This window comes from Capra hircus, chromosome 2, assembly GCF_001704415.2.
Source record: "Capra hircus breed San Clemente chromosome 2, ASM170441v1, whole genome shotgun sequence".
Taxonomy (NCBI): Eukaryota; Metazoa; Chordata; class Mammalia; order Artiodactyla; family Bovidae; genus Capra; species Capra hircus.
The window spans coordinates 15,498,612-15,609,438 of NC_030809.1; the positions used below are offsets into that span (position 1 = coordinate 15,498,612).

Consider the following 110,827-nt stretch of genomic DNA (forward strand, 5'->3'; position numbering starts at 1 on the left):
GACCAACCTAGACAGCATAGTAAAATGCAGAGACATTATTTTGCCAACAAAGTCCATCTAGTCAAAGCTATGGTTTTTCCAGTAGTTGTGTATGGATGTGAGAGTTGGACTATAAAGAAAGCCGAGCACCGAAGAATTGCTGCTTTTGAACTATGGTGTTGGAGAAGACCCTTCAGAGTCCCTTGAAATGCAAAGAGATGAAACCAGTCAATTCTAAAGGAAATCAGTCCTGAATATTCATTGGAAGATGCTGAAGCTGAAACTCCAATAATTTGGCCACCTGATTCAAAGAACTGACTCACTGGAAAAGACCCTGATGCTGGGAAAGACTGAAGGCAGGAGGAGAAGGGGATGACAGAGGATGAGTTGGTTGGATGGCATCACTGACTCTATGGACACGAGTTCGAGCAAATTCTAGGAGTTGGTGATGGATAGGGAAGCCTGGTGTGCTGCAGTCCATAGGGTCACAAAGAGTCTGACTAACTGAACTGAACTGACTGAAATATGTCCCCAAAATTGCTAAGTTGTATTGAGAAAAATAAAGGACTGGTCTACAACTTGTACATTAAAAAGTATGAAGGCCAAGCACAAAAAATACTTGCAACTTATTCAACAATGGCAGAAAAAGTAGCATGTTCATAGTAAATATACAGAATGTGTTTACATGTAGAAAGCAATACCAGAATAAAAGTAAAATAACAAAAAGGAGTATGTATTAGTACAGTAAGACGAACAAGGTTTTTTTATTTCAATGTTTTACTCATTTTTTTAATGTTTTATTATGGACAATTTTGAATGTATATAAAACCACCAAGAAGAAACTCCCCCGTATCCATCAACCCAGTCTGCAGTCCACCTGACTCCTTCTACAGCCCCATCTAACCCTCCTTTAATGTTATTCTGAAGGAACTCTTTGGCTTTCAAGATTCTTAAAGGAAATTATTTTTAAGTTTGGGGAAAATTCTTTTAAGAAAAGTTATCATTTCATCTGTAAATATTTCAGAATGTTATCTCTAAAAGACACAGGTTTTTCTTTAAGTATGGATTTTGCTAACTTTATCCCTGTGATATAGTTTACTATGTTTCTCTGCTCTCTGCATTTCATGTAAATTGGTGGCTGGACGTAGAGGCCTGATCAGACTTGAAAAGACTATGTACACGTGGTGGTATGTCATCCCACCACGAGGCACGCACTGCCTGGTGCATTTTGCAAGGCTAAGCAGTCCCTCACGAGCCAAGCTGAGATCCCCAAATTCACTAAGGTCACAGGCTGACTTTATTCTATCGTTTCTTCTTTATTTACTAGGTAGAGTAGTTCTACAAAGAGAAACTTCCCTTTTATACTATCTGGTATTACCTAATAGAATATAGCTCATTTAAGAAAAGAAAAAGCTTTCATTCTTCCTTTTCGTTTATTAGTTTTCATAATAATGACTTGGTTCGTGAACAATCCTCCAACAGTAAAATTATATTCATTAATGTATTTCAGTTCACTGCAATTATTCTTAACAATATTCAAACTCTCATCTTTGCCTAGGGGAAGAGGCTTCAGGTTTGCTCCCAAGTCCTTCTGATCCAACACTAGTAGTCTTTGAGAGCTTCATTTCTATCTGGTATGTCAAATGTTCCCAAACCAGCTTATTTCTTGCCTCAGATGTGGAATCAACCATTTCACCAGGGAGCCTGATTCTCTTTGGTAATACACATATCAAGATTACAGTCTGGGTGCTAGAGGTGTTCACTGCTGTTGGGTTGGTCTTTTGTCTTCTTTCCAATTATTCTTGGACTTAGAGGTCATTGAGTCCAACTCCTATAAGACAGGCTAAACAAGTGAGTAAGAAGACAACATGCTCACAAAAGAGGACCCAACCACTGCTGAAGGACCTGCCAGCACAGTGGTTCACATCAAATTCATGGACATTTGGGCTCTTCCCTGAAAACGTGGACTTAATATCCACTGAGAACTGAAGCTGGGAATGTTACACACACTCATTTAGGTTTCACAACCACTCCCAAAATAACAGATGAGAAAAACAAAGCCAAGGAGTTAAGCCGTTTACCCACAATCACAGTCAGCAGAACCAAGAGTCAAAAACTAGGTTTTTCTGACTAAAAAGACCAAAATCTTTCCAACAACGAGGTCTCAAATTTCTATTTAAAATAGTCATGGTTCAGTCTGCCAAAAATTAATTTTAAAATATACATCTATGTAATTAGAAATCAGTTTAAACCATCTTATACTGAATCAGTATGCTCCCTAAGAGTGCCTACCTCTAGAGGGCACATCTAAGCTCTCTTCCCTTTTCTAAGTGAAAACCATCCCAGTGTCTGCAATTACTAAGTCTTACTAGAGGCTTTCCCACTCACTGCCCAACACCCCTAATTTTTTCATCTGCTCCTCACAAGGTTTCAAATCCATCCACCAACCCCCAGAGAATGAGATGGTTGGATGGCATCATCAACTCAATGGACATGAGTTTGAAACCTCTAGGAAATAGTGAGGACAGGGAAGCCTGGCATGCTGAGGTCCATGGGGTCACAAAGAGTCGGACACAACTGAGCAACTGAACAACAACCCCCAAGGGCTTTCCATGCCTAGGAACTGAACACTTCTCATAGGCACCAGACCTAAAGAGTAACATGACCAAGAATGCATACTTAAGAGACTTCTCCAGCTACTGTGAAGGCAAGCTAAGTGTAAGGCAACCTAGAGAAGATGGTAGCCTGAACCAGGAGAATGGTTGTGCTCCACTCAATAATCAGCAAATCCTGTCCCAAGTCCTTCTTCACCCACAAATATCTGGAAAAGCTGAAACATATCTAGATGATGTCCTTCCTTAAAAACCCACCAGAGATCTTTGCCTCCTCTAGAATTGTGCTCCATACAGCCCTCTCTTCTAGAAACTCAGCCCTTCCCTATCAGCGTTCCTTCCCTATCATCTCTGCTGATAAGTTGCTTCAGTCCTGTCCGACTCTGTGCGACTCTGAGGCACCCCACCAGGCTCCTCTGTCCCTGGGATTCTCCAGGCAAGAACACTGCAGTGGGTTGCCATTTCCTTCCGCAATGCAGGAAAGTGAAAAGTGAAAGTGAAGTCACTCAGTCGTGCCCAACACGAGCAACCCCACGGACCACAGCCTACCAGGCTCCTCCGTCCATGGGATTTTCCAGGCAAGAGTACTGGAGTGGGGTGCCATTGCCTTCTCCCTATCATCTCTAAGTATGTCTAATACTGATTTGCTTAAAAGTCCTCTAATGCAGCATCCCTCTCTGGCAATGCAGCACTGGTCATCTTTCCTCTTCATTTCAGAGGCGTCTTCACCGCCTCACATCCCAACCACTTCAAGACCCAGTGCAACCTGGCTTCCCCCGCACCACTCTACTGCTCCAGAAAAGTTCAACAATCTCAACACTAGGCCCAAATGAAATTTCCCTCTCCTTATCATCTTCTCCTTCCTGGCCATATGGAGATCTATTTAACACAGGAGGCCCAGTGCTACTCCCAGGAGTACTAGTAGTACCTGACAGGTAGCAGCAGCAGGGCCTTCTAAAACAACCCTTCCCCAATAACCACAATCCTCACTTCTTAACTATTGTTCAAAATCCAAGCTTCAGCTTAGAATGTCCCTGTAGATATGTGAAGATTCACAAATCTAATAGCACTTCTCTGTAAGGCCATGATTCTCAGTTCCAGGTGTGAACTCTCCCCTACAGAGCAAGGCTTTCTTATTCAACCACTCACAGCCCTACTCATCAAAACCACCTTCATCACCTGTATTCCCAAAGACAGGTAAGGATACCATCATCTACTGAGCGAATGGATTAAGAGTCTCGGAATCATTCTTTACTCCTAAGCTGATCATCTCCCATACTCAGTTACCACATTCTATCTGTTTTAAGGGCTTCCCGGGGGGCTCAGTGTAAAGAACCCACCTGCCAATGCAGGAGACATGGGTTCAATTCCTGGGTCAGGAAGATGCCTGGAGAAGGAAATGGCAACCCACTCCAGTATTCTTGCCTGGGAAACACCATGGAAAGAGCAGCCTGGCTGGCTACAGTCTACAGGGCCACAAGAGTCAGACATGACTTAGCAACTAACCAACCGTTTTAAATCCTAAATCTCTCAAACCATCCTCTGACCAAGTAACCTACCATTGTTCACACTCATTACCTCAACTGCAGTCATTAATGCACCTTAATGAGCACCATGCTGCAACTGCAGCTGGCCCACAATGGAAGTTGTATCCCAGTTGTCATTATGCGCACAAGGATAAACTTGGTCAGAGCTGCTCATTATCATCATCTTCTCAATTGTATTGCTCCTGGTAGCTGATTTTAAGGACTGCTTACAACGCCTGCAGAAAGATTATGCTATGATTCTAAATTGAAACATATTGGAAAAGACTCTGATGCTGGGAAAGATTGAAGGCAGGACAACAGGACAACAGAGGGTGAGATGGTTGGATGTATTACCTACTCGATGGAGTGTGAGTTTGAGCAAGCTCCGGCAGTTGGTTATGGACAGCAAAGCCTGGCGTGCTGCAGTCTATGGGGTCGCAAAGAGTCAAAGACACGATTGAGTGACTGAACTGACTGACAGATACAGAGGATTTAATCACAATCAAGATGTCTTAAAATACATTCTTAGTGGGTATTTACCTATATGTCCCCAGATGTAATATTTACTTCTGAATAGTGGAATTATGAGTAACTCTTTTCCTAGCAAGTTACCAATTTTTGTTTGAAACTGGCCAAAAAAAAAGAATGGAAGAGTTCAGAAGTTTCAAATATTGAAGTAAAAAAAGAGAAAGGCTGGAAAGTCTTCATTGGCTTCCACAGTGACTTGAAGAGTACAGTCAAAGAAGTTTGGTGGGGACAGAGCCAGATTTCAGAGGTTGGGAGGTAAGAAAGGGAAAACTACAAATGCAGTCAACGTTTCTAGAATCTTAGCTGTGAAAAGTGAAGAGAGATGAAGCAGAGTAGAAAGAAAAGTTCCACTTTCATTTTAAAGGAAAATATCCTAAAGGAAAAGTATTAGTGCAATCAAAAAGTGAAGAAACAGTTTAGGAAAAATATGATGGAAACGCAGCTCTCAGAAGGCAGGCTGGATGGGGCTTCAAAAAACAAATGGGGGCTCTTTGAGGAAGACGCGGTCGCCGTTGCAGCGGCTCTGTGTTCCGCCCGCTCCTGCTCCTGACTCACCGTGTTCGCTCTCGCCGAGGAACAAGTCGGTCAGGAAGCCACGCCGCAGCCATGGCCTTTAAAGACACCGGCAAGACTCCCGTGGAGCCAGAGGTGGCCATTCACCGGATTAGGATCACCCTCACCAGCCGCAACGTGAAGTCTCTGGAGAAGGTGTGTGCTGACCTGATCAGAGGCGCGAAGGAAAAGAATCTCAAAGTGAAAGGACCAGTTCGGATGCCTACCAAGACTCTGAGAATAACTACGAGGAAAACTCCTTGTGGTGAAGGTTCTAAGACTTGGGATCGATTCCAAATGAGGATCCACAAGCGACTCATTGACCTGCACAGCCCTTCTGAAACTGTCAAGCAGATCACTTCCATCAGTATTGAGCCGGGAGTCGAGGTGGAAGTCACCATTGCCGATGCCTAAAATCAACCTTTTTAATAAATCTAAAATCAGTTGTTTAAAAAAAAAAATGGGGGAAAAAAAAGACACTCCATGCTTATCCACTTGTGACAAGAGCGAAGTATGTTCAAATGACTGAAGATATCTGCAGGCTTTTTGTGGTGGACTAGCAAGTGGTGGGGAATTCACATTCAATGGCCTCAGTTTTCTCAGATAAGTAGGCAAATGACAGTAGGTGGCAGGGTAAGGTTCGAGAAGGATGCAGAAATGGTAGCTGCTGTATCTACAATAGTATTGTGTTTTTTTTTAATAAACTTTATTTAGGAATAATTCTGGGTTTATAGGAATGTTACAAAGATATTACAGATACTCTCTCACTTTCCCCTAATATAAACAACTTACATTATTACAGTACACCTGTCAAGACTAAGACACCAACATTGGTACATCACTAGTAACTATACTCAGACTTAACCTGTTTTTCCAACAATGTCCTTGTTCTGTTCCAGGATCTAATCCAGGACACCACACTGCAGTTACCGACAGTAGTTCTGAAGGCCCAGTCAAGATGGAGATGGCACCTACCTGCATGGTTGTGGGCTTCTTTCTCCAACTTAGCCTAAGAGTGAGCTGACAACATGATTGAATCTGGGTTAGGATTTTGTCATCACAATAAATGATGAATACGAAGGCAAAGGGAGGGTACTGGCAAAAGTGTGACTGAGGCACAGTGAGGAAGACAGTAAAAACAAAACAGTTTACAAATTTGCTGGTAATGTCAAAAAGCAGGTATAGTGGAAATAAAAATGAAAGCACTAGAAGAATAAGAGGTGGGAGGTAAGTGGCAGAATCAGGAGCATGAGAAGACAGGATGGGTCATCCCATGGACCCTGAAGTAACCTCAGGATAACGGCAGAGAGAAGAAAGAAGAAAATGAAGGATGATGCCACAGGGTCCAGATCTGGTGATAATAAGGGGAAGAGATAGCTGTACTGTCAGACAGCATGAATTTCAGCAACCAGCTATTCATATCTTAGCCAGACCCGGATTAGCACAAGATTAACTCCATTTCTGCAAATTCATTCAACCCCTTCAAAAAACCGTTTAGCAGTTATCTATTACATCGAAATATACACCTATTTGGCGACCCCACAATCCACTGCTAGACATACATTCACCAAAGAAAATTTCTACCCAGAGATGAGAATAAGATATGCATAGTAGCTTCATTCATACCTGACACGTGGCTATCATGTTTACCAACACAAATGCCCATCAACAGGTGAATGAGTAAGCAAATACACGGGAGCTTCAGGGTTGGTGAAGATGTGGGGAGGAAGGCATAAAGCACTCTGATGTGCCCTTTCCTACACACCTTGCCCTATGCATCCCTGCCACCTGGCTGTTACTGACTTAGGGAACATCACTAATAATGAGACAAACTGGCACCACGTGCCTCCTGATGAGATACACTGAGAAGGACACAGTATCATTTATGTTATATTCCTAACAAAAATGCATAAACTGAAATTAATTGAAAAAAAAATCAGGTAAGTCCAAATTGACAGACACAAAATCAATCTACCATAGTCACCAAAAACACCAGTGTCACAAAAGACAAAGGCTGAAGGATGATCGCAGATTAAGGGAGACTAAAGAGACATAAAAACTAAGTGTAAGTATGATTCTTAATTCTATCCTGAACAAGAAAAAAAATGCTATGATACATTAAAGAGATAATTAGAACAATTTGAATAGGAAATATGGATTAGACAGCAGTATCATACCAATGTTACTTTTCTATGATTCTGAAATTTTTATTGTGACTATGTAGAGGAATGTTCTCATTCTTAGAAAATAACACTGAAATGTTTGGAGGAAAAGGTGCATGAGGTCATGTAAGTCCATTTGAGGACTCTCAAATGGAACAGAAGAAAACTACAAAAATTTAAAATTATATAGATATATAACTGCACATATGGAGAAAGAAAAAAATTAGAGGTAAAGGAGAAAGAAAAAAAAAATATGCTGTTCAGTCCCTATGAATCGTTATGTACGACTCTTTGCAACTCCATGGACTACAGCATGCCAAGTTTCCCTGTCCTTCACCATCTTCCGGAGCTTGCTGAAACTCAGGACCATTAAGTCAGTGATGCCCTCCAACCATCTCATCCTGTCATCTTCTTCTCCTTCTGCCCTCAATCTTTCCCAGTATCAGGGTCTTTTCCAATGAACTGGCTGTTCGCATCAGGTGGCCAAAGTATTGTAGCTTCAGTTTCAGCATCAGTCCTTCCAATGAATATTCAGGCTTGATTGACTGGTTTGATCTCCTTGCTGTCCAAGGGACACTCAAGAGTCTTCTCCAACACCACAGTTCAAAGGCAGCAATTCTTCAGTGCTCAGACATCTTTACAGTCCAGCTCTCACACCGTACACGACTAATGGAAAAACCATAGCTTTGACTAGATGGACTTTGTCAGCAAAGTAATGTCTCTGCTTTTTAAGACACTGTCTAGGCTGTCATAGCTTTTCTTCCAAGGAGCAAGGGACTTTTAATTTCATGGTTGCAGTCACCATCTGCAGTGATTTTGGAGCCCAAATACATAAAGTCTGTCACTGTTTCCATTGTTTCCCCGTCTATTTCCCATAAAGTGATGGGATCGGATACCATGATCTTCGTTTTTTCAATGCTGAGTTTTAAGCCAGAATTTTCCACTCTCCTCTTTTACCTTCTTCGAGGTTCTTTAGTTCATCTTTGCTTTCTGCCATAAGGGTGGTGTCATCTCATATCTGAGATTATTCATACATGTCAAAGAAAGTTTGTTTCTTTTCAACATTAACTCCTTTTAAAAAAATAACTTCAAGGTACAAAAATAAAATGACATTCTCCATCTATGAGAGCAAAAAATACATTTTCCTTCTGCACCCACCTGTATGACAATACCAGGTATCCTCATTTTTAAACATGCAAACTTTTCAAAATAATTCTTGAAATATGATCTGTTAACACATCTACTAATGACAAAAATTCATGAAGTAAAATTAGGCTCCATTGCTAAATATTTATCCTAAAGAACTAACAAAGAACTCCTTCCCCAACTCCCCAGGGAAACATCATAAGTCAAAGTTGTCTACATCTCTCTGTATCACACATTATTGTATGAAATTTCACAAAATGCTATTGATTTCTACATTAATTATACTTTTATGACATGTCTTCAAAAATACTGTAGATGCTCTGTTGGCTTCTCTCCTCATCCTAAAAAGAATTTAAATTCAACACAGAAGTCATTAAGAGGAATTCTTTACCATTAAAAATGTGAGTTAAAACATTTCTTCCATTGAAAGGAGGAGATACGTTACACAAAAAAATGACGCGTGAAATCTGCCTTCAGAGAGTTGGGCTCACATCTCACTATACAACTGCAAGTCTAAATTCCCTCTGTCCCCAGAATCTCATGATAAGAATCAGTTTGGGGTCTGCTCTCCCTGTGGTAAGAAAAGATGGCCAGTCTTCTCATCAAGGTCACTTTCATTTTTCAAGGCTTTCATGAGAACAGATGGCTTTGGGGCCTGGGGAGCTTCAGCAGTTTGCATCTAGCTCCACACGCTTCTTAAAGCCAGGTAACTTGGCCTCAGTAAGCACACAGCCTGAAATGGCTAGGGAAAATAAATCTGCGCACTGGGTGACCAAGGAATAAACCCAAAGAATTCTTGCTCATTCCTCCGGGGGTGGATAAGCAGGGCAGTTTTGAAGACAGGAAATTCACTGGCTGGGCTGGATCCTCCCTTCTTTACTCAAGAATATATCTTTATTTATTTAAAATGCAATGAGTCGTACTTCCCTGGTGGTGCAGTGGATGAGAATCGGCCTGCCAGTACAGGGGACTCAGGTTTACTCCCTGGTCTAGGAAGATTCCATGTACCGTGGGGCAACTAAGCCCGTGCACCACAACTGCTGAGGCTGTGTGCTGCAGCTACTGAAGAGCCAATACTCTGCAACAAGGGAATCCACAGCGATGAGAAACCTGCCCACCGCAAGGAAGAGTAGCCCAGGCTTGCTGCAACTAGAGTAAAGCTCGAGCAGCAATGAAGACCCAGCACAGCCAAAACAAAATAAGTAATTTTTTAAATGCATTGAGTCCATCAACAGAGGAATGGATAAAGAAGATGTGATACATATATACCATGAAATATTACTCAGTTGTAAAAAAAGAACAAGACGATGCCATTTGCAGCAAGATAGATGGGCGTGGAGATTGTCACAATGAGTGAAGTAAGTCTGCTGCTGCTGCTAAGTCGCTTCAGTCGTGTCCGACCCTGTGTGACCCCATAGACGGCAGCCCACCAGGTTCCTCTGTCCCGGGGATTCTCCAGGCAAGAATACTGGAGGGGGTTGCCATTTCCTTCTCCAGAAGTAAGTCAGAGAAGGACAAATATCACTTCTATGTGGAATCTTTTTAAAAAAAAAAACAAATGAACTTATTTACAAAATAGAGTCACAGATGTAGAAATCAGTCTTAGAGTCAACAGGGAGGGAAGACAGGGAAGGATAAATAGGGACTGAGACTGACAGATACACACTGCTACATATAGAATAGGTAGCTAGTAAGGACCCACTAGTGGAGAAGGCAATGGCACCCACTCCAGCACTCTCGCCTGGAAAATCCCATGGACGGAGGAGCCTGGTGGGCTGCAGCCCATGGGGTCGCGAAGAGTCGGACACGACTGAGCGACTTCACTTTCACTTTTCATTTTCATGCATTGGAGAAGGCAATGGCAACCCACTCCAGTGTTCTTGCCTGGAGAATCCCAGGGACGGGGGAGCCTGGTGGGCTGCCGTCTTCGGGGTCGCACAGAGTGGGACACGACTGAAGCGACTTAGCAGCAAGGACCTACTATATAGCACAGGGAACTCTAGTCAGTATCCTGTAATGACCTATATGAGAAAAGCATCTTTAAAAAAGTGGAGATATGTATTATGTTTAACTGACTCACTTTGCTGGACATCTGAAACTAACACATTGTAAATCAAATATACACCAATAAAAACTTTAAATCTGAACAAAAACAAAAACAAAAAATACTTCTTCTGGGTTATATTTCTTAATGATCTGTGTCTAAATTCCAAAGGAAATTAATTTCTCTATATTTTCAAATAGTCTGAAGTATTTCAAAGGCCCTCTTCTTAGAAAGCAATTTCTTTTGAAAAATCCTTTTAGGCAGTTCAGTTCAGTTCAGTCGCTCTGTCGTATCCCACTCTTTACCACACCATGAACTGCAGCACACCAGGCCTCCCTGTCCATCACCAAATCCTGGAGCATACTCAAAGTCATGTCCGTTGAGTTGGTGATGCCATTCAACCATCTTGTCCTCTGTCATCCCCTTCTCCTCCCGCCTTCAATCTTTCCCAGCACCAGGGTCTTTTCCAATGAGTCAGTTCTTCAAAACAGGTGGCCAAAAATTGGACCTTCAACTTCAGCATCAGTCCTTCCAATGAATATTCAGGACTGATTTCCTTTAGAATGGACTGGTTGGATCTCCTTGCAGTCCAAGAGACTCTCAAGAGTCTTCTCCAACATCACAGTTCAAAAGCATCAATTCTTCAGTGCTTGGGGTTGAGTAGACTTGGTGTCTATAGTTGGATCTGGGCCAATCATCTTGTGACTCACTGTCGTGTGCGCCCAATCCAGAGCCCATTGGCAGTTCAGAAAGCTCTGTATTGTTTACAAGCGGACTTTCCACACCCGAACTTTCCCACAGGTTTTTGCATAGCATTTCCCTGCTCATTTGCCATCCTAGAGAAAACAGGGGCACAACACACTGGGGAGTCAAAAACTGAAGGAAAACTGAAGGCGGGGAGCCAAAACCTGAGGGAAGATGCTAGAAACACTTTACAGTTTAGAAAGATGATTCTAACTCAGGGCAAAATAAGGACAGGGAAACCACTTATGAGGCCACTGTCGGTTCCCAGGAAGGAACCAGTGAAGACCATGACCACAGAGCTGAAGGTAGGGGTCCTGGTGGGGCAGGTGGTCCTACTGTGTCCCTTGTCCCTACGGATGGGGTCTGGAGCCTCCACCCCCAGGGTCTGCCTGGAAGGGTTCCCCTCCACACTCATTTGACAGTATTTACTGGGTATCTGGGATTCCTTGCTGGCTCAGATGGTAAAGAACCTTCCTGCAAGGCAGAAGACCCAGCTTCGATCCCTGGGATGGGAAGATCCCCTGGAGAAGGGAAGGGCAACTCACTGCAATGTTCTTGCCTGGGAAATCTCATGGACAGAGGAGTGTGTCAGGCTATGATCCATGGGGTCGCCAGGAGTCAGACACAACTGAGCAAATACGCACACATGCACACACTGGTATCTACTGTATACAGACACAGCCACGGGCACCTGGGCTGCTGGCTCCTGGTGGTAAAAACAAGCAAAGCTCCCAATCAGCCAACATTTACTCTGTGTTGCATATGGCACTAGGAACTTTCCATATACGGCCTCATTTGATTTCCCCAAAATCCTGAGGAGTCTTATTTAGTCTTCCCATAACCTGGGAAATACCCTCACTCTAACCAGAATCAGGATCCCTGGAGATGGAGTCAGGATCTCTATTTTAGAAATAAGATGTTCTGGGGTGTCCCATGTTTGGAGTATAACAAGAAGGCGGATCTTGCGACCCTAACTTTAAACATGAGGGTCTGTGCAGGGCAGAATTTGCTCAGGGCATCACCAGCCCTATGAGTCTCCTCACTGGACCCGCACCTCGGAGGGGAGAAGGCAGGTGAGTCATGAGCCTAGGAGGAGGGACAGTGTGGGGACCCCCTTCACTACTGTTCCAGGTGAGTCCACTGTGGACTTCACCCACATCCCAGGGTTTCAGATGCCGGGGTCCAGCCCCGGTGGATCCAGGGTGATTCGAAGGTGGGGTAAGGAGTCGGCATCTTTGGAAAAATACATATTTAATCACAGATATAGAGAGATTAGAAACGGATAGTGTAGTAGGAAGATTAGTAGAGAAAAGAGGCTGAATAACTTGGATTACGTGGAACAGCATCCATGCTCCAGATGGGAATTCAGCCAGAAAAACGGGAGCAAGAAAGAAGCGACATGGGGGAATCAGTCTTTCTGGAAACTGATCCGATTTCTTTATTTTTAGGTTTGCTTATATACCTTTTGTTACACATAGGGATGAACACAGAGTCACGGTGGGGGGCGGTCAGCAGTCCTGACCTTTATCAAAATCAGGTGCTTCACATAAAAAGGTCTTAGGGATTTTATGATCCTTTCTTTCTGATAACCAAAAAACTTATTTTTTCCAAGGGTGTTTTTTCTTAAACCAGGCACCACCCTCCAAATAAAGTTACATTCCTATAGGGTGAGGGTGTAGTGAGTTACAATCAAGAAAGGAATTTATTTAACCCAAGGTTAACATGATTAGTCTTAAAGGTTAATACTTATCTCTCCTATATGTTAGTTATATTCATTATAAGGGTAGGGAACATGGAGATTTAGCAGCAAACATCAGCCCAACAAATGAAAATCCTTTCACCAATGTTCCCCTTAAGATCTATTTAGTCTTAAGATAGTGATAAAGTTACATTTTTACATAGCAAGGACACAGTGATTTATAACAAAGTACAGTGATCTATTACAAAAGAGAAAATCCATTAACTCAAAAAGTCTAGTATTGCTAACATCAAACACTACTATATTTCCTTTTCTATAGTCCAAATACATTGATTAATATATTCCCAGGTGCCTAAGGATATGGAGGCCTGGCAATCATTGACTCAACAAGAAAAAGCCCTATGCTAATTAAGACTCTCAAAATACTCCAAAACTCTCTGTGCTGTTTATGGTTAAGAGGTAGTAAACAATCATGTGGCAGGAGTATGGATAATCCTGTCACACAAGCTAGTCTGTCAGCAGAGAGGTTTGACCTAAGACATCCTTGTCCCACCCAGGGGAGGGAATTAGCAGCAATTATCGGCACAACAAATGAAAAACCCTTCACCAATATAATTCCTAACCAACCCATTATACTAATAATTTCTAACTCCCCAAAAGAATTTGCCTTTAGTAAATCTAAAACATCTTGTGCCTCTCAGGTTGGGAGGCTGTAAACAATCACATGTGGCCGGACGAACCTATACAGGCGGGCTAGATAACCTTCAGAGGAGTCCATAAACTGAAACACTCTTGTCACGCCCAGGAATTTTTCTTGCCTTGGAGCTGCACGTTTACTCCTTCAAGTCAGAGGTGTAGGTGAGAGCATAAAACAGACTCTGGTTTGGGGGTTAGATGCTCGGGAACAGGGGGTTTCCTGAGGCTTGATCACACCTTTGCGTATGCCAAGCCTCCTTCCTCATGACCTTTGCCATGGGCGGAGTTCCTCACGCTGGCTCCCGGCATTCAGGAGACAACGAGCTCTTACAAACTTTTAGTTACCAATACTCTCTTCTATACAAGACAAACTCGAATATGGGTTTAAAAGTGAAAAAGTCATTCAGTCGTATCTGATTCTTTGCAACCCCATGGACTATTCAGTCCATGGAATTCTCCTGGCCAGAATACTGGAGTGGGTAGCCTTTCCCTTCTCCAGGGGATCTTCCCCACCCAGGGATCAAATCCAGGTCTCCCAAATTGCAGGAAGATTCTTTACCAGCTGAGCCATAGTGAGTTCAGTTCAGTAGCTCAGTCGTGTCCGACTCTGCGACCCCATGGACTATAGCAAGCCAGGATTCCCTATCCATCATCAACTCCTAGAGTTTATGCAAACTCATGTCCATTGAGTCGGTGATGCCATCCAACCATCTCATCCTCTGTTGTCTCAATATTGGAGTTTCAGATTCAGGATCAGTCCTTCCAGTGAATATTCAGGACTGATTTTCTTTATCATGGACTGGTTAAATCTTGCAGTCCAAGGGACTCTCAAGAACCTTCTCCAACACCACAGTTTAAAAGCATCAATTCTTCCGTGCTCAGCTTTCTTTATAGTTTGTACATCCACATAGTCACATTCATACATGACTACTGGAAAAACCAAAGCCTTGACTAGATGGACCTTTGTTGGCAAAGTAATGTCTCTGCTCTTGAATATGCTGTCTAGATTGGTCATAGCTTTCCTTCCAAGGAGTAAGCGTCTTTTAATTTCATGGCTGCAATCACCATCTGCAGTGATTTTGGAGCCCAAAAAATAAAGTCTGCCACTGTTTCCACTGTTTCCCCATCTATTTGCCATGAAGTGACGGGACCAGATGCCATGATTTAGTTTCCTGAATGTTGAGTTTTAAGCCAACATTTTTACTCTCCTCTTTCACTTTCATCAAGAGCCTCTTTAGTTCTTCTTTGGGGTGGTGTCATCTGCATATCTGAGATTATTGATATTTCTTCTTGCAATCTGGATTCCAGCTTGTGCTTCATCAAGCCCAGCATTACTCCATGTAAGTTAAATAAGCAGGGTGACAATATACAGCCTTGACGTACTCCTTACCCTATTTGGAACCAGTCTGTTGTTCCATGTCCAGTTCTAATTGTTGCTTCCTGACCTGCATACAGATTTCTCAAGAGGCAGGTCAGGTGGTCTGGTATTCCCTTCTCTTTGAGAATTTTCCACAGTTTTTTGTGATCCACACAGTCAAGTCAATCCCCGCCTGGCAGGCAATTTTAAAATTGCAAGTGCCACCCAGTGGCGGCAATGAAGAATCACCGTGTCCCTACACAGCTACAAGAAATTTGCTAGGAGAGTAGAACTTTAACCAAGAAAGAAAGAAAGATAATTATGTGAGGTGATGGCTGTGTTAATTAACTAGATGGGGAATGCTTTCACAATGCATACATATATCAAATCACCGCAGTGTACACTTTATATATGTCAGTGAAGTCGCTCAGTCGTGTCAGAGTCTTGCAACCCCATGGACTGTAACCCATCACTTATATATGTCAACTATACTTCAATAAAGCTAAAATTCAAAAAGATTAGCTGGTTGACATGAAAAATCATGGACTTTCAAAACTGAAAAGGGCTTTAAAGAACACTTTAAAGAGTGTTGGAATTTTTTGGGGAAGCAGTTATTAGTAGTTTATTTGCAAATCACTTTGATATTTTAAGACTTGTTTTTAAGCTCTTTCAAGGTTGGTTTAGCCTTTCCTCTATGGCCAATTCAACCCACTTTTAAGGTGTGGTATGTCTGGACTCTCTATCCAACACCTTATACATTCAGTGAAATCTCTTCACTTTGGCTGATGGGAATAAAATACAGTTCCTGATGTTTCTGAGTTTGGGGAACTGTTTACCTCTGCAGTAATTGTTTCTGCCCTGGAAGTGTTTTCATCTCCCTCATGGCATTTCCCCCCTCGTGTGTATAATTCATATTTAGCCAAAGACTCGGGGGACCCCATGCAGAGCTCTTCATCTGCTTTCCCTCTGCCTGCTTGCTCTGTCCTGTCAGTTCTGGTTGTCTTGACCTCTGCAAATTTCCATCTGTGACTCTAACTCAGTGAGATTACTGGGCTCTGCTTGGGTTTCCCTTCTTTTTGCCAGTTTGGATTTTACCTTCCAGGCAGAAAAAGAGAATAAGAAAAGAAAAGAAAGTGTTAGTTGCTCGGTTGTGTCCGACGCTTTGCAACCCCATGGACTGTAGCCTGCTAGGCTCCTCTGTCATGGAATTCTCCAGGCAAGAACACTGGAGTAGGTTGCTATTTCCTTCTCCAGGGGATCTTCCTGACCCAGGTAACTAACCCGTGTCTCCTGCATTTCAGGCAGACTCTTTACCATCTGAGCCACCATAGAACTCACCTCATTTCTTCCCTCTTCTCCTGTGATGCCTGCTTTCCAAGGCCTTTTGAGCATTTTACCTAGTTTTCCAGCTATTTCTGACAGAGTGCATGTGTGGACTGTCTGATGCTCTCACGGCAGGAAGCAGAATATTCTAATCTTCACTGGAGCTGGCAGCCCCATCCTCTAATTGTTTCAACATTTTAAGGTAATATAGCTTCAAAGTTACAGAAAAGCTGTAGGATCAGGACAAAGAACTTCTGTACCTCCTCTGTCTTGAGGAACAATGGGAAATAGGAAGCTGGAGATGAAAATGATAGATTTAGCTGGAAAAGTCCAAAGAATCAACCACCCTCTACAGACACACACATAGACATACCCTACACACTCAAGAAACGTTAGAACTAATAAGCTAATTTTCAGCAAAAGGTGATTATAAAAGAGAAATGTACAAAAACAATACTTCTTCCCTCCACTATATTATTAGCTTAAAATATAATGAAAAAAAATTCACAGTAACAGTAAGATATAAAGTATGAATTACACGAATGACTTTAACAAATATGAATAGAACCTAGATTTAAAAGTAAACAAAAATAAAACTAAACAATAGCACTTTGCAGAGAAACATAACAGACTTGATTAGAGAAGAATATACACTATGGCCTTGAAAATAATATATAATGTTATTAAAATATTTAGATTTTAGTTCCATTAATTCTTTTTAATTAAAAATAAATTCTAATACATGTATGAAAATAGTCAAGAAAATTTTTAAAAGTAATGTGATAGCAGACTTTCTTACAGTTACTAAAATGTATTTTTAAACTATGGTTATTAAAACTATGTGTATAGGCATAGAAATAGCCATTTAGTGACAAAAAACCTTGGGTAGTTTTATTTGTGTTTTTGCATATTGTAAATGCAGTATCACAGCTAAGAAAAAATAAATCGTTTCTAAAGGTAAAAGAAAAAAAGAGAAACAATCATTCATACCCAAGGAACTTAACAGAAAATCCATAAGTGGACCCATGAACAGTGTGCTTTGAACTGTGGTGTTGGAGAAGACTCTTGAGAGTCCCTTAGACTTCAAGGAGATCAAACCAGTCAATCATAAAGGAAATCAGTCCTGAATATTCATTGGAAGGACTGATGCTGAAGCTGAAGCTCCAATACTTTGGCCACCTGATGCTAAGAGCTGACTTATTGGAAAAGACCCTGATACTGGGAAAGAATGAAGGCAGGAGGAGAAGGGGATGACAGAGGATGAGATGATTGGATGGCATCACCGACTCAATGGACATGAATTTGAGTGAACTCCAGGAGTTGGTGATGGACAGGGAGGCCTGGCGTGCTGCGGTCCGTGGGTCGCAAAGAGTCGAATGCTATTGAGCGACTGAACTGAACCAAACTGAGTAAATGTTTCACATACCTTGGTAGTAAAAATGTTTTTCTGAGTGAGATGGTGGATTTTTCTAGATCACATTATCCCTTTTTGTACTTCCTGTAACGGAGCAGTTTTAGGGTTACAAGAAAATCTGAGCAAAAGTTACAGAGAGTCGCCAGATCCTATCTCCCTCCCCAACTTCCCGTATTTTCCACATCTTAGTGTATTTGTCACAACTGACAAGCCAGTATTGGTACATTATTATTAAACAAAAGCCCATGCTTTACATTAGGGTTCACTCTTGGTGTGGCACATCCTATGGAGTTTTACAGTTTGTATAATAACATTACCCACTCTTAAACAGTATCATACAGAAGAGCAGTTTCACTGCCCTAAAAATCCTTTGTCCCCCCTCATTATTCTCCCCTCTCCCCTGCAACTATTATTGTGTTTTGTGTGTTTTTTGCTGTCTCCATAATTTTATCTTTTCCAGCATGTCATGGAAACACATGGTATGTAGCCTCTTCAGACTGGCTTCTTTCATTTAGTACTATGCATTTAAGTTTCCTTCATGTCTTTTCATAGCTTGATAGTTCATTTCTTTTTATGTTACTTAAAAACATCCCTCTGTATAGGTGGAGCAGTTTGTTTATCTATTGAGCACTTATTAAAATAAGTAAAAAAACACCCTTTCTTAGAAAGGGGTATAAAGCACATTCAAGGGAAAATGAGGCTGTGTGGCAGAGGCACCATAGGATGGTGCTGTGGGCTGGGCACAGCCGGGCATTCCAGGGGGCAGGCGTCAGCTTGCCTGGGCTGGAGAAGGGACTGCGGAAGGAAGGGCACCGGAGGAGGTGCTTCGCTGGAGCCCTGGGCCTCTGGGTCCTGGAAGAGACGGCGGAGGCATGACAGGTGCTGGAGCAGTTAGATCTTATGTTGCTTCATGTTGACCTGTGTCTTGAGGAATTTCCTGCCCAGCTTATGGTGGGTTTCAAACCACTCATCCTACCCCTTCCTAGCAGCTGCAACCTGGAAAAGCTCACCACTGAGCCATCAATTTATAAATATGCTGTAAGAATTTCCCAGGAGGCCAGAGGCTCAGAGCCTGGACATTTAGCGCCTTCGTGGCCAAACTGGCAGGCTGCTGGTTGTCACTGGTGCTGGGGTGTAATTCACCAGCTAACAACAGGCTGAGAGCCTGACGTCATTGCCTCTCTAGAAGCAGGGTGGCTATAGGAGTTGGCAGAGAAGTTGCTCCCTGAATTCTAAGACTGTCAAATAAATCCTAGGGATGACTGTGGCCTTAAAGGCCATCTGGTCTAGTCTGGAATGGGCCATTGGAATCTTCCCGGTAAATCCCTCAAATACATGACCTTCCGGCCTCTGCTCGTTCACCTGCACTGGCTGCACCAGTCACTCCATCTATAGACAGCTCAAATTATCAGGAAGCTTTTCTGAAACTGAAAGACTGTCTCTATCTACCCAGAGGTCCTGGTTCCATGGCACAAGGCCATTTTTCCATAGTCAATGAGCCATTTGAAGCCATTCACCTGTCACTGTTCCTTTCTCCAGACTAGAGGACTTCTGTGGCCACCCGCCTTCTCCCACCAGAGCCACCATCTGCATTAACCCTGCGTGTAGTTAGCTAGAGTCTCTCTTCTTCCAGAGAACTGAATTAGGTTTCTCTTTCTCTAGTTATCAGCACACCTCCTATCTCCTGCCTGGCTTAGTGCTGAGCATCCATATTTCTGGGCTCTTGTCTGCTCCCATGCTGCTGGGCCCACCCTTTCCATGCTGGGGAGACAGTTCGATTTTCCTCTGACAATGCGATCCCACACCAATTGGCCCTTATTCCTTCTATGCTCTGATCATCAATTAAATGTTCCTGTCTGTTGCCCGTGATGTTGGCGGGCCTGTGCTCATTTCGGACTTACATCTTATCAATGGTTGTTCTAGAGGTCCAGTCTTGGTATGGTGCCCTTTTCCTGCATTTCCCCCTGGTATGGTTTACCTGTGACTGCCTTACCAAGCCTTAACTTAGGAGAAGACAGTCTTACCATTGGCCCGTCACCCAGTGGGGTGCCCTCTTCCTTTTGGCCTCCAGCCCCCTGCCTTGTGTGGCTCACCCAGAGCCCGTGCAGGGCTGGTGGGGGGGATCTGTGAGGCTCCTTGATGGGAAGGGCTCTGCCTCCCACTCCTGGGGCTCCCACTTTGTCCTTTCTGCTGGTCCTTTAGGAGCCACACCTGCTCTCTGGGGCCCCTTTCTTTACCCTCTGCTCGTTTGGGTCTTACTGTTCCTCCCCTCCCACTGTGGTTAGGGTTGGGGGTGGTCCTGTTCAGCTTTATAAGCATTTTTTAAAAACTAAGGTCATGGAACTATTTCCCTCGTGTCAAGTGGGGCTCATGTTGATTTACTGTCAGGCTGGAAACCTACAGCAATTGCGGGCTGGGTGGTGACTTAGGACAGACATTGGGGAAGGTGGAGGCTGGTGGGTGGAAAACAGGCAGTTTCCCTGAGTAACAGGCCTGCAGGCATTCCCCCTGGTGCTGGCACTGATGGAGCTGCTGGAACCTGCTCTGGGAAGCAGAAACCCAGGCGCCACCATAGAGCAAGGTCTGGGCGTTCAAATCAAGCATCGCCCAGGAAACTTCTTGGGTTTCTTATATTGAAATAATTTTAGATTTATGCAAGAGTTGCAGAAATAGTACTGAAAATTCCCATATACACTTCACCTGGCTTCACCTAATATTAGCATCTTATATAACCATGGCACACTGATCAGAACCAAGAAGTGAGCATTAGTACACTGCTTTTTTTGGGAGGCGGGCATGCATGTGGCCTGTGGTATTTTAATTCCCCTACCAGGGATCGAACCTGTGCCTCCTGCAGTGGAAGCACGGAGTTCTAACCACTGGATCCCCAGGGAATTCCCTGATACATCGTGAGTGTGCTAAGTCGCTTCAGTCGTGTCTAGTTCTTTGCAACCCTATGGACTGTAGCCTGCCAAGCTCCTCGGTCCATGGGATTTCCCAGGCAAGAATACTGGGGTGCATTGCCATGCCCTCATCCAGGGGCTCTTCCTGACCCAGGGATCGAACATCTCCTGCATCTCCTTACATCGCCTGCATTGGCAGGCGGGTTCTTTACCACTAATGCCAGCTGGGAAGCCCTCCCTGATACATTACTCTTTACAAAACTTCAGGCTTTTTTGACTTCCCCACGTTTTCCATTGGTGTCTTCTTTTTTCTTGCCCAAGATTCCACATTAATCAGTCATGTCTCCTTCCCTTCTCTCAATCTGATAGTTTCTGGATCTTTCCTTTTCTTTCATGATGCTGACCCTTGGGAATAGCACTGGTCAAGTGTGTTGGTATTTTGTAGACTGTCTCTCAGTGTGGATTTGTCTGATGTTTTCTCATGAGTAGACAGGTTAAGAATTTGGGGGGAAAGACATCAGAGATGAAGTGTCCTCGACACTTATCAGCACACATGGCGTCAACATCACCCAGTGGTGCCATGAACCTGGATCACTTGGCAAAGAGGCTCTCTGTCAGGTTTCTCCACTAACAGTTACTATTTTTTATTTTCCACACATTCCCTCATCAGAAGGGAGTCTTTTCTTCTCCTCCTTATTCTTTTGGCACCACCTTGCAGCTTGTGGGATCTTAGTTCCTCGAGCAGAGACTTATACTTTGGCAGCTGGTGGACCATTGGATTTCTCCAGCAGGGTGCACTTGAGTGCTGGAGGAGAAGGGATGAGCTCTGGCCTCATCTCAGCGGTAGCAATGTGTTCCTGAAGCTGAACAAGCTCAGGCCAGTTTCGTTCCACCCTCAGACACCAGCACCAGGTGAGCGGCATCCACCCCGAGGCGCCTCCTTAGTTTTGTCACCTTTAGGCCTTTTTAGTGGCTGAGTCAACAATTCGATCATATTGTTAAAATAACTTGCCTGGTTTGTTTCTACTTGAATCATGACTGACAGACAGAAAGGAAATTTATATTGAAATGCAGTCTTACAACTACACTGTTGTAAATCTTTTGTAAGGCTCTGCATTAAGTTTCATTGTCCCCTGGTATTTCACATGAGCAATGGCCACTGGAATGCACTACATGCCCACCTTTGGGCTAAATACAACATTCCAGGCTAAAACCCAGGGTGGCTTCTTACCTCCAAATCTAAACCTTTGAATTCCAACACACCTCATTCCAAATTCAGAATTAAAATTAACAACTATATTTTGGTATTAAAAATGTAAATTAAGTTTTGGCAATGATTAATATCAATTAGAGAACAGCTTTCTGATATTACATTCATGTAAATGATCACTGGCAGTGTCTGGACTCTTCCACGTATTTTGTTCTGCAATGCACTTAGAACAAAGGCTCATGCGCCGAATGGCAGAAGCAGGAAGTAAAACATTACTAGTATCCCCATTTTCCATTCTATTAAGGAGTCCACAACCAGGTTCTTGCTGATATTTTCCATTTATTACTGCAGTAGACAATTGCTCTGAAAGTGCAACGCTAAATCACTCTTGTCACAGCCTCTGCTCCTCCACTGGAAAACACTTGGAAATTCATTCTAGGAGCATCGTGGACCACAAGTATCTCTCCGGGTGGACAATTGTCACTGCCAATGTCACAGGGCAAACACACACACACATGAACAGGAGGGTAAGAGAAGAGCACTGGCAAGGCGTGGGGCCAGTTTCTGGGGGTCCTGGGAACAGCCCACCTGGGCACACTGGATGCCCCCCCTCCAGCAGCCACCCAACACGTCTGCTAGGTTGGCAGATGCCTGGTGCACCTTTCTTCCTTTTTCTCTGGAAATGGTGATACCATAACTGCAACTGTGTCCTGTCTCAGTTGTTAGGGATTGAAAAGACCTCGCAAGCTAGTGTGAAAAACAGGTGGTTTGGAGAACTGACTCTTTAAATCTCTGATTTAAAGCTGTTAGGCAGAAGATCTGGAAAATTCTAGGGTAAGACACTGCCTAGCAGAAATAACTCTTGTTCTAGCTAGCATATTTTTGACGGGGAAAAAATAACTTTCAAATACTGCAAAGACAAACAGGAAGGCAGGGGACAGGGAGTGACATCAGCAGCTCTAGAAAACACAAGAGACTAAGAAATTAAAACGAGACCCCCCCCGCCCCCCCAAAAAAAACAAATATGGACAACTAAGCACTCAATCTGACAAAACCTTCACTTGTGAACATGTAACAAACATATGCACCCACACACACATGCTAACAGTCAGTCAGGTGGATGCCCAGAGGGCAAATCCAAACGTCCGCTCTCTTTGGGATTTTCATGGCAAATCTGAGTTTAGGCAAAAGTGAAGACCTCCCTGGGGTCTAAACTCAGGAGGCAGCGTTTGTCCCCTGCTTGGGCCAACGTTGCTCCTGTATTTGTCTGAGCCCTTCACAGCTGTCTGGGCACTAGAGTTTATTCTTCATACTCTTGGAGTTTAAATTGCTGCTAGACCTTCTCTGATCTAACTTCACCTGCAATGGAAGCACCTCCCTTTTGGCCCCATACGCCTCTGTTCTTTTAGGAATAAGCACCCCAAGACAGTGGTAATGAGAGTGTTCAGGAGCTGGAAAGTAGGAAGAGTTAATATAAATACCAGAAGGAAATGCCTGTTACTCTATGATTTCTCTGAGACCAGGTGGCCAAGGACCCCGGCCTGCAAGGATAGGTTTTAGGGGAGGCCTTAATTTAAGGTACTGCAATCTGTGCTCACAAGAGCCAAGTAAGATGGCGCTCCTCGGAGGCTGCTGAGGACTGGTCCTTGGTACTTAGTTCCAACCCTAGGTGTTCTCTGACCTCTCTGACTTCAGTCCTTCTGGAGTCAGATCACCCGGCTTCTCTGGCATGTGCCTGGTCATTTTTAGAGCCTGCCTGCAACAGCCCACAAGGTTTGTGTTGGGCTTCCTGGATGAGCACACACCAGCTAACACATTTACCAGGTGATGAGGACTGACAGCAGATTTCTCTACCACTGCAGACAGGCAGAACCATGCAAAGAAAGCCGTCTATCACGGTCACCTTTTCTCCAGATGTCCCAGTTTTGAGATCACAGAACTGACCATGTTAACACCTGGCAAGCAGCCAACTTCTGCTTCCCTTCCTCCACGAGGGGAATGCAAGAACACACAGCAATAGGCTGGACACAACAGGTCCTGCCCGTTTGGGAACCTGGGTCAGAAACTGCCCTCAGCTCCAAATCCTGCCCTTGGAACCTCTAGTACAACCTCGCTCCTCATCAAACTGCAGTTTGGTGCAGTTCAATTTACAATCATACCTTCTAAGCCGCCTAAGTGAGACCTGTGTGGCCCACTGGTTACAATTCTAAGTGCAGCAGTGCCTAAAAGGAAAGAGTCCCACAGGAGGGAAGACTGGAGGGCATAAGGGAGGAGACTACAGAATCAGTAACACACATTCCGAAAGGGTGGCCTTGGGGGACAAGGGGTGTGAAATAAACAAAATGTCCCAATAATTTAGTGGCAGATCTAGAAGAGAGCGTTTATAGCTATTCTGGGACTCTCCAACAAAACGCTTTTCCTGGATGCACAGACATTCATAATACTGCTCACTCTCAGTCGACAGCTCTGGCTTGTACACGTGGTCACGACCCCCTTCGTACAGCAGAGGCGAGCACGACAGAGTGCCCGGGAGGCACCTGGACAGCACACAGCAAGACAAAAGGCTGAACTCCCCCCCACAGAACCCCGTTAAAAAAAAAAAGTCTGTCTATTACAAAGTCACGTGTTCCGTTTTTTCCGCTTTATAAAGTCAGCGACGCTGGAGGGTGTCTAGCGGAATCTGTCCTCCAGGAATGAGTGCAAAAGGGGAGCACGCGGCTCGGGGACGTCCCTTCGGTGAGCAGACGGAGGGGCCAGCCGGAGGCCTCCCATCCGCTTCGGACAAACACACACACACAGGAAAGGATTATTGCCAGCTTGTGTACTCTCACAAGGTGATTTTTGTATTTCGAAAGCTTGAATTGTCCCTGAAAGAAAAAATGGGAGAAAAGAGAGCATTCAATACACAGTGTCATCTCCAGGCAACACACACACACAGGGGGAAACTGAGCTCGGCAGCTCTGGGGCCCACCTGACACCCTGGGATCTTCCTTCCTTGCTCATCTAATGCCAGCATGGCCATCTGCCCCACAAGTCCCTTCAAACGCTTGGGCTCAACTGGCTTTAATAGCTAGAGGTCAGAAACAACCCAAATGCATGTGAGCAAGGGACTAAATATTAATGATACTGTGCAGCTTTTAAAAAGGGAGAAAGAAGCTCTCTACTGAGACTTCTGAAAAGAAGCCTTTCTCCCAGAGAGACCAATAGGGTAAGGTGCAGAACAGCATGTGCACATGACACGCGACTGTCTGTGTAAGTAAGGGTGGAGGAAATAAGGTTTTTATTTGCCTCAAGTTAAGCCATACATACTGAAACACTGTAAGGCTCCATGGGAACCAGTAACAGTGGCTAACTGGGGCGTGTGCTGGCAGAGGAAGGGAACTCTGGAAACTGGGCCGATGGAGAAAGAGTGGAAGGCAAACCTCTTGTTCTGTTTTCTTGCACACACATGCACACAAAAAATGTTTTAAAAAACTGAATCATCAATTTGTATTATATACTAAAAAAAAAAAACCAACCAACCAAAAATCCCTTGGTTCAAAACTGACAGCTGCTTACAAAAGGATATTCCAGGAGGTGAAATCTGGACACCCTTCACTTTAAAAACTTGGCATGTACATCCATGTGTGCACGTGTGTGCATATGTGCATGTAACAGATAACAAGATATTTTCTTAGTTGCCTTCTAGGGGATGCAGACAGGTTTGGCTGCCCACTAGTAACCTCTCCTGTTTCAGCCTAGAAATCCAACACCTTAGCCATTTTAATCCCAAAATCTCAGGGCTAGAGGGGGCTTTAAAAGTCACTGCACCTACTGCTCTGGCCCCAGGCTTCAGACTTAAGTTTGTGTGAACTTTTGAGACATAAATTCTCATTAATCTGATTTTGGAATCATTTCCTCCATTTAATTTAATTTTTTATTTATTTAATTTTTTTTCTCCATTTAATTTTAATGGCACATTCTAGAAGCTTTGGTTTTCACTGACCTGTTGGAGAATTGCTACAATTGTCTGGGTATCTGGCAACTGGACTGGAAAGAGTTAATACTGACAAAAACATATGCTCAGCCCAGCCAAACAGCAGTGTCTTCCTGCCAATGGCTAACCAAGTCTCCCCTGTGATGGTGGCAGGCTGACAGTAACTTACAGCCCTCACCACACAGACAAGTAACTGCAGATAAGAACGCCGAGAGGGAAACCGGAGCTGGCATGGGTGAACTCTGGCTGGGAAGAAACTGATATTATCTCAAAAGCCCACTGGCAATTTTGTAACTGACATGCATGACCATGCAGTTCCACGATCAATGCTACTAGAATTTGAGTGATCCCTATCTAAGGAGTTGACTGAACACAAAGAGAACTTAGTGGAGTGATCATCTTTTTAAAGGAACGTCTAATAGGACAGATCGCCCTGAGGTGCCGCAAACAGCCAGCGAAGAAGGAGGCGTCTGATAGTAAGACAGAAAAGCAGGAGTCACTGAGGTGTGCTAGTTGAGTGCCCCCAGGAACACTGTGCTGCAATACTGAGGGCTGTATGATGGAGAACACCTCTAAAAACAAAGAAGTGGTTGGGAAGGAAGGATTTGTTTGGCTTCCTTCTTCCCCTTTGATGCCATCTCGATCCCATGGGCCACCTGGTGGCTCAGATGGTAAAGAATCCTCCTGCAATGCAGAAGACCCAGGTTTGATCCCTGGGTGGGGAAGAGCCCCACAGATTAACTGGATGACAAGTCAATCAATAGGGAGACCAGAAAGGCAGAACTTCGGGAAGGCAGAATCAGAGAATCTTCTGACTATGGGAGAAGGATCTGTCTTGAAGTGGGAGAGATGGCAGGCAAATATCTGGACTCAGTCCTTTCACAGCTCTTTAGTGATGTAAAGAAGAGCATTCTCAGGATTAATCGTCCCCGTGAGCAGGGCATCTTATCTTCTAGGAGAACTCCTGTGCTGTGCTGGAGCTGGGCCTGAAACAAATTCTCTCGGGTGGCAGGTAAACTAAGCTCTACAACACGTTCCCATTCAGAAAGAGGTAATACTTAATTCTACTGTCACAGATCTCTTCACAGAAATTCTAAGAACTCAGAAGCATTTTAAAGTTTCTTTGCAAAAGAGAGATGAGGAGGAACAGAGTAACAGAGCTAAGAGAATCAAGCTGTTTTTCCTCCAGAATCTGATATAAAAGAAAAATACTGAGGAATGAGGGTGGGCAACAGGCTCCTGATGACAGGCTGAAGCAGGCTGGTGGCAGTGGGCCCCTCAGGTCCAGCCTTTGTTTAAAAAAAAAAGAGTAGGTTGAGAACAGCCTAGTGCCAAATTTAGTCTGAGGAATGTGTTCACCTCAAAGCAGCTGGGAACTAACCCTCAGCTGTCCCTCACCCCAGGCTGCAGTGCACAGAGAGATAAGACAGGAAGGGAGAAGGTAGACAGGAAGTGGCAGAGGCCACAAGCAACTGTTTTCCCCCTAAAGATGGGTTTCTGTTCTTTTAAAAGCAAATTAAAATTTAGACAATTAAGACTGAGCACTGGAAAGTTAGACCCTACAGGCACCTTGTGGTGGGCAGACTATTGGGAAGGTTTATTGGTTTTGTTTTTTCAGTGGTTTTCAATAATATAAAAGAGTGTTCAGAAGGAAATGATAACACTTTTTACGTCATGGTCTTCAGGGAAACATTCTCTGGCTATTCACCTGCCCAGCCCAGGCCAGCTCTGGCTTCCTCCTCGCTCCCTCCCTGCATAGTAAATCAAATGGCAAACCACCTAGGTTCACTCGGATAAACTTCAATCTCTCATCTCTGACAAGTGACCACATCAACTTCAATCCCCATCAGTAGAGACCACTGCTCTGCACATGCCAGTCTAGACATACAGGGCCCCAGAATCTCCGCCCCTATCCCCCAGCAGCTAACCAGGACTTCTGCTGAAGCTATGGTTAACAGTGCCATGCTTATTTGTCACACTAATAGAGGTCACATGACACAGTCCTAAAATATCAGCAGCTACATGGAATGGCACAAAACAGCAGATAAACTGAGGAGAAGTATTTGTGGTTCAAGAATTATTTAACTAGCAGTTTATTCCTTTTACTTGGTTGGAGAAAAGGGAGGGAAGACAAGAAGGCTACAGTCTTAGGGGGCCTCTGAAATGGCAGCTGGTATGTGCACCTTCTTGGAACACCCAGCTAAACACTTTTAAGGTAAAATCAAAAAACATGAAATAAAAAAATTCCTTCTCAAGTCTGTTATGACAGGGAAGTTAGCTGGGTTTTTTTGTTTAGACTCGAATACTCCTCTCGTGCTTCAAGAAGAATACTTAACCCATTGAAGGAATGCACCCTTCAAGTCTGCCCCATAAAAATGATATGGGGGTGGGAGGGGACAACAAAAAGAACAAAGAGCCTACAAAATGGCAATTATGCAAATATGACTGTTCAAAAAAAATTCAAAGGTATTTTTCCTGGGGAATCTAGTGCCAGCTCTAGGGAGAGGGAATAATTTTAAGTTTTCTTCTGTCTCTTTCAACTTCATTTTAAAGCCCCCTCCCATGCTCCCATGGAACCTAAGATGCTGTTGAATTTTAAAGGTACCATCATTCTATGTACTTTGAGAGGTAAACACTGCCATTAAACTATGACAAAAACCTTTCTCATCACATTCAGTGTAAGAATCCCAATTTTAGGGATCTTCAAAGCAGGAAAAAAAGGAATTTTATATATGGTAATGCTGTTAAAACAAGCCCTGTATCGCACCAGGACTCTGGAAATTTAACTTACGGATGTATTTTGAATGTCTGCTATTTTCCAGCCTACAAGTCAACATGTTGGTATTAAAACTAATACATGTTTTCATCCCTCTTTGATATACTAGCCACCATCTTAGAATTCTATATTGAGTATACTTTACAGAGAATCCCTTTGAATTTCAATTCTGAAAACCTAGCATTATCATCTAAAAACTGAATTTGTGATGAATGAATTAAACTATTTGAAAAAAAGATATGAGTGGCATGAGTGTACAGGAATTCCAGGACTGTCTGTTCCTCAGACCCCAGCCACTCTGACCCTCACAGGGTCATACTCTCTTTGGCTCATCTAGGGAAGGGGGCAGGTCTCCTTTCCTTGAAAATGTCTCCCTTGCTTCCTGTTCTGAAGCGGAGTTCTGAAACAACTACTACAGCGGGCATGTTCTCTTCCAATTTTAGAAATTCTCCATTTCTTAGGGATGGGGTCAGGGGGCTGGGGCGGGGATAGTTAACGTCCAGGGATGTGCTTTTGGGCCAGGCACATGCAGACCCTGTCCCTGTAGCCATTCCTCTCATCCAGAATAAATTCATCCAATCCCTTCTGCTAAAGAGACAGACATGGACTTGGAACTCCCTTAACTGAAATATAAATATTCTTAAAATGAATGGTTCGCTGACCCAGCCTTTGCTATCCCAGGGCCCCTCTCTGCCAGCAAACACGTGTTGGTCTCACCATAATATAACCTGGAACCATGCTTCCTACACAGCCCTGAAATCTCCCCCATCCCCCACCATTCACTTTAGCCTTTGAAACTTGGAGGTTCCATCACTGTTTCCTCACAATTGACAAATACCACCAGCAAACGAGACACACCTCTCGTCAAAGTCATAGAGGGGCCAGGGGAACTGCCCTGTTAGTCACAGGACACTGCCAGATAGCTTAAACATGGCCATGTCTGGGAATTAAAAAAAAAAAAAAACCACCTCTGGCCCATTTATAGTCATGAAATGTCAGGATCCAAAGAGACCAGAGATGTTAGTCTGTGAAACCTCATTTCCCAGATCAGAAAGCAGAGGTGCAGTGAGGCTCATCAACCTGCCCAGGGGTTCACTGGGAGACACATGACCCAGGGAGGATGATAAGTCAGCAGCTCTGGACTCAGTGTTTCCCTCCAAGACGGTGGGTGCCTGGCACAGGCTCAGTGTTGGCAGAGATAAGCCTGGGGGCAGATGGGGGAGGGCAAGCCCTTGGGAGGAGGGTCCTACGACTGGGAGGGACATCACAGGGTTACGGAGTAAGATAGACAAGGCCCTACCCTGAGTGTGAGAGACAGAGGGGGAGCGTCCGATCAGCGGCCGCTGCTGTTCACCAGGCCATGAAACTCCTCCCAGGCCCTGGCAAACCAGAGACAAAAAACACAACAGCACATTCAGATCAGAGGCTTTTTAACAAAGAGAGCAGACAAGATAACCCCACACCCCAATTCAGATATCCTCAAGGTCGGGTGGGGCCCGCTGAAACCTGGAAGCACAGGAGCGAGGGTCCACGCCCAGACTTTCCCGTTAAGCAGGGGGGCTGGCACCTTTCGGGGGCACCCGGCACCTTTCGGGGGCACCCGGCACTTCTGGCTCATGCTACTGCCCGTCTGGCCCTCACTGCCCCCGAGCGGACTTTCACGTCCTTCCAGCCACTCCTTCCACAAGTCTACTGGGGAGGCCACGGAGGTCAGATTAAGTTCACCCACCATGGGGGACACTTCCAATTCACCGAGGTGAGGGGCAGCAGCGCTCTCTGTCTTGGGGATGTGAGGAGAGGAGGCAGAAATGATTTTTCTCCATCAGGCCTCACCCTGAGGGTAAAGGCAGGTACCCAACAGCATTAAGATGCTGATACAAAGACACAGTGAGGAAATAAGACTGCTTCATCTGCTTCCATACTTCAAACCTTCTAACCCTTTTCAACTCAGACCCCAAATTCATGTCAGGTTCCATGCGTTTACTGGTAATACCCAAGTAACGATTATCTTAAAAAATTTTATGTGCCACAGCATGTCCAAGGACCAAACTCCTTTGAAACTCCCCAGGACCGATGCTCAGCGCAACTTTAATGCTTATTACCTAAATTAAGAAACCGGAGCTAGGAAGGGATAAGGAATGTGACTGAAGGGCAGAGTCTTTTGGATGACGTTCCACAGAGAACGAGCCTTGGTGGCTGCAGGCCAGACACCAGGAGAAAGAGGCTCCCTCGTGCCTCCGAAGCCCTGACCCACCTCAAGTTCTCTGAGAGGAGCTGACGTCCTTCCTTTTTGCCTGAGCCATTTTTCAGCCACTTAGGGACAAAGTGTCAGGAAACTTCCCTGGGAATTATACATAAAATGGGTAATTTGGTGCCTTTGAATCTAAATCCCTTACCATCAATTATTCCATTTGCGGCTTAAAGGGGTGAAATATTCATGGTAACAACACATAGGGTTTAATATGCTCAATTATTTGCTCACTGCTGCTGCTGCTGCTAAGTTGCTTCAGTCGTGTCTGACTCTGTGTGACCCCATAGACAGCCCACCAGGGTCCCCTGTCCCTGGGATTCTCCAGGCAAGAATACTAGAGTGGGTTGCCATTTCCTTCTCCAATGCATGAAAATGAAAAGTGAAAGTGAGGTCGCTCAGTCGTGTCTGACTCTTCGCGACCCCATGGACTGTAGCCTACCAGGCTTTTCCGTCCATGGGATTTTCCAGGCAAGAGTACTGGAGTGGGATGCCATCGCCTTCTCCAATTTGCTCACTACAGGTTTAATATTATGGCCACTAAACTGCACTTCATCACTAGGTCTCCTACTGATAGCTTTTCTTCTTTTTTCAAATAGGAAGGGATGAAACAAAGACCTGGCCCAGTAAATTCATTCTTCCACGCAATCATCACATCAGTTTCATTAGTTATTTCCCTTTTGAAGAGCAACACTTATAAGTTAATGATGTAGCTCTCAGAACAAGAGACTGATCCACAGTTAATGGTTTCTTCAGAATATCGTCAAAATCCGGATACATGTATGTTCACTGAATGGAAGAAAAACGTTTAGAACATCCAGTAAGCATGCGTCTTGTCAGTTCACAAACTCAGTTTCCACGGAAAGACACATTTCACAGCTCTTTCTGGAGAGATGGTAACACGATGAACTTTGAGAGTCCATCAGTGATGGCAGGAGGTCATTTCACTCTTCACTCCAAATGAAGATAAAAAGAAAGCAAAATCTGACACCCAGGCAATGACCCAGGAAACCCCCCTTCTCATTCTAAGAGTGAGGTTTAAGTTATATTTAAGCAAGTTAGGTGTCAACAAGAAACTACATGGCTGTGTTGAAGGTTCACCTCATTTATCCTTTAGTTTCCAGAAAGGCCTACACTAGTCCAAACGGAAGTTCTCTATGTTAAGAATTTAGAGAAATAGGGATTTCAGAGTTCCCCTCTAATCCAGTTTAGCATTAAACTGCCCTCCTATTTTCTTCAGCAGTATATTCTTTACATGGAAAACTTCAACATGAAGAATCTGGGCAAAGAAATTTCCTCAGGTGGATTCAGTGGAGATAAAATTACTGCTCACAGTCATTGGTACAATCACTGGTTCTCAATGCTTGACTAAGTAAACCAACCGCCTAAAACTAGGTGCGAATGTTCTGGCTATTTTTCACCTGGCATCCCAGGCATATATGTAATTTTAAAACTTGTTTCTTTGAAAGGTAAACATAGAACAAGTTAAATGTTATATCTGTCATGTAAACTGAGTTTCCTAAAAACATTTTCCCCCCTATTATCCTAATACAACCTGTAGGGAATTCTAAACAGATTCAAATGACAGGGTAACAAGGAGTCCTTTCAAGATCACTTTTTACCAGCTGGCTTACCAGAGAGCAAATTCTAAGGGCAGAAATCTCATCCCTTAACTCTGCATTTGCCCCCACTCTGGCCCAGCCTCACTTTACAGCATTGCCCTCAGCTGGCTCTCACTCACAAATGAGTTGGGCCTCCTGCTGGTCTGGGCTTTACCTTGCACATCAGTGTAGAGGGACATTTCCCAAAAGCAAAGCCTGGCCAGCAATGATGCTGGGTGACACAGCGCCCCCAGCTATGATTTAGCTGTGGCTAGAGAAGGGATGGTTGGTCCCTGCCTACCAAGTTCAATATTTAAATACAATGAAATCTAGATGTGGTGGAGTCCCCATGATTTGACCCATTTCTCCTCTAAAACAAATGAATAAAGACAAGTCACCTACCCTCAGCTGTCTGTGCAGAGGGGCCTGGTCAGTCTTCCCAACACTGTGGCCACCGAGTGCAACAGGCCCTGTCTTCCCCCTCCCATCCCAGGCCAGAGGCACAAAAGGACTCAACAGACTATTCCAAAGAGGAATTTCCTCACAAAAGACACTGCTGTTTTATACGGCCCTGTGACCCAACTCTTCTCCTGGTGGTCCCATGATTCTGGGGTGCAAGTCTGGCTGTGTTATGAGGCTCTCCACCAGCAAGGACCCAAATCTCTGAAACCTCAGCCACACACCTAAGACTTGATTTAACCATTTTCCCACTTCTCAGTGGGCCTGTGCACCCTTAAGGGACTGACTGTTAGCAGTAAACAAGGGTGTGAGGCAGCAAGCAGTGTTCCCTCTGCAGCAAAGCGGCTCACCATGCCCCTTGCGCAGTGGCAGCGGTCACCTCTTAGCTCAGCAAGGGGTGCTAGCAAGGAGTGCAGCAGGAACAGGCAACAAGCAGTGTGATGAAGGAAGGCTGGGGAACGAGACACTTGAAATAGGACTTTGGAGACTGGATGGCAACACAGCAAGGGAGAGGGACACCTGCCTGAGACAGCTGAGTACCCCTAGAACACTCTCCTCACCATTTCCAGGACCCCTCATCTCCAGAGTACGTGGGAGAGAGTAAGAGTTGGCTCTTTCCTCCTCACGTCCCTTCAATTCTCAAGTCCAAGCAGTTGCTGTTCCTTGGCTCAAACACAGCCACGCCTGTGGGACAGCCACAGGGGAAGGACAAAGCAGAACAGTCCTGGCTTCCGTTCAGGTGTGGCAAGGCTCAGAGGGGTCAAGGTCAGTTCGATGCTTTCCAATCAACTCTTACACTGGTAGGTGGCATCAGGCTCAACCTCTGGACCAGCTATATTAGCTGAAATTAAGATCAATACATGTGGACATCACAGCGGAAGGCAAGAGGGAAAGGGCCATAGAACGTCATTCTTTGACAAACACTGAAAACATAGAAAATATGTATTTCCACACATCAACCATCTCCATCTTTCAGGAACTTTAAGTAATCTGGGGTAAGTGATCACAAAAAGCAGCAATGACAGAGCCACCTCCAGGATGCTCAGCCCGTGTGCTAGTCCTGATGTGTGGTCTGTGGGATCCCAGGCCTCATGGAGACAGATGGGCAGTCAGGATGGCACAGCTCAGGGCGTCGCTGCCAAACTGGAGCAGCACAGCCACTTTGGAGAACTCCACGCTATGCCCACAGCCACTTTCACAGATGCTATCAGGCCACCTGGCCTAGTGTGGGCAAAAGTGGTTAATTTATGGTTTGGGTGGAAGCTCTAAAGAAAACCTAAATTCACATTAAGCTTTGCTAGATTTCTCCATGCAGGTTAGGGGCCTGAAGGCCAAGTTGCAGCACATACATGCCGAGCCTCAAAAACACATGAGGGGCTGGGCCATGCTGTGGTCAGATGTCCTAAGGGGCAAAGTCACACAGGACAAAGACACGTCCCCACCCTCAGGTCCTGATGCACGACAACCCTAGAGACTCGGGAAAGGGAAGGGCTAGAACTTTGCAAAGTGTCTGCAGGGTGAGCTCAGAGAGGAAGATGAGCTGGCTCCAAGGGGAGAGCAGAAGGGGAAAGGCTGGCAGAGAGCTTGCGGTTGGGAGGCTTTGGCCAGTGAGGAAAGCCCACTTACACAAAGCAAGGAAGCTCTACACACACAGCGGCAAACAGATGGAAGCAAGGCTTTACCTCCAAGCAAGAGATGTCTTTGAAGTAAGACAAATGAAGTCAGCCAAGCGAAGGTCAAGGATCCCCCTTTCCAACCTGATGGACTTTTGAGCCGAATTCTAAATCAGAAATCACTTTGTTCCTGTCCTCCGCATGACTGGTGGAAACTTAAATACCAAAAAAACCGGGGTCTCTTTCTGAGAGCAGATGTCACCTCAGTGTCGGACCTCAGTGGAGATGGAACAAAATACCGTGTGATGTGATACCATGGGCTTATGGAAATGAGGCTGCATTCCCCGGACGGCCCTCCACGGAGCAGTCTGTGCCATTCCTTACTATGGTGACAGTCAGTCTGAAAGGCCACTTCTCTGATGCACCGTAAAGAGCAAGAGCATGAGACAAGCTAGTTTAGCACCATTTATTAAGTGATCTCAGCTGTTGTTGTAGCTGCTGCGTGTCAGCCTGTTCTTAAAACAGAAAATGCTCTTCCAGTTCCTCTTGTCCGGGACGGAAGGATCTTCCAGGTAGCACACCAACAGAACAAGAGACTCCGATGACGCCGGCTTCAATGACGGTGCCATCCAGAGAGGGAGAGGGTCATGGCACATTCAACCGCGGCTTCCAGAGGTTTTGAAAAAGGAGCCTTTGGGAGCCCAGCCTGCCTGGCATTCTAGTGGAAGTGCAAAAGGTTGGCATGTTGGGAGAGAAAGAGAGGGAGCCGCGAGGGGAAAGTGGCATCTAGGTGTCAAGGAGGGGTTTCTGGCCCCTGTGGCTGCAGGGCTGGAGGACTAGGCAGACCTCTGATAAAGCAGCAAGCAGCAGACTAAGGCACCAAGCCCCAAGGCTAGCCTAGACTCTATGGACCTGTATACATGGCTACAGAAGTCAGGAAGAGCTGCTTTGGGGTATTTGAAAGGGAGAACAGTGGAGAGGTGGGAGTTGAAAAGTATCTCTTTCCCTTTCCTATCCGGCTGAAAAGGTTGCTTTGGGGTGGGGTAGGGGAATGGGGGGCATTTGGGAATACTAAACACAAGAGTCCTAGGAAAAGCAGGTGTGGATCTCTCCAGCCTAGACTGAGTCTGGCTGGAGGGCAGAAACTACTTGTATTCCAGAACAAAGAATAAGAAAAATCTGCCAAGAGAAAAACAGTGCTGACCCAGGGCTGCCAAGGCAAGTCCTCAGGGTCGTAATGGCTAATAACTGCTGGTGGCTGTGATGAGCCACACCCAGCCATTTCAGACAGACCACCTCCTACGGCAGCATTCCCAGTTAAAAACTGGAGCTTAGCTGGTATGAGCCAGTTCCACCCACAACATGATCTGTAAATGCATGGGAAAAGATTCCCAAACGATCTGCCCGCTGAGCGCCATCGTTGGGCTCATTACTATAATGTGTTTAATAATAGCGTGATGATGTTATTACTAACGATGATGAGAGCAATAATCCTTGACCCTGTGAGAGCATTCTCCATCTGAGGACCTTTAATTACAAACACTGAATAAGCCTCACAAACAACCCTGCTCAGTAAAGCACTCTTACCCCCCACTTTTCCGATGGGATAGGTGAAGCGGAGTGGCAGGTACTTCAAAGGCATGCACTAGTATCTGAGTCAGAGGACAGAACTACACCTATAGGTCCTGACTCCTAGCTGGCTTGCTCTCCCTTCACATGTGAGAAAACTCTTAATAGCCACTCCTCACAACATGTCTATGACACCCTGCGTTTATTTATGATCTTCAGTCACTGAAGGAGCAACCCTGGCCAGTGATTCTCACTTGTGGACGTCCAGCTCCACTCCCCTGAGTCTCAGGTAGACTGCTGAGCTAACTTCCCCTCTGGCATCCTGCTCCCCTTAGAGTCTACTCTCACACACACACTGTTCTGCTTCCACTTCGACTTCAGCTCTGCACACAAGGAAATGGAGTCATCATTCCTGTGAAGAAGTCAGTTTCCCAGGATAAAGAGAGCAGACTGAAGCTAACAAGTTAAACAGACATGCAAAAGTGGAGTGAGGGACAGACAGGGAGGAGGGCCTCACTGTTCAGTGAAATTATTTTAGAAACTGCAAGAAAAAGATCACTTTGTCTTTCATTTTAAGACAGTGGTTAGTGAACGAAAGACAAGACAGCCTGTGTGAATACAGCAAGCCCAGGTGGTTCAGCTAGGACTCTGCACAAGGGATCTCTCATCCAGAGCACCCAGCGTGCAGGCAGGCAGAGAACCGCACCAGCAGAGAACTGCTATGAGTGGACAGAAGCACTGGGGGAAGTCTGGTCTGTCCCTTCTCTTTAAGTCAGTCTCCTGGAAGACCATATTCCTCTGGACCCGACTAAGGACCTACTTTTGCTTAACTCAGGGACACACCCCACACCCGCCCCCCAATCCCCCACAACACATACTTGATGCTGTCGGTGTGGGTTTTGTATTCCATAATGGTGTTGGGAGGTAGGTTAAGCACTCGCCGAAGCGTATCCCGTATGCGGGCCGTGGTGGCTTGATCGCTGGCAGTCTTATTCCATATGGAAATAATGTCCTCCTACAGGAGGGATGACAGAAGCATTCATCAAAGGAAAGTGAGGCAGTGAGAAGAGCAGAGGTAGCACGCGTGAACGCAGCCCTGCCCACGAGGTGGCTTACCTGGAAGCGGACAGAGACCACAGCCCCGCAGATCTCCTCCCCAACCATGAACTGCTCCCCCAGCATAGCCAAGATGAGATTCTCCCAGCAGCGGGAGGCCAAGCCCTTCCGCAGTCGGATTATCCACTTTCCGCCATTTTTATTTGCATCATCCTGTAAAAAAAGATGTATTAAAAGTTAACATATGGTCTCGTAGCATTAGGGCCAAGGATCCACGATCACTGAGAAGTCTTGCTGTTTTCCAACTATTCAACTCTATAGGAAAATGTGATAGGACTACAGGCAGAAGAAACGAGAAAAAAGAAACACAAGATGGGGATCCTTGCAACCAGCCATTAAAGAAAAACAGCCAAACAGACCCTTTAAACTAATCCTCTTTTGGGAACTCCCTGGCGGTCTAGTGGTTAAGGCTCAGCACTTTCAGTGCCAGGGTCTGGGTTCAATCCCTGGTCGGGGAACGAAGATCCCGCAAGCCACACAGTGTGGCCAAAACCAACCAACCAACCAACCCTCTTTTTTGAAAACTACATTAAAACAAAATAATGTCAGATTTCAAACACAGATCATTCCTTACTTCATTTGCTAAAAGTTTATCAAGTGTCACCATGTCCCCAAATACAGACATGAAGTCACAATCTCTACTTAGATCCAGTCTAGTGAAGCAGACAGACAAGAAAACTAATTACAGTAGTATAGTCTGACAAGTACTGCTGTAACAGAGATACATACAGGAAGTTTATGAAGAACAAGACAGTCAGAAACAACCAGGAAAAGGAAAACATTTCAGCTGGGTTGTAAGGGACACAGGAGCTAGCCAGGTGAAGGGCTCTGTGGGCACTGGGAAGGACACAGCTATGTGCAAACACTGACTGTGAGGCAGAGACGCAAAGAGGAAGATCTAGCTACACTGAAGGGCAGATCTGGAGAGGACAGGTGACAAGTGCTGAAAGGTCATTAGGTGTAAGATCATGTGTGCAACAGAAAACTGCATAAGATTTTTCATTACGGTGTGTTTGTGTGTGGCAGGGGCGGGGGTTCCCTGGTGACTTAGATGGTAAAGAATCAGCCTGCAATGCAAGAGACCTGGGTTCGATCCCTGGGTCAAGAAGATCCCCTGAAGGAAGGAATGGCTACCCACTCCAGTATTCTTGCCTGGAGAATCCCTGTGGACAGAGGATCCCGGTGGGCTACAGTCCATGGGGTCTCAAAGAGTCAGACAGGATGGAGTGACTAATGACTAAGCACAGCACCACACGTGTGTGTGTGATCATGTCTGTCTTCTGGAAGAATGCTCTGGCATCAGAATAGAGAAGACAGACTACAGCAAAGAGATCACAGAGCTCAGCTCTGGGTCTCTGGTGACTGCCCCTAAGCTTATTTTTACTGACATTAACCACATATTACACACACACAAAACCAGTCTATGGGAAGAATAATCCAAAAAAAAAAAAAAAAAAATCCTTCAATGTTGCTATAGCACCATGTTAGTGAGAAAACAATCTTTGAAAACCATCCACACAAACAATGGAATCGGGGCTTTTTCCTAGAGTTCCCATTTCCAAAGATATACCAAACTGCTACGCAGCTTTCAAAGAAGACTTTAACCAACACCCAGCACTAACCCCCAAACCAAACAAAAAACCCCCCAAAACAGAAAACTTCCTCAGAAAAACAGTCTAAGGCTCTCAGTTCTCACCTCCCACATGGGTTTAATTCCTTCTTTGAAGAGATGGAAGTCGCTGTGGCCTGTCAGGTCCCCGGGACGCACCATGTGGCTGTAAAACCTCCAGAACTGCTCCACCTGCAGAGAGAGCACAGCAGAGTCAAGAGAGGCACTTTCTTTTTCTTTGGGCGAATGGGAGATTTAAGAGAAGAGCATAACCACGGAAGACACTCTGCTAGAGGCTTTACTTTTTGGAGGACAGATGTTCATTCTGGGGATTGTGGGGGAAGAACAACATGCTGAAGGGAAGCAGACTATCTATTTCGATAAAAGAATAGTGTCATACTGTCAACACAAGAATAAACTCTTTAGGTGAGAAATGCCAGCCTCAGCCAGGAGCCTTAGTTGGTAAAATGTCAATACGCATCCTCCTGTGGAAGCCGCAGGAGAATCACCACATGCTATAGGAGGACTTTGTTTTACACGATAAAAACCACTTAGGTTTGAGGTATATTCAGGACCACATAACCTCAGCTTGAACCAAATCACTTAAAAAAAAAATACAGTTTTATTAACACTGTGAATTAACTAGTCATTGTGCTCTACAGTACATGCCCATGACTTATTTATAACTGCAAGTTTGGGCACTTCTTGATCAGAGGTTTACTGTCAAAATACAGCATTAGCTACATTGAAGTACACTTTATTTCTATAGAAACAGTTACTGAGTATTAAGTGACAGAATCAACCGCAGGGACTACTCCATACCATGGTGCCCTTGCTAAGGCCCAGATGGTCCAGAAACCAAGCAGGCTTCCTCACTCAGGGTTTAAGTCTCTCATCTAAGCTATAAAATTTCTCTTTGCTCCTCCTTCACAGTCCTGTTAGAAAATCATACATATTTCTCTATAAAATGTATGCTTATTTATATTTATCACACTATTTCTGTTTTTCTCACTAGTGATTTGATAAGAAGAAATTACTTCCCTGTATGTAAGCATGCATTCATGCTAACTCCCTGAAGTTGTGGTCAACTCTCTGGGATGTTATAGACTGTAGCCCACCAGGTTCTTCTGTCCATGGGATTGTCCAGGACAAGAATACTAGCGTGAGTTGCCATGCCTTCCTCTAGGCAATCTTCCCACTCCAGGCATCAAATTCACATCTCTGACATCTCCTGCATTGGCAGGCGGGTTCTTTACCACTAGCGCCTAGTGGCGCTTCCCAATTGGGAAGCCCTTGATTACTTTCCTATTCCTCTGCAATTCACAGAGAACACCTACAAAGTACTGGAAAGTCAAGTGCACACTTTACAAGTAAAGAAAAAATGTGAAACAGTCTGAAGCAAACAGCTGGTATTTGCCAAGAAACTGCTGAAGAGGCTCTAAATAAACATGAAGCAAGATTCCATAATGTGCAGGTAAAAACAGGTACCATGCAGACAGATTCAGGTCACACTCCCAGATCTGGATAACAACTGAGGAGAAACCCTAGACTGTGTGAAGTGGCGGTGCCTCTCAATCCTCTAGAGCACAGAAACATGGGCAACATCTCATGTTACAAGGAAATTAGGAACGAAGCCATCTGCAGGACTTCACCTCAGCATTTCACCTCAGCCAGTGCCATGCTTAATGGTACCCAGGGACCTGGGTCACTGAATGGTCCTATGCATACAACGAGCAATAATCTTTTCCCCACTCTAACACAGTGCAAAGGAGGACCTCTCTGGTGGCTCAGACGGTGAAGCGTCTGTCTACAATGCGGGGGACCCAGGTTCGATCCCTGGGTTGGGAAGATCCCCTGGAAAATCCCATGGACAGAGGAGCCTGGTAATCTACAGCTCATGGGGTTGCAAACAGTTGGACATGACTGAGCGACTTCACTTCACTTCAATTCAACACAGTGCAAAGAAATGAAGCTCACCTTCTAGAAACTGTGGCTCACTGTGAATAAGGACTTGACAGAAGTGGTGGGGACAGAGCACACCAATCACCCCCAATCCTCCAGTGGGGCACTGCTTTATTAACAGTTTGGTCTCCACCAATCTGAGAGCCATTCTCTACAATCTTATAGCCAGAATTCTAAACCCAAATCACAACAGAGATGAAATAATAGGCAGGTTGAGAAATAGTATTAAACCTTTTTTTTTCATTCTCTTAAGGCAACTTTCATTTTTAAAACTTTCAACTGGAACCAAAAAATAAATGTTTGGGTTCAGAATATGGAATGGAGAAAAGACTTTAGAAATCATCTCAACTACTTTCTTTGCTTTATAATTGAGAAAACGGTTTCAGAACTTGCCCCAACTCACAGTCAAGCAGCAGAATGTCCAACGCTTTTTTCATTTCAAGATATAGTTTTCTTAGTCACCTCAAGAACTTTTGAAGTGAAAGTGAAAGTGAAGTCGCTCAGTCATGTCCGACTCTTTGCGACCCCATGGACTAGTAGCCTACTGGCTCCTCCCTCCATGGGATTCTCCAGGCAAGAGTACTGGAGTGGGTTGCCATTTGCTGTCAAATACTAGGATCGAGGACTAGTGGGAAATACTACTTTAGCATCATTAGTTTCAAAATGTAGTTACTTTTCTGTGAGGAATATTGTGGGACACTTCCCAATGCCTTGACTTACATGCATTGGTGAGTATAAAGCAGCATTAACCCAAGATGATGCTGATGATAAAACTGTTCAACTTAGCACATATGTCCAAAGAAAACAAAAGGTCTCCTTGTACAAGCTGGGAACATTCACACATGCTTTCTTTAAGCGGGAAAGAAAAACGCTAGAAATAGTTACAACTATGCTAAAATAACTGAACAAAATCCTGAATGAAAACTGACTCCCCACAGTTCAGTTTCTTCTCTGATCCTAAGTGCTTAATCAGTTGTTCATAACATAATGGCTGTCATTTTACCTGAAATGTCTAGCAAGCTATCAAAATTTTAATGGATTCAGGAATGTTAGGATGACATGGATAGTTTTTTTTAATTCTATTGTTCTCTCTTCCAAGAATTCCTTCATCTTATCACTTGTTCAAATTTTCTGAATTCAATCTTAAACCCATCTCCCTTCGAAAGAGGCTTCTCCAGGCTGAAATTAATCCCTTTACTCTGAACTGCAAGAGCACTCTAGCTATTTATGCACCTCCTAAACTGCCTCCCTGTATTAGAAATTCCTGGGCATGTCTTATTTCCCTAAGGGCAAGGTTTTTTAGTCATTTTAGAACCCTATTATGCCCCAAATTCATTCAACAAACTTTTCTTGAACCAAATATGTACCAGTGCACAGTTACTCTTAATAATTCAAAAAAGTCTAAATTTAACAGTAATAAGAGAGCACAGGCCAACTAATACAAGATCTTTGCTTGTGGCTGAAATATCAACTCAACATAGTCAGATGATGTGATTACCATTATATATGCATATCTGATGAATAAACAGATAAATAAATACAGCCTGTCTGGTAAACAAACACTTTGAAAAACTGGAGCATCCTGGCATGCATTTTGGTATACAGAAGACTGAAAGAACGCAGGCTTTGGAAGGTGGTTTTTACAGCCCACCCAACTGAGTCTCAATACTGGTTCCTCCACTTAATCAAGTTAATTATAACTGACTTGAGACTTCAGATCAGATACTTAACCCAAGTCTCATTTTTCTCATTTGTAAAATATGGATAACATCACTGGCCTCACAGGGCTATCATAACGATCAAAGGGAACTATACAGAGTGACTATCACTGTGTGTCCTTCCTCTTTACTAATTTAAAGTTTACTGTCCAGTGTCTGCATTTTAAACAGAACGAATACCGTAACAACTTCAAGAAAATAACGAATCCTGCATTTGACTCTGCCCACAGATCAATTGTACGAAACACATAACAATCTTCACCAAACAAGACTGGGTTTAGTCGCAGACAAGCCTCTCACGGTTTACAACTCTAGTTTTCTGTGAGGAAGATGAGACAGTGTGTGGGCTCACTGTACTGACAGTGCCCACAAAAAACAGAGACCTCCTTTCCCTTCTGAACACAGAAGAGAGACGCCAGTTTATGCGTAATCATGGACGTATCCAAAGCCCGATGTGAGGTTATTAAAACAAAAACTTTTAAATTTTGTTCTCAATTTTACTGACAAGCTTCATGAGGACACCACGTACTATAAAATTTTGTATCTCCCATGATATTTTGCACACAGAAAGGACTCCATAAATACCTAAACAAACCAGTGTTTCTGTACTGTCCCCATCTGATCAATTCCACAGTTTATGCGCTTATTGATTCTGACATATGTTGCCTATGGATATATAATGAGAAACAGAAGAATGAGCCAATTTAGCTTTACAGATTCAGGTTAATCAACTAAGGAAACCAGAATCCTATGTAGGTTACCAGGAGGGTAGATAAACACAACAATGTAAATACAGGCAAGAATGTACTGGCAAAGCTACTACATTAAACCACCAAGTACTCACAGAGGCAAAGGTGCCAATCTGCTTGATATTCTGTTCATAGCTCTGCGAGCTGGTGGGACGGCCGGGGGTTCTCCTGGAGTACCAGAAAGTGTAGTTATACTGCAGGGGGTGCTCGGCCGGCCCAGGGACAACAGCCTGTGAATCAAAGGAGGCGTGTTAATATCTGGGCATTTTCCACATGCTCTGAGACTGAGAAAACATTTCCCAGTGTCACCCCTTACCACCTCCATTAAAAAGGATACATCCTCAATTACCTGCAATGGGCTCAAGATTCCGCTTACATGGTAAATTAGTGGTTAACTCTAAGTTCCTGTAACACTGTCTCTGTTCTTAATGCTTTCATAACTTTCTACCTCCTACCATGAGTATTATGCTTCCATCTCATCTCAGCATATTCCCAGGCCAAACACTGCCTCCTCTATAACACCCTATCACTTACTGACTCAGGACACTGGGCAAGTTGCTTAACCAGTTTGTGCCTCAGTTCCTTATTTGTAAAATAGGGAAAACAACAATGACCACCCTCATGGGGCTGCTGAGAGGATCAAATTAACAGATGTGAAGTGCTTAGCACCATGCCTGACACATAGGAAGTACTCAAATGACAGCTCCTAGGATTACTGCTACTGTTAAATGCAAGGGCCTTGATTCACACTCACTCATCTGTGTCGTCTTAGCATGTAAAATGCCTGCATTTGGAATGTACTAAATATTGTGTGATAAATGAATTAATGATTGTTTTAATATTTCAAGAAAGAAACCGAGATCTCTTTCTCATTCTCTAAAATTCCTCTCTTCCAAGTCACTTTCAGCCTGAATTATTAACGACTAAAGAGTTGAACATTCTAAGTGATGGGCAGGATTTGAAATACCAAGCAGCAGCTTCTGAAGCAACTAACACCCTTACTAAATTCCAGGATTAATCTCCCCCACCTCAGGCTAGAAGGTTGGAAAGTGAGGCAAGAACTCAAGATCCTGTGGCAAGGGGAATCTTCAAAGTCCCAAGATGAACTCCAGTGATGCAACAATCTTTTTTGAGAAAATCAGATACTACAAAACAGGGTGTCATCAAGTTCATCCAGCATCCTTCAGATTTCACAAGATCACCAAGTCCCAAGTCCAAAGGCAATGACATCTGCACCGCACAGAACTCACCTTCCTCTTGCTGCTGCTCTGACTCTTGTCTCGTTCCGTTTTTTCCTTCTCACCATCTTTCTGTGTGCTGTTTTCTTCATTCTGATCATGGTCCCCACTGTCATCATCTTTCAATCTGAATGGGAAGGCAAAACAACAGTACCCCATGATTGAGCTGATTCTTGCTTATCTAACAAGGCCACCAGGTCAGATGAACCACCATGTAACCAACCAGAAGTCACTCAAGTCACTGGCAATGAGGTGCCCACAAAAGAGGGAAAAGGAAGCAAAAAGGCAACTGGGAGGATTAAGCAAAATGAAAATGCCCACCAGCTAATTTGTTAATTCCAGAAAGCACCATATTCTAGTTTTCCAAAAGTCTGCACAAAAAAGCAAGAGGTAAACAGTGTAAGGGGTTGTTTTCTATGCCAAAAATAGTCAATAACGAAGAGAATTTCTGGATTATATAACTGTTTTGGCATTTCAAATGAACTTGAGAAACTTCCCTTTCTATCCTGCCACTTCTAACTATCTTTCCTACTGTTTCCCACTGCTACTGCTAATCATTTAATTTCCAAGCTTGGAACTCTCCACTGTCCTGTGTCCTTCCATGCCCACCACGCAGGATATAATACAAGGAAATGTAAGATCCTCTACAACTCGACCATCAACTGGCATCCTCTTTCCCTCTCCCAGCCTCCCAAAGCAACCCAGATTCCCACATCTGTGCTATATGCAAACACCACCCCTCAGCCTAAGGCACCATTCCTCCCACATCTGTTTTTCCTACCAGATAGAGGGGGCCCTAGATTGGTGTCTTATTAACCTTTGTATCTTCAGCAACAATGACAAGAAGATGCTGGATTGATGTTAAATGAAAAAGAAATGAAAGGAAGGAAGAAATGTCTTCTAGTCTTGTAAGTTCAGTCAAAAGTACATCAGGTGCCACCCTTTCAGGAGCAGTGCAACTACCCTCAGTGCTGTGTATTGGTTTGCTATGACTTCAAACTCACTTATTTATGACTTAAATGAAGATGCTGTTTTGAGATAAGAATGAAGTGTCAGTTCAGCTCAGTCACTCAGTCGTGTCCAACTCTTTGCAACCCGATGGACTGCAGCATGCCAATTTCCCTGTCCGTCACCAACTCCTGGAGCTTCTCAAACTTATGTCCATCAAGTCAGTGATGCCATCTAGCCATCTCATCCTCTGCCGTCCCCTTCTCCTCCTGCCTTCAATCTTTCCCAGCATCAGGGTCTTTTCCAATGAGTCAGTTCTTCCCATCAGGTGACCAAAGTATTGGAGCTTCAGCTTCAGCATTAGTCCTTCCAATGAATATTCAAGACTGATTTCCTTTAGGAGTGACTGGTTGGATCTCTTTGCAGTCCAAGAGACTCTCAAGAGTCTTCTCCAACACCACAGTTCAAAAGCATCAATTCTTTGGTGCTCAGCATTCCTTATGGTCAAACTCTCACATCCACAGATGACTACTGGAAAAACCAAAGCTTTGACTAGACTGACCTTCGTCACAAGTAACGTCTCTGTGTTTTAACATGCTGTCTAGGTTGGTCATAGTTTTTCTTCCAAGCAGCAAGTCTTTTAATTTCATGATGGCAGTCACAATCTGCAGTGGTTTTGGAGTCCAGGAAAATAAAGTCTGTCACTGTTTCCATTGTTTCCCATCTATTTGCCATGAAGTGATGAGACCAGATGCCATGATCTTCATTTTTTGAATGATGAGCTTTAAGCCAGCTTTTTCACTCTCCTCTTTCACTTTCATCAAGAGGCTCTTTAGTTCTTCTTTGCTTTCTTCCATAAGGGTGGTGTCATCTGCATATCTGAGGCTATTGATATTTTTCTTGGCAATCTTAATTCCAGCTTGTGCTTCATCCAGCCTGGCATTTCACATGATGTACTCTGCATACAAGTTTAATAGGCAGGGTAACAATATACAGCCTTGACGCATTGCTTTCCCAATTTGGAACCAGTGTTGTTCCATGTCCAGCTCTAACTGTTGCTTCTTGACCTGCATACAGATTTCTCAGGAGGCAGGTAAGGTGGTCTAGTATTTCCATCTCTTGAAGAATTTTCCACAGTTTGTTGCGATCTACACAATCAAAGCCTTTGGCGTAGTCAATAAAGCGGAAGTAGATATTTTTCTGGAACTCTCTTGCTTTTTCTATGATCCAACGGATGCTGGCAATTTGATCTCTGCCTTTTTCTATACCCAGCTTGAACAAATGAAGTCTATCAGGATATTATGTGTAGTCATTCATATGCACTAGCAGGTCAGTAGGTGAGTAGCCCCTGCTGGGGGCTTATCAGCTTCCTTTATCAGATAAAGGAAGCATGGTGAGAGGATATTTAGACTATAAATACTGAGTGTTGTGTGAGGAATATCCGAATTTCCATCTGAGCAAAGCTGTCCTTTGCTGATCTTGCCCTCTGAAAATCGTGAGCCACTCGCTCCTGCAGTGACCAAGGTGACTCTTTGGTGGGCAGAAGAGAAGGGACATTAGCTCTGCTGTGGTAAAGCTGACTCCTTTAGCAGTGGTGACAAAATGTTTAGCAGCCCTGCAAAGATCAGCCTGCCCATCACCACCAGTGCTGGAGTTTTCTAGCAACAACTGACTTTTATTTTTGAGCTGGTAGCTGAACTTCAGTTCCTGATTGGCAAAGCCTTCTCACCCAGTGCCAATTCATATAAAGGTACACCTGGAACGAAATTTGGACTGTATTCCTTTCATCTCCCTGTGCCTGGAACAATATTGTGAGTAATCTACCACTGCTTTGGAATATGTTATTTCTTTACTAGCATCAGCATGCTACTGCCTTATGAAATTACTATAACTCCCACAGTGGACCTGTGTTAAATAAACTACTGGCAAAGAAAATCTACCCCTGAGCATATTCTGTCACCCTCCAAAACAAAATACTAAGGCTCTCAGTGAACCTAAAATTCACTGGATCTAGACAAAAAGATAAATGGAAGGTGAATTCACGAAGATACTAAGAATGCCGTTTAGTCTAGTGCTGGACCATCAACTTACGGATCTTTTCTGAAATCACTTTTCTGACCCTACCCAGTCACACAGAATTTGGCAATTCTCAGGATAGTTACTAGAAGTGGTCAAACTGTAACTCAGACACAGGAAGACCTTGGAGCTATTGTGGGTTTGATTCCACATCACAGCAATAAAGCAAGTATCACAAGAAATGGAGTCACACAGATTGGTTTCTCAGTGCATTTAAAAGTTAGTTGACACTACACTGTAGTCTATTAAGAGGGCATTAGGAATATGTCTAAAAAAAGTATGTATCTTAATTCAAACCTTAGAGTGGACAAACTACATATGTGCTGGAGTGCCTGCTCCGCCCATTTAGGATATACTCCCGAGGTCGTGCACTGCACCACACCCTGGTTGCCCAGCATGGCCAATAACCCATGCCTCAGTGCCTTCCTAACTCCACCCTCAGGTCTTCATCCAGGAGGTGAAAGATCTTACAGATTCAGGAGCTGGGCAGTCAGTCATATGAACTGCATGTAAGAAAAGCCATGAAGGAATAAAGACAATAAGCAAAAGCAGAGAAGGCCAGGAGGGGCAAAGGGGATGCAGCAGATGAGCAGAGAGGAGAATGGGGTTTTTCGTGATGCTGCCATCTCTTTGGCTTCCCTGGACGCCTGGGAGACCTAATAGTGCTTACAATAACTCCTTCCCCGTTATGAAATTTGAGTCCGCATGGTTTCCTTTCGAAGCGGGGCCTGTCCTAGCATCCAAGTCCCACAGCATTACCAGCACACTGTGTGTATCAGACGCTATGAATACCTGACACCATCCTTTCCCTCCTTTCTGTCCAGTAGTACCAACCTACCTGCAGTCCCCAGCCTCATCCTTCTGTTGTGCTCATCATCTGGTCTTTCAAGGAGCTCCTCTTCCCCTACTTAACTTGTCCTTTAGGACCCAGACTAAGGGCCACTTTCTCTTGAAAATATTCCCTGATCTCTCTCTAGGCTGAGTTGGGACCCCTTCTTTTAAACATCCCATATAAATGTTTTACTTGTCCTCGCTATACTATCAGTTTTTCTGTCTCCTGATTACAAATATTTCATGAGTCTTTGTTTCTTTTTTCTTATTGCTTAGGTCCAAGACAGCTCCTAATTCTCTTCTTTAGGGCATATCCCAGGGACTCAAACCATTTCTCTCTCAGCCCCCAACTTCCCACTATACCATCTGGGGTCCTTTCCCTTCAATCTTGGTTGAAAAAGGGCACAGTTGCTCTAGTACCTCACATTTTGCTAGCTCCAAGCAAAGCATGTTAAGTTCCTTTTTTTTTTTAGTGCTTTTACTGCTAACCACTACTGGGAAACAGAAAAATAATAACAAGAATAATTATGTCAGAGAAGAAACAATGCTACTGTGACCCTGGTCCTCAGCTCCCAGCTCCCTTCTAAAACAGTAACTGGAAACCCTAATGGACCTTCATCTAATGCTGTTATTTCTTGAGGGTGGAGCTCTGCTCTCTGGGACAATATTTAAGTCAAGTCATTCACATCCTATCTTCAGAGGCTACTCTTCCCAGCTGGATGCTGGATTTGAGCAAAGATACTATCCAGGTGGAAATATCAGTGCTCCTTAGACTCAGGCAGGCAATTAGCATCTGAAGCTATCCATGCTCAGTGGCACCTGATCAGCTCACCAAGCTTCTCTCCAGGTATGTCCACATACAATTCACTGCAGGTAGGAAATTGGGCTAATCCACCTTCACACGTCCAGTATCAGGAAATGCGGGCAGAAAAGAAACAAGTTTAACACACGGATTTCTAAAATCAAGGCAATACAAGGCAGAATAATAAGTGCCAAATAAGTGGTTCAGAGAGTAGCTAAGAATGGGCCAAAGCTAACAAAGAGAACAGGGACAAAATAAAATCTGGCACCTGGATTTGAAAACCAAGCTCAACCCAGTAGGGACTGCAATACTTAGAAAGCATCTTAACGGTTTTACATTTGAATAGGATTGATAGCAATGGCACCTACTGACTTGATGGGGGTTGGGGGGAAAGAGGGGGATGTGAGGGTAGATTAGGTTACATATGAAGGCCATACAGAAAAGGAGACTAGAACTCCTCTGCAATCTGAGCCCATCAGATTAGACTAGAATATTCAAGTCCAGGCACTGGACTTGTAGGCCTCTGGCAAACCGAAACATGTCCACCTGTCCTTAGGAGCCAAGTGGTGAACCATATAGAGACCAAACAGGCAACCAGTGGCCTACAAACTGTACTTTTTTGCATTAAAAAAAAAAAACCCTAAGGGTTGGAGTGCTTTCTTCAATTGCTAATTTCAAATGAGTTTTTTTTTTTTTCTCGTGAATAGCTAGAAGACAGATGTTTAAACAAATCTGGCTCAGTATAATGAATAGTTAATAATTGGAACTAATTAAAAATGAGCCAGGTTAGGGACTTCCCAGATGGTCCAGTGGTTAAGATCTCACACTTTCAATGTAGGGGCCTCAAGTTCAAAATCTGGTCAGGGAACCAAGATCCCACGAGCCAAGGGCACAGCCAGAAAAGAAAAGAATCCGGGTTAATTTCTGTCAAGATGTGCTTGAACCAACGTTAAAACAACCTGGATATGAATCTCACCATATGTGGCCCTTCCTGTTGTGGACAACTTATTTCATCTCAGAGCCTCATTTTCCCTATTTGTAAAACAAAGTAACAAGATCCCCCTTATAGGGTTGTTTGAATCAGTTAATATGTGAAAAGCAGCAAAGTGCCTATAGAAGCCCTTATTGCCATTCTCAAATTAGCATACTGCAGACCAAAAAACTGAGAAGGAAATGGCAACCCACTCCAGTGTTCTTGCCTGGAGAATCCTGTGGATGGGGGAGCCTGGTAGGCTGCTGTCCATGGGGTCGCACAGAGTCAGACATGACTGAAGTGCCTTAGCAAGCATGCATGCATTGGAGAAGGCAATGGCAATCCATTCCAGTTTTCTTGCCTGGAGAATCCCAGAGACAGAGGAGCCTGGTGGGCTGCTGTCTAAGGGGTCGCACAGAGTCGGACACAACTGAAGCGACTTAGCAGCAGCATCAGCAGATCAAGAAATGATGTGGGTAGGAATAGGCCAGATGACCCAATAACGTGTCTTAAGATGAAATTTTGATTTCTTCAGTTTGGTGAAGAAAGGAGTATAGGGTTGGCAGAAAGCTCCACTGAGACAGGACTCCGATCTAGAGCTAAGGCTTGCAGGGCTTAGGATGGGATTTGTGTTGTTCAGTTGCTAAGTTGGGTTGGACTCTTTTGCAACCCCATGGACTATAGCCTGCCGGGCTCCTCTGCCCATGGGATTTCCCAGGCAAGAATACTGGAGTGGGTTGTCATTTCCTTCTCCAGCGGATCTTCCTGACCCAGGGATCAAACCTGCATCTCCTGCATTGGCAGGTAGATTCTTCACCAGTGAGCCACCAGGGAAGTCCCTGAAGATGGGGGGTGGGGCAGTGGTAATCAGTATGGGGATGAGCTCAGCTACACAGTGGGCTACAGAAGCAAACTCCCAAAGACTTTTTTCAAGTAGTAGAGCCCTCTCAGCAACCAGTAAACATTCCTGAGGAGCTGCCAAGAGTGCTGGAATCCAGGACCTATGAATTTGCACACCAGCACTCACTGTCCTGGAAAAACTCCAATTTCCCCTCAGCAACAGTGGGGCACAAACTAAACTAACTGTAATTCCACTTTACACGTATATCTCTCTATTTAACACTTTACAAAGTACCTTTAAGCATTGCTGAATGTGATTTGATCCTTATCACACCCAGTGCAGCAGCAAGACACTAATCACTAATGCAGTTTGGATTAAGAGAGGCTCAGAGACTGGGTAACTTTCCTGCTGTCAAATAGCTGGTAACTGGTGGGTCTGAGGCTGGAAATCTAGGCCTTCAGAAAAGACAGATTTACTGCTAGACTATTAGAAGAAAGCCAAGAACAAAAATCTACCTCCAGATACAATCGCTGGAGGGAAATGTGCAAAAATATTACCCATTTCCTTTCTGCACCTCCAAACTGTTTGATGCTGGAACTAGGACTCAAACAATAGATAAGGTTCACCCGTTGGGCAAGAAACTGAGTTCTGGGAGAGTGTGTTGGAAGAGGGCGAAAAGAGGAGGAAGAAGAAAGGAAGTAGGAAGGAGTCTCAGGAAGATGATGAAAATTCCGTAACAGAGCAGCCGCTGCGCTAAACGCGGCAGCCACATTACCTCACTGCATCCTCGCAACTCTATAACATGGGCTCTGTTACGGTCCCTACTTTGCAAATGAGAAAACTGAGACTCAGAGGAGAGGTGACCTGCTTAGGCCAGAGATGTGTGTGAGAAAAGCTGAATTCAGTGGCAGGGCAGCCAGTCTGCGGAAACACCCAAACGGCCGAGGTCTCCGCCCCTCCACGCCGCGGGTAACCCGCACTCGGGCGGGGCGTCCCAAAATCTCCTTCCGGGCCGCACCGCCACCTCCTGTCCCCAGGACACCGCACTTCGCCCTGGGTCCGTACGACCCTGGGGTCCCCGAGACCCCTGCATCCCTCGTCCCTAACCCCCTCATCCCCGCTAGCCGCCCAGGGCCGGCCAGACCGCAGCCCGAGTCAGAGATTGTGGCCTGTGCCGCAGTTTGCGCCGCCTGCAGTGCGGGCGGGGGTGGGCGCAGGGAACGGTTGGGGGGAAGGGGCCCCGGGGGGGCGGCCACGCGCCACTCACGCGTCGAACTTGTTGTTCATCCTCTCGCCGCCACCGTCGCCACTGCCTCACGAAGTGACTTCCGCTCCCCCAGGTCCCTCCGCCTAGGGTCCGGCCACTTCCGGTTGCTCAGGGCACAGCGGAACGTTGGCGCTTTGGCCGGGTAGGGGGCGGATATCCCGGGACGCCTTCCTCCTGAGCTGAGGCGCTCAGGTTTGGCGGCTGTGTGGTGTAAAGTCGGGCCTCGGTTCCTGTCCCGGTCCTTGTTCCTGCCTGCCTCCCGCTCGCCCGCCCTGCTTAGCCGAGGGGGGCTCCGAGAAGGGCAGCTCCGAGTCGCTGAGGGAGCTGGCTCTTGCTAGAAATCCCGACTCCACCTGCAGTGGAGCTGCGCGATCCTGGACTCTCTCCTAACCTCCCTGACGCTGTTTCTTTGGTAATGACAGTCCTTTGATATACCACCTGTATCTTCACGTTGCCTTCTGGACTGATCGAGATAATCAGTGTCAGGCTCTACACAAAGTAGCCCTCAATAAACGGTAGCGATTGTTCATCTTTGCTTACTTGTGCCAGGAGCTACAGAGTTCCTCTCCACCTTCCGAGGCAATCAGAGAGGGTGAGAGACTCACCCCAGATAGCTGAGCTTGTAAGAGGCTCACAGGAACCAGCAGTGGTCCCTTCATCGAATTACCCGCTGCTCCAAATACACAGCAGTGCGTGCAGCGCACACACACGCTCTGGAGTAAATGCAGTGAACCTGCTGATGACTGATTCCGAAAGCCAGCAACCCTGGCTATTTCCGGGGTCTTGCTCCCCGCCCCCCAACAATTCCCGTTGTCAGGATACTCTAACATTTTTTTAATCTTCACCGGCACCTTTGATCCTGTTATGAAGGTAGATGGGAACTGATATCTGTGCCCATATTTACAGATGAAGACATAATTTCAGGAAGCACAAATGTGCTTGTGTCTTGTCACCAGTAGAACTTAGGGCTCAGGCTCCAGCCATATTCTAAAAGCATGGCCTTCCCCAAAGACCAGCTAGCCTCCTTGTTTCCTGACTAGGGCCAAGAGAGGCTGGTCAGGGTCTCCTCTCAGGCTCCCTACTTCCCTCCCTAGCTCTTTCTTGTCTTAACCATCCCTTCAGACCAGTGCAAATTCCCTGGCCTTTGAGAAGAGAAAGAAGAGGGGTCCATTTTCCAAGCCATAGAACTTTCCTAGAATGTCTAAGATTGGGTCAGAGTTGGGAATTCTGAACTCCAAACCTTATTTATCCACCATTGTTCTGGCAAGCCCCTCTTACTCTAGGCCCCAATTTGCCCAACCTAAACACAGTGGAATAGTGACTCTTACTTATCTGTAATGCTATGAGGAGCTTTTGAGAATGAAAAAAGAGAATAAAACTCATAAAATGTTTGGTGCCTACAGCCCCCATAAAGCAGGCAGATGCCACCTGGAGTGGGCTGCCTCCCTTTCAAGAGAGCATTGGCTGCCACTCTTCACTTCTCTCTTGACTCCCCTCCTTCAAGAGGCTGCAGGGAATTTGCAGAAGGGAAGAGAGGCCCAGGCCTGAAGGGTTAGAAACTTGTCTAGCTGGGGATAGGATAAACAGAGTCCTTAGGGCTTCAGAAGTGATGGGAGTTGACAACACTTTGCTGAAATGAGGGGAGTGCCAGGATAAGCAAGCCAGTGCCACGTGCATGCTGATTCCACTAGCACACTCTGCCCACATCCCAGCCCCAACCACTCCGGGCTTCCAGCTCTGTCTCTTTATTTCCCCAGCTTTTCTCACATATTCCCCAAGAGTGTTTCCCAAAGAGTATACTCATGACCCCAGGAGCAGAACACAGCTGATAAGACTCCACGTGGCTAGCAGTGATCGGTCAGCTCAGTCAGAGGAAGGCAGATAGGAGCGGGGGTCCCCGGGAAAAGGCAAGGAGGGCACTCGGTTGTAGTGGGCCATGAGGAAGATGCCAGCAGTGCCACAGACAAACAGCGAGAGCATGGCCAGGAAGCAGACTCGATCCAGCACTCGGCCCACCAGGAACCACTCCTTGTTCCCCTGAGGGTGGAAGGCAGGGTAAGAGGTGACCAGAGATGACACCAAGGTTGGATCTCTGAAGCATCCTTAGCCATCCAGCAGGCTTCTGCTCTTCACTTTCTTGAGCCCTGCTCACCTACTTCAGGTCTGACCCTGGCTTTCTCCATGGCCGCACAGCGCCACTCCCAATTCCACATTTTCCATGCCATACCATGGCCACCCCACTCATCCTGCCCCCATCTCCTCAGGTTCAAGTTTGCACATCAGGTGTGCAAGCCCCACCCCACTCCCTGCTGACTTACACTGTCAAAGTGAGTCTGCTGGTGTCGGGCACGGGCAATGAGGTTGCAGGCCTCCACGCAGGCCTGGATGGCCGGGGCGGCCTGCTTCAGGCTGCCACACCACTCCGGGCTCTGCCCTGACTCCGGGCCTTTCTCTGTTGATGAGAAAGGGTAAGGTTTAGGAGTAGAATGGGGGAGGAACAGTCTGAAAAAGTGGCCCCCACTGTCTTAGGGACCCCAGCCCCTCTCTCCCCAACCTGGATGTTTGCTGACCCCTCATCCACTGTGCCTGGCACCTTGGTCAACAGATGACCCTTCCTGTCCATCACTCCCCCTGCCTTACCGAGCTTCTCCAGCGCTGCCCTCACCAGCCCATTGTGCTGGTGCTGCCGGAAGAGGAGTTCACTGCGGGGCAGGCAGAGGGCCACTTCCTCCCCAGCTGTGATTGGGCGCCCTGAAGAGGATCCATTCTGTAGCCAGGGACGGGCATCCTGCACGGCCACTGGGGCCAGTGGGCGAACATGCATCCGCAACAGCTGGGGCAAGAGCCGCAGGAACACCTGGAGAGATTGTGCATGGCTTAGCCTGGTGGCTAGCAGACCTTCCTGGGTGACCAGGCTTGGGAGCAGAAGGTAACAATTGGCACAAAGAGTTCATGTGATGGGGGCCACGAGGCAGCCTGCTGGCAGGGGCAGTGGTTTGGCCCTGCTACGGCTTACCTGTTTTGAGCCAGACACTGACCCAGAGCCCCCAAACTTCTGTGCACGTCAGAATCACCAGGACTCTTGTCAAAAACACAGATTCCTGGGCCCCAGCTCTGACCCAGGATGTCTGGGGCAGGCCTGGGAATCTGCCTTTGTAACAAGGGTCCCAGCTGACTGCTGCAGGTGGGCCACAGCTCACACAGGCACTGGTGCCACTCGCCCGGAGCAGAATCCTGCCTCATCCGCTTTCTTGCTGTGTGACCTCGGCTGGGCTACTTAACATCTCTGTGCCTCAGTTTCCTCATGTATAAACCAGAGATGAGACCAATACCCATTTCACAGAAGTCTTAGGAAAGTTAAATAAGTTAGTATACATAATATGCCTACCACAGAGTAAGCACTGTATATTATTCTTGATCCATCTGGGCATATGCTTCAAGATACACATGGGGCCATTTTGTTGCTGAACTTGGTGGGTGAGCAATGTGCCCAGGGCCAGTAGGGCATGTGAACAGACAGGGCAGGAAGAGGCTGAAGTAGGCAAGGGTAGGGAGCTTGCCTTGCGGACCCCTCGGGCCATGGAGTGTGTGTGGGGGGACCGCAAAGACACGTTGAGTACGACTACAGCGTTCACGACAATGAGGATGGTCACCACCAGGAGGAAGGTCAGGTACCTGCAGGGCGGGATAGGCAGGTGGTGGGGCTGGTCGCTTCATCACCAGATACCAGTCCCACCCCTATTGGCTAATTCCCCCAGATCCCTGGGACTGAGGATGGTAGGGAGTGGCAAGAGGGCAGTACCCTGTGTTCCTGAGAAGGGAGGAAAGGAGGTGGGCTCAAGCATGAGAGCCAGCCTTACTTGCTGATGAGTGGCACCGCCTGGGAGGTCTCAGGCACCTTCTTAGCCACGAGGAAGAGGAAGACAGTCTGGGCCAGGAGCACGTTGATGGCGACGGTACACTTCTGGCCCCCCGCTGCCCATGACCAAGAGGCCCTCAGAGGGGATCTCAACCTCCCCACCATGGGGCAGTCCCCTCCCCACAAGGAGTCCATGCCCCTGGTGCCAGGTCACGGTGCCATTCTGCCCTCTCTGCTCCCTGTGCCGCTGGCCGGGCCATAGCCCCCCTCCCACCAGCACTAGGTACCCTTGGCAGGAAGGAAGTAGATGAGGATGGCCACGGAGGAGATGAGGACACAGGGCGCGATGATGTTGATGACATAGAAGAGGGGCTTGCGCTGGATTAGCAGGTAGAAGACGACCTTCTGGTGGCCTGCCTCCTCGGCTGGGGCCGTCTCGTCCAGCAGCATCTTGGCTGGCCGGTGCCGGATGGCCCACTCCCCATTTTCTGCGGGCAGCAGGCGGGGGTGGGCACAGGGACAGGGGCCGGGCCGATCCCGGCAGCCCACGGAACCCAGTGCCCACAGGAGCAGCACTGTGCGGGGAAGGATGCTCGACGCCCCTCCCGCCAAAACCAGAGTCACTATCAATGAGGAAGATCAGCTTTGCTGGGCCTTTAAATGATATGTATTTTATGGCTTACGGGAGCTTTCACCTTGCGCGACACGGGAGGGGGCGTGGTCTCGGTCTGGCCCCGCCCCCACAGTCAGGTCCTGCACGGACCTTGGATGGCGATTACCTGTGAAGGCCTCGGGGTCGATGAAAATCCATTCGATGGTCTGACCGTCTTCCTGGCTCAGCTGCAAATTGATCTCATTGGTGCTGTAGGTCTGGGACCTAGGAGATGGTGGTGGGAAAGAGGATAAACTGGAGTGTGTGTAGATTCACCCAGGAAGTCACACAGACTATCTCCTGAGGGCAACTGTGGGCAGTTTTGCCTCAAAAAGCACGGTCAAGAATTTCTGAGTTCTCCTCAAAACCTTGGCATGAGATGGGGCGGGGCAGGGCAGGGCAGGGCAGGGAGTCCGGCTTTCGAGGTCTGGGAAAATTATAGATTTTGAGGACCAGGAGGTTGCTGACAGAGCCGAGGGCCACCTCGGGTCCCTTCCTTCCATTGCCTCCAGGGCAGAAGGGGCAGATGGTGAGAACAGGAAATACAGCCTGTACCTCTCTGATCTGTTTTTACTGAAGAGGGTCTCCCGACAAGTTCCCTTATTAAACAAAAAGAAAAGACTGCGTCTCTAAAATATGGGGAACCCCTCTTACAGACCACCGTCCCCCCACTGATGGAGGAGGACACTGAGATAGCCCTGGCCTCTCCGTGGGTCTGAGGGTACAGTGGTCTAACGCGTGTGTGCCTGCGTGTATGCACGCGTGTCATGGGCATGTGTGTGCCTTCTTGCCCACCCACCGCAGTCCCTGATGGCTGTCTTTGGTGGGGAAACTGAGGCAGTGAAGGAGGATGAGTGAGGGGTCTGGGGCTTAGCAGGGAGGGTCGTGGGCATCTCCAGATGTCTGGGCCCCACAGAGGTGGAGCCCATCTCCCCACTCCCGGCCGGAAGCCTCAGGTCCCCACCCGGCCAGGACCCCTCTTTGATCCGCTTGGAGAACCCCCCCACCCCCATGCGCGGGTCTCCTCACTGGAAGATGAGGGAGCAGTTCTGCCAGTCGAAGGGGAAGTAGGTGACAGAGACGGGGCAGGAGGAGCGGAAGATGGCCGGTGGCAGCCAGTACACACAGCCGTCGGGAGACACAAGCACGTTGCAGTAGAGGGCCACCTCGAACACGCCATCCACACTGAGGACAGGCCAGGTTGTGGGGCTGGGCGCCCGTGCCCCAGCAGTCCCTGCTAGACTGAGACACAGCACCCCCCCACACACAACCCTGACCAGTCCTCTGCCCCGAGTGGATGGGGCCCAGGGACACCAACCCTTCCCAGCCACCATGCCCCTGCCTGGTCCCGCCCTACCCCAGCCTCGGGGACCACTGCCTGCCCCAACAACATCCCGCAACATCCACGCTGCAAGGCTCCCTAGCCCCAGCTCTCCTCCATACGGGTCATGACAACGACCGACCGATAGTGGTTAAGCTCCCTGCTTGTCCTGTGCCTCCCGAGGGAGCTGTCCTTGTACCCACGGTAGCGGGGAGAGCAGCCACCCAGGCGGCCCAGCCCTGAGGCAGTGGAGTCGGGGCTGGATCAGTGCTGCTGGTTCCCGAGCCCCACCCTTAGTCCCCATGCCCTGGCGTCCTCAGGGGCCCCAGCTGCACCCTCTGTTCACCTGTCTCTTTCCCAGAGGCCCCCTTGTCCTGCGAGCCCTGCCCTGCCCAGGCCCCCCTCCTCACTTGTTCTCCAGCACGATGTCTGGCTGCCACACCATGGTGGATGGCACCCGCAGCACCCACAGGCCACCGTAGTCTCGAGGGTCCCAGCGAAGCCGGTAGTCACACCACTGCTGCAGGGGGAGGCGCTGCCAGACCCCATCCTGCCCCCAGGAACTGGGCCCCCTCCCAGGGCAGGGAGAGCAGAAGAGGCAGGATGGGGTGAGAGGGAAACAGGCAGCTCTAAGGAGCCTCGGGGGCCCAGAGTGGGGCTGATGGAAGGAGAAGGGCAGTCTGGCAGCTTCTTACCATTTCTATCCAGACGTTGGTGGTGAGGGCCTCCTCTCGCTCATTCTGGGGGTGCAGAACAGAGGGCAAAGCCCCCATCATGGACTGACTCCCCAGACATCCCTACAAGACCCCAGTCTCTTGGGCAGCCCCCATGGGAGTTGGCCAGCTCCCTGGTGGGCTGCCCAAGCCCTCTCTCTCTCCCCTGTGGGCCCTGCCTGTTCCTGCCTGCTGGAGCCACCCCTTCACTCCCCAGCAGGGTTCCAGGGGAGCAGTGGGCTGTCATCCCTGCCTCCACCCCCAACACACACACACAGGCCTGTGCTCACCAGGGAGATGAGGTTGGTGAGGGTGAGCTTCAGGCTGACGTTGACCACGTCCGAATCGTGCTCAGCGGGCCTCAGGTGGGGGTTGTAGCCTTGCATCAGGTCCCCGAGCAGACGCTCCTCCTGGTTCCGGCCCTTGGCCCCTGGAGCGGACAGCGGTGAGAGCCTGGGACACGGCCTCTGGGGCAGATTGGGGCGGGGGGCAGGCCACGGGAGGGGGTGACATGAAGTGGAGAGCTGGGGGGTGGGGGACAGGCCTCGGTAGCACCCCTCTCCAGACCCTCCATCCCCTGAGGCCTTGGGCTCCTGCTCCCAGCCTCCCCAGGCCCCAGACCCCCTGTGTCCACACCCAGGCAGACAGCCAGCAGCGGCAGAAGGAACAGTGGCCTCTGGCCCCCGCACATGGTGCCGCAGTTCTCCGTAGGGACGAGGTGGGACTGCAGTTCCCCCTGGGGCTGGGGGTGCAGCCTCCAGGGCTCATGTAACAGCCCACATTCTCCCACCCCAAGCCACCCCGGCCAGCCCAGCCCAACCCTGCCAGCTGTCTGACCACAGCGCTGTCAGCTGTCCCTGCGCGGACACAATGCCAGGCTCAGATTACCCAGGCTGGGGAGGACAGAGGGGTTCCATCTGCCCGGACCATCCGGCCTCCATCCCCACTCTCAGGCTCAGTTGACCCAGTCCTCTGTCCTTGTTCCAGCCAGGGGCTGAGGACAGAGCTGGGGATAGATGAGCATGGGACAGAAAGGCAGAGCGCTGAGGAAGGGTCCCGACTGGGGCTCCCTCCTTCTGCTCCCTCCAGCCTGGTTAGGATTTGGGGAGGTGGGAAGGCCGATGGGTAAACACGTTTGGTGCTTGAGTTTCTGTGTCACATGGTTGAGGTCCCCAAACTTGAACGTAAATGAGAGCACCAGGTGTCAGGGTCCCCCAGTCTCTGAGGCAGGGAACTTGGGTCTGGTGAGCTTTAAAGGAAGGGGGACCAAGGAAGATTTGGGACACAGGCCCTAGGAAATAGGACAGTCCCTGAGTAGGGGCTCCTTAGTGGGCCCTCAGCATCTGTGAAATCATCCATTCATGGAGTCCCCAGCTTGTGGGGGGACATAGCGAGGCCAGGGGGATCCAGGGATAAGCCTGAACTGCTCATGGGAACTCATGGCCCAAGGTGGGGGCAGGCAGGCAAGATGAAGGCGGCGGCCCCTGTAGGGGGCCCCTGATGAGGGGACCCAGAGGGCCCAGAAGGGCTTCCCTTGTAGCTCAGTCGGTAAAGAATCTGCCTGCAATGCAGGAGACCCGGGTTCGATCCCTGGGTGGGGAAGATCCCCTGGAGGAGGAAATGGCAACCCACCCCAGTATTCTTGCCTGGAGAATCCCCATTGACAGAGGAGCCTGGCGGGGTACAATCCATGGGCTCCGCAACAGTCATACATGACTTAGCGACTTAACCAACCAACCAAGAGGGGCCAGAAAACCAGCCCCATCCACACTGTGGATTGTGGTCAGCAGGAGGCTGGGCTGAGGCTGATCTAGGCGCGAGGGCCCTGCTGCCAGTGAGCCACCTGTCTTCTGACTGGCTATTTCCAGCAGACAGCTCAGCATGACCCAGTAGGTGGGCAGGTTCCCAGATGTGCCGCCCACCCTTCGGCACGCTGGGGGAAGGGTGGGGGAGGTCTCTGAGGGCTGGAGAGAAGGCACCATCAGAGGATGTGTCCCCCTCCCCCTGAGCGAATGGTGTCTTTGGCCATTTCAGTGTGTGACAGTGAAGCAGAAGTCAGCCCACGTGCCCCATCCTTGGAGATCCAGGTGAGGTTGGCTCAGACCCCAGCCCCCCACATCGGGCCACAAGGCCCTCCTGTCCTTGCCAGGACTTTGGGGTCGCGGGGTAACAGTAGTTGCCCCTGCCTTCCCTGAACTACCTCGATCTCTCATTTGGTTCTGCTCTGGACCCTGCGCTCGGTTTTCCTGGACGACCCTGTCCCCAGCCCGAAAAGCTTCCCTCTCAGCACACGTCTAGGTGTGTGGCCCATTTTCCCTGGAGTTTACCAAGCCAATGGCTCCTGCTCCCCACTTCGCCCCCGGTCCCCCCAGACTCAATTCCGTCACCTGTTTTGCAAAGCAGTACCTCTCCTCTTCTCTGTGCTGGGCTAAGTTGCTACAGTCGTGCCTGACTCTGCGATCCTATGGACTGTAGCCCCCCAAGTTCCTCTGTCCATGGGATTCTCCAGGCAAGAATACTGGAGTGGGCTGTCGTGCCTTTTCTCCAGGGGATCTTCCCCACCCAGGGATTGAACCCATGTCTCTTAGGTCTCCTGCATTGGCAGGCGGGTTCTTTACCACTAGTGCCACCTGGGAAGCCCCCCTCCTCCTCTCTGCTCACCTCCAAGTTGATGCTTTGCCAAAAATCATTAATGGCTTCTTCCCCATAATCATGGACCACCTACTGCCCGCCCTCCTCCACCACCCCCAGGGATAGATGGTGAGCTGATTCTCGACATTCCTGACTTTCTTCCCTACAAGTGTCTGGGAAGGAAAAGGAACACTCTGAAAAGTGACTTCCTTCTGGTAGGACCTGTATCTCCTTCTTCTGGATGCAGATGTTAACTCCTGGTTTCTCCCCTTCTCTCTGCTCTGGGAGGTCTCCTTGGTGATCTTGGGGCATCTCTGAGGAGTGGCAGTTTCTGCCCTGGAGGTGTTAAGGTCGGGGTATGGGAACCATTGGACTTCCTGGCAGCTCAGTGGTAAAGAATTCACCTGCCAATGCAGGAGACTTGGGTTCGATCCCTGGGTCAGGAAGATCCCTTGGAGAAGGAAATGGCAACCCACTCCAGTATTCTTACCTTGGAAACCTCATGGACAGAGGAGCTCGGCGGGCCACAGTCCCTAGTGTTGCAAATAGGCAGACACTACTTAGAGCTTAAACAACAACAGCTTCAGTTTAGTCGCTCGATCGTGTCCGCTCTTTGCGACCCCGTGGGCTGCAGCATGCCAGGCCTCCCTGTCCATCATCAACTCCCAGAGTTACGTGTCCATTGAGTCGGTGATGCTGTCTAGCCATCTCATCCTCTGTTGTCCCCTTCTCCTCCTGCCTTCAATCTTTCCCAGGATCAGGGAACAACAGCTTGGAACCCATTAAAAGAAAGCCTCCTGCAGTCCTCACTAACTGTCTAACAACTGTGCCACCTTCTCCTCCAGAGGCCTGAAAAGCAAAATGTTCATTTCCCAGGCTCCCTTGCAGGCGGGGCAGCCATGGTGATGACCTCTTGACCGATGGGGTGTCTGCTGAAGTCAGCCGAGTGGTTTCAGCTTTTTCTTCCTGCTGAAAGGGTCAGAAAAGGCTGACCCCTTTCCTGTCTTGAAGATGATGTGAAATACGGAGCTGTGGCAGTCAAGGTGCTACCCGAGGCTTCAGGCTGGAGGACAAAATCAGCACGTGAAAGAGGGAGGGCTGGGCAGAGAGCACAAAGCCGGGCCCCTCACAGCTTGGTGGGGCAGCTGAGCCGGGGAAGCAGCTGCCGTCTCGAGATTCTTCCCATATGAGAAAGAGGAAACCTTGATGTTTAAACCAGGAGTCTTGGGGATTTTCTGTTCCTTACAGGCCGGCACATTTTCCTGATGGATTTATCGCCCTTTGAGAGAGGGTGGGTAGCTGTGCTGGCCTGGGGAAAGTGCGTAGGGACTCCCTCTAGCTTCATGGGAAGCCGGTCCCCTATTGGTGTCACTTCCTGGGGAGGGAAGGAGATGGGGTTCCATGCCACCTGGAGGGTGAACCAGTCCTGACAGCACCCTGGGGCTGGAGTGCTGGGCTAGTGGGTGTTGTTGGGGGACCCACTGTGACCCTGGGAACCTGCTCAAGAGGCATCCTTAGTCGGGTGGGGCATTTGGGGGTTGTGGCTCAGCTGGTAAAGAATCTGCCTGCAATGTGGGAGACCTGGGTTTGATCACTGGGTTGGGAAGATCCCCTAGAGAAGGGAAAGGCAACCCACTCCAGTACTCTGGCCTGGAGAATTCATGGATTATATAGTCCATGGGGTAGCAAAGAGTCAGACACGACTGAACGACTTTCACTTCACTTCTCCTCTAGAAGGTTCATAGCCAGGCACCTGAGCAGGCTTGACACGCTGAAGCCTTGCTATTGCATTGTGTAAGACTTGCTGCAAACAGAGCCACCATGTGGCAAAGAGAAGCAACAACAGTGGTCGAGGGATCTGATTTCAGCCTTTCCGCCCTCACACATCTCTGCGTGGGCTTCCCAGGTGGCTCAGTGGTAAAGCATTGCCTGCAATGCAAGAGATGCCAGAGACGGGTTCGGTCCCTAGGTTGGGAAGATCCCCTGGACTGGCAACTCACTCTGGTATTCTTGCCTGGAGAATTACCATGGACAGAGGAGCCTGGAGGGCTGCAGTCCATCGGGTCGCAGAGTCAGACATGATTGAGCACACATACACTACTTAGACATCGCTGTGAGTGAGACAGAGACCCTTCCCGAGTTGGTGGCCAATTCCAGGGAAGACCCAGACTCCCTGCTCATCTGAAAGGTGTAAGTCTAAGCTAGTTTTCCTATTGAGAGGGGGAAAAAACCTAAAAATGTGTACCTTGAATTTTTGGAAGGTTCATATTGGACAGCAGAAGTAAGTAGGGTCAGTTTTGATTCTAAATGATTTCTCTTCTCTTCAGTTCCATGTAAAGATTAAACATCTTTCCTTCTATATACCTAAGCTCACAAGGTCACTGATTCCCTCTGAGGGATGTGGGCTCAGCTGTGAGTCTCAAGCCTGCACATCAAGGAGGTGAAGAATCAGGTTTTCCAACCTGCCTCAGTCCCCTCTCAGTTACCACACCAGGCCTGGACGTGGAAGGCCCCTGTGAGCTCCCAGGGACCTGTTCTTAGTGACTGCGGCCCACAAACGAGAAATGAGATAAACAGCCACTGCTTAAATTTGCAGGACACATGTAACTACTGTGACTCCTACTAGCAAATCTGATCTTCAGAACGCCTCATGAGCCGGACTTAAGACACACTTTGAGAAAGCTGCAACTGAGAGGTGAGGGCTGGTTGGCCCAAGGTCACCTGCTGGTGTAACTAACAACCCCCAAAGGTTGTCTCTCAACACAACAGATGTTTACTGTCTCACACAGTTTCTGAGGGTCAGGAATCCAGGAGCAGTTGAGGGGGTGGTTCTGGCTCAGAGACTTTCAGGTTCATCCGAAGGCTCCACTGTGACCGATGGGGCCCCCTCGGCCAGAGGATCCGAGGTCATTCACAAGGCTGTTGGCCGGAGGCCTCAGTTCCTTGCTGCGAGGACCTCTCCACGGGGCTGCTCATCATGCCAGCCGGCTTCCCCAAAGTCAGAGAGCTAGCTGACCGTGAGTGAGGGTGTAAAAGCAAGTGAATGAGAATGTGCTGTGATGTCTTTCACTATCTGCCCTCAGAAGTGACACCCCATCACTTCCGCCTCAGCCTACAGGTCACAGAGACCAATCTCAGCACCGTGTGGGAGGCGCCACACAGGGTGTGAGTACCAGGAGGTGGGGGTCCCTGGGCCACCCTGGAGGTAGGTGACCACACAGAACCACATCCTCAAAGAATTTGGCCCTTGGGATAGGATTGGTGGGGGCTCCCTTTGGGATAGAGTTGTCAGATTTAGTCAGATGTAGCAAAATAAAATACAGCGTTCCTAGTTAAATTTGAATTTCAGATAGGCAATGAATTATCTTTTTTTTTTCTTAGTATATGTACGTCCCAAGTCTTGCCTTGACAACCCTACTTTGGGAGGAGGAATAAGTACCCGTCCCTGGGATGATGGCTGAGTCCCGAGGCTTTCAGATGGTGTGTCTGACCTGAGCTGGACAGGCTGATCTCTGGATTCTGTGGATGCTGAACCTGACCTTTCCATCCCCGTCCTCAGCTTCCCAGAGGGACCCAGAGAGAGTGGCCGAGGCTTAAAAGCCTGGGGAAGGCCATTCTGCAGTCCTGAGGCTCCCATGCCTGCCAAGAAACTCCTTCCTTAGAAGACATGGAAACAAAGGCAGCCCCAAACTCGGCTCCAGGTGGGGCCTCAGATGCCCAAGGTTTAGGGGTTGGCAAGGGAAGGTGCTGGAGGAGCAGGGGAGGAAAGGTCCAGGATCCCACCTACTCCACCCCCCACCTGGGGGAGGGGGAGGCTAGAAGATGCTTCTGTCTCTCTGACCCCTCACAGAACGGCCCAATAGGCTGGCTCCAGTGCAAACTCCCTGGTCCCTAAGCCAGCCCCCTGCAGGCGTGTGTGCTAAGTTGCTCAGTCCTGTCTGACTGTTTGCAACCCTATGGACTGTAGCCTGCCAGGCTCCCCTGTCCATGGGGACTTTCTAGGCAAGAATCCTGGAGTGGGCTGCCATGCCCTTTTCCAGGGGATCTTCCCAGCCCAGGGATTAACTCATGCCTCTTGCATCTCCTGCACTGGCAGGCGGGTTCTTAATCACTAGTGCCACCTGGGAAGCCCAAGCCAGCCCCCTGCCTCCCCACAAATCGCCTTGCCCCACCCCCTGCCAATGTCCACGCTCAGACCTTCTCCAGGGGGTCCTGGTTTTATTTGCAAAAGAACCACTGTTGAGATGTGGGCTCCCCCCTCCAATCCTGGACCTCAGCTGTCTCTGCCCCAGCCTTGCAGGGACCAATTGGGCTCGGGTCTCAGGGCCGAGATATAGCCACCTCAGGAAGAGCTGGTGGTCTCTCAGACACCCCTGTCCACACAGCTACCCACCCCACCCCCACCCCCTGCAGGCCCATTCCTTTCAGGCCAACCCCCTCCCCTCACGCCCAGAAACGGCCCTGGTTGCTGGGCTGGCCAAGGGCTCTAGATGAAGCGCTTGTCCTTCTCGAGGTAGGAGAAGGGGTCCCCAGGGAAAGGCTGAGCTGGAGGCTGGTTGTAGGCGCCCTGCAGGAAGATCCAGGCTGTGCCCACCACCATGATGGGTGTCACCACAAACAGGCAGAGTCGGTCCACGGTGCGAGCGACCCGGTTCCAGCAGTCCTTCTCCTGGGGCCAAGGGTAGGAGACAGTGGGGTGAGAAGGGCCCCCGACCACAGACTCCCACCCCAAGCTGGGGCCCGGTGACAGACACACGGCCTCAGCGTAGCTGTGGGGGCTACCTCCGGCTTGCAGCAGATGGGAGGTGCTGGCGTGTCCGCAGCAAATACCCAGCCCCTCTCCCCTGCTTCCCAGCGACTGGCAGGGCTTGGTTATCCTATCTGTCCAGGAGACAGAGAGCAGGGCCATGGCCTCCCCCAAGCCATGCAGTGCTGCCACAAGCCTGTATGTGAACTGAAAAAAGTGCCCCTATTTCAAGAGAGAATTTTTACAAGTTGTATACACTAGGGGTAAAGAACCTGCCTACCAGTGCAGGAGACCTAAGAGACCTGGGTTCGATCCTTGGGTCAGGAAGATCCCTTGGAGGAGGGCATGGCAGCCCACTCCAGTATTCTTGCCTGGAGAATCCTATGGACAGAGGAGACTGTGGCGGGCTACCATCCATAGGATCACAGAGTCAGACATGACTGAAGTGACTTAGCACATATGCACAGGTACAATACTGAATAACCATATAAGGCAGTCTTTTAAGTGTCTGGCTTTGTCTGGAGTTTCAGGCTTGGAGTTGAGCAGGGACAGAAAATGATTGGCAGCTAGGAGAAAGAAGGGACCTGAAGGGAGGTCCAGAGCATGGCCCCAACAGGGCAGAGCTGTGTGTTTGTGTGTACAGCTGAGTGTGTGCCTGGCCACACACACTGCTATGAGGTTATAAGCAGGAGCTCCCGCTCCCTTACAGGCCTGGAATCTGCACTCACTCTTCACTCCTTCATCTAAGTTGGCAGGTATCTCGGAGGGGAGCTGTGCCCTCTTAAGATAGGATATGCTTGATTAGTGCACTACTTGAACACCTGTACATGGGAACACCGTGGCTACTCACCTCATTGTAACTGTTCTGGTCCTTCATGTGGTTGACGATGAAGTTGGCCCCATCCACAGCTGGTTTCAGCTCACTGAAGAGCTCCTGTTGAGCCTGCTCGGAGCCTGCTGGGGGCTGGCCTGTGGACACCAGGCCAGGGGTGGGCATGAGGTGTGCCCTTACCCCACCTCCCATGGATGGGCCAAACTCCAGCCACTGGAGACTCACGTGCCGTGGTGAGGCGCCGGGCCAGCCCATGCCGCTCTGACTGCTTCTCAAACATGAGGTCACTTCGGGACTTGAGTGAGAAGTACTCCTCTGCCTTGGAGATGTAGCCCAGGGAGCTGCTTCTCCGGATCAGGGCTCCAGGGCTGGGCCCGTCCTCCGCTGGGCGGGACATGTGCAGGATCTCGGGAAGGGTCTCCAGGAAGAGCTGGGTAGGTCAGAGGAGCCATCATACAAAGTGGGTCACCTTCACTCCTCCAAATATTGGGGCTTCACCCCTGGCTGCCTCAAGGTGTTCCCCAATCCATCATTTATCCCCCCAACCCCTAACTGATGGACACTTAGGTTGCTTCCAGTTCTCCCTCACTGCTCAGCATAGAGAAGAACTCATTGGTTGAAAATGAATTCCAGGTGAAAAACAAAAAGTCAGAAAAATGCCCCGAGTGCCAAGCTAAGACCAGAAAAGTTGCTAAACGACCCCCCTCAGCTGTCCCCAAACCACCTGGTGGCCCTGCAGAGGACGAGAGGCAAGGAAAGCACCCCTCCTGGGGACCCTGCCCCCACAGTTCTCACTTTGTTTGGAATCGAGGTATAACCAATACATAATAGAATCAACAAACCATCCTCGTGTAGCCAGGTGAAATTCTTCAGAAGCATTTCACTGTGTAAACACCTCTCAGATAAGAACTTTATCTAAGATGTTCCCTCCTTCCTGTGTGTGTGTGAGTTGCTCAGTCCTGTCCGACTCTTTGAGGCCCTACGGGCTGTAACCCACCAGGCTCCTCAGTCCATGGCGTTCTCCAGGCAAGAATACTGGAGTGGGTTGCCATGCCCTCCTCCAGAGGATCTTCCCGACTCAGGGACTGAACCTAGGTCTCCTGCACTGCGGGCACAGATTATTTATCTGAGCCACCAGGAAAGCTCCCCTCTTTCCTGCCTGGCCTCTATCAATTCCTACGCAGCCCCAGAGGGAATCACCACACCTTGTCTTCTAGCACTAAAGGCTGGTTTTGCCTGTCCTTGAACTTCACAGAAAGGAAATTTTGCAGTCTCCTTAAAGTCTGACTTCTGGGTAACATTCAGTCTGGGGCGAGTCAAGAAGCACGGGTAGCAACCTCCCCACCGTGTGCATGTGCGCATGCGCTCCACCACCACTGGGTACCGCCCCCGCGTGCCGGTGCGTGTGTACGCATGCGCCTCGCGCATTCCGCCGCAGAGAGGCACTGGGCAATCTCCAACTTTTGGCTACTGAACCCTCACCTTCTTCACCCGCTCAGACAGCACGTGGGTGCTGGGTGTGCGGAAGTGAATGTTGAGCACGATGACACAGATCACCACGACCACGGTCACCAGCACCATGCCAAAGAGCAGGAACCTGTGGGCGCAGGTGCAGTCTGGAGCCCCTGCCCAGGGTGGGGCGGGGTGGGGCGGCGGGGCGCGGCGGGGCGGCGGGGCGGCGGGGCGCGGCGGGGCGGCGGGGCGGCGGGGGCGGGGCGGCGGGGCGGCGGGGCGGGGGGGGGGGGGGCGGCGGGGCGGGGGGGTGGTGCGGTCAGGGAGGGCTGCTCACTTGCCGATGAGGGGGATGGCCATGGACGTGGCTGGCAGCCGCTTGGAGATGAGCAGCAGGAAGACAGACTGGGCCAGGAGCACCGAGATGGCCATGGATGTCTTCTCGCCACCTGAGGGACCCTGTCCTTAGCTCTGACCTCTGGCCCAGGGCCTGGAGGGTCGCACGGTGGCCCCTGCACTGCTGTCCACAATGCCATGGTGCCCAGAGCTCAGGAGCTAGAGCACTTGGGTTCCTATCCGTCTTTCCCCTTATTGCTAGGTGGCCTTGGACAAGCAGCCTAACCTCTCTGTGCCTCAGATTCCTCAACTGTTAAATGTTGGGAGGACAGAGCGAGAGAGTGTGTCTCAAATGCTCCGACTCTGCCTGGCTGTGGGTGAGAGCTCAAGAAACAGTTGCCATCCTCGTCAGCCAATCCCCTGCCACTCAGCCCCTCTAGACCACAGATCTGCGTAGAAGCCCCAGGGTGTCCTCACAGACCCCAGCCCAGCCCTGCCCTGCCTTGCCCACCCGAGCCCCTGAGAAGTGCTGTGGGGTGGGCCCCGTGGTCACAGACCCCTGGCCCCCGCCCCACTGCCCCTTCTTGGCCTGCAGTGCGCCTCACAGCCTGGCTCTGGTTCCCACCCCACTGCCCCCAGGCTATACTCCCAATCCCATATTTTCCACCCTGTCTGCCAGGGTCAGGGCTGGATCATATTTGTCTCTGGAACTCACTGTGCCCTGCTCATAGTAAATGTTCTGGAGCCAAGTGACCACAGATGACATGTGACATGACACCTTCTAGAATGAGTTGAGTATAGATTGCATGTCCTCTGCCCTGGCTTCCTAGAGACCCCGTGATCCACCCACTGGCTCCACAGCCAATCTCTCCCCAGCAGAGGGAGACTGTAGTGTTCTCCCTAGGGTCTTTGGGAAGCCCAGCATGAGAGGCAGAAGTGAGGTCCAAGAGGGATGGGACTCCCTGGGGCCTTGTCCTCTTATGGGATATCCCACAGGGTCACAGAGCCCTGCCGCTGACAGGCCATGTGCTCCTCATACATGGACCCTGGGCAGGGACCCCCAGGAGTGGTGACACCCCCCCCCCGGCTAAGTGGCTCCCAGGGAAAGTGAGGGGCAGGGCTGGGGCGGCTGAGCTCAGGGGCCCTCGGGAGGGGGTGCCGGGTGCTGGGCTCACAGTCGGCCGGCAGGTAGAAGACCAGGTTGATCATGAAAGAGATGAGCACGCAGGGCACCAGGATGTTGATGACATAGAAGAGTGGCTTGCGGCGGATAATGAGGTAGAAGGTGACGTCCTGGCGGTTAGGACTGTCCAGCGGCGCACTGGGGTCCACGTTGACCCTGGCTGGCCGGTGCACTATCTCCCATTCCCCGTTCTCTGAGGGAGATACACGTGGACGCCTTGGGGTCAGGCTGGGCAAGGTGGCCAAGGAGAGGCTTGGTGCAGGATGGTGGGGGGGGCTAGCGGGGACTGAGCTGGCCCAGGGGCTTAGCCAGGCCTGTCTGCAGTGTCCTAAGGGGGCTGGGGGGTGGGGACACAGAGGAGGGTTCACGTTCTGTTTGTGGGTGTCTTTCCCTGGGGCTTGGGATGAACATTTCACTCTCCAAGGGCAAAGTTTTCCTCTGGGATGGATTTTTTTTTCTCCTTGGGAAAAATAAAAGCTGAGGCCATATGTGGTTCAAATAAGAGCCTTGGGGAATAACAAAGCAGTCAGAGGAATCACTACCCCCACCATGATGTACCAGCCTCGGAACGAGCGGGATGCGGTCTCTTCTGACAGACAGGGGCAAGTGGTTGGGCCCCATACAAGGTCTGAGCCTGGTCACAGACGGGGGAGGGGGGGCGTTGGGAGGGGGCAGCATACACACCGTGTGGACGGCACACGGCACACACATCAGATGACAGCCAAAGCCCCAACCACCCCCCGGGCCCTCTGGGGATGGGAAAACTAAACCACCCCTCTCATCCATCGGCCAGATCGACCCCAGGGACCCTGTCCCGACGGGGAAGGGTCTGTGTCCACCTGCACGTCTGTGTACCGGTGTGACCATGCCCCGTGTATGTACACACACGTGCAGCTCTGTGACTGTATCTGTGGGCGGGTGTCCAGGGGAGCCTGGCCACCCAGGAGCTGCTGCTCCCGGCACCTGTGAAGCCCTCGGGATCAATGATGATCCACTCCACTGGGTAGGAGCGGCCGTCTTCTTCATCCTGCCTCAGGCTCAGGGTGATCTCCTTGGTCGTGTACTTGAGCGAACTGGGGAGGGCAGAGGGCAGAGGGTGGGTCTCAGCCGCTGGCCGGGGCCACGGTGGGGATGGGGCCTCTGCCTGGGTTTGGGGGAGTGTTTGCCTCCCTCGGCCCCTGGTAGGGTGCCCTGGTGGGGAGGGGCGGTCGGAGAAGTGGGGGCACCTGAACTTGAGGGAGCAGTTCTGCCAGTCGAAGGGGAAGTAGGTGACAGAGATGGGGCACGAAGAACGGAAGATGGCGGGCGGCAGCCAGTAGACGTAGCCCGAGGGGTAGATGAGCACGTTGCAGGGATAGGAGATCCGGAAGGAGCCATCATTGCTGGGGACACGGACAAGGGCCACAGTGAGTGCCGGCCAGCGTGGGGGAGGCAGAGGTGGGAGGGCGGCGGGAGGCGGGGCGGGCTGCAGCTCAACTTGTTCTCCAGCACAATCTCTGGGCGCCACACCATGTCAGCGGGCAGACGCAGGACGCTGATATTCCCAAAGTCTTCAGCATCCCACTGCAGCCGGCTGTCTGTCCAGCCCTGGAAGCCCAAAAGCAATGTCAGCACTGTGACAGAGTTCCTTGAGATGAAGATCCTAATTCACCAAAGGCTCTATCTGGGCTGTGGTGGCAGTAGCTGGTGAGAAGGGCAGTTGGGTCTGGGGTTTCTCGGGAGGCAGGGGCCAGTCTGTCCTGGAGGACAGTGTCTGAAGCAAGCTGGGGATCCCCCAGCAGAAGCAAGCACAGGTGTATTTGGGCCCTTCATCCTCTCTACCACCCCATGGCTCTGCGTGGGGTGTTCTCCTTACCTGCTCGATCCACACATTTGTGGTGAGGGTCTCTTCAACTTCTTTCTGTAATCAAGCAGGAAGCTGGTGCCCCAGAGGCCAGTACACATTCCCCAGGTGCCTTCTCCCAGCTCCCACCCCGGGGGAGACCATGATGATGACCTGTCCCCAGCAGTCAGGAGTGGATGGACAGACCAAAAAGCAGGGAGAGCACATGGCCTCTTGAATGTGTCATAGGTGCAAAATGGGGAGGTGGGGGAGATCCCAGAACTGAAGCTGGAGGGGAAGGGGCATCACCTGAGGTCTGCAGGCAGTACAGAACCTGGAGAGGGCCTGAGTGCATTTCCAGGGGAGAGGGCCTACTGGAGCTGGGGCTGGGGCCTTGACCTTCCTCCCCATGACCATCCCAGCCGGACCTCCAGGAAGCTGTGGCTGCTGCCCTTCCTCCACCAGCCAGGAGTGGCCGCTCACCAGGGAGATGAGGTTGGAGAGGGTGAGAGCCAGGGAGATCTCCACGCTGTCCTCTTTGTGCACTGCGGGCCGCAGCTCCTTGTTGTAGGCCTTCTCCTCAAATAGGTGCCGGATCAGCCGCTCCTCCTCGTTCAAACCCCAGCTGCCTGGGGAGGGTGGGGGACAGGGGCCCAGGGAGGACGCTGCCCTGAGGTCCTGCTGGGCATGCAGTGGGACCCCGGGGGTCAGCCCCTCCAGGGAAGAAATGGCCGTGGGAGTGGGGAGGTGAGCCTGATGCTGGGAGAGGGTGTCCCGGGTCAGAGGAGGAGAGAGGAGACCGTGCAATGGGGACGCTTTGGGGAGGGTGATGGCCATTCTTACCGCACACGACCAGGGCGGCCAGCAGCCCCACTGTTAATACAGACCCTTCCATCCTGTTCCTCTGACTGGGTCTTGGGTCTGCCCCTCCGGCCGGCAGGGCTGGGGAGTGTGGGTGAGTGCCAAGGGGACAGGTGCAGGGTGGGGGCGTGGGGGGGGGGCAAAGGAAAGAGGCAGCCGGAAATGCAATCTGACACCTCTAGGCTCTGTGGCAGGGCAGAGAAACTGGGGCAGGTGATGAGGGGGTGGGGACAAGGACTGGCTGGCCGGGGCAGGAGTCGAGGGACATAAGGCAAAGGGACTCCCCACAGCTACCAGTGAGGGTCGGGGCCGGGCGGAGAGGCTGAAGGCTGGGGGCAGCGCTGGGCAGCCACGGACAGGGCAGTGGGGACAGGCAGGTCGGCTGCTGCCATTTCTTGGAAGGCAGACCGATATCCTGAGATGGGGGGCTTTGCAGCTTTCCTCCAGTGTCTTTGTGACCTCTATCAGCTGAATCTGGAGGCTGGGCCCTACCTGTCCATCCACTCCAGTCCCACCCTAAAGAAGCTCTAGAGTGGTCTTCGTGGATCATAAATAATGTTTATTAAAGCAGCTGTGATTTTCTGGTGGTGCATCTGAGAAGACACGTGGAGCCCTAACCTCCCACCCCCACCCCACTCTGGCAGTGACTCTTTGTCATCGTGCTCCTTGATCCCCTCCCAGGCCCTGGAGCAGTGGTCCTGATGGGGGTGGGGGGAGACGGGGGGTGGAGTGGAGACCCAGCTCAGGGCCACCTGGCTGGGGGCACGTGAGGGCTGAATGGGTGGCGCCCCTTCCTCCCCAGCTCTCGGCCCTGCCTTGAACCCTTGTGGGCTCCCTCGGGCTCTGCCTCTGCCAGGGCTGCCAGGCGGAAGGCCTGCAGGGCCTGCAGCAGCAGCCGGGGAAGGCTTCGGGCCAGCGTGGCTGGCTCCAGACCCACCAGGCCACCGAAGACCACGTGCCGGCCCCCTAAGCCTGCCCAAACCCAGGCTCGGAAGAGCCCAGTCAGTGTCTTGGAGCCCAGGTCTGCCAGGACCTGCAGAGAGGAGAGGTAGACAGCTCAGGGGCCCACAACCCCACTCCTGGTCCCCCTCCTCCTTGCTCCAGAAACTCACAGGCAGAGCTACCCTGTCCCCATCCCCTCCCGCTAATCCAGCACACTTCCTGCTCACTTGGACATGCCCACACTCCACTCCCACCTCCTCTCCACTCCTTCACACCCACCCCGCACCCAGCTCACATTCAGCTGCCCTCCCCATAGCCGTTCCCCCACCCATGGATACCCTCCCCCACCTCCACCCCAGGCTGTTGGGGAAGGGTCCCTTCTGTTCCCCCTCCCCAGCAGGGCTGACCCAGGTTAGCCTTCCCAGGCCACTGTGAAGGAGTCTGGGAAGCCTGGAGACCCACCTCGTTAAAGTCCATGGCCAGGCGCTCTGGGGGCACCTGCAAGATCCAGGCGTGGGTGCCCTGAAGGGTGGCCAGCTTCTGCCGCAGGGGCTCCAGCCCAGGGCAGCCTGCAGGAAGAGGAGAGACCTCAGGAATAAGAGAGAGCTGACTCTAGTATGGAGTCGGGGTAGTATTCCACCAGAACCTCGGGACACCTCCCAGTGGGCAGACCTCCACATGTTGGGATGGGGCAGCTGAAGTTGAGAGGGGTTAAATGATAACACAAACCCCAGCCTCTGTGGACACTGGAGCGGGCCCAAAGTCACAAGTTTCGCGCCCCTCCCCTCCCCACAAAGAATCATGCGTCCTGCTGCAAGTGAGGGCGAGAGCGGGTCTGACCGCTGCCAGATGGGGTGAAACTGCATCCCAGCACAGACAACCCCGAGAGTCCCCTCCTGGACACAGCCTCCCTTGGCCGGCTCCTCTGGCGGCCGCCGGTAGGGGGCGTCATTACCATTCACTTCACTGCGCCGCTCCGACCTCCGCTTAGGGAACCGAGCGCCAGTAGCCCGGGGAGGCGATCCTGGGGAGACGCAGGGTTAGGGGAACGGCGCGGCAGCGCTGGGGTGGGCCGGGGCCGGGCTGCGAAGAGCTTGGGGTACCTGAGTGCAGCCGCTGCTCGCGGGAGGGGTGCCTGGGAGGATCCCGGAGCGACGGTGCGGGGCGAGCCGGGGCTGGGGCCAGGCGCCGCACGCCCAGGCGAGGGCCGAACAGCTCCTGGGCCCCCCGCAGCAGCTCCAGGAGGGTGTGCGCCAGCGAGCGCAGCTCTGCGGGCGAGACGAGAGTCCGAGCGGCGGTCAGACGTGGGCCAGACCCTGGGCCCCCCTCCCCGGCCCAGCCCCGGGAACCGGACTGACCACATCGCCGCCGGCGCTGCAGACACTGCTGGTGCGCCAGACGGGTACAGGCGCCCGCGGGCCCCAGGCATAGGTGGGCGTATAAGGCGCAGGGTGGGGCGGCCTCTGTCTGTGGTTCCTCCGACGGGTCCCAAGCCAGAAGCTCCCTGCAACTGGGCTCGCGGCTGAAGGGGGCGGCTGCGGGGGGCTTCGGGGGTTAGCTTACCACCTCCCTCTCGCTTTAAGTCCTAGCCCCCCAAATCCCTCCCGGGAGGAAAATAGGCTTTCCCCACGCAGGAGCCTGGGGGCCGGTGGGATGGAAACGGGCTCGCCCCAGGGCACTTATGGGGCACTCTGGGCAAGGGGTGGGGGGAAAGGTGCTCACCGCTCATCTGCTCCTGGAGCCAGTCCTTAAACACAGCCACACGGGTGTAGACTCCAGGCTTACCCGGCTCCCCACATCCGTCCCCCCAGGAGGTGACCCCGTACAGGACCTCCCTGGGGCGGGGGCCAGGTTCAGAACAGGTCAGGGGGCCTCCCGAGTCACCCTGCAAGGACCAAGAGAGAGAGGCAAGAGAGAAGGCACTGTATGGACCCACCTTATCACCTCCCCCCACCCCAATGACACCCTTACAGGCAGCTCTGAGCTCTACTGGGGTTACCAGTCTTGTACCCATTTTAGCGATGAGGACATAAAGGTGCAGAGAAGTTGATGACAGCCTGATTGTAGCAGGGAAGGAGGCGGTCCCGCCCCCGGGGAGTGGCCCACTACTACCCTCTGATCCGGCGGGTCTCATACCTGGCACGAGTCGATGCCCCCGGCCAGGTAGCCCGCACAGAGCATGCTGCTGGGGCGTAGCCCTGGTCCCAGGGCCCTTCTGCAGGTGTCGGCGCTGAGCAAGGGCACACGGGCCTCCCTCACCGCCTCGGCCTCTGGCCCATCTACAGGGAAGCCGTGGAAGGGGCTCAGGCCTGGATGGCAGGGGTTCTGTTTTAGGGTTCCCCCTTCCCACTGCCCTCCTTGATTCTTCCCCACTTGGCGAGATGGGCATTATTTTGCAAAGACATCTGGGCGTAGGTCAGAATCCTTCCACCCCAGCCTTCCCAAGCTCCATCACTCCAGACCCCCTTTTCCCCCACGCCCCCGCGTGGCTCACCCAGGCCCTGTCCTGCCTAGTACCTTCGAAGAGGGCACCCCAGCCCGCGATGGCGCAAGGAGTGCCTGCGGGGGGCTCCTGGGGCTCCTGGGGCAGGCACACGGGGCGCGCCACCCCTGTCGGGCTCACCGGCGTCCACAGCTGCACCAGGGCCAGGTCATTGTGGAAGGTCCGAGGGTCAAACTGGGGAGGGGGTGGCGGCGCCGTGTAAACGAGGCGTGGGCTGGGGGTGCTGTTCCCAAGTCTGAGGGCCTGGGGCTGCCCTCTCACCTTCGGGTGGGGCACGATGCGATTCACCTGAACCTCCTCCGCCGGTTCCCCCTCGGACCCCTCTGCCAGCGTTACCGTCCACAGAAGCTCGTTCGGGGCCCTGCGGCGCGAGACACGCAAGACAGGAATGCGAGAAGCTTCCCCCTGGAGACCCTGCCTCCGCCCACGGGTACCCCCCAACCCCCAGCTAGCCAGAGGCCGCGGACAGTGCGCCGGAGGGAAGACTCCGAGGCGGGGAAGGAGACAGCCGCCAGGGGGCAGCAGAGACCAGGCCTAGCGCGCGGCGCCCCACCCCGACGACCCGGGAAGAGTTGGAGCCCCGCGCTGGGGATCCCGGGGGCCGGGGGCCCGACGTACCCCGCGAAGCAGTGCGCCGCCGTGAGCACCCAGGACGCGGCCACCAGGACGCCGCCGCACAGAGGCTGCCCGCCGAGCTGCAGCCTCACCAGCCAGGGCCAGGCCCCCGGTGGTGCTGCGTTGCCCCCCACAATGCGGCCGTGCGCCCGCGTCACGTTGACAGCGCCCGGGCGCCTCTCGCCACAAGGCCCTGGAAAGGCCGAAGGGGCACAAGTAAGGAGGCACAAGTCCCGGTCGTCCTAACCATCGAGACCCCTCTAGGGCCCACCCTGCGCTCAGCCCTGCTCCCCTCCCCTCTATCCCCCAAGCCGTTGCAAGCTCACCTGGCTCAGGTGAATCCTTCAGGAGGGGGGCTTGAGGCCTGGGACGCCCAGGTGCTGCTGAGAAACACACCTCTGAGCCTCACGGCCCCCCTTCCCCTCTTCTCCACTCCAGGCTCGGCCTGAGCCCTCTCTCCGCCTAACGGAGCTCGCCAAACCACCCCCCTTTACCCCGCCCAGTAGTGTGTGTGTGTGTGTGAGTGACTCAGTTTCCGACTTCTTGCGAGCTCGTAGGCTGTAGCCCACTAGGCTCCTCTGTCCATGGGATACTCCAGGCAAGAATACTGAAGTGGGTGGCCATGCCCTCCTCCAGGGAATCTTCCCCACCCAGGGATCGAACCCAGGTCTGCCTCATGGCCACAGGTTCTTTGCCCTGTGAGCTACTATGGAAGGGTCTATTTCAGCTGCCATAAACGGCTCACTGTTCACCAGATGAGCCCAGACTGTGCCAGCCCTCCTGCCTTTGCACCTGCTGTGTGCCCAAGCCTTTCCACCTGGGGAGACCCTCCCCTGCCTATTCTTGGTTGCAGCCCCACCCTGTCCGTGTGTGTCCCCAGGAGGGGGTGAGTTCTGAAGGGATGATGAGGTGGGCAGGAGAAGGGGCCCTGGGGTAGTCGGGGCGAGCTCACCGGGGCATGGGGTGGTGTGGTTGGCACAGCTCCGGCACTCGTGCAGCCTGTGCTGAATCTCCATCACCACCCGATTCACCGCCCACTGGGCGCTTCTCTGGGCAGCCTGCAACACCTTCGTCCCCTGGGCAGACAGAGCTGCGGGGGACAAGTCCCTCACGCAGGGTTGGGGAAAAGCCCCAGGCTCGTCCACCTTGCCCCAGCTCTGAGCCCTGCCTTGGGAGACCCGGGAGGGAGGCAGGGTGGGCTGCTGGAGTCCTGGGAGGGAATGGCACTCAGAGCAGATAGGATCAGATGCTTGGCCTGAGATAGCTCTGCGATTTCAACAGGGCTGGGCTGGAGTCCTTATAAAAGGAGGGCCTTTCCTTAAAAAACCTTGAAGGGAAAACAGGACCCCAAAGGTGCAGATATTACAGGACACGGGCTTACGGATACAAAATGACCATGGTGGGTTGAGTTGCCCACCTTGGGGCCCAGAGAGCCAAGGGGACGCTGCCCTGGGCCCCTTCTTCCCTGCTGGACCCAGAACCTTCTGGAAAGCACACCTTTTGGCAGTGCTTGCCAGCTACCCTCCCCCTCCCCCGCCTCGGTATCCTCTTTCCTCTCCCACCTGTGTCTCATTTCTGGCCCCTTCTGCCAGCAGAGAGGGGCAACAGGGACGCAGAAGGCGCCAAAAGGCCCTGCGAGTGGAGATAGCAAGCTCCGGGGCCCCCTGCCTGAGACCACCCCTCCTTCCTTGGACCAGCTCACCTTGCAGGGTGCTGGGGGGCACGCGCATGTACAGCGGGTGCCCGTGGGCAGACCGTGGGTCTGGGAGGGGCAGCAGCAGCAGCAGCAGCGCGGCCAGCAGCATGGTGACCCTGTCCCCGCGCTCTGTCCCCCTCAGGTCCACCCTCCAGGCGCTCATCCTTGGTGCCTGCCTCCTGGGCACTGAGTTCTCGGCCCTCAGACCATCTGACTCTGTTCTCTCACTTCAAAATGACCCGCTTCCCTTGGCCCGTCCCTCACCTGGCCCTTTACTCCCAGGAGCCCACAGGGGGAAATGGGGCCTGGGGCGGGTAGGGGGGGCGCTATAGAGAGGACAGACTGCTGGATGGGGGCCGGGGTCGGGGGAGGGAACGGGGTAGTGGGCTCACCTTTGAAGTCTCATCATCTGGGCTCTGAGGCCCCCCCTCCATCTGTCAAAGGAGCCCTTGTTTCTGCGGCTCCATCAAAGGGGCCTGGACAGGCCAGAAGAACTGACCGTTGGGCTGGGGGCCAGGCGGAGGGGGCTGGTGGGCAGGTCCTATCTCCAGGGCGCAGAAGAGGGGAGATTCCTATCCTCCTCTATTCCCTGAGGAGTTTACGGCTATGTTGGGGAGGGGTGTGTGTGTGTGTGTAGACACTCGTGAGGGGAGGAGGCAGGGGGTGTCTGAGGGTCTTCTGCAGCCCCGCCCCCTGAGGAGGTGCCCAAGCTCCCAGCCTCTTTGCCCCTAATTGCTTGGCAGCGTCCCTCCCCAGTGTGGCCATTTCTAAAGATGATCAAAGCGCCCTAATTAGCGCAGTAATTGCCGCCCTGGGAGGAGCGGGGTGGGAAGAGACGGAGGCAGGCGGATGCTGCAGTGGCCCCGAGGGGAAGGCGGGAGATGAAAGTCCCCCCCACAGTGGCCCAGTTCAGGAAGGACAGGCCCCAGCAGCCTGTGCCGCTCTCCCAGACCCCCTGCCCTGTGCAGGGCCCGCTCGGGCTGCCCGGGCGGCATTGTTCTCAGTTGCTGTGACCCTGATCTGGCAGGAGAGTCTTCTGGTGTCTCATGAGAAGGGCCACAAATGGGCAGCTCTCAGGGGCCCACGTCCCCCACCTGGGCATTGAGGAGCTGCCCTTTTACCCCACAGAATGTCCTGGGACCCAAAAAAACATCCTGGTGCCCCCATTCATTCTGGTGACCCCAGGGCGCCTTTGGCCCGGCCTGGTGCTTTTTTCAGAGTAGATCTGTCATGACATCTGCTCATTAACATTGTCCTTTCTTCTCCAGCTTTTGCTCCTTCTGCTTAGGTGAACGCAGCCTGATGGGAACCTGTCCCACCTTTGACAAGACAGAACCCCAGACCTGCAGAGATAGCCTGAGTCAGGAGTCCCATGGGGTTGATGGGTAAGAGGCGGAGAGGGGACAGCCGGATCCAGCAGCTTCTCCAAGTTCCTCCTTCTGTGCCACTGTGGGCAGCAGACAAGAAGCTTGATTTCTTTGTTTCTCCTTGAAATTCTCTTCCCCGGAAGTTTGCAATGCCCCGTGAGTTTGGTTCTCCCCAGTCTCTCTGGGGCACTGATCACAATGAGGCTCCCAACCCCTGGAACTCCAATCTGAGTCAGCTCAGCCCTGTCCCCGAGAGCCAGTCGCCAGCATCTCTTCCCAAGTCTGCATTCGGTGACATCACTTCTGTATCTTGAAGTCAGCCCTGGTGGGAATCAGCGAATGCTAATAATCAGAGCTCTTTTTCCCAGGAAAGCCAGTGATTTGGCATTTGCCATCACACCACTGCATTGTTCAGTTGCTAAGTCGTGTCCAGCTCTCTTTGACTCCCATGGACTGCAGCATGCCAGGCTCCTCTGTCCACCACTATCTCTGGGAATTTGTTCAAATTCTGACCCATTCAGTTGGTTATGCTATCTAACCATCGCATCCTCTGCCACCCCCTTCTCCTTTTGCCTTCTGTCTTTCCCAGCATCAGGGTCTTTCCCAAGGAGTCAGCTCTTCCCATCAGATGGCTAAAGTATTGGAGCTTCAGCATTAGACCTTCCTGTGAATATTCAGGGCTGATTTCCTTTAGGATTGACTGGTTTGATCTCCTTGCAGTCCAAGGAACTCTCAAGAGTCTTCTCTGGCACCACATTTTGAAAGCATCAATTCTTTGGCACTCAGCCTTCTTTATGGTCCACCTCTCACATCTGTGCCTGACTATTGGACACTGCACATGTTTTCCCCCTGATTACCATCACACCTCATAAAAATAATACCTCTGATTCAGGAATACCATGAAAATACTGAGTCTATTTACTGTCCCCACCTCCCCTTAGGGTAAGATCCCCACCACTGCCGAAGAAAAATTAGGGAGCTCACAGCATGGACTGCAAGTCCGCTCAGACCCCAGCTCACCCTCCTCTGGCTCCTCTGCCACTCCTGTTCCCGCGGCTGGATCACGAGCCCTCCCCTCTCCTGTGTCTTGACACCACCCCAAGTCCAGGTCAACTTCATTCACTTCCGCAGGTCACCTCTTGAGAACTATGTCTACATCCACATCTCATGAAATGATTCTATTATCGGTGATGGGTGCACGCGTTCCTTACCTGCTTCTCCTGTTGGACCATGACAGAGAAGACTTCCGGCCACTGGCCCAGCAGGTCTACCTCACTCTGTTATAGTTTCTTCAGAGCAGTGACTTCTCTGTTGCTGGCTGTCCAGTGGGATTCTACTTTTTCAGGGGCTCAGTCTCCATCTTCTAGAGTGGACAGCTCCCCCCTCTCCCCACCCCACTGCAGGGCTCACTGCTGCACTCTTGCCAGAATCCACGCCCCCCCCCAAGCCCCTCCTCTGAGTGGACTGGATAAAAGGACAAGGGAGAAGGGCCTTTGGGATGGCAGTGTTGGTGGACAGAGTGTCTTCCCTCACAGCTCCAGCCAGGTAGGAAGGAGGAGTGGAATTCCTAGAGGAATCAAGGAAACCCTTGCTCCGGAATCAGGGAGCTGGGAGAGGGAGAGACTGGCATTCCAGTGCCCAGAGGAGATCACCTCAACCAGAGGACTCGCTGTCCAGCTGAGGCCTCTGGAAGTGCTGAGTGGGGAGGGGCCCACATCCCCCCACCTCCGTGATGTCTGGTCCCTAAGCATTTACAGAGGGCCTTCCACATGTGTCCACAGGCCTGAAAGTTGGCACCCAGTGCAAATGAGACTGGTGGTTTTTGGAGAAAAAAGGCAGTGCAGTTAAGACGCTGCCAGCCCTGTGTTGCCATAACGCATGTCTGGCAGGCAGGACAAGCTCCATAAGGTGCCGGGGTCCCTATGCAAAATGAAAACGCAGGGCCCCTTGTTCAACAGTTGTTAAGAGTTTCAAGATCGTGATATGTTGAATATTAAACCAAGTGTGGGGCCTTGCAGACCAAGGGCCCTGTGCCCAAGGGAGTCACCCTAAGAGAAACCTCCGTCCACTGGCAGTTTGGGCCCCTGGCACTTCTCATTTTCAGTGAAAAGGAGCTACAGCAGCCTTAGGGCCTTGACTCTGGTTCTAGGGCTCCCTGGCCCAGGTGAATCAGAAGCAAGGGCCTTGTCTTTCTGCCGACGCCGACACTGAATCTGGGCTTCCCAGATGGCTCAGTGGTAACGAATCTTCTTGCAGTACAGGGAATGGGGGAGATGCGGGTTTGATCCCTGGGTCGGGAAGAGCTGCTGGAGGAGGGAATGGCTACCCACTCCAGTATTTTGTCTGGAGAATCCCAAAGACAGAGGAAGCTGGTGGGTTACAGTCCATGGGGGTCACAAAGAGTCGGACTCGACTGAGCTACTGAACACACACACACACACCCCAACACTGAAGAATAAAGCGGAAGGGGAGACCCCCTACTCACCCTCCCGCCACCCCATGATAGATCCTAGAGCTCCACTTACATTTGGGAAAGGGAAAAGTGAAAGTCGCTCAGTCATGTCTGACTTTTCGTGACCCCATGGACTGTATAGTCCATGGAATTCTCCAGGCCAGAATACTAAAGTGGGTAGCCTTTCCCTTCTCCAGGGGATCTTCCCAACCTAGGGATCGAATACAGTCTCCCGCATTGCAGCTGGACTCTTTACCAGCTGAGCTATGAGGGAAGCCCACAGGAGAGGGAGAGACGCTTTAATCAAGTGAGAGCCTGGAGTCTGCATGGACGAAGCCCAGGAGAAGGCTCTAACACGGAAGGCGGAGAAGGCTCAGAATCTGGCCGGATGTTGGGACGAGAGCTGTGTCTTGCAGTGACAAAGGGGCCTCTGTCCGGCACAGTCTCAGGAAGGCCTGAAAAACTTAAATTGATTTAAATATACATCCTGCTGTGTCACGGTTCCCTGGTAAGCTGGTGGGAGCCACCTGCGGTTGCAAGCTCTGTTCTTTGATGTCTGTCTGCTACCAGGAGGAGGGCTTTCTGCCTCATCCCCATGGTGTCCCCAGCACCTAGATCAGAGCCTGACACTCTGTATTTGCTAAACAGGTGAAGACATGAGCGCTGGCCCGTCTTCTGGCTCCAGGGACTGGCACATCAGCTTTAATCTGTCTGAAGCTGTCCAGGATCTCTAGGTTCCCTGGCCCCTGTGGGCTCTTCCCCATCAGCTGCCTTTCATTGCAGCTGGGTGGGGCCTGGTCTGCTGCCCCCTCTTGTCTGGGCCCACGTTCACTCTGCCTGGTCTGTCCTCTCCTCTGGAGTGTGGGTCTCCCTTGGAGTGCAGGTCAGTGGACCAAGGCAGGGTTGGGGGTTGGTGGGAACCTGCATGTTCCACGGTTATCTCTGAACCAGCAGGTGGCAGAGCTGGGGTCTCCCCCTCACCTCCTCCTCCCGTGTCCTTCCCTTTTTCCTCCTGGCTTTTCTGGGGCTGGGGGCAGGATCTTTGTCCAGGGTGCGAGACGAGGAGGGGCTGTTAGTGACACCTGTGGCCCCTGCTTTCCCAGCCTCCCCTCCAGGCCCCAGGCTTCTGCCTGTGAGGTGAGCTGGCCTTGTCTGCTGACCCTCCTGCCCTGGGTGCCCTCTGAGGCCATAGCAGCTCCACTCACCCCTCCTGCAGGTAGGAGCAAAGTCTCAGCCCCAGCCTCCCACCTGCGGAAGAGGTAAGGAGAGAACCTTGGACCTTTTTGTCGATACCTCGGGAAAGCCCCAGCAGGCTCGGGTCGGGAGGCCTCTGTGGACTCTGGTGACCTAGGCCAGCCCTGCAGCCTCTCTGCTGGTACCGGGCCCTCTCTTGTATTCGGAGGAGGATGGGAAGGGGACCGTGGGCCTCTGGAAATGGTGAGGAGAGACCTAGGCACTTGCCACCCTGGACAGAACCGCCTCTCCAGGTCACTACACTTGTCCTCTGGGGGTGGACCTTTCCCACCTCCCCTGTCAGGCCCCTCCAGGCCATGGATGTGCTTGCTCCCCCCTTACCCCAAACCACCCTGACCTTCTGGGCTTACCTGGGGTGGACAAAAGGGCACCTGGGTTGGGGGGGGGCGGTGACTAACCCACAGCTGACCAGGCCACCTTTGAGGGCAGTGTCCCAGGACCTGAGGGTGGGACCCACAGCTATGCCAACTTCTCGGGCCAAACACAGCCGGCTGGATACAGAAGTGTCCACGAACCGGCTGCTGACATATTGAAATATGAGGAGAGCGGGGGACTCAGGCTGTTCAGATGATAGGCTGCTCCGGCCGTGATTCAGAGCTCAGGCCTGGGGGCTCTGACTGTACCTCTGGGTGATTTGGGGTGAGTCACTTCCTGTTGAGGGTTGGATTGCGTTCCCCAGAAGATGTGTTGACGTCCTAAACCCCAGAACCTCAGAATGTGACCTGATTTGGAAACAGAGTTTTTGCAGACGTAAAAAAACTTGAGAAGGCCATACTGGAGAAGGGTGGGCCCTTCATACACTGCGCTCAGTTGCTTCACTCTTTGCGACTCCAAGGACTGTCGCCCGCCAGGATCCTATCAATCCATGGGATTCTCCAGGCAAGACTACTGGAGTGGGTTGTCATGCCCTCCTTCAGGAGATCTTTCCAACCCAGGGATCCAACCTGGATCTCCTGAGTCTCCTGCACTGCAGGCAGAGCCTTTACTGCTGAGCCAATGGGGAAGCCCCTGTGTCCCTGCAAAAGAGAACAGATACACAGGGAGAAGCTGGTGTGACAATGGAGGCAGACGCTGGGGTGGCCACAAGCCGAGGACTTCTGGCCACATGGGAAATAGGAGAGAGTCATTGGACAGAGCCTCCTAAATAGCCTTTGAAAGAGCATGACACTGCCAGCACCGTGATTCTCTTGGCCTCTAGCCTCCAGAACTGTGAGAGAATAAATTTCTGCCCAGTTTGTGATCATTTGTGATGGCAGCCCAGGGAACCATACACTTGCTGTTTCTCAGCCAGTCTGGGAAATGGGATAATATCACCCATCTTGCTGGGAGGTGTGAAGGACACCCACTGGGCTTCCAGCCAAGGGCTGGCAGGGATTGTCATCATTGCTCTAGATCAGCGCTCTGTACACGCTGCTGCTGCTGCTGCTAAGTCACTTCAGTCATGTCCGACTCTGTGTGACCCCATAGACGGCAGCCCACCAGGCTCCCCCATCCCTGGGATTCTCCAGGCAAGAACACTGGAGTGGGTTGCCATTTCCTTCTCCAATGCATAAAAGTGAAAAGTGAAAGGGAAGTCGCTCAGTCATGTCCAACTCTTTGCGACCCCGTGGACTGCAGCCCACCAGGCTCCTCTGTCCATGGGATTTTCCAGGCAAGAGTACTGGAGTGGGGTGCCATCGCCTTCTCCACTGTACACGCTGGGAATCCATAAGATGCTGTCTCCTGGCGCGAACATGATGAGAATAGTGAGGGCCCGATCCTGGAAGGCACCAAGGGAGATGCTGGCGCCTCAAGAATGGAAGAGAAAGGGACCTGGGGCAGCAGTGTGGAGTTGGGGGAGCGGCTCCCCAGGTCCTGTGTGGCCTGATGCACAGAATGTGTCTGAGTACTGTGGGTTCCCCTTGCTCCGAGGGCCCTTCCCCAGGCGTGGCCTGTCTCCTTCAGCTTGTCAGCTTTAGTTGTTGCTCTGATTTTTCCCACCCTTTGCGCTGTACTTGACTACTCTTTTTTTTCCTTTGGCCACACTGCAAGGCTTGCAAGATCTCAGTTTCCAGACCAGGGACTGAACGTGGGCCATGGCAATGAAAGCCTGGTATCTTAGGCCACTCTTAAGAGTCTCTCAGACTACAAGGAGATTAAACTGCTCAACCCTAAAGGAAATCAACCCTGAATATTCATTGGAAGGACTGATGGCTGAAGCTGAAGCTCCAATACTTTAGCCACTTGATGGGAAGAACTGACTCATTGGAAAAGACCCTGATGCTGGGAAAGATTGAAGGCAGGAGGAGAAGGGGATGACAGAGGATGAGATGGTTGGATGGCGTCACCGACTCAATGGACATGGGTTTGAGCAAGCTCCAGGAGATGGTGAAGGACAGGGAAGCCTGGTGGTGCTACAGTCCATGGGGTCTCAAAGAGTCGGACACGACTGAGCAACTGAACAATAACAACAGCAAGGCCACCAAGGAACTCCTAGGCTGAACTTGACTTTAAAAGGAGAGGCAAGAGAGCTGCTTGGAGTTGGGGGCAGGCTCCATGGGTGTTTAAGAATGGACACGTCCTGGACTTGCACGAAGGACTCTCTGTGGTTGGTGAGACCCCTGGCTTCTGACCGGGTATGTTCAGCAGGGGTCACAGGCATGGAAGCACACAGACTATGCCCTTCACGCCCCCAATTCAGAACCCAACCTTTTGTGTACATCCTCCTCCCCTCAACCCTTTCCTTCTAAAACAGTTGGGAAGAGAAGGGGGTCATCCTCACCCACTCCCCTCCCCCAGGCTCATTCTGGCCTTCTCCAGCAGGGTCAGCCCCCTACCCTCATCACTGGTATCCTGTGGGGACACGAGGAGGGTCACAATGCTTTTCCACTGTAACCACAGATTCCAACTTTTTTGTCTTCATTTAGTGAGAAATTTTGGAGAGTTCAGGGGAATTTTGCTAAAAATACCAGGAAAACATAAGCAAAATACAAAAACTCAAGTCCAGATGAGTTCGTAGAACATGAGGTCATGTCCTACTAACAGTGTCTGCCCAGGTGGGTACCACTATGGGCTGGGCAGTTCACCCCTTAGGCTGAACCATATGAAGTCCATCAAAGTGGTCTGACAAATTCAAAAGAGCTACAGCAGATTTTTTAGTTTATTGTTTAAAAATTTTTATTTTATAGTTTCCCAGGTGGTGCTAGTGGTAAAGAACCCACCTGCCAATGCAGGAAACAGAATAGACACAGGTTCTATCCCTGGGTTAGGAAAACCCCCTGGAGGAGGGTATGGCAGCCGACTCTAGTATTCTTGCTTGGAGAATCCCCATGGACAGAGGAGCCTGGTGGGCTACACTCCGTGGAGTTGCAAAGAGTCAGACACAACTAAGGCGACTTAGAACAAGCGCATTTTGATTAACCACGCTGAGATAGTTTCAGGTGGACAGCAAAGGGACTCAGCCATACATACACAGATATCCTTTCTTCCCTAAACTCCCCTCTTGTCCAGGGTGCCACATAACATTGAGCAGAGTTCCACGTGCTGAACAGTTGGTCCTTGTTGGTTATCCATCTTAAATACAGCAGATAGTACATGTCCATTCCAAACTCCCTAATTATTCCTTGCCCCCACCCTTCCCCCGGCCACCATAAACTCGTTCTCTAAGTCTGTGAGTCTGTTTCTGTTTTATAAGTTCATTGGCATCGATTCTTTTTAGATTCCACATATAAGGGAAGTCGTATGATATTCCCCTTCTCTGTGTGACATACTTCACTCAGTAAGACCATCTTGAGGCCCATCTGTGCTGCTGCAAATGGCATTATTCATTCCTCTTAATGACCGAGTGTATACTCCATTGTGTATATGGACCACATCTTTATCCATTCCTCTGTTGATGAACGTTTATGCTGCCCCCATGTCCTGGCTATTGTAAGCAGTACAGCAGCTTTATTTTCAAATGTCAATATTTACTACATGCCAGAAACTCCATCTTTCTCATCATTTAAACACGCTAGAAACCTTCAGGAAAGGAGAACACGTGTAGGCAAAACTCTTTCAAGTTGAATGTGTGTGCAATTTTGAATACCATTTTTCAACCCTGTGCAAACCAGGCCACAGTTGTGACCGTTTCCTCTCATTTTCTTCCTTGTCTTTCGTCTTCCTTGCTTGTGATCTCTTTCCGTAAGTTTTCTTTTTCTTTTCTCAGTCTTGCCGTCAGCTGTTACTTTGAAATTTGCTAATTTAATGCCTTCAATTTCTACTGTAATATTCACATTTCTCCCCACTCCTACATGAAAGAGTCTCCCTGATCAATACTTTTTATTCTTATGGCTTCCCTATCTTTTTGTTAATATGAGATGATCTTTGTAGAATGCATTGTCTCTCTGATGAAGAGACATTTACTAGAGTTTTGTGGTTTCTTTCAATTTCCTTCCATTTATTCATTTATTTTCTTTTATGGAAATAAACTAAAATTTTAAAAGTTATATTTGAAATAGTCAGATCCCTTCTCATAGCAGTATTTCTGTGCATTTAACGCTCTAAATTTCTGCCTGTATCAGTGCAAAAAGAGATTTCTGGAAATGGTTATTATTCACTGATTATGGCTATTTCTGACAGGGAGATTTATTTTTATTTTGTTTTGCTTCTTACCTCTTCTTTGTGCTTTCTCAGTTAGCGTGAACTCTTTAAGCATTTGTACACATGCAAAGCATTAAGAGTATAAAAGCAAAGTGCAAAACATCGAGTAGATACCTTATCAATGACAGGAATACCTTATCAATGATACTGACTTAGTGCAGTACCTCACCCAGTAAATATTGACATGGAAACAGCTGGAACATAAGCAATTTCTTGTGGTTCTATGTAATACAATCTATTGGACCTTTAACAATAATTATTTAACCCAAGTGTTATTAGACCCAATTTGCAGATAAGGCCACTGAGACGCAGAGATATTGAGTGACGTGGCCAAGAGCAGATCACCAGAAACTGGAGGAGCAGAGAGGAAAAGCAATCCCACCTGCTGCTGAAGGCCACTCCCTTGACCACTGCCCTGCCCTCCCTCCTGAGCCCATGGGGACCTCCCGGCTGCTGTCAAGGTTCACTGAAGGCTCCTGACACAAAGGTCAAAGGTTCTTCTTGAAAGGATAGAGGGTTTGCCTCCCCCTGGGGGAGACCTGGCTGTGCTGAGGCAGGAGGAGGCAAGGTGGAACAACTGTGATGGCTCTTGGGGGTAAGGGTGGGGGTCTATGCAAGGCAGATGAAGCAAAGGGTGGGAGACCAGGGGCTTGGAAGGGCTGGGGTGAGATGGGAGACTGGAAGCCAAGGCCTCAAATGCCACTGAAGTCCTCCTAGCATAAATCTGGTACCCCTAGGTTGGTTCTGTCCCCCCAGGGCCCTGGAGGTCTCAAAGGCTGAGTTGGGGGTGGTTCAGCTACTCTCTGAGTCCAGCTGCCACTCATGGAGGAGAAGGGGGAGGACAGGGACACCAGAACCCTCCAGTCGGGCATGTCAGCCCCCTGGCCAGAGCGCCAGGCCCCATCACTCAAGGTCCAATGGAGGCTGGCAGCCGGGGCAGGGGACAAGAGGTTGGCAGGGAACAGCAGTGAGTGAGGCATAAGCAAGGCGCCTTGCCTGCCAAGCCCCCTCCCCTGTACACGTGCACGCACACGCGCGCGCACACACACACACACACACGCGCACACACACACACACCCACAAACACACACACACACACTGAAATGCAGCCCATTTGCACCGTAATGGCTTTGCGACAGCAGGAATTATCTGCAGCATTAGCGGCAGCCAGGTTGGGGTGGGGGTGGAGGGCAGGCTGAGGGCAGGGGCCCCAGGCTGAGACTCGGGGATACCAAGGGAGGAAGCAGGCCTCCAGGGCTGGGACCTGGGGGCCTGGAGACGCTGCAGAGGCGGGGGCATGGGTGGGATGCATAGGGCTTGGTGAGGGCTAGGGCCAGGTGGTTGGCCCCTGCCCACTGCTGTCCAGTCCTTTCCTTCCTGTGTCCAAGGGCTGTAAGTGGACAAATAAGCAGGGGCACTAACTCAGGACCTGAAATCACAGCCAAGCAGCCCCTGCGTCCTGTCCTGGCCTCAGAGCTACGCCTGCTGCTCAGTCCTGGCCTGCTGCACCCTCTGACAGGTTAGGGGGGGCAAGGGTGATGAAAGCACCCCTCAGGAGGGAAGACACGCGTGTGCTTGGCAAGGGGTGGCAGGGCTGGCATGAGCTATTTCCCTCTGTGACCATCAGAACCTGGGAATCAGGGCCAGGTTACCCAGCAATGCTGGGGCCGGGGGGTGGGGCGGTTGGGGAAGAAGGATCCCTTCCTTCCTCAGATCAGGAGACTGAAATGAGCCACCACCTGGGTCTTCAGCAAAAGCCTCTGAAAGGCTGTTTCAGGGTGAGGACACTGGGGCCTAATCCTTTCCCATACTCCCTTAGCCAGCGGGCCTTGGCAGGGGCTGCAAAGCCCCAGTTTAATAAAAAAAAAAAAAAAAAAAAAAAACAGGGGAGCAAGCTGGAATTTCCAGGCTGCTTGGGATGCTAAGGTTGCAGTGACGTGGGGGTGGGGCTGGTCCCTGGAGTACCTAGCGTCCCACCCTAGGGCTCTGGTGCATCTGCCGCGGGGTGCTGGTGAGTCATGCCTGTCAGTCTGACAATAAAGCCGGGTTCCATGACTCTGGCAGCAGCAGAGCATCCTGCCCACCTGTGGGCACACCCAGATTGCATTTGCTGAAATAAATTGCTGGAGAAAATAAATCCTGCACACATGATTAATGGGAGGCAGGGAGGCAGGCAGCCGCCACAAAGAGCCGCTGGGGAGCAGAGTGACAGTCGGGCACAAAGCCAGCACAGCCCTGGGGCCTTCGGGAATGGGCTCTGGTAACTGCACAAGCCACCAGGTCACCGTGGCCCTGGCACTGCCACCAAACAGGGGATCCGAGGCTGCAAGCCAACAAGACCCCGGGGGCTCTGACAAGCCCCTGGCTTGACTCTCCACCATTGCAGGCAGGGCAGAGGGAGCCAATCCTGAGTTTGGAGCCCCCCAGACCTGGGCCTGACTGTTCCTGGTGACAGCGGCTGGTGGGGAGGGGCGGGCTCCCATGGGCCAGAGTAGGGAAGTAAAACCAAGGTCTCAGGAACAGAGACAAGGCCAGTGGTGAGTCCTTGAGTCCTTGACCTCCTCTCTGAGCCTCAGTCTCCTCATCTGCTCAATGGAGCTAGTACCCATGCCTCCCACATAAGGGGTTGAGAGTCGCAGCTGAGCCCATCTACGCATGGATGTGGGCCACACAGGGAACTGTACCAGCCGATGAGGGCGTAGTCAGCATCTCTGACGTGCCTCTGTTGTTCTGGGGACTGGGGTAAAGTCCCTGTGCATGTAGGGCGTTTGGGCTGGTGGCAGGCAAATGTTGATGAAATAATAATGGTACAGTATATATAATTTCAAATGCACAAGGTGCTGTGAAGGAGAAGACCTGTGTGCTGGGGGACACGGGCAGGGAAGCGACAGTCTGCAGGTAAAGGCAGGCTTCCCTGGGACACTGAACACAACTGAATGTGTGGCAAAAATGCAAAAGTTCAGCGGTGCATTCTGTTGGTCAGACTGTGGAGAAAGTCTGGTCATTGCCTGGGGAGGGCAAACAGTCCAAGCCCCATGCAGGGCAACTAGCAATACCTGCTCAAGTACCTACCCAAATGTCACATGCTGCCACTGTGTGACTAGTACTCTCTCTCAGGGCATTTTATCCCACCTATCCATACAAAAACACACTTATGAAATGACGGAGGTATAAGGATATCACTGCAATGTTGTTAGTAAGAGTCAAAAAGGAGCAACCACCTAGGTACTCATCAAGACAGGACTGGATTACATAGACTGTGTATAGCCGCACAGGGCTTCCCTGGTGGCCCAGACAGTAAAGGATCTGTCTACAATGCAAAAGACCTGGGTTCGATCCCTGGGTTGGGAAGATGCCCTGGAGGAGGACATGGCAACCCACTCTAGTATTCTTGCCAGGAAAATCCCGTGGATAGAGGAGCCTGGTGGGCTACAGACCATGGGGTCCCAAAGAGCTGGACATGACTGAGCATGCATGAAGCCACACAATGGAATACTACACAGCTGGGAAAATGAACAAGGGATCTATTGTTATGGAAAGAATGTCAAGATAGATTTAGTGAAGACAAAGTGTACGCAATATGCTTCCTTTTGTATAAGAATGGGTGGATGGGGGAATCAGAGCATAGATTTTAACTTTGTGCTGAAGACGTCATAAGAAATTAATACAAGTGCTACCTGGCAGGTATGTGTGGGTTGGAACCAGGGGCTTGGAGACAGGGTTGCCAGAAGGCTTTTTACTTTGCGTTGCTTTAATTTTTGAATCAATCCCGTGTAGATGTTATCTACTAAAAAGCAATTGTTAAAAATAATGTTTAAGAGACTTTGTTTCTTCCTGGAGGATGGAGGGCTCCCTGGTGGAATCTGTGGGGCAGGACTGAAGGAACCAGAAGCATCTGGGGCCGATGTTGGTCCTTGGATAAACTTACTGACTTTAGGCCCGCCTTCAAGCTGGAGTGACGGGAGAATAATAAACTCTGAACAAACAAACCAGCTTTGCGAGCAGTTAATCCATCCAACCTTCAGAGAGGGTTAGGAGCTGGGGGACTGTGCTCACGGGATGACCGAGGACTTCGCGGGTGGGGCCGGGGGGTGACCGAAGCCTGGACCTCGGGTGCCCGCGGGCGCAGAGGGAGCAGGATCGCGCAGAGAGCGTTGGATGAGACGCCTGTCACCCGATGGGGGTTCAAGAGAGAAAGGATGCGCGGGTCCACGGGCCACGGGCTAGAGCCGGGGCTGAACCGCAGACCTTCTGCACCCGACCCCGAGGACGCCCCGCCCCCAGACCGACCAGCCGGGAGGATTGGGGGGCCCACGGGGAGGCCGAGCAGGCGTGGGGCGCCTCCTGGTGGCCCTCCGTGAGAGACGCAGGCCTTGAAGAACCAGCAAGCCCTGGACCAAGTTCCAGCGCCCCTGCACCCCAGGGAGGGGTGGAGGCTGACTAAACGCACTGGTCTCACAGCTGGAGGACAAGGGATTCGAACTGGGGAGACTCAGGGGGAGATCTTGGGCGATTGAAGCAAGACCTCAGTGACGGGGGCTTCCCCAGGGACCCCTGCCTGCGTGGAAGTCAGTTTCAGGAGCACCACCCCCTATGATGTCCCCCATGCCCTCAAATCCCCTCCCTCTGGCCTCCCCGGCAGAAGGGCACAGCTGCCTGCCTAGTGTTCTTCTGGGGTTCAGGGAGTGAGCCTTCAGCGTCTTCTGCCCTTGCCAGGTATTTCCACCCTACCTCTCCTCTTCCCCTTTTCCCCAAGACAGCTGCTCTCTGTTCTCTGCATCCTCCTTTATCTGCTTAAGCCCCAGACCTGGGCAGACTTGCCCAAGTGTAAAATCCCGAGTGAGCAAAGTGTAGGACCAGCCGGCACAGATGAGGCTGAGTGGGACCAGAGGGCAGCGCTGCAGGAGAAGGTGGTGCTGGAAGGAGTGGGGCGCAGAAAGCGGAGATAGCTGGGCTCCTGACCCCCACTCCCTGGGACATGGGGCCCTGGGCCTGGGATTTGGGGCTCCTCCTCACCCCATCATCATGCCTAAGCATCTCCCCTCCGGGAGGCTCCCAGGCCTTCCCTGCTTCCCAGCTAGTGTGTGTGTGCACGCATGCACGTACGCCTGCACACACACACACGCATACCATGTTGTGCTGGTCCTCTGAGCAGAGCATCTGAACCAGGCCACTCTGGGCTTTATCAAGTGCTTACATGTTTTGGTTCCACTGAGCCTAAAGATCTGCCCATACTGCAGATGAGGAAACTGAGGCACAGAGAGGTCGATGGCTTTACCAGAGTCAGGATTCCCAGGTCTAGGCACGAAGCCCACTGAGGAGTAACACGGGGTGTGGGGACTTGCTCCAGATGTCGTCTAGCTGACACGGTCATGGCTGGGGCCTGGGGGAAATATGACAATTAATGACAATTCGTGAAGTTCGCTGAACCATTAGGATGCACCAGACCCCGTTCTAGGCATCCTGCAGGAACTGACTCAGGGAGCCCTCACAGAAACTTCACGCTGAAGGGGCTATAAGCACCCTACTTTACAGATGGGGTCTGACAGAAGCACAGTGAGGTCACGCAACCTGCTGGGGTCATGCCACAGAAAGGATGAAGCTAGGACTTGGACCCAGGCAGGCCAGATCTGCTCTCTGGGCCAGCACCTCTGAGGTCATGGCAGAGGGGCAGGCCACCCTGAGGTCTGTCTCTGTCCTTCTTGCTCCCTCTGAACCACCTTGTCTCTAAGTCCTATTCTGGGCTTGCCCCATCTTTTCCTCCTCCAGAGTCCCCTCAACCCAGCAAACGCTGCCTCATGGGGCCCAAGCTATTGTGTACCAGGGGTTCAATGGGCGGGGGTGCTCCTTGAATGGTATGGGAACTTGGAGCTGGAACTTACCCTTTTGTATTGGCCCCGGTTCTCCATAAAACAGGTGGTCCATGTGGCTGGAGGTCTTGCCCGTTGGCCTAAGCCAGTTCCAACAGGGCCACCACCCTACCCAGTGCCCTCCCGGCCCAGGAGGCTCTGGATCAAATAGAGGGACATCGAAGACCAAGGCCAGCCCTGAAGCCAGGGCTCCAGCCTGGTGTCTGGCCTGCCCTGCTGGGCTGTGGCCCTGGCTAGGGCATCCTTGCCCTGTACAGAGTGCAGGCATCTTGCCTCTTTGCACACCCCACTCCCACAGTCTCCATCCCCCCCACCCCCCAGCCCCATTTCTTCTCTCCTGGCTCTATCTGTATTTCTGGGTATCTCTGTGGCCTGTCTGTCTCTCTCTCTGCCATCCCACACCCCCCTCCAAGGCATCCCAAGCCCTCCTCTCTCAACCCCTCCACCCCCAGGCTCCCCCACCTTCCCAGAGCTTGGTCTTCAGGAAGCCTCCTTCTCTCCCCAGCTCTCTTCCCGGCCTTGCTGGGGGCGGAGTGGGAGCAGGAGCACATTTCTTGTCGTCCAGGCTTAATATCTTAATGCAAAGCCATTACTCACCCGGAGTCCAGGCAGGGCAGGCCTCTCCCCTCCTCGTTTGTCATCCAGAGTGAAGCCTCTGCGTTGTTCCTTGGGGATCAGATTAAGGCACTGACAGGCCGGATGAACAAATTTAGCTGCCAGTGCTGCCGCCTCCTCGCTCCCTCCTGCCCCGGCCTCTCAGGCTCCAGGCCCCTTGAACTTTGAGGAGGGGGAGGTCTGAGGCCTCAAGGCAGTCCTGTTTCTTGGTTCTGGTCCTCCTCACCTGGCAGGGGGTTGAGAGATGGTGGGAGATTTTCTACTGAGAGAGCAAGAGAGAAAAGGAGCTAGGTCCAGAGTGACCAGGACCCCTGGGAGCTATTGAACATTTACTAGGAAAATAGAACAACCAGCTCTATATATGTCGTCCTTAAAGCCTGCCAGGCCTGTTCGAAGCCTTTTGCTTGTCTGTATTCACTCATTCAGGCCTTGTAACAACCCTATGGGGCAGGCACCATTAGTATCTTCATTGGCAAAGGCTCAGAGAGGCTCAATGACTTGCGCCAGATCACACAGCTAGTGAAGTCTATGTGTTAGTTACGGTGCTTTATATTTTTGTTAATTTTCTCAGCACAATATCTGTGGCAACCAATAAGGATCTACTAGATAGTACAGGGAGTGCTGCTCAGTATTCTGTAATAACCTACGTGGGAAAATAATCTGCAAAAGAATAGATACTTACATATATTTTAAAAAATCTCTTAATACTGTAATGATTCAAGAGGGGATATCTAATCTGACATTGTCATGAGTAGAATAAGTATTATGTAAAAATCATGGTTATAATAACAATAAATAAAGGCAAAACAGTATCTGTGGAGATGGATTAGTGTCATTCCCCTCTTACAGATGAGAAAACTGAGGTGTTTGCCTAGATCTGGAGCCCTCTGGTATGGCTCTGTACCCCACCCTGGTCCTGCCCTCCCTTTATCTTGTGTCCCAAGGCCAGGCTTATCTCTGCACTCAGCCGATTTGGGGAAAGCAGTAGTGTGAGGCTTCCTGGCTTGGGCTGTCTGTCCCTCAGCCCCATCTCTGGAGCCACCTCCTCCACCAGAGCTCTCGGTTTGCAGGGGCAGAGTTCAGAGTAACCCATCTTCCTTGCCCCTCTCTCTGGCCTTGTCACTGGGCATCTGCTGCCTGGAACCCAAGTCCCAACGCTGAAAGCTGAGAGGTGCCTCCATGGGAGGGGCAGAGGAGGGGCTACAGAGCCCACCTGGAGCCTTCTTGCTGCCGCCTGGACACAAACTCTTTCCACTTTCCACATCAGCCTGGTTTCCATAGTAACCACTGGCTTGCTGTCTCCTAGCAACTGAGTGGTCCTCAGAGTGGGAGGCAGAGCAGTGGAGAGTGGCTGTCATTTGAGGCCAAAAAAGTTGAGTTCAAATCCCAGCTATGCCAGGTCATAGTTGTGAGGTCTTTGGCAAGTCACTTACCCTCTCTCAACCTCTGCTTCCTCATTTGTGAAATGGGATATTGTTCAAGGATGAAGCATTTACAATTAAGTTGATCATCTGGGAAACTGTGAAGCTAGGCAAAGGTGTGGAATGAATGAGAGAGGGCCAGTGAGGTACTGCTGGGTCTGGTAAGAGCAGAGGAAGGTGGAGCCTGGGTTCCAGGTGGGAATCTGGAATGGGTAGGTCTCCCCACATGAAGAACCCTACCTGGAAGCCCCCCTCAGACTCCCTGACCCTTCAGACCACCACAGTCCAAAATCCGATGCTTTCTCTCATCAGTTACCCAGGGACCCCTCTAGAGGAACCACATCTCGACAATAGGTCTGCCTCCTTCTTAAAACTACAAGGTATAGGCTATAAGACTTCCCTGGTGGCTCAGATGGTAAAGCATCTGCCTACAATGTGGGAGACCTGGGTTCGATTCCTGGGTCAGGAAGATCCTCTGGAGAAGGAAATGGCAACCCACTCCAGTACTCTTGCCTGGAAAATCCCGTGGATGGAAGAGCCTGGTAGGCTACAGTCCGTGGGGTCACAAAGAGTCAGACACAACTGAGTGACTTCACCTTACCTTATAGGCTATAAGAATTGGATAAGTTCTAAGCCCTGTACATATGCTATTTAATTTTACCCAATAAGACCAGCTTTTCAAAAATTCATTCCAGTGTCAAATGTGGAAACTAGGACTCAGAGAGGTTAAATTACATGGCAAGCTCTGGAAGCTGAGGGGAGACCTGAGACTGGAACCTCGCTTCCTAAGTCTTTCCCTACTTCTGAGGCTGCCTCCTATGAGTTAGGACGGAATGAGTGGGCGAGGGAGGGGTCACCTAAGGATGGAGGTGCAAGGGGAGAGGGAGGGAAGGGGTTCCAGGACAGGGCCGGGAGCGCCGGAGGTAAGAGACAAGGTCAAGAGATGGGACAAGGGAAGCTCCCGGGCGCTCCAGCAGTTGGGACAAATTGTCTGGAGGCCGGCTCCTCATCCGGAGGTGTCCGGGGGAAGCTGGGGGGCGGAGGGAGGGGCACGGGGGCACGGGGGAGGGGCGGGAGGCCCCCGCCCTGGGGACCGGGAATTAGCCGCGTTTCTCGGCACCGGTGGGCGGAGGCGAGAGTGGAAGGGAGGCGGGCAAGCTCAAGGGGCAGGTTGGAGCCGGCTGCTCGAGAGCCCCTGGATGGAATCCGCAGAGGTCTGGACTCTGGCCAGCCCGTCAGCTCCCCCGGCGGGCGCTTGACCCTCGGTCTGTGCCGTCTATGGATTGGAAGGGGACGGGGAGGCCAAGCAGGACAAGGATCAATATTCGCGAGAGAGCTCGGACTCCCGGCCCCTGTTTGGGTGCGCATCTCCCAATCCAACCCAAGCGGCTGAGCACCCGTCATGCGCCCGCCCAGCCCCCTTCTCGGGCCAAGGCCGAGGTCGCTACTGCAGCTCGGGCCGCTTGATTCAATTAACTAATTCCCGACAAGACAGATGTGCAATTCCGCGTCGCCTGCCAAGAGAGGAGATGGAGCTCCCCGCGGGCGGGGGTGACGTCACGGCTCGGCGGTGACGTCATGGGCGCCCGCCTGGAGTCCCACAGCGAGCCGGCCCGCCTGGGTCTCTGCAGTGAGTGTGTGCTTGCGTGTGTCCGCCTGTGTGTGCGAGTGCACACCTGTGTCTCCGGGCGCTGCGCCCCGCTCCCCCCGCCCCGGGGAGGGATGCCCTCCGAGGTCTCCACTGGGTCTACGATTTGGTCCAACTAGGCTGACACCTAAGGGTGCGACCTGTCCCTCCTCTCCTTCCCTCCTTCCTCTTTGCGCTCTGAACTTGCCTCCCTCCCCAGCCTTGCTCCCGAGTCTCTTACCTTGGTGGGGTTTTCCGGTGAGTGCGTGCAGAGTGAGGCCAGCGCGTGTGCCTACACACCCAGGCATGCACATGCGGGTGCACACAGGGCCCACTCCGACACAGGTGTATGCCCACAGGCTCAGGCTTCCAGACATGTATACAGTGGTGCCCCGGTGCACAGAAAGGGACCCAGGGGACCACAGCAGTCTCCCACCTACACATCCACAGCTGTGCACGCACGCACCGCTCTAGGTCAGACTGCGGGGTCCTGCAGGCCCCCTCAGACCTGCAGCCCCCTGCCCCTTGTGGGAGGGGAGCATTGAGGAAGGGGTTGCAGAGCAGGAAGGGAGGCCTTGTCAAGGACACCAGCAAGGAAAGGGGAAAAAAAATGAAGTGGAAGAAATAAAATCAAAAGGCTTTTAAGGCTGCTCTCCCCAAGTAGTTGATGTCTTGGCTGCGATTGCCGGCAATGAAATATTGTGCTCTCTGATCGCTTAATGCAGGGAGCCCCGCAGCCCCCCTCCCCCAACCCAGAGGCAGTCCCCTCCCCTCTGCTCCCTCCCTCCTCCTTCCCTCCTCTCCCATCTTCCCTGGCAGATCTGCCTCCTGGCTCCCAGGAAGGGCCAAGAGAGTGTGGTGGAGAGCACAGCTGATGCCCACTCCCAGCCTGGCACCGACCTCAGGACGTGCTCAGGAAGCCACAGCTGGCATGGGGGGCCCAGCCCAGAGCCTGGGCAGGAGGGGCGAGCCACCTCTGGGCTGGGACCCCAGCTCGTGCCTGGCAATTGTGCCCAGGACTCTTCTTGTAGAGATGCTGGGTTTGGGGACTTCTAGCAGAGGCACCTGCAGCCAGGAAGACAGGGACGTGGAGACCCATGTCCTGACAGGGATCCCCAGCACCCTGGAGGGCTGAGGCTCTTGGAGATTGTGTGTGTGTGTGCGCGCACATGAGCGCAGGTGCGCGCGTGTGGGGGGAGGGGGTTGGCTAGGCGGGGGTGTATGGATGGGTGGAGGGAGCCCTGGCCTGATTCTCAGCCTTTAGTTAGAAACTGAGCTCAGGAATGTTTAAAAGACCTGGCTTTCAGCCTCAGCTCCATCACTTCCTGGCTCTGTGACCTTGGGCCAGCTCTGAGCCTTCTGTGCCGGAGTCCCACACCGGGGAGGATGGAGCAAATAATAGAACTGGCCTCACAGGGTTATTGGAGGATTAGAAGAGAAAATATATGCAAAGTGCTCAGCATAGGGCCCGTGCACAGGGAGGGGGTGCATAAGTGGGGCTAATTATCTCTGTAATCTCCCCACCGACTTCACTTCCCCCATGCCTGGACTTAGAGGGGCCTGAAGCCCTTCTCCTCCTCAGCCTCCTCTCTCACCCTTGCTTCCACACCCCACCCCGCCCCCAGGCAACTGTTCTCTGCGCCTTTCTGTCAGGGCAGCCAAATTGGCTAAATCTCTGTAATGCTAAAAAATTGGCCCATTAGCCGGCGGAGAACACGGACAGAAGGGGAGAGCGGTGTGCATCCCTGCCACAGATGTGCGGGGGGGCGGGGGTGCGGGGAGCGGGGGATAAGGTGGGGCTCCAGGTCTCCCCAGCAATCCAGCAAGGCCCAGGGAATGGGCAGCTGCCAGTGTGTGAGAGTGTGTGTGTGTGGTGTGTGTGTGTGTGTGTGTGTGGCTGGGGCCCCACTCTATGCCAGACAGTCTGCTGGGGGCTTTCATAGCATCACTTCATATAAGCCCAGCAACAGCCTTGAGACTTTGACTCTGTAATTATTCCCATGTTGCAGAAGAGGAAACTGAGGCTAAGAGACAAGAAGTTCTCAAGTAAGGTAGCTCTGTGTGTGTCAGGGAGAGGACTTACACCCTGGTCTGGGACTGCCGGCCTCCCAGGTGTCCCGGTGACCCCCAAATACCCAAGGAGCCTGGCTCCTGAAGTTTCTACCCTGCTTCCTGGCCCTGCCCATGGTGGGGTTTCTAACTGCACTGGGGCAGGTGACAGACCAAGAGTTCACCTTGTTAAGATCAGCCACGCCCAGCTGCTCCTCAGTGGAGACAAATGGGGTGTGGGAGGAGTCCTGGGTGCCCAGAGGAGGCTGCTGGAGGGAGACTGAGGGCTCCAGCCTTCCCCGCTGGAGGTGCTCCAGGGAGGACTGCCCACCTGGGCATGATCTCAGATATTATTGTCCCCATGTTTGGATGAGGAAACGGAGGCTTAAAGAGGCCAAGTGATGTGTCCACAGCTAGGAAATGGTGATTAATCCATATTCATCTGACTCCAGAGCCTGAGATGTTTAATCCTTTTGCTCCAGCAATGGAAAGCTACCTCACTGGGTGTCGTGTCCTATTCAAGGACAGCTTTAATCCTGAAATTGTTTTCATTCACTTTTTCATTCTATAAATATTAAGTACCTCCGAGTGCCAGCACTGTGGTCCTGGGACACAGATGTGTAAGACCCTTCCCTGTGCCCGGCCTGGCTGATGCTTGCAGCTCCCTCACACCTGCAGGCCCCGGGGAGACCCTGGCAACCTCGGTGCTACTTGACCACCTCTGCTATTCCCATCCTCTCTTGATCTGCTGACACACAAATGCTAGTGTCCCCAAGCTCTGTGTCACCATGCCTGCCCTTGAGAGGCTGAATTGACTGCAAATGGTTCCTTCTTCTGCAGCCCCCAGCCTTCCCACTGCCATCAGAACTCAGGCAAGGCAGCAGGTACCAGCTGTCCCCTGAGGATCTGACTGTCTTCTTGGCCTCCCGAATGCCCAATACAGCGAGGTCCATTTTCTGGGCCGAACAGAGAAATCCTGGGAGGCTTGGGAGCAGCCTTTTCTCCTGGCTACCATCTAGTCCTGTGTCCTGAGATATCACCAAGGGTGCTGCTGAGCTGCTGTGTGCCCTGCCCCCCACCACCTTGCACGCTCCAGGTCCGACTGTTCACCCCCGACTTGGCCACCATGTGGGAGAGATAAATGAGCTCCCAGAGTTGTGGTCCAGAACATGAGGGGATGCTGAGGGAGATGGAGCACTCAAGCCTCTGTCTGGCTGGAGACAAGATTAGAATCCAGCTTCTCAAGTTGTACGACTTAGACCATTTTCCTCCCTCTAGCCCTGGCAAAGGTCAGCCACAGGGAGGCTTGGGCAGGACTGCCAAGGCCCAGCAGGGCAATGGGATGGCTGGTGGCTGCTGGGTCCTCGGAATGCTGGGCCAGGAGGAGGGCAGGCCTCTGATTGCTAACTCCTGGGTAGACCAGGTGGCTCTCTCCCCACAGCCTTTTCCCCTTGTCCTCTGGCTTGATTCCATAGGCTCCTCGACTAAGAGGTGGTGATGTATATTGGTTATGACTTTGGCTTTATTATTGGGCAGTTTTTAGTTCAAGCTCTTCCTCTGCTACTTGCTAGCTTTGTGGCTTTGGGAAGCTCCTTCCTTATAAGCCCTGGCTTCTCTAATGTGAAGTGGAGGAATAATACTGGCACCTACTTCTTGGGTATTATGAGGATTCAATATGATAAAGTGTCCACATTATTGGACTGTGAGGAGATCAAACCAGTCAATCCTAAAGGAAATCAGCACTGAGTATTCAGTGGAAGGACTGGTGCTGAAGCTGAAGCTCTAATACTTTGGCCACCTGATGTGAAGAGCCGACTCATTGGAAAAGACCCTGATGCTGGGAAGGACTGAGAGCAAGAGGAGAAAGGGACAGCAGAGGATGAGATGGTTGGATGGCATCAGTGACTTAATGGACATGAGTTTGAGCAAACCCTGGGAGATAGTGAAGGACAGGGAAGTCTGGCGTGCTGCAGTCCATGGGGTTGCAAAGAGTCTGACATGACTTAGCAACTGAACAACAAGAACCATTATTAGAACAGTTCCTGGTACAGTGATGGCAGTCACTGATAGCAATGGTGGTGGTGGTGATTTTGATGGAATTGATGATGATAATTGAGAAAGTGATGGTGATGATGGTCATAATTGTCATGATTATGGTGGTGATGGCAATGAGGGTGGGTGGAGATACTGATGGTGAATTTGGCAAAAATTATGGTGGCAATAGAGAAGATGGCGATGATCTCAGTGATGATGATTTTAGTGGAAGTGAAGATGATGGTGAATTTGGAGGAAATGGTGATGATGATAGAGAAGGTAATGGTGATGCTGCTGCTACTGATAATGGATGGTGATAGAGGTGCTGATGGTGGCAGAGAAGGGGATGATGAAAAGGATAGGGTGATGCAATTTCTGGCTCACAAGAAGGAGAAAACAGGCGGAGAGAAAGGGAGTATGAAACAGGCGCTGATCAGTGCCCTTCCACCTGCCCCCGCAGTGTGGCCCAGATGTTATTAGCCCACCTCCCCCAGCCAGCCTAGGAAAAGGGAGTGGCTTTGCTTCTTTCCAGTCTGGCACTGACTGGGCATCAGTTTGGGCTCTGATCTGACCACAGCCTCTTGGCCTAGGCCTCTGGGGAATGTCCGCCGGTCCTGATGGGCAGGGAAGCCCTGGTCCTCCTGCTCCAAGGATCTTGTCAGCACGTGACCATGGTGTCCAGAGTGGCAGGCATGGCATTGTGCATGGGCCTTGGACAAGGCTAAAGCCTAAGGTTACGGCCCTTCCCTCTGAGCTCTGAGGAGGGGTAGGGCAGTGGAACTCTGGCAGGCTCTGTAGGAGCAGACAGTTACATGGCTTGGAGGGTCAGGTTGACATAGTGCTTCTGAGTTTGGTATCAGACCACTTCCAGTCCTTTTCCACCACTGATGAGCCAGGGGGTCTTTGCAGATTCTTAATCTCTGAGTCTCAGCCTTGTCACTGTCCTGACATATGGGCTAATATGGTATCTACTTGATAAGAGTTATTTTTGTAATAATCCTGTGAGTTAGGAGCTCAGCAAAATGCCTGGCATCTAGGAGGCACTCGGGAGATGTGGCTTTTGTTGGCTCTGCTGGGCTGCACAGATCCTGGCCAGGGCCGGACCCTGGGTACTCATGGGCTGGGCCTGGGGCCGGGTGGCGGGGGTGGGGGAGTCTCCAGCCACTGGGCCTCCTGGCAGGCGGGCCGGGTTGGCAATCTGGGCTCAGACGCCCTACCTCCCTGTTCCCTTCCTGGCCACCCTACCTCCCGTTGCCTTCCTGTGCCAGGCGGCCAGCCCTCGTTTGCCCCCACCTCCCAGCCTCCCCCTGTGCCCTCTCCACAGGCTGGTGAGGGCTCTGACGTGTGAAATAAAAAGGGATTTTAATTACCTCTCAGCAAAACAGCAATTAGAGAGAATCACAGCACAACAGCAGTCCCCTCCCCCACTCCCTCCCCCTGCCAGGTCCGCTTTCCCCCCTTTTTCTCCAGCCCCCACCCAAGCTCTGGGGCTGGATGAAACAGGATGCCCTCCATTTCAGCCCAGACCCCCGAACCCCAGGGCTGGGGTGTGCTTGGCAAAGGGCAGGAGGTGGTTTGTGTTGAGGGCAGGGCAGGGATGTCTCCATACCTTGGAGGCAGCCAGCACCCACCCACATCTCTGGGGTACTTGTGGGTCCCCCCAGGGACATGTATCCACTGCGTGTGCCCTGGTACACACCCGTGTGCATGTGCATCTAGCACGTGTGAACACCCGTGTGTGCATGCAAGCGTGTCAGCAACCTGGGGCAGTGCAACCCTCAGGATGAGCCTGCCGCGCTGGGAAAGCAGCGCTGCTTCCAACAGGCTTTTAAAATAATTGCCTGTGACCCTAAGCTGTAGCTCTCTGTCCTCTGTCCGCCGGTCGCCCCCATGCCCCTGGCCCCCGCTGCCAGGGGTCACTTCTCCGTCCATCGTCCATCGGCAGAGCCTGGGGCACCTTTGCCGCATTTGGGGAGGGGGCCAGGGAGAGCAGGGCGGGGTGTTCCCACAGGTGGCCTGAGTCTGGGGGCGGCCGGTGGTGGGTGGCTGATTGAAGCGGTAATTGCAGGCAGCAGGCCCTAGCTAATGCATGTTATGATTAAGCCCCATTACGGAGGGAGGCCGCTCAAGCATGGGGGTGGGGGCGGGGGGCGGGAGGTGGGAGGAGGCTGATGGTGTGGGGGCCTGTGATGGGGCTGACTGACAGTCTTTCTCATGGGGAGGGGGAGCAGGCGGCCACTGTTGCCTCCGTGGTCCCCTCTTCCTCCAGAGCGGTGGCCTGCCCAGCTGAGACGGGAAAGCCAGAGCCTAGAGATGGGAAAAGACCAGCTCCCCCCACCCCCACCCTACCCAAACACAGCGCTCATTCCTGCGCAAAGGTCTGAAAGCCTCTATTCGGTTCTCTGAGGGGCCCCGCCTGCTTATGCACAGTGGCCTTTAATCCTGGGGTTCCTGCAGCTCTGTCAGGTCCTCGGTAACCATCAGCCCCCCAGTCTCAGTGCCGAGGAACACACATCACTGGATGGCAGAAGCCAGAATGGCTGCAGCTGAACTGCTGACCTCAGGGGCCCCAGTCCCACCCCACCTCACTGGGAGCCACAGGTGCTATTCAGAGACCCCTGGCTCAGATGGTAAAGAATCTGCCTGCAATGTGGGAGACCCAGGTTCAATCCCTAGGTTGAGAAGATCCCCTGGAGAAGGGACTGGCAACCCACTCCGGTATTCTTGCCTAGAGAATCTCACGGGCAGAGGAGCCTGGCGGGCTACAGTCCATGGGGTTGCAAAGAGTCGGACACCACTGAATGACTCACACTTTCACGACACAGGGATGAGGATAGAGCAGGCCCGAGCCCACCCACCCCTGGCTATGTGGGCCCTGAGGTCTGGCCTACTTCTCCATGGAAAATGGACTTCATTTCTCTTCTTTCACAAAGGCCCAGAGAGGTTACACAATTTCCCCCAGAACCACAGTAAGGGCTTTGTGTTAACCTAGTATTCCAACCTGGCCACTCACCAGCCGCGTGACTTTGTGACCGTCACTTCATCTCTCAGGGCCTCAGCTGCTGCCTCTACAGAATGTGTGTGCACAGTCACTGAATCGTGTCTGACTCTTTGTGACCCCAGGGACTGTAGCCCAGCAGGCTCCTCTGTCCATGGGCTTTCCCAGGCAAGATTACTGGAGTGGGCTGCCGTTTCTCTGGTGATACACATAGCACTTACTCCGAGAATTCTGAAGATTAAAGGAGATAACTTGGCACTTAAGCCCAGGACGTGGCCTGGGATTCAGCCTCTCATATTCTTACACAAACTTGGCTCTTTCGCTCTTATCTCCTATGATAGGCACAATTCTAAGAGGCCCCTCAAGATCCCTGAACCCTGATGTACACACGTACTTCTCCCTGCTTTTCAACTAAACATAAATCCAGGTACTATTATGAAGGGATGTTGCAGATGTAATTAAGATTCCAAATCAGTTGACCTTAAGATACGGAGATCATCAGACCTAATTACAGCAGTTTCTCTGGCTGGTGTCTGAGAGGAAGACAGATTTAAAGCAGGAGAAGAATTCAGTGCTGGGGAGACTTTTCCACCGATGACTTTGGAGTTGGAGGGGCCACAAGGCATGGGATATTGCTGAGAGCAGCCCCTGGTTGATAACCAGTAAAGGAGGGGCACTTTGATTCTCCAGCTGAAGGAACAGAATTCAGCCACAACCCATGAGCTGGGAGAGGAGCCCGGGCCCCAGAGGAGACCCCGGCCCGAGGAGACCCCGGCCCTAGCAGACCCGGACTTTGGCCTTCTGAGGCCCTGAGTAGAGAATCCAGCCAGGCTGCGCCTGGACTTCTAACCTGCAGAAACGAGGACAATAAACTTGTGCTGTTTCATGTTGCTGCATTTGTGGTGATTTGTTATCTGGTAATAGAAAACCAAGAACCCACATTAGCAGTTCGGGCAGAAGGCCCTGGGCCATCCTGCTAGAAGGGAGCTTGGTGCCAGGCTGAGGGAGGCTCCAGGTGTGGCTGCTACTTGGGACCTGTGGGTGTGCGCCCACTGCTGGTACCTCTGTGGGGACAGAGCACCTGCCTCGGGCTGTAAGGGGTGGAGGGGAGGCAGACCCTTGGCAGCCAAGGTTCCTGCTTGTGGGTCTGCCTGGGGCTGGGGCCCCTGGCATCCAGCTGCCCATCGTCAAGTCTGACCTATCACTGCATCCAGAGGATGTCTCAGGGAGCCCCTGGCCATGCATCACCCCACACCCTGGGCTGGGAAGGCCTTAGGCAGAGGTGGGCATGGATATTCATGGTGAGCATAGGTGTTGGATAGGAGCTCTGATTCTGGAGTCTTACTCTCTGCCCCAAAGCTCCTCATCAAGGACAACTCCCTCCAAAAGACACAGCTTAGAGGGGGGCCCTACCCACATCAGGCCTTGGGCCCAGCCCCCTGGAGCCGCTCTGAGTCCTGCTGCGCCCTCCCCTCTGCAGCCCTGCTTTCTCTCCTACAAGGGACAGTTAGTGGCCTTGGCTTTAATTAGCTAAAGATCCCCTTCAGCTCCAATCACTTGAAAAGATGAGAGAGACCTGAGCCCGGTGACCCCATGAGACAAGGAACGGGCCCTTCAGGGCATGCTGGCTTCTCTGGGCTTAGGGCAGCCCAAGCCCCCTTCCTGGCCGGCACAGGCAACGGGTTGCGGTGACCCTGCCAGGAAGATGTGTCCCAGGCTCCAGGGTCCACCTCCCTGTTCCTTACCCCCTGCCTCTGGGGCCTTGTATCTGGCAGCAGGAGCTGAGCCACCTGTTGTGGCCTGTCCATCAAACAAGGGGCCTGACTGTCAGAGCTTGGACAGAGCACGCGCACAGGAGCTACCCCACACATATTACTGTGGGGGCTCCACCACAGCTGTGTGGGGCGGGGGGGGCTGGTCCAGATCTGAGCAGCTGCCTGGTCCACTCAGCTCAGGCCTTGCACCAGGCTCCATGGTGGCCATGAGGGTCACCTCTGTCTTGCAAGGAGAGGCACTCAGGCAACCTCACTCGGACGGAGACCTGCTTGACTCTGGGGACTAATGGGGTCTGGGAAGCTTGAAATGGACCTAAAGGAGGACAGGAGGGCTGGGGACGAGGCACTCGGGCAGAGGGTGGCAATGTTGTTACACGGCGAGTGAGGACTACAGGAGATTTTTCTCTTAATGAGTCCCAAGTTGTTTTTATTTAGTAGCTAAGTTATGTTGGACTCTTTGCAACCCCGTGGACTTTAGCCCGCCAGGCTCCTCTGTCCAAGGGATTCTCCAGGCAAGAATACTGGAGGGAGTTGCCATTCCCTTCTCCAGGGGATCTTCCCAAGCCAGGGATCGAACCCAGGTCTCCTGCATCGTAGGTGAATTCTTTATCATCTGAGCCACCAGGGAAGCCCAAGTATATTGGAGTGAGTAACCTATCCCTTCTCCAGCGGATCTTCTCGACCCAGGAATTGAACTGGGGTTTCCTGCATTGCAGGTGGATTCTTTACCAGCTGAGCTGCCAGGGAAGATCCCAATATGCTTCATAGTTTAAGTCTTTGAAAGCAAGAATGTATTGGGGATGTTCCTGGTGATCCAGTAGTTAAGACTGGATGCTTTCACTGCAGAGGGGCACGAGTTCAATCCCTGGTCAGGGAACAAAGATCCCACACACCGCACGGCACAGCTGAAAAAAAAAAAGAAATTCGTATGTTTTTCTTATATGAGATAAAAAGCTGTTCTAGAGGTTGGCAGATAATGCCAGAGAAGAATCTGCCCAATGGGGATGAGAGCCTACCACAGGAAGGACAGGAGAGGAGAGGAATGCCCCCTCTGTCATCCGATGGGCCCCGGAATCAAGCAGAGATGTGTGTGAGGGCTGAAAGTCTGGGCAGGTTTGTAGGTGAGGGCGCTGCCCCCAGTGTGAGGCTGGCCCTGGTAGACACTTCACATAGGCTGTTCTATGTGCTGACCACAGCTGTGTGAGAACTTTCCATGACTATCAAACATGTCATCTGTTCCGGACTCTGGGCTGCACAACTGGCTAAGATGCAGGTGGTGTGGTGGGTGCCCAGGGAGGGCAAGCCCCCAGCCACGGAGGTGGCACAGGACCAGAGAAGAGAAGCCGGCATCCCAAGGAGGATGAGTGGCAACTGGCCAATGGAAGAGGTGCTGGGAGAGGGCTGTTCCAGCAGCCGGAACAGCAAGCGCTAAGGCTCTGAGGTGAGTGAGAGTCTCCCAACAGAGGTCTGGGAAATGACAGTAGATCAGAGTGACCTACTTCCTCCTACTCACTGGGGGAAGAGAGGCAGCGGGTAGGGAGATAGAGAGAGAAGAGGAGAGAAGGATGGGGAGAGGTCACTGCCCTGGGGCCACTCAGGTGTGAGTTCTATCCTGGGGGTGAGGAGAGGCACTGGGAGCTGGAGGCCAGTGGGGAAACTGGAACAACTGTCCAGGTTGTGGTGGGCATAGCAGCATGTTGGAACCTAGCGGAGGAGCTCAGCTGGAGGTCAGCACTGGGGAGACTCTGGAGCCCAGCTCAGTGAGGGCCAGGAAGTTTGGAGAGGAGAGGGACCAGAGCAGGTAGCCCCAGGGCCATCCCTCTAGGCCCAGGAATCTGAAAGCAAATGGAGAACAAGTTCCCTAGCCCCTTGCCTGATGAGGAGCGGACCTCACTGGGAGCTCAGGCAGGACTGACAGGTGCTAGCAACAGAGAAGGAAGAATGAAGGCACAGGCTGGGTGGTGGGGTACAGGGCCCCTTGGGGTCCACCAAGGGCTGCTGCGGGCACCCAGCTTTCCAACAGGAGTCTGAGCCAACACAGTGATGGCCGCCCAGCAGCTCCGTCCTTTCCCCGCCCCCTCCCTGCCACTCGGGCCACTTGGGAGAGTCATTTCATTTCTCAAATTAAAAATCCATTCTGTGCTGTGAATAATAGATGGGATGAGCCTTGGGAGGCTGGGAGGACGGGAAGCTGGTTGGGGGAGACGTTTTCCAGGGCGAGACAGATCCTGCAGCACTCTTGGTGGGGCAAGTGGACTGCGGGGTGGGGTGGAGTCAGGGGGCATCTCCCAGAGCAGAGGCAGGGCTGCGGGGTTCAGGTTTGAGCAGTGGGCAAAAATAGAGGCACAGGCTGTCCCCATACATACAAGCCAGATGGGTATAGAAATGGGTCTGATCACCATAGGCTCCAGGTAGTGCCAGGCTGGCTTCAGGTCAGCAGTCCTCCTGTGAAGTCAAGCACTTAGCACCTGACTTGGTGGAAGCTGAACAGACCTGAGTCCTCAGTGTGGGCACACAAGGGGTTGCACCCCTCCCCTAGCATCCAGACCTGGGGATGTCCTGCCCAGCATTGGCGGGGGGAGGGGAGTGGCTGCCATCTGGGAAGGGGAGAGGCAGAGGGTCCCCCTACCTCTGCCCCTAGCGCTGTTCCCTTCCCCTCTCTAACCAGCTCCCCTGCTGCCCACCCACCCCCCAAACCGGGCATCCAGCTGCCTCCTCTGGGCTTGGCTATGTCCTGTCATTCTCCTGCTGCTCAGTCAGGGAGTCATTTTGACGAGAGGGGACACTAGACACTGGGAGCCTGAGTGAGGAAGCCCAAGGCCAGATACCTACCGCCCTCCACTCACCTCCACTCAGCTCTGCTTTCTGAGGAGGACAGAAGTGCCTGGGAGGCAGGGCTGGTCCCTCTTTATTGGTGGGTGGTGCAAGGGGGTCTAGGACTGAAGGGTCCTGGGCCCAGCCCACACTCAGGCCCCATGGGCCCTGGAAGCTGTGCTCAGGCCTGGGGGAGCCTCTGGGCTGGGGGTGAGGGTGGGGGTGAGGTGCTGTACAGAGGGGAGACAGAGCCAGGAAGACAGGGCGGCTGGGCCAGGGCAGTTGGGAGGCGGATGAAAGGATCAATGGCAGCTGAGCGTGTGCCTGAGGGCTGGCCATGAGGGAGGTCCTATGGCTGACCTGGGAGGGAGGGGGGATGGAGGAGGAGCTGAGGGCCTGGGTCCCCCACCCCCCAGTGGCTGGAGCAGCAGAGTCCCTGGGGAAGCATGTTTGCCTTTGTGCCTTTCTGTCGGAAGAGAGTCAGCTCCCTGAGACAATATCCATTTTTATATTTCTTGGAAATTTCACGGCATTCATTTCAGGGAAAATAAAAGCTGTCATTGCTGGAGAAATGATACCAATCAGGGCCTGAAAAGGCTGGGAAATTATCCTCCTGGAGACAAAATGTTGAGGGAAAAATGCAGATTAAAAGCACAAAGAGACACTTTACCATGGTCCTGCCCTCCCCTCCCCCTGTAAGGAATCACCACATTTTACATAACTCCACCTTCCCTAGGTGGAATTAACTGAACCCAGGAAGAACTAACTCATGGGTCAAAGGAGGACTGTGAGATGGCCAGAGATGGAGGCAGAGAGTATCCAGAGGGGTAGCGCAGAGGTGGACACAGGGACAGACAAGGGACAGGCAGGGTGCAGGCAAAGGTGGTCCCTTAGGGCCTGGCTGATGAGCAGCCCCATGGAGGGGACTGGACAGTGGGTCCTTTAGTCCCCACCTCACTGTGGTTTTTATTAGATAGGGCCCCATGGCAGTCTCGGGCAGTCTCTAACTCCGTTTAGGTGAGTCCTGCAAGCTGGAACCCTCAGGCCTGGCAGCACTGGTGCTTTGTGGGGTGCCCTGCTAGGGACCGTGGAAGCAGAGTGGGTGGAGAGCTCAGGGCAGAGAAAGCAGAGACTCGGGAAATGGTATCATTCATGCAAGAAGCAAGCCCTGAGTTCCGTGTGTCCTGCATGGACCAGGCCCTGCCGGCACAGTGTGGAGTGAGGTCTGCCAGCAGCAGGCCGTGTCCAGGGGCTAGGAGTCGTGGCAGGGAGGTCCCACATTATAAAAGCAAGTTGAGGGAATTCCCTCCTGATCCAGTGGTTAAGATTCCATGCTCCCACTGTGCAGGAGACAGGTACAGTCTCCAGGAACTAAGATCCTATATGCCATGCAGCACAGCCAAAAACCTACAAACAACAAACGCAAATGGAACCAGAAGTGGGTGGATAAATTCATAGTCCCCCATGCTGACCTGTCTCCCACCTATCCAAATACCAGG

At 51.1% G+C, this 110,827-nt stretch overlaps 4 protein-coding genes and 1 pseudogene across 11 annotated transcripts; 1 reads left to right on the top strand and 4 right to left on the bottom strand.

Moving 5' to 3' along the window:
- LOC108637496 lies at positions 5,137 to 5,646 on the top strand (annotated as a pseudogene). The gene has a single exon (XR_001919101.1). The product of XR_001919101.1 is annotated as a 40S ribosomal protein S20 pseudogene (transcript).
- EIF4E2 (eukaryotic translation initiation factor 4E family member 2) lies at positions 22,215 to 52,551 on the bottom strand. 3 transcript variants are annotated; one of them, XM_005676677.3, is made up of 8 exons: positions 52,268 to 52,551; positions 44,542 to 44,656; positions 43,387 to 43,521; positions 38,950 to 39,054; positions 37,254 to 37,406; positions 37,016 to 37,152; positions 29,948 to 30,026; positions 22,215 to 24,762 (listed from the first exon to the last, which is right to left on the bottom strand). In XM_005676677.3, exons 1-7 carry the CDS (start codon positions 52,285 to 52,287, stop codon positions 29,981 to 29,983), a joined length of 711 nt encoding a protein of 236 aa, XP_005676734.1. In that variant the 5' UTR covers positions 52,288 to 52,551; the 3' UTR covers positions 22,215 to 24,762; positions 29,948 to 29,980. The 3 variants fall into 3 exon arrangements, with proteins under 3 accessions (XP_005676734.1, XP_005676735.1, XP_005676733.1); XM_005676678.3 differs by lacking the exon at positions 29,948 to 30,026; XM_005676676.2 differs by lacking the exons at positions 22,215 to 24,762; positions 29,948 to 30,026 and adding an exon at positions 35,021 to 35,286.
- On the bottom strand, positions 53,999 to 59,593 carry CHRNG (cholinergic receptor nicotinic gamma subunit). 3 transcript variants are annotated; one of them, XM_018067227.1, is made up of 12 exons: positions 59,449 to 59,593; positions 59,103 to 59,242; positions 58,795 to 58,839; positions 58,510 to 58,616; positions 57,808 to 57,963; positions 56,906 to 57,003; positions 56,414 to 56,614; positions 56,128 to 56,242; positions 55,828 to 55,942; positions 54,908 to 55,124; positions 54,586 to 54,719; positions 53,999 to 54,304 (listed from the first exon to the last, which is right to left on the bottom strand). In XM_018067227.1, the coding sequence occupies exons 1-12, from the start codon at positions 59,501 to 59,503 to the stop codon at positions 54,131 to 54,133; spliced, it is 1,557 nt and encodes a 518-aa protein (XP_017922716.1). In that variant the 5' UTR covers positions 59,504 to 59,593; the 3' UTR covers positions 53,999 to 54,130. The 3 variants fall into 3 exon arrangements, with proteins under 3 accessions (XP_017922716.1, XP_017922709.1, XP_017922721.1); XM_018067220.1 differs by having other exon boundaries at positions 58,510 to 58,619; XM_018067232.1 differs by lacking the exon at positions 57,808 to 57,963 and having other exon boundaries at positions 58,510 to 58,619.
- CHRND (cholinergic receptor nicotinic delta subunit) lies at positions 65,647 to 72,801 on the bottom strand. Of its 3 annotated transcripts, XM_018058156.1 has the most exons (12): positions 72,659 to 72,801; positions 72,299 to 72,444; positions 71,849 to 71,893; positions 71,471 to 71,580; positions 71,220 to 71,375; positions 70,957 to 71,066; positions 69,986 to 70,186; positions 68,812 to 68,923; positions 68,505 to 68,619; positions 67,248 to 67,452; positions 67,041 to 67,159; positions 65,647 to 66,112 (listed from the first exon to the last, which is right to left on the bottom strand). In XM_018058156.1, exons 1-12 carry the CDS (start codon positions 72,708 to 72,710, stop codon positions 65,930 to 65,932), a joined length of 1,554 nt encoding a protein of 517 aa, XP_017913645.1. In that variant the 5' UTR covers positions 72,711 to 72,801; the 3' UTR covers positions 65,647 to 65,929. The 3 variants fall into 3 exon arrangements, with proteins under 3 accessions (XP_017913645.1, XP_017913635.1, XP_017913649.1); XM_018058146.1 differs by having other exon boundaries at positions 72,299 to 72,746; XM_018058160.1 differs by lacking the exons at positions 69,986 to 70,186; positions 70,957 to 71,066; positions 71,849 to 71,893; positions 72,299 to 72,444; positions 72,659 to 72,801 and having other exon boundaries at positions 71,471 to 71,552.
- Positions 72,985 to 78,541, bottom strand: PRSS56 (protease, serine 56). The gene is made up of 13 exons (XM_018067242.1): positions 78,439 to 78,541; positions 77,716 to 77,826; positions 77,063 to 77,116; positions 76,740 to 76,929; positions 76,383 to 76,482; positions 76,136 to 76,295; positions 75,755 to 75,897; positions 75,341 to 75,503; positions 74,977 to 75,153; positions 74,722 to 74,886; positions 74,574 to 74,642; positions 74,081 to 74,187; positions 72,985 to 73,709 (listed from the first exon to the last, which is right to left on the bottom strand). The coding sequence occupies exons 1-13, from the start codon at positions 78,539 to 78,541 to the stop codon at positions 73,419 to 73,421; spliced, it is 1,833 nt and encodes a 610-aa protein (XP_017922731.1). The 3' UTR covers positions 72,985 to 73,418.

Coding starts and splice junctions, on each gene's coding strand:
- CHRNG (XM_018067220.1), bottom strand. CDS start 59,503: ATGTGCGGGGGCCAGAGGCCACTGTTCCTTCTGCCGCTGCTGGCTGTC. Junction 58,840..59,102: donor TCACCAACCTCATCTCCCTG/GTGAGCACAGGC, acceptor CTGCACCCCCAG/AATGAGCGAGAGGAGGCCCT. Junction 55,125..55,827: donor TGGCCCGAGGGGTCCGCAAG/GCAAGCTCCCTA, acceptor CAATCTCTCCAG/GTGTTCCTGCGGCTCTTGCC.
- PRSS56 (XM_018067242.1), bottom strand. CDS start 78,541: ATGCTGCTGGCCGCGCTGCTGCTGCTGCTGCTGCCCCTCCCAGACCCA. Junction 75,154..75,340: donor GCTCCAGGAGCAGATGAGCG/GTGAGCACCTTT, acceptor AGCCCCCCGCAG/CCGCCCCCTTCAGCCGCGAG. Junction 74,643..74,721: donor CGAGCAGCGGCTGCACTCAG/GTACCCCAAGCT, acceptor GCGTCTCCCCAG/GATCGCCTCCCCGGGCTACT.
- CHRND (XM_018058146.1), bottom strand. CDS start 72,652: ATGGCCATCACCCTCCCCAAAGCGTCCCCATTGCACGGTCTCCTCTCT. Junction 71,581..71,848: donor CAAATGTGTGGATCGAGCAG/GTAAGGAGAACA, acceptor TTGGGCTTCCAG/GGCTGGACAGACAGCCGGCT. Junction 71,376..71,470: donor GAGATTGTGCTGGAGAACAA/GTTGAGCTGCAG, acceptor CCGTGTCCCCAG/CAATGATGGCTCCTTCCGGA.
- EIF4E2 (XM_005676676.2), bottom strand. CDS start 52,287: ATGAACAACAAGTTCGACGC. Junction 37,407..38,949: donor GAATTAAACCCATGTGGGAG/GTGAGAACTGAG, acceptor CTTTTTTTACAG/GATGATGCAAATAAAAATGG. Junction 37,153..37,253: donor TGGTCTCTGTCCGCTTCCAG/GTAAGCCACCTC, acceptor TCCCTCCTGTAG/GAGGACATTATTTCCATATG.